Raw genomic sequence first — 142,128 nt, 5'->3', positions numbered from 1 at the left:
CTCTGCCTCCTGAGTGCTGGGATTAGTTGCTTTTGCTGCCACTTCTGCCTAGTTCATCAGTCTTTCTTAAGGCAGATAGCTCCCAGTGGGTCCAACCCAGCCCAACACAGAATCATAAACTGAATTAGCTGTTTGTGCAACTTTTGGAAATTCAGTTGCATGGTTCTCCAGCTTTGGAATTTGTAGATGACAACATTGTATCGCTCTGTGTGTGTGTGTGTGTGTGTAAGACTGAGGAAGACTGGACTTGGTAGCACAGGCCTTATACTGGCACTTGGGAGTCAGAGTCAGGCAGATCACTGTAAGTTTGAGGCCAGCCAGGGCTAGTGACACCTTTTAAAGCATGACCTAGTTTCCACCAGGGGCCTCTTTTGAATGGGTGCCAGTGGACACTAGAAGGGAGGAGGTGTCGAAGCCTCAATCCCCACACCCCCACACCCCACCCTACAGTTCCTCGGAAGGAACAGTCCACATTATTGACAGGGAATCTGGATCGAATCATGGGACCTCCTCCCCTGGTTGAGCCAGAAGGAAAAAGTATTTTTTTCTTAAAAAAAAAAAAAAGCCAGGTGTGGGTAGTTCAAGCCTGTGATCACAGAGCTCGGGAAGTTGAGGCAGGAAGATTGTATAGAGTTCCACACCAAGCTACGCAAGAGAGTGTGAACCCATCTCAAAACAAAGAAATACTTCTTTTAGTGCTGGGTTTGAGATTGGGAATCTCCTAAGGCTAAGCACACATTCTGCCGCTTAGTTATGATTCTTCTAAAAACTGTTCAAAACTGTGCTTGCTAGTAGGGTGTGCTGGTGCATACTTCTGATCCCAGATCTTGGAAGACAGAGGCAGGAAGACCTTTGTGAGATCGTGGCCCAGCTGTTCTACATAGAGAGTTTCAGGCCATCCAGGGCTGTGTAATGAAACTTTGTCTCAACAAACAAAAACCATTCTGGGGCAGACACATGGTAGCTCACATGTGTCCTTAACTCCAGCACCCTAGCACTAAGGACCCATGCAGTACAAACATACACACAGGAATAAAGGAAGAAAAAAATTTAAATATATGTAAAATTTTTTACTGACCATCCTCATGATTAGAAAATGCTGGCCATGGTGGCACATTCCTTTAATTGTAGGACTTGAGAGGCAGAGGCAGGCAGATCTCTGAGTTTGAGGCCAGCGTGATTTATAGAGCGAGTTCCAGGACAGCTAGGACTATACAGATAAAACCTGTCTGGAGGGCTGGAGAGATGGCTCAGAGGTTAAGGGCACTGACTGCTCTTCCAGAGGTCCTGAGTTCAATTCCCAGCAACCACATGGTGGCTCACAGCCATCTATAATGAGATCTGGTGCCCTCTTCTGGCATGCAAGCATACATGGAAGGAATGTTGTATACATAATAAATAAATAAATCTTAAAAAAAAAAAAAACCTGTCTGGAAAAACCAAAAAGAGAAAAAGGAAAGCTGGGCGGTGGTGGCACATGTCTTTAATCCCAGAACTCGGGAACCAGAGGCAGGCGGCTCTTTGTGAGTTCAAGGCCAGCCTGTTCTACAGAGAAACCCTGCCTCAAAAAACAGAGAGAGAGAGAGAGAGAGAGAGAGAGAAGGAAAAAAGGAAAGCCAAGAAACAACCTAATTAAACTTTTGAGGTAACTGTTCTGAACAAGTTTTGAACATAATCTTCCATGTGTTTTTCTTTGTGAGCGGATAAAAAGCTGTATCTCCAACCACACACAGGGTTATGTAAGGTGTTCTGTTCAGTTTTGCTTTTCTCACATCTTGGATATGATTCATTGCTGGCAACTATGATTTTTTCTCATTCTTTTTGATGACTACGCGCAATGTCGTTATGTGAATCTATCATCATTTTATTAACGAATTTATTGTTGAGTTCAGTGTGTGAATGAACCATGAGCCTCTTTGCGTATTTTTTGTACACTTGTGGAAAACTTCTTGTGTGGAAGGTTAGTTCCGAGGGCGGGTAAGATGGCTCAGCAGGTCAAGTCCCCTGCTGCCAAGTCTAACAACCTGGGTTTGACCCCACATGATGGAAGGAGAGAACTGACCCCTGAAACTTGTCCTCAGACTTTGACACCTGAAACTTGTTTTCTGACTTCCACACTTGCACACTCCCACCTACAGACACACACGTGCACACAAAATAAGTTTTGCTGTTGTTTTGTTAGTAGAGTCAAGCATGGTGGCATATGCCCTTAATCTTAATGTGTGCATCTCTATGAGTTCGAGCCCAGCCTGGTCTATGTAGTGAGTTCCAGGCCAGCTAAGGCTGCACAGTGAGATCCTGTCTCAAAAAGCAAAACAAACAAAAAAGCTAAAACAGATTTTTAAAAAGGGGTATATGTGGCCAGGCATAGTGGTACATGCCTTTTAATTCCAGCAGATGGGAAGCAGAGGCAGGAGTACAAGGCTAGCCTGGTCTACATAGTTTTTTTTAAAAAAGATGCATTGAAGATAATACGTATTTTAGGCTTTGCCAAAGTTTAAGGAAGAGAGAAGTTTAAAGTTTATCGAATCTCACCCTCCAACGCTGATCTCCAGGCCTCTCCATACTGAGTTGTACAAAGTGTCTTTGCTTTAGAGAGGGAAGAAATAAAATCAGTAACTGGGTAGAGGATTCGCTTGGTTGGAGAGTGAGCTCAGGCTCAGCACCACTGTCGGCTGCCTGGCTGGTGGCGGAGGCTGGCAGATGGTGAGGACTCCCTGGCACCCAGCTTGTCGCAAACGTCAGGCAAAGTAGGCGAAGCAAGCCCCGAAATAAATCCTGGGGTGCAGGGGACTGAGCTCAGGGGAGGGAGGCTGAGACCAGAAATGCTTGCTCAGGGTTGAGCAAGGAGGAATGATCTCTGGTCCTAAAGAGGACAGAGAAGGTTCTGGAACTTGCCTCCCTGCCCGCTTGCGACCCCTGCTTGACCATTATAGTGGGGATTCCCACCAAAGATCATAGGTCAAGGACTCTGATGAGTCTGATTCCCAGCTCACTCTGGGCTGTTTATGGCCTGGTCACTCTGGTTCACTCAGATCTCTCTGTTAATACTGGCATTACCCCCCACAACCCCCAACCGAGTGGTGTGGGGTGGGGTGAAGTGGGAAGGCTGGAGGTTAATCTCCTTAGTATCCTGCGTGCCCTTCCTGGTTAATCTGGGGGAAAGGTCCTTAGCCGACAGGAGAGGTTGCAACTGTTTTTAAAGTGTGTGGAAAATGGGAGTCTTGTCTGCCTCATACTGCTTGTGTGGGATTAAACACAGGCTCAGCATTCTACTGTTGAGCCAGAATTCTAGAACAAACAATAAAAGATATATTTTATTATTTTTAATTATGTGTGTGCCTCTCTGTGTAAGTATTTATATACACATGAGTGAAGGTGTCCACCAAGGCCAGAAGAGGGTGTCAGAGTCTCTGGGGTTCCCTTAGAGGTTGTCATGAGCCTCCTGGTGTGGGTGCTGGGACCTGAACTCCTGTCCTCTGGAAGAGCAATACTGGCTCTTAACCCCAAAGCCGTCTCTCTGACCCCATTTTCAGTGTTTCTTAATGTTTAGGGTTTTATTTGTTTGTTTTGTCTTGTATTTTAAGATGGAATCTCCCATGGCTGGTGAAAACTCAAGGTCCTTTGAGTGCTGGGGTGACCGGCGTGTTGCGCACCACCGCAACTGCCTCTGGTTCTGCACTGTGGCTTTTTTTTTTTTTTATAAAGTCACCCACTGCGTTCCACTCTAGGGCAGAACCACTTTGTGCCTTCCTGAGTTCCCTGGGCCTGGTGGGGGGAGAACAGAGCCCCTAATCTGACCAGCCTATATCCCAGAGAGCAACCCACAGGGTGGCTGAAGGGTAACATGACCTTGGACCAATTGATCACGACCATGTTATTTCCTGCTCCTAGGTTTACCCATCCTACATCTAAATCTACTAAATGAGGGCCACAGGTGCAATGCTGGTGCTGGTCAGCGGTCTGTCAGCTTTGCACAAGATGCGTTCACCTGAGAAGAGGGGAACTTGGTTGAGAAAATGGGCTGTCCACAAGCCTCTGGAGCAGTTTCTTAATTAGTGATTGATGTGGGAAGGCCCAGCCTATTGTGGGTGGTGCCACCCTAGGCTGGTGGGCCTAGGTTCTATAAAAAAGCAAGCTGGAAACCTGGCCATAGTGGCATGAGTCTTTAATCCCAGCATTTAGGAGGCAGAGGCAGGTGGATCTCAGTGAGCTTGTGGCCAGCCTGGTCTACGAAGTGAGTTCCAGGAGACGTGTCTCAAAAAATAAAAAAAGAGAGATGTTCTGGCGGAAATGTCACCCCAGCCCCTGGCATCCGTATACCCCAAGAGTCTGAAATGTTTGGGTGGAAGCCCATCCCAATCCCTCTCCCCCATTCCCCCATCTCTCTCCAAACCCTGCTGCATAATCCTGGCTCCAAAAACCAAAAAAAAAAAAAAAAAAAAAAAAAAAAAAAAAAAAAAAGGAAAAGTAAAAAGCAGACTGAGCAAGCCAACAAAACAAAAACAACTACACTCAGCTGGGTGGTGCACGCTTTTAACCCCAGCACTACGGAGGCAGAGACAGCAGTTCTATGATCTCTGTGAGTTCGAGGCCAGCCTGATCCACAGCAGCTCCTGCCTCCAGGCTCCTGTCCTGCTTGTGTTACTGTCCTGACTTCCTCCAAGGATGAACAACGATGACGTGAAGGTGTAAGCCAAATGAACCCTTTTGTCCCCAACCCCAAAGCTGATTTTGGTTACGGTGTTCCAACAGGGCCTTGCATTCCTGATCCTTCTCCAGTCTCTCAGTCTCTCAAGTCCTGGCTCTACAGGTGTGCACCACCAAGCTCAGCCTACACCCCTATAGGCAGGTGTAGTTACTCTTTGGGACAGTGTCTCCCAGTATAACTCTGACTCACCTGAAACTTGCTATTAAGCAGGGGCTTTTGTTGCTATTGTTCTTGTGCTACAAGGCCTCATGGATGCTTGCTAAACACTCTCAACACCAACCCACACTGTCCAGCTCCTGGTTCATTTTAGAATTATCAATAAGAAGTGGAAGTAGCTCTCTCTCTCTCTCTCCCTCCCCCCTCATCGATCGCCCTGTGAAATGACCTTATTTGGGGTTAAGTTTGTTTACCCTCTGACACCTAGTCCCTTCATTGCTTTGTCCCCAAGCATTACTATCTCTGGGACACTGGGTGTCCCCAAAGGCTGGAGGGTGGGGTAGGAAGTGGTTTTAGTTTATAAATGTTGATAAGTCCCCAGGAAAACAGCCAGCAAGTAAGATTGGAGAGCTTATCCTGGGAGGCTTTCAGGAGGAGGAGGAGAGGCAAGGACAAGAACTCTGAGCTGGAAGGAAGTATCCCGATTAAGGAGAGACTCGGATCACAAGGCTTCCTGATTAAAGAGAGAGACTCTGAGCACAAAGCATCCCAATTAAGGAGAGACTCTGAGCACAAAGCATCTCCATTAGGGAGGGGTTCTGAGCACAAAGCATCTCCATTAGGGAGGGGCTCTGAGCACTGGCCTAGAACAGTCCTGGACCTGCCAGTCGCTCAGGAAGAAAGACCTGGGTCTGGAGAGTAGTAAACACAGTTTCGTTCTTCCCTCCCCTGTAATTAATACTAGCCCAGGACACGCCTCAGAGACTGTCCACCACTCCCCTCCCCCAGCTCTCCCCTCTGTCACCGGAGGACAGTCAAGTTCTATGAGATTCTTGACATTCCCCATTGTTGCCCGATAAGAGGTCTGCACACAGGGGTGGTGGCTGACAGAGGTTCAACCCCTGAAAGTGGGAGGAGAAAACTGACTCCCTCAGCTTGTTTTCTGACCGCCACAGGCGTCCCAACACACACACACACACACACACACACACACACACACACACACACACACACTAAATGAAGTATAATTTAAAGATTAAAAATGTTACTTAAGTCAGTTTCATCTGTTGGTGGTGCACACTTGTAATTCCAACCCACCCGGAGGTGGGGGAATCAAGGTGGAGAGGTGGCTCAGTGGTTAGGAACACTGGTTGCTCTTCCAGAGGACCTGGGTTTGGTTTCCAGCACCCACCTAGCAGCTCACAACCATCTATAACTTCAGTTCCAGGAAGATCCGACATGCTCTTCCGGCCTCCTTGGTCTTTCTGTTTTGTTTTGTTTTTTTGAGACAGAGTTTCTCTGTAGCTTTGGAGCCTGTTCTGGAACTCGCTCTTGTAGACCAGGCTGGTCTCGAACTCACAGAGATCTGTCTGCCTCTGCCTACCAAGTGCTGGGATTAAAGGTGTATGCCACCACTGCTTGGCCTCCTTGGTCTTTTGAGGAACCAGGTCTGTGATACGCAGATGTGCAGGCAAAACATCTATACACTTAAAAAAAAAAAAAAAAAAAGAGTCCAAGGGCATCCTAGACTGAATTTTGATAGATTGAGTTCCTTTGCCGCCAGCCTGAACTACATGAAACTTTATCTTTAAAATAAGCAAGCAAATTTAATTAATTATCCTTTTGTTTGGTTTTTTTTTTTTTTTTTTTTTGAGACAGGGTTTTTCTGTGTAGCCCTGGCTGTCCTGGAACTCATTCTTCTTTAAAAAAAAAAAAGTTTAATCTGTTTTATCATTTTTCTTTAAAAAAATTTTTTTTATTATGTTTGTTTTTAGATAATTAGCTGTGTAGCTGGCCTAGAACTCTACCAGTGGTTCTCAGCCTTCCTGACGCTGCGACCCATTAATGCAGTTCTTCATGTTATGGTGATCCCCAACCATAAAATTATTTTTTGTTGCTACTTAACTGTAACTTTACTACTGTTATGAACCGCAATGTAAATATGTTTTCCGACTATATGTTTTCCGATGTTCTTAGCTGACCCTTGTGAAAGGGTTGTTGGACCCCAAAGGGATCGTGACCCACAGGTTGAGAACTGCTGCTCTCGTAGACCAGGCTGGCCTGTAAAACTCGTGGAGATCCTTCTGCCTCTGCCTCCAGAGTGCTGGGATTAAAGTCCTGAGATACCAGTCCTGGCCTTATCTGTCTTTGTTGGTTTGTGTTTGTTTCTATGCTTGTTTATTTTGGCTTCTTTTTGAGCAAAGTCTCCTGTAGCCCAGACTGGCTTCTAGTTCACCGTGCAGCTGAAGCGGACTAATCCTCCCGCCTCGTCTCTCAGGTGCTGTGCTCACAGGCAGGTCTACACACTCTAACCCTCTCATCCATCCTTCTCTTTCATTCGCGGTGCTGGAATTCAGCCGTGGCCTTGCCTTGTGCCACTGAAGGACAATCCCCAGCCCACAGCGCTTTCCTTTTAACCTTTAAAGAATGTGGCCGCCAGAGCTGGGGGCGTGGCTGGCTGTCCAGCAAGTTTAAAGCCTCAGGTTCAATCCTCAGTACCTTAAACAAAAAAGAATGTGGCTTCCAGAAATGTGGAGGTCGCACCTGTGGGTCGCGCTGTGTGTCTGTTGAGGACATGAGTCTAGATGTTTGGGGAGGGAGACCGGAGTGAAAGATAGTGTTCTTCCTTCCAGCTCTCGCCTGGGGAAAAGGCCTAGACCTTAGGCAACCAGAAGAGACAGCACGGACGGACGGAGGCCTTGGCAGGGAGAACAGAAAAACCCGAAAGATCGGCCTGCTCCCCTTCCTGGAAAGCTCTCAGGACGGCTGCAAGTTTTGCATATCTTGAATGATTTTAAGATATCTTCAAACTATGATCTTCCACCACCCATGACTCAAACCTAGTTAGCTAGTGATCTCCCAAGCTTGCTTTCTTTTCTTTTTTTCCTTTCTTCCTTCCTTCCTTCCTTCCTTCCTTCCTTCCTTCCTTCCTTCCTCCCTTCCTTCCTTCCTTCCTTCCTTCCTTCCTCCCTTCCTCCCTCCCTCCCTCCCTTCCTCCCTCTCTTCCTTCCTTCCTTCCTCCCTTCATTCCTTCCTTCCTTCCTCCCTCCCTCCCTCCCTCTCTTCCTTCCTTCCTTCCTTCTTATTTTTAGATAGGGCCTTAGCCCTGGAAATCCCAGAACTTGTTAAGTAGACCAGACTGGCCTTGAACTCTCAAGAGGTCCTCTTCCCCTGTTCCCTGACGCCACACCTGGCTTCTTCTTAACCTCTTTCAGGGTGTTTTTATTCTCCAAGCACTTCTTAACTCCACCCAGTGACAAGCCAAGATACGTGACAGCCACAGAAGATTCCTAACGTGATTTCACCCAATAGTGTCCGATCTTTCATCAGACGGCTGGAGCAGCAGCCGCAGCATTGGCCACCTGAGGTTGCATCATCCTTCCCCTTCACCCCCACCCTGAAAGGTGCCGGAGCAGTGGGAGGGTGGGGGATGATGCCAGCTGGGTGTCTGGAAATCCAGAGACTGGCTTATCTGCCTCTGATTGTACAAACATAAGCAGGTAGTTTATATGCAAGCTGTATGTTAATGTGTGTGTGTGTGTGTGTGTGTGTGTGTGTGTGTTGAGAGGGCAGTCCTAGAATAAACCCCCACAGCCCATTTGTCTGTCATCCAGAGCATGAATCCAATCCCACTGTTCATCAGTCCCATGCAGTCTGAGTGGTATTTAGGGCTGGGGATCTGGCACATTCTAGTCAACCGGAGATATGGAATAATTTTTATACAAAAATATGTCTGCACTTGTTGCTCTTGCCGAGGACCTGGGTTGTTCCCAGCTTCCACATGGTAGCTCGTAGTCATACATAATTCCAGTTCCAAGGGATCCAGTGGGCACCAATAGGCATCCTCATATGCATATAAAATAAATCCAATAAAATAAAAAGAAATGGATTGGGGAGATGGGAGTTTAGCTCAGTGGTCGAGTGCATGCTCACTACGCACAGGCGGTAGGTTCCGTCCCATCAGCATAAAGGAGAAAACTGTCTTAGATCTGGTTTGCTCCACGGAGAGGCAAACAAGGGTTCCTGGTTTGCAGTGGAGTGGACTCTCAAGAGAAAGGGAGGGAAGCAAAATGGGTCCCAGGAGTCAAGCAAAGCTGCCCTTCCCAGCTCAGAGTGGCTCTGACTCAACCCTACAGGAAGCTTTGGAGATGCATTCCAAAAAGAATTCTGCCTGGTAGCGATCCAAGTGTTCAGGAGGCAGAGACCAGAGGATAGCTGTGTGTTCAGGACCAGGTTAGGCAAATAGTGAGAGTGTACTCAGACAAAACCAAGATGAACCTTTCTTCTTCTCCTCCTCCCTACCCCCTTCCCTCTTCTCCCTCCCCCCTCCCTTCTTCTTCCTGGAACTCACTCTATAGACCAAGGTGACCTCAAACTCACAGAGATTCCCTGTCCTCTGCCTCCCGAGTGCTGGGCTTAAAGGCGTGCACCACCACCCAGCTCAAGTGAATTTTATTAGTAGTTGCATCATAACTCAGGGTCCCAGGATAGGGACCATCATATACCTAGGTTCCCCTTTACTGTCTGCAGAGGATAGAGAACAGGGTGGAACCAGGTCAGATCTTTCCAGGAAACATCCCTTCTGCTCTGCAGTCTTCCCAGGATGAGACCCACAACACTAGGCTGAGGGACTTGAATACACAATGGTACTCCTCACACACAGAGACCACCCCCCCACCCCCATACACATACCTTCTGGTCATTGCCTTCTCGAAGTGATGGAAGTCCTGGTGAAAGAACATTACTTCTAAAAGAAAGAAGGGAAAAACCAAAAACAACCTGCACAAGGTGACCCATGCCTTCAACCCCAGCACTGGGAACTTGGGGCTAGGAGCACCAGGAGCTTAGCCAGCCTTGGCTTTATAGTGTGTTTGAGGTCAACCTGGGCTACAGGAGAGCTTGACTTGAAGAAAAAAAATATTTTATATATATACACACACACATATATATATGGCTAGGTAGTGGTGGCCCATGCCTTTTATCCCAGCCACGGGTGAGGCAGAGGCAGATGGATCTCTACGAGTTTGAGACCAGTCTGGTCTACAAAGCAGGTTCTAGAACAGCCAGAGCTAAACAGTGAAACCTTGAACCTTGTCTGGAAAATTAAAAAAAAAAGAAAAGAAAAATTAAATAAGCTGGGCATGGTGGCAGAGACACGCAGATCTCTGTGAGTTTGAGGTCAGCCTGGCCTACATGTGAGTTCCAGGACAGTCAGCTAGGTCGAGAGACTCTGTCTCAAAAAATCAAACCCAACCAAACTAAATCCCATTGAAATAAAATAAAACTGAACACAGGGGAGCAGGCCGAAGAGCATAGTGCTTGGGGGCGGTGGCAGAAAGGTCAGGAGTTCAAGGTCCTTAGTGTATACTGAGTGTATGGCTATCTTGGGCTCCACAAGACCTGATCTCAGCCACATCTATAAGCTTGTGTGCGCGCATATGCGCGCGCGCACACACACACACACACACACACACACACGCACGCGCAAACACACACTCCCCAGAGAGAGGAAGGCTGTCTTTTATGCCTGCATCATCAGATGACTACCAACTGGTAGCTCTGAGCACCCTCTAGGCCAAGGGCAAGTGTCCAACCAAGGGACGCTTTGGGAAGCCAACACCCCCAGCCTATATAGGGGATCTAGGTGGAGCCTCAAAGACATCAGCTCGGGGTGTAGCTGGAACATGCAGGTTGACCCGAGCGAGCCACTGTCTTGATCGCTACTCAGATGTTGCAATCCAGCCCTCTCAGGGCTCTCCCTCACTGTCCTCATCACACCTCATCCACCCTCCACTCCCAGCCCCGGGCTCCTGCCTTTGGTCCTGCCTTGTTGCCCTTAATATCTAGAAGTCAGGTTGAAACCCGAGAGAGCCTTCTTTGAGCGCCACCATGAGGCTGACACTCTGGGGTTTCCCTGGCTGGTTCTCTCGCTCCTCTGGGGGTCCCAGGGAATGCCAGACATGAACTCCTTCTCTCGGATTTTCTTTTTATGGTTATATCCAGCCTCACTTCCTGTCACAGAGAAAGGACTGCTCAGGAGCGATTCACAGACTCCTCATCCTCTCTCTCTCTCTCTCTCTCTCTCTCTCTCTCTCTCTCTCTCTCTCTCTCACACACACACACACACACACACACACACCCATGCATCCCACACTACCTGGCACTACACTGAAGCTCAGCTCCTACTTAGATACCACAAGACACATTCCCTTGACCAGGAAGGGCGGGCCTGGCCTGGTTTCCTTTGAAAGACGCCTCCTTTACTGGTCCTTTCCCTGTCACCGCCCAAAAGTTGGTGGGAGAGTGGAGGAGATGGTGCTTAGTGGGAGGGGGACATGGGGGTGAGTTGGGGTGGACTGACTTCTGAACCTTTCTTTTCTTTTGGCACAGCCCTATCTAGAGGAGCCGGAATCCCGAGGCAAAGGCAGAGGAGAAGAAAAGAACATTTTTCCTGGGCATTTGGCTGCTGTTTTATATTCAAGATCAAACTGAGGAGCCCTGGTGTCATGTCCTCACAACCTCCCTGTCCCTTGGTCCCTAGCATGTGGTTGTCCTGTGGTGGATGTACCTCACATACATACACATACATGCACACACACACACACACACACACACACACACACACACACACACACCCTGTTGAAACAAGAGCTACTGCCTCCTGTGAGGGGAATGAGGAGAACGCTCCCGTCACATGTGGGTGGTCACATACCTGTCCTCCTGGGAGGTGACACTTCCACTACACCTCCACAGGTTTCATGTGAGCCTCACCCTAGCTTTGGCCTAGTGCTGCCTGCCAGGGAGGGTAGCAGGGATGGAAGGAGTGAGTTGACCTAGTGCCAGCACGGAGCGCGGTCTTAGCTGCCCCTGGACTGGATGTGCCAGCAAACCTACTCTCCCAAGGACTAAATCTGAATGAAGGTCACCTAGGCCAGTAGCAGTGTTTGTTCTAGATGGCTGGGAGAGCCTGGGGGTGGGGGCTGGGGGTGTGTGTGATTGAGAAAAATACTCCAGAGATCTCTTGAGGATGGGAGGGGCCCCATCCTCCCTGATGAGTTGTGTGAAGGCTGGGCATGGGCACAGGATAAAACTTGGGGCCTTGGCTGAACACAAGGAGACTGGTAGCCCAAAATATTTGCCATCAGGGACTGGCTGACTGGAAGTGTCTTCACCCCATTAGGCAGGGGCTGGGACTGTAATTGCTGTAATTTGTTGATGAATGCAATTTACCCCCGGTTCTCTCTGTATGACAGGCCTCAATTAGGGCTGCGGAGGGATCTGGGGACTGGATGTTGGTTCTGTTTCCGTTCCTGGTCTCCCCAACTCAAAACAAAAGGGTTCTTTTTAGTTAGGTGAACATCCATGTACAACTTACACCTGGAGATCGAATTTTAGAAGAAATGGTAGCAGAGAGAAAGAAAAAAAAGCATAAAATAGTGCATGAATTTATTTATTTGATTTGGTCCAGGGTCTCTTATTGTAGCCCTGGCTGGCCTGGAACTCTTGATATAGAAGCAGGTGTTGATTCTCCTACCCTTCCTCCCAAGGGCTGGGGTCACTATACCCAGCTCGTTGTTGTTGACTGTGTATTTGTTTTTCGAGACAGGGTTTTTCTGTGGTTCCTATCCTGGAACTTGGAACTAGCTCTTACAGACCAGGCTGGCCTCAAACTCACAGAGATCCACCTGCCTCTGCCTCCCGAGTGCTGGGATTAAAGGCGTGCACCACCACTGCCTGGCTGTGTATTTGTTCTTTTGACAGGTTTAGCTAAGGGTGAGCTTGGGTTTCTGATCCCGCTGTCCCTACTTCCTTACTACTGGGATTACAAGCCATGCTCCCACTCTTGGCTTTATGTGGTGTTCGGGACTGAACCCAGGGGATCTAGGCAAGCACCGTATCAACGGAGCCATATAACCGGCCCCTTGATTTGTTTTGTTTGCTTGATTTTTTTTTTAAGTCTGGCCCATCCTTCTTTTGCACTCTCATTTTCTTCTTCCTTCCTTTTTTCCCATAGGATTTATCTGTTGTTTACTTTATTTATATATTTATTTATATGTTTATTTATTTATTTCCACACCAGTCTACCTCCTTGTATGCCCGCAGGCCAGAAGAGGGCAGCAGATCTCATTACAGATGGTTGTGAGCCACCATGTGGTTGCTGGGAATTGAACTCATGACCTCTGGAAGAGCAGCCAGTGCTCTTATCCTCTGAGCCATCTCTCCAGCCCTTTTTCTTCTTCCTTTTTTTTATAGACATGTTTTGAAAGTGTATAGATGGGGTATGAGACACTTGTGTTCAAAGCCTTTTATTATTTATTTATTTAAATATTTATTATGTGTACAGTATTCTCAGTATTGTCAGCATGTCTGCCTGCGGGCCAGAAGAGGCCACCAGATCTCACTACAGATGGTTGTGAGCCACCATGTAGTTGCTGGGAATTGAACTCAGGACCTTTAGAAGAGCAGGTAGTGCTCTTAACTGCTGAGCCATCTCTCCAGCCCCCGTTTGCTTGATTTTTTTAAAGACAAAGTGTCACTCCGATCTACACTTGGCCTTCTCAGTCCTTTTAAAATTTTGTCATTCACCCTGGAAAAAGATTGGTGCCGACTCCCGCTTATATTCATATCCTTTGGAGGTGTCTGGAAAACACAAAACAAGGTTTCGAATTATTTGTTTTCGAGGCAGGGTTTCTCTGTGTATCCCTGACTGTCCTGAAACACCCTGGAGACTAGACTGGCCTTCAACTCAGAGATCTACCTGCCTCTGCCTCCCAAGTGCTAGGATTAAAGGCCTGAGCCACCACTGCCCAGCTTGATTGATGTTTTTAGATGGATGGATGGAGTTGGTGGATGGGCAGATGGATGGATGGACTAGAAAGTGTATTTGTGGATGGATGGGCAGAGAGGAAAATGACTAGAGAGGGCTGAGTCAAGCAGGGATGTCTTTGGATATGTTCCTTCTGCCTCCCCATCCCCCACTACTGCTTTCCGTTTGACTTTGGGAGTAACTGACACACCTACATTTAGATTCAAAAATGGAATCAACTTTCAGAGCCAATAAGAAGTTAGTTAAAAGTGCCATCCCGGAATAATTTATGCCTTTGCTTCCCTCTGCAGAAAGTTATGGTTTAGCTACACAAACACAATGTTTGATGAAAATACTTCAAACAGACAGCTGATGGCAGTGACGAAGACTGTCTGCAAATAAAACTGTTTAAAAATATCAGACAAAGAGAGAGTAGGAGGCACGGAGAGAGAGTGAGCGTTCCGTGTCTTGTAACTGGTAAGATTATCAAAGCTCCAGGACCGGAAGGGCAGGAGTTAAGATGGGAGGCATCTTAGGACTTCCCAGGGACCAGGGAGAAAGGACCATGGGGTAGAAAGTTTCCAAAGAAGGTAGGAGGTTGGTGAGTTCTAGCAGGAAAAGATGCTTGTGGCCAATCCTGATGATCTGAGTTGGATCGTTGGAAACCACATGTCAGAAGCAGAGAATTGATGCCTATAAATTGTCCGCTGATCTTCACCTCTGTGTGTGTGCGTGCGCGCGCTGATCTGTACACCTCTAATATTCGTGACTCTTTATGATTGTTATCTTTTCCCTTTCTTTTCTTTCTTTCTTCCTTCCTTCCTTCCTTCCTTCCTTCCTTTCTTTCTTTCTTTCTTTTTTTGAGATAGGGTCTTACTGTGTGGTCCTGGCTGACCTGGAACTTGCTATGTAGTCCAAGATGGGCTCAGAGTCACAGAGCTCCACTTGCCTCTGCCTCCTGAATGCTGGGATTAAACATGGCCCCTATTCATGACGTGTGTGTGTGTGTGTGTGTGTGTGTGCGTGTACGTGTAGGAGGGCACATACATGCCACAGTGTGTATGTAGAGGGCAGAGGGCAGCTCCTTCTATCAAAGCTTCCAGGGTCAGCATTCAGGCTGTCCAGATTCTTCCCGGCCTGCACCTACTTTTCTTTTTTTCTTTTCTTGCACCTACTTTTCCTTTAGCAACAGTGTTTTGAGCCTCTACTCTGCCGAGGGCCAGGCTAAGCACTTTTACTAATGATAGTTACCTCTGCCCATCACGCCTGAGGGCAGGAAGCCCAGGCAGGAAGTGTTTTTCTTTCTCTCTCCTCCTCCTGGGTGATCTCACTATGCCTGCCTGTGGTTTTAACTACAGCCTGCCTCCCGAGCCTCCTCTCCTCTCAGACAAACTCCACCCTACCTCCTTGCTGATCTCCAGCTCCTGCTGCCTCTGGGTACCTTGAACTCAGGAAGCCACTAGTGGGGTCTTGCCTGGGTCTTCTTTAAGCTCGCTACAGCTTCCTTATCTCCATTTACGGCCCCCTTGTCCTCCCAACATCCCTGTTGAAACCTGGACACCTTCTTTTCTCGGCCCCCATTCCCCATTCTTGTGACCATGACCAGTAAACCATCTTGTTAATGACCTGAAGGCCTACTTCGGCTCCCTGTTGGTAAAACTGAATTCAGGTTCTCCCTGCTTCTCTCTGGGGTACCATCCCAAGTTCTGTTACCTGTTATTCTTCCGTCTTGTTACTGGCTTGCTTTCCAGGCAGAATTTGCAAAATAAAAGTATGGCCAGACATATATATCTTGAAACCTTTCACTGAAGCCCCAGCTGCACGTTTTGTTTTGTTTTTGTGGGGGTGGAGTGGAAAGTACCTCACTCTGCAGCTTGGGCTGGCATCAAATTCTCTGTGACTCAGGCTGGCCTTGAACTCACAACCTTCCTGCCTCAGAAGGAGCTGGGCTTATAGGCATGCAACCACCACTTTTGGTTGTGGTTCTTTTGTTGTTGTTTTTGGTTTTTCCCTGACTGTTGCACTCCAGGGAGGCATCGCATTCACTGTGTAGCCAACCTAGCTGGCCTTCAGCTCATGAAACGTCTGTCTCCAGGGTCTTAGGTTATCTGTTTATGTATGTCTGTGCCTGTGTGTAAACAGAGGTGGAACTTTCATTTCCCTACATCATGGTCCCAAATAATCACACAGAAACTTATATTAATTACAAACTGACCTATAGTTCAGGCTTACTACTGACTAGCTCTTATGTCTAAATTAACCCATTTCTACTATGTATTGTCACATGGCCATGGCTTTAACCGCTGGCATCTTGTTTCTTAGGCGGCTGCTCTCTCGACTCCACCCCTCCTCAGTTTTATTCTTCCACCTAACCCTATCCTGCCTGGCTATTGGTCAAACAACTTTTATTATTAACCATCGGGAACAATACAGATTTACAGTGTGCGAAAGCAATCCCATAGCACCTGTGAGTGCAAGAGCCCTCAAACGACAGAAGAAGGCATGGGATGCCCTAGAATGGAGTTACAGATGGTGGTAAGCCACCTAAGAATCGAGGAGACTAGGAGTTAGGTCCCTGATAGGCAGACAGATAGGGAAAGGGGCCACCAATAGATGATAAAGGTGGCAAACTTCCCACTTCGTCCTCATCCTCCAGAGACAAATGCCAGACAGCTTGAGACAGAGGCACTCGGAAGACCCTCAAAAGCAAACAAACAAAAACCTCACAAGAACAGAAAAACAACCCAAACTGGGCCATGGTGGTGGTGCACACTTTTAATCTCAGCACTGGGGAGGCAGAGGCAGGCTGGCTGATTTCTGGTCTACAGAGCCAGGGCTGTTTCACAGAGAAACCCTGTCTCTAAAAACAAAAACAAAACAAAAACTCTGACAAACAAAACCAAATGAAAAACCAACCCATCCTGTAGGAGAGACCAGGCTTCTGCTTGATTTCCACGGTCCTTCCCCACCCCCGTTAAGCCTTGCTGTGTGTGTCTGTTTGTCCATCTTGTTGTATGTGTGCTTCTTCAACTTTAATAACAGCTGGCTCCCTTAAATGACGAGTCAGTATCTCTAGTTCAGGAGTTTTCTGCTTTTATTATTGTTTTATTAAGACATACATACATACATACACATATCTGGTTTTCTTTTTTGGTGTTTCTGTGAACATGATTCTAGGGATGACCACATAACAGTCAAAGAAAGGCCATTAGCTTGAGTGGGAGTGAGGGAGGACATGAGAGGGGTTAGAGGGAGAAGAGGGAAGGGGCAAAGTGATGTAATTACATTTTAATTAATTGATTAATTTTCTGGTTTTTCAAGACAGGATTTCTCTGTGTAGCTTTGGAACCTGTCATAAAACTCACTCCTGTAGACCAGATTCCTACCTGCCTCTGGGATTAAAGTTGTTTGCCACAACTGCCCAGCGTATGTACATTTTAATTAAAAATTAAAAAAAAAAATCAATGGGCCAGTGTGGTGATACACACTTGTATCTCAGCACTTGAGAAAATGAGGCAGGGGAATTACCCCAAGCTCCAGGCCAGTCTGGGCTACGTAGCAAGACTTTGCCTAACAAAGCAAAGCAAAACCCCTGCTGTGGTGACACCTGCCTGTGACCCCAGCACTGTGGAGGCAAAGGCAGGCAAGTCTGGGTGAGTGTGAGGCCAGCCTTGTCAGCATACGGAGTTCCAAGTGAGGGCTGCATAGTGAAACTCTGGAAACAAACAAAACAAAAACCCCAACTAATAAAATACATTGAAAATTCTAAAAAAAAATTGAACATAAAAACATCCCGAGTTCTTCCAAACCCATCCTGGTACTCGTGGTCTGTCGTCTCAGCCCCAGGCCTCTGCACAGATGCTGCCACGGTCTAGGAATGACTTCCCCATCCTCACCAGCTTAGCTCCTCCCAAGCAGGACTGTCTGACCGGCTCTCTGCCCCGACTCCCTCCGTATGCTCCCGCTGTATCCAGCGCTCCTCTGTGTGTTCCATTACACTTCTGCTTGCGCCTCTCCCACCCAAATATGAGAGTTCCAGGGCGCGCATGCCGGTTTCCTCTTGCCTGCAATCTTTACTTTGTGCGGTGCCTGGCACATAGGGTGTTCCTTAAATGACCATCTAGTCCAAGTTCTCTATTGTCCTTTGGCCTATTCTCCCTTTAGGGAAAGCCTATTCAATAGTGTTTATGATAGGACTTGGGATGTGCCATGCAAACCGGAACACTTTTTTCTCTCCTTTTCCTCTGTCTCCCAGAATTCACATGAGCCACACCCTTGGCATAGACGCAGGCAGTTTATCCTGCGGAGTGTCAGCTGGCACGCAGCCCTTCCCTTCCTCCCCGGCTCTGTCTTCCCTCAGCACAAATCCTTTTTCCTTTTTGGGTGTTCAGAGCTCCGAGAGCAGCGGGCTGAGTGGGAGGGAGGCAGCAGTGGGCTGTCTACAGGGAGGCAGGAAGGGGGTGTGGGGGAGCCGAGATGTGGGTGGCAGCGCTGCTATGGGGAACCTTTTGAGGGAGAAAGAAAACTGAGCTATTTTAGAGTCATGTCGGGAGGGGTAGCTGGGATACACTCTGGGGGCTGAATCCTCTGGAGCCTTGGTGAGCAGAGCCGGGGAAGGCGGGTTAGTGTTAATTAGTTAGGCTATCCCCCTGCGTCAGCGTTCTGAGTACTGGTATTACCTGGCTTCAAGCAGGGACTGACATGTCCTTTCTGTGGTAGGAGCCTGGCTGGGCCCATGACTGTACATGTGGGTGAGCAGCCATCTGGTCCTATGCAGGGAAGTCCTGGCTTCTTCAGCCCCCGGTCCTCATCGGCAGGTGCAAGAAGGAAGGGACACATTCGCTTGGTTTCTCCAGGGACCCTGGTGCGCAGAGGAGGCCAGCAGTATTCGTGACACACCAGCCTTAGTCACCACCTGCCTACAGGGATTCTCTGCTCATCAGGATGAACCTCAAAGGAGACCACGACAAGCTGTGTCTCTGGGAGACCCTAGCCACCACGGATGGGGCTGAGTCACTGTGGTACCCACTTCCAGGTACCCCCAGAGAGTATGCCACGGACCAGTTCTCTCCCTCCCACGTGCTAGCTGAGCAACTGGCCCTGGGCTCACGCGGCAGGCAGGAGACTCAGGACGACTTTCTTACCAGTTCATCTCAGCAGGCCCTGGCCAGCCACATCACTTCTTAGACCGTCTTTCAGGGACCGGGGTGGGTGGGCAGTGCACGCCTTTTCTGGCAGCACTCAGGGAGTAGAGGCCGGCAGACCTCTCTGTGAGTTTGAGGCCAACCTGGGCTACATAGTGAGTTGCGGGTCAGCCAAGCGGCAGAGGGAGACCCTATCTGGAAAAAACAAACACACCGAAAGGGGCCAGGAGCGATCTAATCTTCTGTCTGAAGCGACTCAGTGTCTGCCCAGGGTGAGCATATGATGTTCCTGGAGAAATACCATGAGGGGCTGGAGAGATGGCTCAATGGCCAAAGGACCTAGGTTTGATTCCCGACATCCACAGGCAGCTCATAACCAGCTGTAACTCCAGTTCCAGGCTATCTGGTACCCTCTTCTGGCCTCCACAGGCATCAGACACCAGGTTCCAAGCATGTGGCACACAGATACTCATGTGGGCAAAATGCCTACATACATACATACGAGATTTTTATTTATTTATTTATTCTGAGACAGAGTTTCTCTGTATAGCCCTGGCTGTCCTGGAACTCACTCTGTAGACCAGGTTGGCCTCAGACTCACAGAGGTCCGCCTGCCTCTGCCTCCCGAGTGCTGGGATTAAAGGTGTGCGCCACTACCGCCTGGCCGGAATGTGTTTTTGGCGCTCTGCTGTCTCTCCTTCCTTTTTCCTTCTCTCCCGTGGCTCACATCCCCCAGGTCCTTGCTTGTGACTTTCTTTGAGTACTGGACCTGAAAGGATGTTGGCAAGCCACATCGGGTCCTTGTCCTCAAGCCATGCAGAATCCATAGAACAGAGTTCCAGAAGGTTCCAGACCTGTGCAGTGAGTGCCAGGAAGGAGGGACACAGAGGGCCCTGACATTCAGAGTCCTGGTGTTGTTCCTCCCCACGTCCAGCCTCCCTCAGTGCAACCTGAGCTCTCCCTTTGCTCTCATGGGTCCGGGGTAGACAGCAGATAGACATCTTGCTGTAGCCTTACTGTATGTAGCCACCCTTCTGTCTCCCTACCAGTCATGTGTAGAGCCCGTCTGGCCGCTATGGCGGAGGTGGGGAGACTTGGAGTGCAGCCTGGCGGTGGGCTATTTATTCCATCACTCAGCTCACAATACATTTCCAAACTTGCCTTGATTTGGCTAATTCAAGAGATTAAGGCCCAGATGTGATGGGGGCAGGGCTGCCACCAAAGTGTCACAAACCCCTTATTTTGTACCAGCTGATGGGAGACCATAATTGTCCAGATGGTGAGAGAGGGTGATTAGTCTCTTTTTTTATATCAAACTCCCAAGGGAGTTGAGAATTAATCACGGAGCCTGGTGGGAGGGGCTCTTCGGTCTCATGGCTCCCTCTCTGGCTGGCAAGAAACTTCCCAATGAATATTCAGAAGAGGACACTTCCAACTTAGCTTCATTCTAGCTATAGCTTGATTCTGGAAGGCTCTGTGCTCAGCTTCTCTCTTTATGTCCTCTTCACACACACACAAACACACACATATAAACACATACACGTACACACACACACATAAACACACACACATACACACATGCACACACAGACACACACACATGCACACACACACACCCCTACACCTCCCACTCACCCTGCTCACCCGGCTTAAATGTTTTTACATTCTTGCTAACACTTGCCAAGCTGCTATTCTCCAGGATTGACCTCAGCTGTCTGAAGTCCTTGTGAGATTTGTTTCTGTATATTTTTATTTTGCCACCAGATGAGCAACTAAAATCTAAAATCCCTTCCCAGAGGAAGGCAGAATGGAAATGACTTTTACTAGCTGACCCCTCTCTGGTTGCATCATTTCTCTCTCTCTCTCTCTCTCTCTCTCTCTCTCTCTCTCTCTCTCTCTCTCTCTCTCTCTCTCTCTGTCTGTCTATAGGTATTCCTGTAAGATTTGAAGCTGTGCTGTCTATTTCTCCAGTCCGGAAGTTCTTTGCTTGGCCCCTTTCTGGAGCGCGTCTGCGATTCTGTCCTTTCTTTCCGTGTCCTTATCTCTCCCTGTGCCGCTCCTTTCCTTTCCCACGTCCTCCCTCAGGAAGCAGCACACGCAGGTGGCTGCCAATTCAACACTCCTTCTCCTCCTTTTTCTTCCGATTTTTGATTTTGTGAGACTCACAGTGTGTCTCACTATGTGTAGCTCTGGTCGCTTGGAACTTGCTCTGTACACTTCACTCAGGGATCTGCCTGTTTCTGCCCCCTGAGTGCTGGGTTTAAGTACTTGGGCCACCATGCCAGGCTCATTTTCTCTTCCTGCTCAGGGAAGGCAGTCTCTCCTTGGTGCCAGCAAATGAGTAGTGATTGATGCAAGCAGTCATGGTAACCATTTATCTCTGTCCAGGTTTTATTTGAAGGTGGACAGCTAGCCTAGTGCTTGACAATGGTGAACATGTAAGCTGGGGGGGATTTCAGGCAAAAATATGTAAGGAAAAACTGCCCTTCATGCTTTGAAAAAAGATTTGAGGCTGTACTGCCGGAGCTACAGGGTCCCTCTGAGAGCCAGAGAGTTATCCAACAGAAGCTGCCTCGTGGATGCTGCCCCAGAACTTTGATACAGTTAAGACCATGAGCAGCAGATCTTGGAATGAACTGTTGGGTCTCAGTTTCAGGATGCTATAAAGTTAGCATTTCTACTACCAACATCTGGCAGCATTCCCGACAGGCTTGGGGAAATTTTGATGTCGCCAGTGACTTCAGCTCCGAGCTCTGCCCTGTTGTCTCTCGGGAGTAAGTGTTTAATCTGATTCCTTGTCCTGTAGCTTCACAGACACCTTCACCTGAATGTCTAGAGCCTAAAACAAAATCCCATGTATTTCTGAGAGGGGTGGTAATGCCTGAAATCCCAACACTTGGGAGACAGAGGCAAATGGATCTCTGAGTTCAAGGCCAGCCTGATGTTCATAGTGAGTTCCAGGATAGCCAGAGATATAAAATAGAGAGACCCTGTCTCAAAACAAAACAAAACAACAGCAAAAAAACCTCATTACTATGACCAAAAACTACCTACCTTGGACCAAGGTCACTTTTTTTTTTTAAACCACGTGTGGCGGTACATGCCTGTAATCACCACACTCAGAGGGTGTGAGAACCAAGAGTCTAAGGTTGATTTTGGCTACAGATTGAGTTGAGGGCCAACCTTGGCTACATGAAACTCATTCCTCCCCGCCTCCCAACCACTTTTATTTTGGAGACAGGGTCTCACTCTGTTGCTCTGGCTGTCCTCAAAGTTCCAAACCTGAGTCTGCTCCTGAGTACTAGGACTAAAGACTAAAGACGGCCGCACTGGGCATGAAACACTTTCTAAAAACAGTAGAGGCTGGGCTTCAGAGAAAGAACTTAACCCTTAAAAGAAAAAGTGACTAACCTGTGAAGATGCTTGTTTAATAGTCTCCCTGGCTATGGAGTCTGGAAGGGGGCCTGTTCGGCAGTCCAGTGAGATGTAGGAACCGAGATGCTGTGGGCTTAGAATTGCTGAGATTCTTCAGGATTGTAAGAATGCAGCCTCAGCCCCCATCACCTGAAGTCCAGACAGCAGTCTTCCAGAGAAGGGAGCGGAGGGCTTTCAATTGCTTGTGCTTAACGGAAACCTCTCTTTGGTGGGAGACAATTCCTTTTAGGTACACCTCTTGAATTCTAAACCAGAACTGTGTTATGTATCTCTTTGGTTCAGTCATGTTGTGGTTTGGATATAAGGTACTCTCCCCCAAGGTTCATATGTTGAATGAAGGCTTGGTCCCCAGCTGGTGTTATTGAGAGGGGACTGGACCACGAGGACCCCAACTTTTATCAGTGGCTTAGTCAACCAATGGGTTCATATTGGATGGCTAGAGTAGGAGGAAGTGGTCTCTGGATTTTGAAGGATTTACCTTGTCCTCGATTCTTTCTCCTTACTCCAACCTTCAACCTCTCTCTCTCTCTCTCCCCCCCCCCCCCGTTCTGGTTCCATGAGGTATTTCCCTCTGCCGTATCCTTTCACCATGGTGCTGTGATGTTTCTGTTTCGTCATAGGCCTAAAGACAGCAGAACAGCTGATCACTGATCGAAACTTCTGAGCCGGAAGAAATCTTTCCCCTTTTAAATTGATTTTCTCGGTGACAGAAAGTGACTAACACAGATCAGTTCCTGTTCCAGTAGTTACCAAGACAGGAAAAGACCAGTTCTGATTCATCCATGGCTCTGGGGGCCCTCCGATAAAAGCAGTGCTCTTTGGATTGTTTGGATCTGCCCAACCCACTTTAAAAAAAAGATTTATTTTGGGCATGGCATAATGGTGCATATGTTTAATCCCAGCACTTGGGAAGCAGAGGCAGGCAGGTCTCTGCGGGCTGGAGGTTTTGGATCTCCCCGGAGCTGTAGATCCAGGTGGCTGTGAACTGCCTAGTAAGGGTTCCGGGAACTGAACTCTGTTCTCTGAACGAGAAGGATGACTTTTTAAGTACTGAGCTGTCTCTTGGTGAATTCTGGGGGGGTAGGGTAGGTTTGTATTTTGAGACTGTGTTCCTGTACCTCAGGCTGGCATCAAACTCATCATACGACCAGGGATGACCCTTCTGTCTCCATCTTTCAAGTGATAAGATGTCAGGCATGCACTGTCACACCTGAGAGTTTTTGTTCTTCCAGACAGGTGTGACCCTTCACACTGTACAAAGGCAGGGTCTTGAATGACAGCAAACGGGGTGGCCACTACCAGGGTGGTTGATGGCAGATTTCCACTGATGGACTCTGTCCTGGGTCTACGTTCTTTCAGGACTGTTTTCTTGAGCACTTCTGAGCGACTTCACGCAACTCCGTAGTGAAGTGCTCCATGCTGGTACGGTCCCTAAAAGACTCCACATTTAATGACTTGCTTCGAGTATGATAAAACACCATGACCAAGGCAGCTTATTGAAGGGCGGGCTTGTTTTGGACTTCCGGTTCCAGAACTGTAAAAGCTTATCAGCACCGCACCCAGGAAGTACGACGTGGGCAGGCAGGGCAGCAGGAATAACGGAGAGCTCACATCTCAGAGAGAGAGAGAGAGAGAGAGAGAGAGAGAGAGAGAGAGAGAGAACACCGAGGACGTCAGCAGGCTTTTGAAACCTCAAAGCCCACCCTCCAGTGACACACTTTCTCCAGCAAAGCCACACCTCCTAACAGCCTTACCAACTGGGGACCAAGGATTTAAGTGCCTGAACTATGGGAGTCGGCTCATTCAGATCACCATGATGACCCGCAGCTGAGGCTGATAGTCTGCAACTCAGTGACTCTGCAAGCCTGGCCTCTTCACACCCTAGGGAGGGGTGTTCTCTGCACATGGGCTCAGTGTAGGCAGAACAGGATGGAGCTGAACTCAGGTTTAACTCAGCTCACCAAACTGGGTCCTGTGGCATAAGCTTGTATCTGTTTGAACATAGACACATCTTTGGTGTTTTCAAAACTACCCTAAAGACAGGGCTGCCCTGCCTTTTGGTAAAGCACGACCCACAACCCACTTACACTCCCAGAAGTACTGCGTGGGAATCGCCCTGCATTCCTCCCCATGACCAAGTATTACCACTTTAGAAAACCTTTTAATCTTATTTTTAAGAGGTTTTTTTTTTTTTTACTTAAAAACATTTATTTTATGTGTATGAATGCTTGCTTGCATCTTGCATGTACATAAGTGTACCATGTGTGTGTCTGATGTCTGTGAAGGCCAGCACAGGCTGTCAGATCCCAGGAACTAGAGTTACAGGCAGTTGTGAGCCGCCAGGTGGGTGTTGGGAACCAAACCTGGGTCCTCTGGAAGAACAGCAATGCTTTTGACTAATGAGCCATCTCTCCAACACCTCTTACTTGTGTTTATCATTACTGTGTGTACGTATGATGTATGTGTGGGTGTGCGGTCAGAGGAGAATTGTATGGGGTTGGCTCTCTCTCCATGTTTGGGTGCTCTGGAGGTTGAACTCAGGTCTTTAGCTTTTTGAAGCAAGCAGTTCACTCTCTGAGCATCTCATGGACCCCTAAATATGTATTATATATATATATATATATATATATAATATATATATTATATTTGTTGGAGTGGAGAGATGGCTCAGTACTTAAGAGCAAAGGCCAACACAGCAGTTCCCAATTGTCTGTAACTTCAGTTCCAGGGGATCTGATGCTCTCTTCTGATCTCTAAGGGCACCAGATATACACATGATACATAGACATACAGGAAAAACACATACACTTAAAATAATATTAAAGTGTTTTGATTTATTTACTGTGCATGTATCTATGTATGTGTGTATATGTAAACTTGTGCCAGCACACAAAGGTGTTTTTTTGTTTCGTGTAGTGAGCCTTTCACGTTGGACTTTCTTTGGACTACCAGCCCGCAAATAATGACATGGAGACTTATTAGTAATTATGAAAGCTTGCCCTTTAGTTTATTCTTACTACCAACTAGCTCTTATAACTTAAATTAACGTTGTTTCTATTAATCTGCATTCTGCCAGATGGTTCCTTACCTCTCCTCCATGCTATACATCTGACTCCCCCTGTGTCTGGCTGGCTTAATCCTGTCTTTCTCGTTCCCAGAGTTCTATCTCTGCCCAGAAGTCCCACTTATCCTCTCCTGCCTAGCTATTGGCCATTCAGCTCTTTATTAAACCAACCAGGTGCCTTAGGCAAGTGAGGTAAAACTTTACACAGTTTGCTTAAACATCCCATAATGGTTTTGTTTTTGTTTTTTGAGACAGGGTTTCTCTGTATAGTTCTGACTGTCCTGGAATTTGTTCTGTAGCCTAGACTGGGCTTCAAACTCAGAGACCCACTTGCTCCTGCCTCCTGAGTGCTGGGATTAAAGGCGTGCACACAGCTCCAAACATAGGTAGAAGTTAGGACAACTGGTGGGAATTGGTTCTCTCCTTCCGTCCTGTGGGCATAGGGATCCAACTCAGGCTTGGAAGCAAGAATGACCTTGAATTGACCTTCCTGCCTTCGCTTCCCAAATGCTGAGATTACAGGCATGTACCACACCATGCCTGTTTAGAAAATCTTTAGTAACCTGTGTGACCTGGCCTTTGCACCAACATTTCTATAAGCATTTGTCTTCTCTTATCTCCCTGCAAATCTCAGATTCCCCCGTGACTCGAGTCTACGAGAACCCCTTATTTGGTGTTGGGGGCCACTTCCAGCACGTTTCTCATTTGATGAGTCTTTGGCCAGGCCGAGTGTGTGCATAGCTGCTGTTTTCCTCGCTCGAATTCCTTTCTTGCTTTCTGCTTATTCTCCAAGCCGTGGCTCAGATCCCAGCTCCTGTTGGAACACTCCACAGCCTTTCTGGTCTACCCTCTTATCTATCATCCCTGAATTCCTTCAGTTCAGTGGGTCTTAACCTTGACTGCTTGTTGAGATAAACCAAAGAGTTTCAGAAAATACCATCGCCGGTGAAGCATGGCTGTACGCACACCTGCAGCCCCAGCACCTGAAATACTGAAGATCAAGGCTTTGAGGCCAGTTTGGGCTGTGTGGTAAAAGCCTCAACAACGACAAGGTGGTTATAATTACTTAGTTTTCTTTGTAGGTATGTATTTTGAGACAGAGTCTCATGAAGTGCAGGCTGGCCTCAAATTCACTGTGTAGCCAAGGATAACTTGGAAATCCTGATTGTTTGGGTTGAAGTGTCACCCCAGCCCCTGGCATCCATATACCCAAAGAGTCTGGAATGTTTGGGTGGAAGTTCCATCCCAAGTCCCCTCCCCTGGAAGTTGCCTCAGTCCAGACTCCACCTCTGAGAAGGCCCTGTCAAACAATGACCCCTCCCCAAAGATGTTCAAGATCACTCCCACAGGGTATTTAAATTGTGCCCCAAAGAACAAACACATGGTTTTCTGGTCCTCTTTTCCCATCTCCTTTCTTGGGGGCCGGAGAACCACCTGGGAGTGTTGGTATCCATTAAACCTGGGCTTTTTCTAATTTGGTTTGACTTGGTCTGATTTGGATTTTTGTGTCAGCGGAGGGGCTTATCAGGCTGATCCTTCTTCATCTGCCTCCCAAGTGCTAGGATTATAGGTGCGTGCCACCACAGTTAATTCAAATATATGTCTGGTTAATTTTTTTTAAAAAACACTGCTGGGGATTGAACCTAGGGTCTCACATATGCTAAGCAAGCACTCAACCAACTGAGCTGCATTCTCAGCCCTAGATTTATTATGATTTAGAGGCCCAAGCTTGTCTACAATTTCAGAAGCAATGTTTGGGACCGGGGGGGGGGGGAAGGCTGGGAAAGTTTGCCGAATGGGCACGTGGAGCAGGTAACTGTGGCAATATTGAAATATTATGTTGTCCAGAGGCCAGTGAGATGGCTCAGCAGCTAAAGGCACTTGCAGCCAAGCCTAATGACCTGAGTTCCATCCCTAGGATGGAAGGAAGGACAGACGGACTCCTGCAAGCTGTCCTCTGACTTCCACATTTATAGCATGACACCCTCCCCCAAATAAAGAAATAAAATATAATAAAATACTGAGCAGTGTTAATATTGTCAGTCTTGGCTAAGTGGCTTGCTCATATCCAGGACTCAGAGTGTGGCAACACCGTGGAATTCTTGGTTTAAAGAATGGGCTAATAATGCCTTGAATATCTCAGGATCAATGTTTGGTTTTTAGTTTAGAGACAAAACCAAAATAAAGGAGGGAATTTTTTCCCTTCCCCAAGGAGGTGTCCCAGGGGCCAGTGCTGACTCAGCCCCTGCAGAAAAGGGGGTTTTTCAGAGCAAGAGTGGGACTGGGGTAAGGAGAAAGCTCAGGCATTTGCTTTGAAGAGGAACATATATGCATCTAAATCATGGAGGCAACTAAGGAAGACATGTGCATCTACACATACACATAAAAGTAGGAAAGCCTGCACTCACACGGGGATAAATAAATAAATAAATAGCTTTGTCAGGAATGGTATACATCTTTAATCCCAGAGGCAGGCAGGCAGGTATCTGAATTCAACCTGGTCTACATAGCCAGTTCCAGGACAATTAGGGCTACATAGTGAAAAACTTGTCTTAACGAAGACAGCAGAGGCAGGTGAATCCCTGTGAGTTCAAGGCCGGCCTGGTCTACAAGAGCTAGTTTCAGGACAGCTAGGACTGTTGTTACACAGGGAAACCCTGTCTCGAAAAACCAAAAAAAAAAAAAAAAAAAAAGATTTATAGCCAGGAGGTGGTGGTGCATGCCTTTAATCCCAGCACTCAGGAGGCAGAGGTAGGAGGATCTCTGTGAGTTTGAGGCCAGCCTGGTCTACAAGAACTAGTTCCAGGACAGGCTCCAAAGCTACAGAGAAACCCTGTCTCGGTCTCGAGAAACCGAAAAAAAAAAAAAAAAAACCAAAACCAAAAAAACACCACCACAACAAAAATTACCTATCAAATTAAACCAGGAATAGAGTCGTACTACAATCTATAATTGCCGCACTCAGGAAGCTGAAGCTAGATTGCCATGAATTGAAAGTCATCCTGAGTTCCAGACCAGCATGGAGAATAATGCAAAACCCTATCTACGAAAACAGAAGGTGGCTTGGCGGTTAAAAACACTGATTGCAGGACCTGGAGAGGTGACTCAGAGGTTAAGAGCACTGGTTGCTCTTCCAGAGGTCCTGAGTTCAATTCCCAGCAACCACATGATGGCTCACAACCATCTATAATGAGATCTGGTATCTTTTTCTGGTGTGTAGGTATGCACGTAGAGCTCTCATGCATAAACTATAAATAAAATGTCTCTTAAAAAACAAAAACAAATTGAACCAGGGTTCAGTTCCCAATACCCACCTAATGGCTCGTACCCATCTGTAATTCCAATCTATAATATGCATATATTATACATGCACGCATATTATATATATTAATTTTATTTATATGAGTACTTTACATGCATGTTTGTATGTTCATCTGGGCATCAGATTCCCTAGAACTGGAGTCACAGACAATTGTGAGCCACTATATAGTGTGCTAGGAATTGAACCCTGGTCCTCTGAGAGAACAGTCAGTGTTCTTAACCCCTGAGCCATCTCTCCGGCCCTCCACTTTATGTACGGAGGCAGTATCTATCACTGACCTAGAGCTTGCTGAATGTGTATTCTAGCTAGCTAAATTGGCCTGCAGTTCCCTCATTCCTCCCTCTGGAGTTCTGGGATGATAGGCAGGCTGTCACACTTGCTCAGTATGGGCATCCCGGGATACTGAGGATCTACACTCCAGTCTGCAGGCTTAACTTAACTCATGGAACCAATGCCCTGGCCTCATCCATTTGCTAGATTTAAAAAATGATCTTGACCTGAAGCAGTGGCTCGGTAGGTAAAGGTAGGGGAAGGCCAACTATAGGACTCATGTAAAGGTGGAGAGAGAACCAATCCCACAGAGTTCTCTTCTGAGCCCTGTGGTACATGTGCCCCTCCTCTCCCTCCACCATGGTATATACCCATGTATGCACACATGACCGTACACGTTGATTATAATGAACATTTTAATAATCTTATATTAATCTCATAGTGTTTTAATTTAATAGCTTTTGCCACCTCAGAATTGATGCTTGCAGGTCATGCATGACTGGGCATGACCCAGAAATACAGGATGGCTTAACTGGCCCTTTGTCTCCATGGTGTTGGCTTTTGCCACAGTGGGAAACTTCGCTAAAAGATGAACAAAGGCCCCTTCCAAGCGGACCCTGCCTCCTGGGTTACTGGCTCTGGGCTGAGCTCCTGGGTTCCTGCTCACAGTGAATTAGCAGCAGACAAAGGTTGGACGATTGCTTTAGTCTAGAGTTGAAAACTTTCTCTTTCATCTCCAATAAAGGGAGAAAGCTACGGAGGTTATGTAAAAATATCTGACTTTGCTCTAGCAAACACACTTGCCTCCTTCAAACCTAAGGGCTGGCGACGTCCTTCCTGAGCCCGGGATGGGGGAGCTGTCTTTGTGTGGCTTCCTGGCCTTGTGGGCTCTTTTGGAGTCTGATTTGCGGGGGAGGGAGGCCTCCTAAGTGGCTGCCGTCAGTTCTTGGGCTGAATGGCTAAGTGAGGACACTGATGAGCAATTTGCATCTAAGAGGCGGTTTTGGGGTTTGGTGAATAGCCCGTGATTGTAGATAAACACCACCTGCCACGCTGTCCACCGCAGCCCCCCTTTCTTCTCGCGAGGGAGAGCCGGCCTCCTTTCCTTCCACTCTCCAGTGCTTTTATGCTAATGCTTTGGAAAAACTGGATTTCCAGGCAGTATAACTGGTTCCTCTGGGGAGCAGAAAAGAGCCCCTTCCTAATGGTCTTCCTGTTCACTTGGATTAAGTCGGAAAGGGGCAACCAACCGCAGATTCCCTTTCTTAGCCCCATCCCCACCCCCACCCCTGCAAGGTCCGGTTGTGCGATCTGGGGTTTGTAGACTGATCGGAACAACACTTCGAGATCCCTTAGATCCTTGGGAGGCTAAAACTCTGCATTTGTTGTTATTTTGTTTGGTGACAGGTTGTGTAGCAATCTGGCTGACCTTCAGTTTGAGTCCCATTTGCCTCGGACTCTGGAATGCTGGGAGTATGCACCCCCAGAGCCCTGGGATTAAAAATTTTTAAATTACGTGTGTGTGTCTTTTATCATGTAGATATAGGGACCAGACTCAGGTCTGTAAGCATCTCTACCTAATGAGGCATTTTGCCAGGCCTGAAATACTTTTCTTTTTTTTTTTTAATTTTCTGATCATTGGTGTTTTGCTTGCATGTATGTCTGTGTGAGGTGTCAGAAACCCTGGAACTGGAGTTACAGACAGGTGTGAGCTGCCATGAGGGTTCTGGGAATTGAAACCAGGTCCTCAGAAAGTGCAGCCAGTGCTCTTAACCACGGAGCCATCCCTCCGGCCTGGGCCTGAAACACTTGGGTCTGCCTCCAGTGAGTGCTTGTGAGCTTGCTCTAGTCTCGGTGGTAGTCTAATCACAGGGATGTACCACCACACCCAGCTGAAAAGTGAAAACGTCGGTGACATAGGTGCTATCCTGAGCTGCTGGGAAACCTCGCAAATTATTCAATACTTCTTGGAAAGTGTCATGAACTTCACGCCAAGAGCCAGATTAGAGGCTCACACCCACTGACTCAATAGTCCTGTTTCGCAGAATTATCTGAACAATTGAAACAAAAGCAGAAGGGTACAGTGTGGTATTACTTCTAAAACCAGACACCCAAACCCAGCAAGCTTGGAAGTTAGCTAAGCATCTAAGATGATTCAAACACATCCATTGCACAGACTATTAAATGATCCTTTGTGGGCTGGGGATGTGGCTTGGCTGGTAAGTGCTTGTCCAGCATACATGAGGCCTTGGGTTTAAACCTCACTATATATGACCTAGGCGTGGTGGTGTGTGGCTACAATCTTGTTTCTAGGGAGAGGAAGACAGAAAGATAGTAGTTCAGGGTCATTCCTGGCTACGTAATCAAGTTCAAGGCTAGTCTGGGTTATAAATCTCATGTATGTTTTTATTTACTTTTTTTTTTTTTTTTGAGACAAGGTTTCTCTGTAGCTTTGGAGCCTGTCCTGTAACTAGTTCTTGTAGACCAGGCTGGCCTCGAAATCACGGAGATCCACCTGCCTCTGCCTCCCGCGTGCTGGGATTAAAGGCACCACTACCCTTCCACGGCCTGGCTCATGTATCTTTTTAAAATTTTATTTATTTATTTATTTATGTATAGACAGGGTTTCTCTGTGTAACAGTCCTGGCTTTTGTTTTTTGCTTTTTAAGATACATGAGACTGCCAGGTGGTGGTGGCATATGCCTTTAATCCTAACACTCAGGAGGCAGAGGCAAGCAAATCTCTGAGAGTTTGAGGCCTGTGAGTTCAAGGCCAGCCTGGTCTACAAAGCTAGTTCCAGGACAGCTAGGGCTGTTACACAGAGAAACTCTGTCTTAAAAAACAAAAATAAATACATAAATAAAGAAATAAAAAGTAAGGATCTGGAGAGATGGCTGATCAGTTAAGAGTACTTGATACTCTTCCAGAGATCCTGGGTTGGTTTCCCAGCACCCACATGGCAGCTCACAACTGCCTATAACTCCAGATTCAAGGGAATCTGACATCTGGTGTACATGTATGTGGGTCATTGCTCACACACATAAAAAATTTTAAATAAAAATTTAAAAAACTATTTTTTTTTTTAAAGAAGAGTACTGACTGTGCTGGTTCAGGCCTTTAGTCCCAGCACTCGGGAGGCAGAGGCAGGCGGATCTCTGTGAGTTTGAGGTCAACCTGGTCTACAGAGTGAGTTCCAGGACAGCCAGAGTTGTTAGACAGAGGAACCCTGTCTGAGATGGCAGGGGAAGGTGGGGGGGGGGGAGAAGAATAGTTTACTTACTTACTTATGCTTGTGCCGACGTGTGTACGTGAGTGTGCAGAAGCCAGTTTGCAGGCGTGGGCCCTCTCCTAGCCTGTGGGGTCTGGGGATGGAAGACGTCGAGCCATCAGGCTTGGTGACAAGCATTCCTGCCCACTGAGTTATTTCGTGTCCCCTTGCAACATTGTTAGTGTCACAGTCTCCTTCCTCCCTAGTAGAAAACACTACTAATCCCCGCTCTTCCTTCCTCACACTTTGACTTTTTAGGGAGACTAAATGAGAAACAGAAAACTGTCGTGTGCTCGTGAGGGTCGCCGGAGGTAACCCTACCATATTCTGCTTCTTCTTACCCATATTATGCCAGTTCATTAAGACTGGAGAGGCCAGGGGTGCAGCTCAGGGGTGGAACACTTGCTGAGCATGCACAAGGCTCTTGGTTTGATCCAGGCACTACAAACAGAGCACACACATGCATGAGCACATTCTTTATCACGTATAAACCTAGAACAGAAAACAAAAGGCTGGGTGGGCAACCCTTTTGGTCAATGCCCAGCTGAGCACCGGGTAAGGAAGTGTCAGTGTGAGAATTCTGGGTGCTCTCAGGCACGCTCAGCACCAATGGAATAAAGCTGCGCAGGAGTCTATGGGGCAAGCCCTGTGGACAAAGGAAGAGGCACAAGCTAGTACTGTCCTGAAAAGGCTCACAGACTAGAAGAGTAGAAATAGTCATGCTTCTCCCAACCAACGCACAACAGAAAAAAGACTGAAAGGAGAAGACGATTTATCCCAGTGATTTTCAGATGAGGTTTGCTTTGGAATCCTGCCCCTTGGTTACTACTGCGGGGATTTAGCAATTGGAGGGAGGCATTGACCCGAACAACAAATTATCTCACTCCAAATGTCGCTGATGCCCCGCGTAGAAGCAGCCACCTCGTTCCTTGTCTAGAGTTGTCCATAGCACAACTCTCCTGGGTTTCATTCACATGGTGGTTAATGGAATGGGTAGTGAGCTGGGTAGTGGTGGCACAAACCTTTAATCCCAGCACTTGGGAGGCAGAGGCAGGCAGATTTCTGTGAGTTTGAGGTCAGCCTGGTCTAAAGAGCAAGTTCAAGAACAGGCTCCAAAGTTACAGAGAAACCCTGTCTCAAAAACAAAAAAAGACCCAAAAAACAAAAAGCAAAACAAAACAAAAGAATTGACTTTTGAAACCAGAATTCCTGAGTTCAAATCCTAGCTGGAAGACCTCTGATACATTGTGTATCTACAGGGCACTTCTGTCTCTCTTTGGTAGTGTGAATAGTATCCTCTCACATAAAATTAGAGGACTCTCAAGGATTTCCTTAGGGCAACATTAGTAACTTGTTTTTTCAGTTTGGTTTTTGAGACAAGCTCTCCCTATATAGCCCCAGCTTACCTAAAATTTATGACCCTCCCACCTCAGCCTCCCAAATCATGGAATTATAGAAGGCTGGTTAATGCAGAGCTTAGAACAGTTCTTAGCACAGAGTAAATGCTCAGTAAATTTTAGATAGTGATGATTCTCTGACCAATGTTTGCTGTTCTGCAGAGAAGCTGAATTAGGTTCTCAGCCTTTGTGTCAGGCAGCTCACAGTTGCCTGTAGCTCTAGCTCCAGGGGCATCAGATCCCCTCTTCTGGACCCTACACGGTATCTGCACTTTTATGTGCACGTGTCCACACGCAGACATATACATATGTAAATAACCAAAACAAGAAATAAATCTTACAAAAAGGAAAAAAACCACTGAGATTGTCTAAAAAGAAGAAAGGAAGAGAGAGAGAGAAAAAAAAAGAGAGAGAGAGAGAGAAACAAGACCCAGAGCAACACAAAAGGCTTCCTTCAGCCAGGTGTGGTGGAGCACTATACCTGACTCTTCTATTTTGGTTTTGATTTTTAAAATTAAAGAAATTAACCAGACATGGGCACTCATGCCTTTAATCCCAGCACTTGGGAGGCAAAGGCAGGTGGATCTCGGAGTTCTAGGTCAGCCTGCCCCACAGAGTGAGTTCCAGGACAGCCAGGACCACACAGTGAGACCTTGTCTCTCTCACACATATACTCAAAATTACATTTACTTACTCCTTCTGTGGGTAGGTATTGGTACATGGAGTCTGAGAACAACTTGTAGAAGCTGACTTTCCCCTACCATGTGGGTCCTCAGGATTGAACTCGGGTCCTCAGGCCTGGCAGCAAGTTCCTTTGCCTATTGAATCATTTTACAGGCCCAGTTTTTTGAGATAAAGACATGCTATGTATCTTTGGCTGGCCTAGAACTCACTACGTAGCTGAGGCTAGCCTATAATTTGAAACAGTCCCCTCCCTTGACCTTCTGGACATTGGGATTATAGGAGTGAGCCACCGCACAGGGCTCTGTCCCTGAAAGGCCATAGTTGGTGACCCCTATTTCAGTGTAGTCGTTGGGTCTTTGAAAGCACAAATGTCCTGGGAAAGGGGAACCCAGAAGCCTCATCGTCTTCGCAGGCATGTGTTACTAAGTGGCATCCTTCCTCCTCATTAGTCCCCTAGCAACAAATGGAGGCAGCAAGAGAGTGTGGGGCAAAAGGAGGAGGCCACACATTGCAGAACATCCTCCATCAGAACTACGGACGGCTCATCAGCCGCGTGTTTACTGAGAGAGCGGTGGCCCTGAAGGAGCGGGAGGGAATGTTCTCATTTGTTTGTCTGGCTTGCTGAACAGTGGGCTGGCTATAGCTGTTTGCTTTGCCAAGGTCTGATCTGGCCTGATTGCTCTGAGGTCAGAGCGAAGCTGGCTGGGTCTGGCTTTTGGCTTCCAGAAACAGTTGCTCATCCACCATTTGCTCAGCCGCGCTGGCTCTCGCATTTTGCCGCACACTGAAATGATCTGGGACCGCGCAGCGCCCGCACTGCGCCTGAGACTGTTTACAATAGCATGTGTGAGGACGGTCGCCAGGCTTCAAAGGCTTTTAAAGACCCCGGGGGGGGGGGGGGGGTTCCACTAAGCATTTGGTGTCTGAGGCACCTTCAGTGACACATGACAGGCAAGAACTTGTTCCCACCCTCTAGACACAATATTTGATTTTTGTTTTGTTTTATTTTGGAGAGTCAGCTTACTACGTAGTCCAGGCTGGCCTTCAGCTCCTCATCCTCTTGCTTCTGAGTCCCGGCTCTGAGATTACAGCCACATGCCACCCATATATTGTCTTGGGGAATTAAACCTAGGGCCTTATGCATACTAGGCAATTACTCTACCAGTTGAACTACATCCCCACCCATCTCATTGTCTTGTTTTGTGTATTATCAGACAGCAATTTCTGTTTATGCAGTTTTATGAATTATTTTGTGTGTGTGTGTGTGTGTGCGCGCACGCGTGGATGAGTGTGTGTAAAGGCATGCGCATGTGTGTCATAGCATGCATACAGAGATCAAAGGATGATTTGCAACAGCCAGTTCTCCTTCTCCCATGTGGGCCATGGATATCATTCTGATGTTGTCAAACTTGACAGCAAGTGCCTTTGCCCACTGAGCCATCTTTCTGGCCCCCAAAATTTACTGCCTTAGAGTGTACAGTTTCCGGAGATGCCTATCTGTAATTCCAGACATCTGGAGGCTGAGCCAGGAGGGTCCTGAGCTTGAAAGCGTCTGGGGGCGGAAAGAGCCCTTGTGCTCATTCAGCAGTTGTGTCCTTTCTCTCTGCCTCTATGAATTGGTTGCTTGGGACTTGGTCTCATGTAGTCAGGCTGGTCTCAAACTGCTACATAATGGAGAACGGCCTTGAATTACTGATCCTCCTGCTTCCGTCTTCCGAAAGGCTGGGGACCTTTTATCTATCTATTTCTTTATTTTCCCCCGAGACAGCCCTCTCTACAGCCCGAGCTGATCCTGGGTTCACAGAGGTCCACCTGCTTCTACCTCCTTCGCGCTGGGAAGATGCTGATATTTGCCTGTTTTGGGGCATTTCCTGAGACTAGAACCCAACAGCGCATAGCCCTTCGTGTCAGGCTTGTTTCACTTAGCGTAATGTTTTCCAGATGCCTCGTGAGCCGGGTCTGGTTGCTCATGTCTTTAACCTCAGCACTCAGGAGGCAGAGGCAGGAGGATCTCTGTGAGTTCCAGGCCAGCCTGGTCTACATAGTCAACTCCAGGACAGCCAGGACAAAATAGGAACCCTGTCTCAGAAAAAAAAAAAAGCATCGTGTTACAGCATGTATTGTTTCTCTGTTCTTTTTGTCATTGCTGAATGATAGCTTTGTATACCAGTGTTGTTGATTCACTGAGCTGATGAACAGTTGGGCCACGTCCACCTTTTGACCATTGTGAACAGTGAAAGCTGCTGTGAACATTTGGGTGCACATTTTTGTTTGAGCACATATTTCTTATTCTACTGAATATTTAGAAGTAGAGATATTCATTCGTTGATTAAAAGACTTGAGGCTGGGGAGACATTCAACAAGTATAGTCAACAGTAGATTTAGGATCCTCAAAACCCATCTGAGAGCCCAGTGATCTGCAGCCCTGATATAATTCCATCATGAGGGAGGCAGAAGATATTTTAAAAATTATAAAATTAAGCTGGGCTTGCTGGTGCACATCCTTAATCCCTGCACTTGGGGAGCAGAGGTGGATTCCAGGCCAGCCAGGGCGACATGGGAGATCCTGTCACAAGTAAACAGTATATAAATGAGTCAATCAATAATTAGAATAAAAATAAGGGTCTGGAGAGAAAAGAGTGTTTGCTATTCTTGCAGAGAACCTGAGCTGGATTCCCAGCACAACTCTGTAAATCCAAAAAACATTTTTAATGAAAAAAATAAAAGCAATCTCTAAATAAAACCACAACAAAAGAGTGGGACTGGGGAGGTGGGGGAGTGGCTAATGAAATGGGCTTGCCATGTGAGCTTGAGGGCCAGAGCCTCTCAGGGAATCCAGAGCTCACAGATTTGGCCAGTCTAGCTAAGCAACTTGCCCCAGGGATTCCACTTCTCTGGTCTCTGCCTTTCTTTTATCCACTTAAGGAAATCCATGGACACTCTGTTCTGTTTTTTTTTTTTTTTTTTTTCTTTTGGTTTTCTGAGACAGGGTTTCTCTGTACCTTTGGAGCTTGTCCTGGAACTAGCTCTTGTAGACCAGGCTGGCCTCGAACTCAGAGATCTGCCTACCTCTGCCTCCTGAGTGCTGGGATTAAAGGCCTGCGCCACCACCTACCGGCTAAATTTTTTGATGTTTTGAGACAGGGTCTCTCTGTGGACCTCTGGCTAGTCTTGGACTCTGTGTAGACAGGGCTATTCCTGGAATTCACAGAGATCTGTCTGCTTCTGCCTCCCGAGCACTGGAATTGGCTCCTGGTGGTTTTGAGCTGAGCACCCAGAACTGGAAGGTCCTCCAGGAACCGAGATGAGCATATTGAAATGGCAGCAGCTGCTCTTTAGAAACCTGCATTTGCCCAGTCCTACATCCTGCCCCCAAAGGGTAGTGTTTCTCCTGTCCCTTGTTTCACCTTCCTCCTTCTTCTCCTGGGCATCTCCTGCAGTTTCTTCTCTATTTCCCTCCTTTTTCTTTCATCTCGTCTCCAGTGACCTCTGGCGTCCTTGGTTTTTAGGTCACTGAGTTTTGGGTCAGTGTTATTCCAAGCCACAGGGCCACCTTTGTCTGTCTGCTCATCAGGACACTGCTTTGGGGCACTCCCTCTGCAACCTGGTGCCGGGCTCAGTGGGACTTTGGACGGGGGTGGGGTCAGGGTGGGGTGAGGGTGAGGGGTCATTTCCACTCCAGATTACTGAGTGAGTTTCTGTGCAGATATCAGGCCTGCGCTGGAATTGCGGCTGTACCAGCCCGATCTTGTTCAGTTAATAATTTACTGCCGGGGGAATGGGAGGCAAATGAGCCCGGAGGCATATCGCATGTGAACTTTGGGGTACCTCTGACAGCAATTTGTGTAATTTGTCCAGACAGATCCTAAAGCTGTCTGAATTCTAATGTTCTGCCTGCCACCCTGACCCTGTGGGTCCATTTTATTAACATGGTTGGCTTTGATTTATGTTTAGTTTATTGCTCTGGTTTCTCTGTTCAGCTCATGACCAGTGTGGTGCCGAGGGTGGAAATGACTCCGTGAGGCATTAGGTTCCCAGGTGTCCTTGTGTGAGGAGGCCTGCCGGCAACTGCAGGTCTCCACTTCACTTTGCATTGCTGAGATGTCTTGCAGCAAACCCCTGTGTGCAGGGCTGGCTTTAAAATTCTGCACCGAGTGTCTGCTATGCTTCCCACCTCCAACGTGGTAGGTAGAGTTTAGGGACCTCTGAGGTCATCGTGCCCTTTTCCCCTGTTCTAAGTCCATCCGGAAGTCAAGATTGTTGAAGACCTTCTAGAAGGTCTTGGCAGCTGTGTTCAAGAATCTTACAGCCTCATCAATCAAAGGTATCTTAAAATTTACACAGAAATAAAAGATTTGCTTAGTTGGAGATGGAATTACATAACTGTAATTCCAGCAGGTGGGAAGCTGAGCCTGGGGGGTTGTTACAGAGTGAGACCTTGCCTCAAAAGAAAAACAAAAACAAAGGAGAGAGGGAGGAAGAAAGAGAGAGGTGGCTATAAGTCCTATACAGATTGTATAGGACTGTAAGCCTATAGTCCCAGATGCTCAGGAGGCTGAGGCAGGAGGATGGTAAGTTTAAGGCCTGCCTGGGTTATAGAGTAAGTTTGGGCCAGCCTGGGCAACTTAATGGGACCTTACCCTGACCTAAGAAGGTAGCCCAGTGTGGTGGTGCACACGTTTAATGCCCGTGCTCCAGAGGCAGAGATGGGATAATTCCTGTGAGTTCACCCAGCCTGATCTATAGAGTTCCAGGACAGCCAGAGCTACATAGAGAGACCCTGTCTCAAAATAATAATGATAATAAATAATAATAGTAATAGTAACAATAATAATAATAAGTGTAATCTTAAGGGGAAAAAAGCTACTTTTAAACATTCTAGTGCATTCTTGTAAACCTCTTTCCACAGGCCAACATGGTCATTGTCTCATTGTATTCTTCCAGTCACTTAAAGTCCTTTAAGCTTTGGGGAACCACCAGCGCGACCAGGCTGTCTTAAGTGAGGATCAAAAGCGATGGAAGTGATAAGGCCATTATGCCAGCCCTGCTTGCCTCTGCCATCAATCCATGCCAGGAAATGAGGAATTTCAGATGCAAATGTCTGAAGACCACATCTGGTTCATCAGCCCCCAAATGCCCTCTCTCCAGAGGCACTGGAGGGGTCCAGCGGGTCCTGCCAGCTCTTGCTGATGGATGGCTCACATCAGCTGGGCTGTACCAGAGGCATTCTTCAATGCATCCATTGTCCTCCTGCCTCCTGGACTTCTAATCTGTCACTAGCCCAGGACAATTTAATCACCGTGAAGAGGCTGTCCCTGGGCATGTAGTCCAGTGACTCCAGTGGGAAAGTCAGTTTCTCCCTTCGCCCCAGCAAACCTAAGCACAGGTCAGGGCAGAGAAGGACCCAAGGGGTGACCTTGAACTCAGAATCAGAACCCCTGGATCCAGGTCATATCTTATCAGTTCTGTACCGAAAGGATGGCCTTAGACAGGTCACTTAGCCTTTCTGATGATTGCTTTCCCTGCAATGAAATGAAACTGACAACTCCCAATTATCACAGCATATGAACTTTAGTGGGGTTTTGCTGTTGTTGTTTGTGTTTTTCGTTTGTTTGTTTGTTGTGGTTTTTTTGAGACAGGGTTTCTTTGTGTAACAGCTCTGGCTGTCCTGGAGCTCACTTTGTAGACAAGGCTGGCCTCGAACTCACAGAGACCCGCCTGCCTCTGCCTCCCGAGTGCTGGGATTAAAGCGCCCCCACTGCTTGGCCTCTGTCTTGCTTTTTTTAAATCCAGGATCTCACTCTATGGTCCAAGCTGGGCTGAAGCTCACTATATACATAGTCCGTGGTTGCCTCTAACTCACACAGATCCTTCTGTTTCAGCCTGCTGAGTGCCGAATTACAGATGTGAGCCACTACCCACTTTTTGTGTGTCGTATGTCCTTTATGGTGTGTGTGTTTACATGTATATGAGTATGACTGTGTGTACACACATGTATGTGGAGGCCAAAGGTTACAGTGGGTGTCTTCTCCTGCCTTATTTTGTGAGACAGGGTATCTCACTAAACCTGGAGCTCACTAGACTAGACTGGCTGGCCTCTGCGCTCCAGGGGTCTGCCTGCTTCCGTTTTCCCAGCACCTGGGATCGCAGGTGTGTGTGTCACTGCGTACGACTTGCAGGTGCTGGGAAAGGAACTCGGTGCTCATTCTTGTGTCACAGCATTCAGTCATCTTCCCAACCTCATCTGCTTTGTTTTGGCTTTTGAGAGGCTTTCTCTTCGTAGCCCATGCTGGCCTCAAATTCCCTATGTGGAAGGAACTAGGTTTGAACTGACGTTAGTCCTACTGCCTGGCCTCAGAGTGCTGGGATTCCAGTCATGTGCCACCATGCCCAGTGCGGTGCATGAATGGTGAAATGCTCTCTAAGTGGAAAGCATTTTGGAGCTGGGGGTATGGACAGCAGGTCTTAAGTGATTTATTTTTATTTTTATTTTTTTTAATTTTTAAGATTTATTTATTTATTATATATACAATGTCCTGCCTGCATGTGTCCCTGCAAGCCAGAAGTTGGTACCAGATCTTATTACAGGTGGTTGTGAGCCACCATGTGGTTGTGGGAATTGAACTCAGGACCTTTGGAAGAGCAATCAGCGCTCTTAACCGCTGAGCCATCTCTCCAGCCTGATTTCTTTATTTTTAAAAAGGATTTATTTGTTATGTATATGGCTGCATGTGTATATGTGATGGCATGCGTATGTGTGATGGCATGTAAGGACGTGCATTCTGTGTACGGGTGCCCACAGAGGCCAGACAGCTCAACCCCATTATCATCTAGAAACTTGCCAAGAAGGCAGCATTCCAACCTAATTAAAGCCAGAGTTTCTCCCAAGCTCTTACCTGAGCACCTGGCCGTCCCTGGAGAATGGGTGTTCTTCCAGCTGAAAAAACCAGGCCACTTTCTCAGCACTCCTGGGAGGGCGGATCTTCCCAAAAGTGCCAGGAAAGGGAGAAAGTGCTGGGCCCCGGGGCCAGGGAGGGAGGCTTTCTCACCAGTGAGATTATTGCAGAAAAGGCAGCAATCGGCCCTGCCCACTTACGACTGTCTGACAGGGAACCCTTTTATCCTCCAAAGTGAGCAGAAAGGTACTCAGAACAATTTGGTGGGGATGGAGTTTGGGGGGCAGTGGTCTAGTCTAGATGGCCCCTTACCTACTGTGAGGAGCACTTAGCTCTGTCCTGTAGTGAGCTCCAAATGAAGACTAAATTCAAGGGCCTGTGAGAGAGAGGTTCACTGGGTAAAAATTTTTGCCGCCAAGTTTGATAATCAGATTCCTATCCCAGAAACTCCCATGGTAGAGACAGAGAACAGACTCCAGAAAGTTGTTCTTTGACAAGTTGGAGAGGTGGCTCAGTGGTTAAGAGCACCGGCTCTTCCTAGAGGACCTAGGTTCAATTCCCAGAATCCACATAGCAGCTCACAACTGTCTGTAACTCCAATTCCAGGGGACCTGACACCCATGGGAAAACACCAATAAAATAAAAAAATTAAGGAAATTTTTTTTTTAAAAAAAAGTCCTTTGTCTGCTATATGTGATACTCTTCTGCCCTCCTCCCAACAAATACATTACAAACAAACAAACAAACAACCCCAAACCTCCAGGAGCTGGTAGAGTGCCTGCCACACAAGCATGGAAACCTGAGTTCAAATCCCGAACTCCCCCAGAGAAGCCAGACACAGCAGCTAGCAGGGGTCTGTAATATCCCAGTGTGCATGGGGGTTGGTGTGGGGAGCAGGGGCAGCTGATCCTCGGAGCTCAGTGGTCAGCTTGCCTAGCTGAACTGGAGGAACGCCAAGGTTGAGTAAGAGATCTTATCTCAAAACGAGGTGGATTGCTCTGGAGGAGGGCCCTGGACATTGACACCTGGCCTCTGAGCACACACGTGCACACAAACACGGGAACATGTATATGACACCCCCCGGGGGTGGGGTGGGGTGGGAACATAATTCCAGCAGTCCAGCAGGGCAGGTGTAGAAGCCACTTTGTCTATCTCAGCACTTGGAGGTGGAGGCGGAGAGATCTCAAGTTCCAAGCCAGTCTGAATGACCTCACTAGCAAGACTTTGTCTCAACAACCCCCAAACCGCACAAACAAAAGACAAAAACAAAAAAAGAAAAGGGAGGGAAGAATTCGCTTCCATTTCCAGGGTAAACACGCCGATAGTGTTTTTTCAGCACCCGAGACTGCCAGCTCCTCCGTCTTTGCCAGTGTTAGGCCCACACCTTCATGTCCCCAGGCAGGGAAGACACAGGCAAGAAAGCAGGTTTGCTCTGGGCTGGGAGGAAGTCCAAAGGTGCGGAAAATAAACGGGCCCAGCCAGGGCAGATCAAGCCTCAGTGGAGCACAAGTTGTTCCACACCTGGGGACAGAAATCAGTTCTGAGCCCCGACAAAGCCTGGAGGTGAGAAGTGGCTGGTGCTTGGTGTGGGAAATGAAATATTGCGCGCTGAGAGTGAGGTGGCAAAGCACTTGGCAAGCGTTCGCGGGACCCCGGGTTTCATCCCCAGCGTAGCAGCAAACTATAAATAGGACTGTGAAACGTTAGCTTCCATAGCACTAGCGTGGGCGCCCCCTACCCGCTCCGGAAGCAGAGGTAACTCACTGGGCTGAAGAACCAAGGATGAAGACAGTGTCTGACTTCTAGTCTGATAGTGGAGCGTTAGGGGTCCCTCGTCTGGGCTCTCCTTTCTCTGGTGTCTTTGGGTCAGACACTGCTTGTGGGTTCCGTATGGTGGCGCAGAAATGCAATCCCCCACCTGGGAGAATGAAGGAGGAGCAACAGGGAGCTTGAGGGCAGTCTGGGCTACACACAGAGAAGTTTGCATGTAAACATACGTGCTTGGGGCCTGGAGAGCTGACCCAGCTGTTTAAGCTCTTGCAGAAGAACGGAGCCAATTATAGGTGTGCCTGTGTGTGTGTAAACGGGTGTGCATGTGGATCCAGCACAGCATGAAGAAAAGAGAACAAAGAAGGATGAATATAAGGGAATAAAGAAGCACCGAGTGCAGAGAGTGGATGTGAGTTATGAAAGAGACTGTGAACATAATTATTTTGTTTCTGTCACGGATATTTCAAGTTTTAGTGAATGTACTGGTTGACACACACTAGAGTCATCAGAGGGGAAGGAGCCTCAATTGAGGAAATGCCTCCATGAGATCCAGCTGTAAGGCATTTTCTCAACTAGTGATCAAAGGGGGAGGGCCCAGCCCATGGTAGGTGGCGCCATCCCTGGGCTGGTGGTCCTGGGCTCTATAAGAAAGCAGGTTAAGCAAGCAATGGGGAAGCAAACCAGTAAGCAGTACCTCTCCGTGGTCTCTGCCTCAGCTCCTGCCTCCACAATCCTGCCCTGTGTGAGTTCCTGTCCTGACTTCCTTCAGCAATGTGGAGGTGGAAGCCAAATAAACCTCTTCCTCCACAGCTTGCTTTTTGATCATGGTGTTTTGTCACAGCAACAGGAACCCTAAGACAGTGATCAATAAGTCATAAAATATATTAGATACTGCCGGGCGGGGGTGGCGCATACCTTTAACCCTAGCGCTTGGGAGGCAGAGGCAGGAGGATTTCTGTGAGTTCAAGGCCAGCCTGGTCTACAGAGCGAGTTCCAGGACATCCAGGACTGGTACACAGAGAAACCCTGTCTTGAAAAAAACAAACAAAATAAACAACAACAACAAAATATATTAGATACTGAAAATGTGCAATTCGACGTGACGGTCCACAGCTATCCCACATGCCTGTTTGAAATTACAGAAGTTCACGAGGCTGTATAGCCTTTGAGTCTGGTTACATTTGGCACGTGATTTTTTTAAAAAAAATTATGTGCAAGTATTTTTGTAATAAAATTGATAAAAGTATGCATTTGGGGATTGGAGAGCTGGCTCAGTGGTTAAGAATATTGTCTGCTCTTGCAGCGGATCCAGGTTTGGTTCCCAGTACTCCCATGGTAGCTCGCAACCATTTGGAACTCTAGCTCAGGGTGTCCGTCACCTCCTTCTGGCCTCCGCGTGTGCTTGCACTCATGTGGTCCTCGTGCAAGTACACATACACACACAGCAAAGTAGTAAATACATAATTTTAGTAAATATGCATTTGTATGTGTTTGCTTGTTTGTTTTTACTTTATTTTATTATTTTATGTGTAAGGGGGTTCTGCCAGCCTGTGCAGCTGTATCCATGCATGCTTTTTGTCTGTGGAGGTCAGAAGAGGGCATTGAATCTCCTGAAGCTGAAGTTGCAGATAGTTGTGAGCTGCCATGTGGATGCTGGGAACTGAAACCGTGTCCCCTGCAAGGGCAGCGAGTGATCTCAGACACTGAGCCATCTCTCCCACCCCTGTCCTTGAGTTGTGTGTCGTTGACTTTGTATTTGACCACACACTAACTCCATTGCCCTGGTCCACGATCCAGGCACACTATGGTAAAAGAGGGTGAGAGGCAGCACAGCCTCTCTTTCTTCCTGACAGAATTTCATGTACTCCGGGTTGGCCTCAAACTCTGGATGTCGCAAAGGACGACTTTGAACTTCAGTGTTTCTTGATTCCGAATCAAGTTGCCAGCTGGAGCAGTTACTCTCGTCCACACTGACAAGCCTGACGCATGCAAAGTGGATAAGGGCTGTGCAGTAAAACTGCAGCACCGCAGCAAAGAATAAAAACAAGCAAGAGCGAAGCCACACCCACAAGTGCTCCTGAGCCTTGTAGTTTGAGGAAACAAGATACCATCTTGTTCACTTTTATACCATCTTATTCACTTTTCTTCTCTTTTGAGACGTGTAGCCCAAGCTTGCTCCAAATTTACTATGTAGTCCTGGTTATCCTTGAACTAACAGCAAAACCAACACCAAAGACAACAACAACAAAAATGTATTCGCATTAGTATGCATGTGGGTGGATGTGTGTGTCTTGGCACACATGCGGAGGTCTGAGGACAACGTTCACCTTGCTGAGGGTTCTGGGAATGAAACTGGTTGCCAGGTTTGCTTGGCAAGCACCTTCTCCTACTGAGCCATTCTGCCAGCCCTGTGTCCATTTAACAGATGAGAAAACGGAGGCTTGGAGGAGTTAAGTGACTTCTCTAAGGTTAGATAGCTAGGAAATAGTAGATGCAGAATTTGAACCCAGGTTCCAGTGCCTCCATTATGTTCTTAGACATCTGGGTGGCCAACTTGTCCAGAGTTTGCCCACGACTCCCACCATGGGACACTAAAAATACCAACCCGAGAACATTACCAACGGGCAATGTATTTGAGGTTGGTTTCAAATACAGCTTTTCAAGGTCAGCTATTTGGTAAATAAGGCCGTAATTACCTCTAGAGGGTGAAGCTGATCTCTAATAAGATAGAGGGTTGTGAAAATGACCTTGTTAGGTTGTTGCTATTAAAGAAGAAATCTGTGGACGGGACAAAAATGGGAGCCAAGGAAAACAACTCCAAATGAACGATAATGACGGGGAGAGGAGGGGCCTGGCTAAGGGCTGGCCAGAGGAGGACCGCTGGCGGTAACAGTGGGTAATGAAGGGGATGACGACGATGGCGTCCCGGTCCGGGCCAGGGTTTGTCTTCTCTTCTTTTTTCCTTTCCTTTCCTTTCCTTTCCTTTCCTTTCCTTTCCTTTCCTTTCCTTTCCTTTCCTTTCCTTTCCCTTCCTTTCTTTTCTTTTCTCCTTTTTTTTAATTTGGTTTTCTGAGACAGGGTTTCACTGCAGTTTTGGAGTCTGTCCTGGAACTAGCTCTCGTAGACCAGGCTGGCCTCGAACTCACAGAGATCCACCTGCCTCTGCCTCCCGAGTGCTGGGATTTAAAGGTGTGCACCACCACCACCCAGCTGTCTTGTCAGCTTTCTAAGGCAGCCCTGGGATGACACTTTACAGTGATCCCACTATACCAAGACTTGGGCTCAGAGGAGTTAAGTTCGAAGAATCCCTTTTGCAACAGTGGAAGCAGCCCACCCTGCTGGGAGATTGATTGACAAGGCCCCAGGAAGAAGGATATAGGCTTAAGCTTGGTCTTGACTCAAATGATTGCTTCCGAATGTTTCCTAGGTGAGGTTTTTCCAGGATCCCCTCAGGACAGGTTTTTCCAGTCCTGCGGTCTTGCCCACATTCGGAGTGGAAATCAGGACAAGGATAAAAAGCCAACCCAGTCCTTTCGCTCACCAGAGGCATCACATTCCTGTCCACAGTAACCTTTTCTTCAGAGCTTGCTGCGTGACCCAGGGTTTGTGACTTGGCAAGAGCCAGCCATCTCCTGGGTGACTGGCTTGGCTGGGTACTTGAATATTAATGAGTGACCGAGGAGAACGCACGGAAACCGGTGTCCCACGACTTGTCCCGTTGCTTCAGGCCAAGCTCCATCCCTCTGGAACAGCTCGTTGCAGTTCATGTACCTTGGTGTGTCGGTCATCTATCACCGTGGACGGTTCACAATTAGTCTTCATTTGCCCCAGTCTCTTTTTACAAGGGGTTACAAATGGCTCCCTTCCTCCTATTCCATAAGAATCTTTCCTTTAGGGCTGGAGCAATGGCTCAGCAGTTGAGAGCACAGACTGCTCTTGCAGGGGACTTGAGTCCGATTCCCGACACCCAGGTCAGGCGGATTACAACCGCCTGTAATTCTAGCTCCAGGAGGCCCAGTGCCCTTTTCTGGGTTATGAGCATACCTGCACTCACATGTATGCAGTCACATTATGTGAATACATATAATTTTTAAAAAATCTTTCCTTCAAAATCAGTACCAGCTGGGCGGTGGTGGCGCACACCTTTAATCCCAGCACTCGGGAGGCAGAGGCAGATGAATCTCTGTGATTTCAAGGCCATCCTGGTCTACAGAGTGAGTTCCAGGACAGTCACCAAAGCTACAGAGAAACTCTGTCTTGAATAAACAATAAATTAATTAAAAAATAAGATCAGTACCAGTCAGAAGTAGAAAATATCTCTTTAGAACTGGCAAACACAAAAAAGATTTTTGCCCTAGCTGGCAGTGTTTTCCATAATTTGAACGGCTACAGTTGGACTTGCCATAATTCTGTTTTGAAAAGATGACCCAGTGGTTAAGAGCACTGGCTGCTTTTCCAGAGGACCCGGGTTCAATTCTCAGCACCCACATGGCAGCTCACAACTGTCTGTAACTCCAGTTCCAGGGAATCCAGCACCCTTGCACAGACATACATGCAAGTAAAACACCAAATGCACATAAAAATAAAAATAAATCATTAAGAAAAGAAAACAATAGCAACACACACACAAACATTGGTGGGCATGGTGGCACACACCTTTGATTCCAGCAGAGGCCCACTGATCTCTGTGAATTCAGGCTAGCCTGGTCTACATAGTGAATTCCAAGACAGCCTGGGATATGTAGAGAGGCCCTGTCTCACAGAACAGTGCGGGAGGAGACATAGGAGGATAACTTAGTCTTTTGCTTTGTAGTTTGGGTGTGGTGGCACACACCTTTTATCTTGGTACTCCCTAAGCAGAAGCAGGAGGATCTCTGTGAGTTCAAGACCAGTCTGGCCTATGTAGTGAGTTCCAGGACAGCGAAGACTACACAGAGAAATCCTGTATTGAAAAAACAAAAAAAGAAACCTGGATTTAGTGGGGTTTGATTAATCCCAGCATTTGAGAGGCAAAGAAATAGGTTCTCTGAGTTCAAGGCTAGCCTGGGCTATACTGTAAGTTATTGTGGTGTTTTGAATAAAAATGACCCCCACAGACTCATAGGGAGTGTCATTATTGGAGGTGTGGCTTTGTTTGAGTAGGTGTTTTCTTATTGGAGGAAGTGTGTCACAGGGGCTGGGCTTTGAGGTTTCAGAAGCTCAAGTCACGCCCAAAGTCACTCTCTCTCCCTGCTGCCTGCTAATCCTCAAGTAGATCTCTCAATTACTTCTCCAGCACAGTGTTTGCCTGCATGCTGCCAGGCTTCCCACCATGACAGCAATGGACTAAACCTCTGAACTGTAACTCAACCCCAAGTTCTTTATAAGAGTTGCCATGGTCGCGGTGTCGCTTCTCAGCAATCAACCCTAACTAAGACAGCCATCTGGGTTTATATGATGAAAACCTGTATCAAAAACGAGAAGGAGAAGAGGAGGGGGACCTAGGGAAGAAAGAAATCTGGGTTTGGTGATGAACGCTTGTAACCCCAGCTCTTGGGAGGCATGAGACAGGTGGATTCCTGGGGCTCGGTAGCCAGTTTTGCCTGCTTAATGACTTCCAGGCTGTGAGACACCCTTTCAATAAGTAAATAAATAAAAAAAATTAAATATTTAAGAATGAAAGGCCTTGCCGGGCGGTGGTGGCGCACGCCTTTAATCCCAACACTCGGGAGGCAGAGTCAGGTGGATCCCTGTGAGTTCGAGGCCAGCCTGGTCTACAAGAGCTAGTTCCAGGACAGGCACCAAAAACTACGGAGAAACCCTGTCTCGAAAATAAAAAAAAAAAAAAAAAAAAAAAGAATGAAAGGCCTGGCAAGGTGAGTCAAGTGAACACAGCGCTTGCCTTGCCTCAAAAACCTGCTGCCCTGAGTTTAATCCCTAAAATCAGCTAAGGGTAGAGGGGGAGAACTCATTCCACAAAGCTGTTCTCTGACCACCACACATATGCCATGACACAAATGTAGAGTACTTGAGTGCGTGCACATGCACACACACAGACCCCATACCACATACAAGCACATATACCCACCACACACATGCATACACATCATATACATATCATGCACATCATCCACATACATACCATACCTACACCATACACACACCACACACACACCACACACAGATCATACATACACCATATATACACAGACAATACACACTATACATGTATACACACACACCATATACACACCACATAGGATGACAATAGATACAATTTTAAAGAGACAGATAGCACCTAAGGAATGACACCTGATGTTGTCCTTTGGCCTCACACTCGTGGGTACATTCTTGCCCACTCACCCCTTCATGTGACCTGCGCAACTTGCACACATGCACGCTCGCGCACACACACCCTAACGCACAAACACTAAGAGCGGAACTGCTCTTGCTATTGGAGGGCTTTTGCTTTATTGTTAAGTTTTGCTCCATTCGTTGGTTCCCGTAAGGATCCTGCTGAGGACCCGATGTGTGCATGCTCTAGCCTGAGCTGTACCCCAGGCCCCCTTTAAGAGTGCACCCTGACTTAATGGGTGTGTGGGACATGGTTTAGTAGTTGTGAGGAGAAGAGTAGCTCTCTCCATGTCTTGTGATAATGTATATGTTAATGTGAGTTTTACCTTCTTAACCGCTTCCCAGAATAAAGGTTAGTGACACCGAGGATGGTCATGTCCTCCGCCACCTGCCATCCACGGAACTCTTCCCTTACAAAACCGAAACTCTGAAATCATTAAACCAAAACCCTTCATTCTTCTCCTCCAACTCAAAAAAAAAAAAAAAAAAAAAAAAAAAGGAAAGCAAATAAATATATTTTAGGTTGTCCCTAAAGAGCATTAAAAATATGCAATTGTCCCCCTTAACTAGCTCGGGTCTCTGTTCATCACTGTTTTTAGGCGGAAATTGTTCAGCTGGTATGTTATTACATAGCATCTACCTGTATGGAAGTTAAATATTCAAAAGTTTCCCCTGTACAGACGTGGGCAGGAAAGGAAAGTCACAATTCTCTTGAGGCTTATCGAGATTTTTGTTTGCTTTGTTTTACAAGACAGGGCTTCTGTCTGGAACAGCCCTAACAGTACTGGAACTTGCCCTGTAGACCAGGCTGGCCTTGAACTCATAGAGGTCCACCTGCCTCTGCCTCCCAAGTACTGGATTAAAGGTGTGCACTACCACTACCCAGCTTCTTCTTCTTGGGATAGCTTCTTGCTCTGTAGCACAGTCTGGTCTCTAAATTGGGATCCTCCTGCTCCAGCCTTGCAAGTGCTAGGGTTACAAGTGTGAACGGCCATGGCTAACCCTTGCACAGAGAGCTTCTAAGTTGCTCTTAAGTTGCCCACCGTAGTTGATGTGTACTCAACTCTCAGTTTTCTGTCTCTCACTTTTTTTTTAGGAGGCAGAGTCTTGTGTAGCCTATATATTATGTAATTATGTAACCAAAGGGCTGTAGAAATGGTTCAGTGGTTACAAAGGGTCTGAGATAGAGATTCACACCCAGTTCATTTATCTATTGCTGCAGCAAGATATGTTACAGGCTGCTGCCAAGGCATCATTAGCAGAATATGGATGGGGCTGGAGAGATGGCTCAGTGATTTGGAGCTCGTCTTACTCTTGCTTAGGACTGGGCTTCAGTTTCCAGCACCCATATGGTAGCTCGCAACTGTTAATGACTCCAGCTCCAGGAAATCTGATGCCATCTGCCCCCCAGGGCACCAGATACACACAGAGACCCAGATTCCATCCTAGCACTGTGCATACTGTGAACCCACTACCAGTCTAGAATCGGAGGGAGGAGAGTCAGGAGTTCAAGGCCAGTCTTGGCTGTGTGAGAGAACCATCTCAAAAATAAAAGCATAGTAGAATAGGGCTGGTGAGGTCATTTAGCAGGTAGGGGTGTGCTTGCTGCCAAGCCTGAATCCCCAGGACTCACGTGGTAGAAGAAGGAAATAGATTTCCTTCCAAGTGCCATCCGACCTCCACTTGTGCGCCTTGCCATGTGTGTGCCTCTCCTCCTAAGAAAGAAATAAAATGCAATCAAAATGACTCCCAAAGTCGAAGAATGGGCTCAAATGGCCAAGAATATGGCCAGAGAGGACCCAGGAGCATCTCTCTTGAAGAGTCAGCTGGTTTGCTTACTTCTCCCATCACTTCCTTTAAAATTTAAAGTTTAAATGGACCACAGGCATTTTCCCCAGCGCTTAGTAACCTAGATCCTATTCTGTGTCCACTGCTTCTCCTCTGCCCGGCTCTTCAGTCTTACGTTTAAAGACCTGGGATGGAGACCTACCCTTAACTCTGTGTCCTTCGGTGCCTGGGGTGTGTAAGTCTAAATCTTTGCACTCCTTTTCCTTTGTGGTTGTGTGCTGCCTGGGTGCCTTCCATCTGGAGAGCTAGCAGATACCCACAATGGCTATTCCCCCGGGGTGCCAGGGGCAGGGGGCACTCCAGTAAGAGTCACATAGGCCTAAGTGGGATGTAGGTCAGCTAAGGGACACAGAGGAGTCTGCTAGGAGAAACCAGTTTCCCCAGTAAGGGACCCCAGTTTCCTGGGATCAGATAACTGGGCATTAAACCACTTTCCCCGTCAAAGGCGACTGTAAAAAGCGCACTGCAAATACCAAAACCCAACTCCTCTCACTTCCCTGCTCTGACGTGGTGGCTAGCTGATCCGCTGTCAGAACCCCAATTTAACTGGGGTTCTCTGAACACCAGAGAACAGAAGCATCTATCAGGTGCCAGGAGCGTGAGTGACAGATGCCTCCAAGGGAGATGCAAGAAAGCAGCTTCAGCTGGGGAGGGGGCGGAGGGGAATTCCCCAAGCGACAACTACGCCTCTGCCCGCATTTACATCTTGATCTAATTTCTGCATATGATTTCAGAACTGACATTCTTCTGGTGGCAAGGGACTCAAGGATTGACAGGCCTGTATCGTGTTCATGCACAGAACAGGGGCCTCACATGATCTATTCCTGGGAGTGTCTGCTAATAAAAGAGCAGAGGTTTTTATTTCCATGGGTTTTGGGAGATGGAATTCCCTGCTGTCTCCTTCGATTAATGTCATGTGCCATAGAGAGCAGCAAAAGGTGACCTGGACTCTGTGCCCAATCACTTTTCCCCCGTTGAGAGTTTCTGTGCTTGCAGCACAGGGTCCTGATAGAGTCTGCTTGAGGAGCGAGACCTTGTGGTATTAGATCTAGTTTCCCTAGTACTGCAAACAAACGACACAATACAACACAGAACAAAACCCCGGGCACACTGGGCGGCTAGCCCTGACCTAACAAGGCCAGTGAGAGACCCTGTCTCAGAAAACCAAAGCAATAAAATTTTGGGGAATAAAATGTGAGCCTCTGGCCCGTCCACAGACACAGACATAGACACACACACACACACACACACACACAGACACACACACATACACACAGACACGGGGGAAGAGACGGGGATAGGGGGAGGTGGGAAGAGGTGGGAAGTATTCACAGCTTGGGGCTCAGTTACAGTGCCTCTTTGCTAGCTCCTATATTGTTTTTGAATCTCATGTATTCTCAAGTAGACTCGACTAGTGGGCTGGGATTGAGCTCTCCATGCAGTCAGGGCTAGCCTTGAACTTCTGATCCTTCTGTCTTTATCTTGCAACATCTGAGATTATAGGAATGTAACTTGGCTTTTTACTTAGTTTTTTTTTTTTTTTTTCTGTTTGTTTTTGCGCTGGGGCTTGAACCCAGTCTTGGGCATGCTGGGTAACTACTTTCTCTTTCGCGCAGCTGCTGTAGTGGATAAATCTCTTCATGTTAAGCCATGTTTTCTCATTTTATCCAGTGGTCACTGAGTTTTGGGAGCCCATGGAATGAATGAACAGATTTACTGAGTGACAGCAATGTCTCTGGCACTGTGCTAAGGGCCTTTTAACTCTTCTGTGAAATGTAGTCAGGACTGTCCCTGCTTTCTGTCCCTCTGGACTTGCCATTGAGTCCAGACTGGCGCGCAGGCACAGGGCTGGAGAAATGGCTCAGAGATTGGGAGCACTGGCTACTTTTCCAGGGGTTCTGAGTTCAATTCCCAGCAACCACATGGTGGCTCACAACCGTCTGTAATGAGATCTAATGTCCTCTTCTGGTGGTGCAGGCATACATGCAGGCAGAACACTGTATATTTAATTTTTAAAAATATCTTTTAATAAAGTTCCCAGGTAGGAAAGTGCTTTGCAGCAGCGAAGGATATGATCATGTGGGGACCTGTTACCTTTGCCCTTCGCTCTGATTTTCTCCATCCTGTTTTGCCCTCTCATCCCTCTGAGTCCGCAGGAGATTGCCTGGGTGTGGCTCTGTGAAGCTGAGTCCAGTGCTGACAGTCACACTCTGGGAACAAAGTACTTCCTTCTGAACTCCTGCCCCAAGGCGCAGAAGTCATCTTGAAATGTTCTACACCATTAGGACACCGGTTTCCCAGGCAGTGCAGATAAAGGCCGATCTGCTGTGACTCATGTGAAGTCGAAGGGGCTGGCTGGGCTTGGTGACTTTGCCCTGCTCATTTCCATGTTGTCAGAGGCCAGGTTTGTACCTGTGATCTTGGTCTCCTAAAGGAAATAGAGGAAGGGTTCCGAAGACCCACCCTCCCAGCCAGGCCTCCGTCCCCTGCCACTTACTAGTTGTGAAAAGACGGTTTTTATCTGGTGCAGACAGGAAGTAGAAGCATTTTAGGGCTCCTAGAATCAGGGAGAGCTGGCTAATGGCCTTCTAGGGCATCCTGGGTTTTGTTTCATTTTTGCTGGGGAGGGCTTGAACCTAGGGCTTTGTGTATGCTGGGCAAGCGCTCTGCCACTGAGCTACACTTCACCTTCCTCCACCTCCTCTATTATTCTGTCTTTCTCTCCAGAGAGAGCATGGCTTCCAGTGGCTCTGGTGTCTCACGGTTCACGGTTGTTCTATCAGAGGTGACCTTGTCTCTGCCTTCAATTCCAATTTCTAAAAAAATCGTGGAGTAGAACTCTGATTGGCCTAACCTGGGTCGTTGCGTTTTCCTACCAATCAGCTGTGGCAGGCAGGCAGGGGTAGGGGGATAGGGAAGTGGGGGATGAAGGAGGAAGGAGGCAGGGGGAATGGCTATTAGATTAATCAGACTCAGGAAGAGGTAAGACCTTGGGAGCAGTCCCAGGGGCTGGGAGGTTCCCTTGAGCTTGCAGCCCCACTAAGACAGTCATATCTGTTATAATTAAAAAACAAAACAAAACAAAACAAAAAACAGCCGGAAGAAGACATGCCATGCAACAGGGCTCACGTGGGAGGTTTATTGGAAAAAGAGAGAGAAGCGGAAGAAAAGGGAACAGAGAAGGGGCAGAGACCAGTCCCTGGGGACAAGAGTGGCAGAAGATAGGCCTGGTGGTGGTACCACACGCCTTTAATCCCAGCACTTGGGAGGCAGAAGCAGGCAGATCTCTGTGAGTTCTAGGCCATCCTGGTCTAGATAGCAAATTCCAGGACAATCAGAACTGTTACATAGAGATACTTGTCTCAAAAAAAAGGGGGGGGGGGTAGTGGAAGAGAAAAAGAGAGAGAGAAGAGATGGCTAAGTTTAGAGGTTTGTGTTGTTTGTAATTTTATACTTGATATCTGTTCCTATTGTATATATAGTTTTGTATTGGGTTTGAATCGCTCTGGTTTAGACAAAAGGGGGAGGTGACGGGGAAGCTTTGTTAACCAATTATTTTTAAGAGGCGGGACCTAGTTAGGGTGTGGCTTTCTGGGACCTGGAGAAAAATGGTGCCTGGCCCAGGTGCTCTCTCTCTGTGGCTCCCTCGCAGCACAGCTGAGCTTGGACTTTTCGTTTCTGTTTCATGCGTTTTCCCCTTATAATAAATAAAAATATAATCGTTTATCTTTTAGCTAGCCTGGTTATTTCTCAAACTGAGCTAACTTCTACATTTATATATAGTTCTCTTATAGAACTCACTCTGTAAACCAGGCTGGCCTTGAACTCATGGAGCTCACCCTCCTGTTGCCTCTGGAATGCTGGGATTAAAGCTGTGCTCCGCCATGACTGGTTAAGAGATTTTTTTTTGTTTCTGTTTTTGTGTTTTTGCTTTTTTTCGAAGCAGGGTGTCTTTGTGTAACAGCCCTAGCTGTCCTGAAACTCACTCTGTAGACCAGGCTGGCCTCGAATTCAAAGAGATCCTCCTGCCTCTGCCTCCCGAGTGCTGGAATTAAAGGTGTGCTCCATCACTGCCCAGTTGAGATTCTTTCTATATTAAGAAATTGAAGCCAGGTGATGGTGGCGCACGCCTTTAATTGCAGCACTCAGGAGGCAGAGGCAGGTGGGTCTCTATGAGTTTGAGGCCAGCCTGGTCTACAAGAGCTAGCTCCAGGACAGGCTCCAAAGCTACAGAGAAATCCTGTCTCAAAAAACCAAAAAAAATTAGGCATAGGCATGGTGGTGTGGCACTCCTCTAATCCCAGCACACGAGAGACAGAGGCAGACAGATCTCTGTGTGATCAAGGCCAGCCTGGTCTACAAAGTAAGTTCCAGGATAACTATGACTAAACAGAGAAACCCTGTCTCAAAACAAACAATGAAAGAGAGGGCAGGCGGTGGTGGGCGCACACCTTTAATCTAGCACTCGGGAGGCAGAGTCAGGCAGATCACTGAGTGTGAGGTCAGCCTGCTCTACAGAGCAAGTTCCAGGACAGCCAGAGCTACACAGAGAAACCCTCTCTCAAACAAAACAGAACAATTTAATCCAGGTCTAGTGGTGCTTGCCTATAATCTCAACTTTTGGGAGGCAGAGGCCAGAGGACCACCAGCAAATTCAAGGCTATCATGGTTTTCATAGCAAGTTCCAAACCTGATGGGGCTACATAGTGAGATCCTGTCTAAAGAAAATAAAAGGGCAAAGGAGACTGCTCAGTGGGTAAATTACTCACTACACAAGGGTGCGGTCCTGAGTTTGAATCCCCAGAATTTGCATACAGCCGGATGAGGTAGTGATGCCTGTAATCACAGTGCTCCCACAGAGAGATGGGAGGCAGCAGCGGGAGAAGCTCCGGGGCCATCACTGAGCCTGGTGCACGCAGCAGCAAACAAGAAGTGCTGTCTCAAAGAGGACGGTGAGGACCAGCACTCAGTTCTCCTTCACGTCCACATACACACACCTGTACCCACACATACAAACAGAGACACATGCATGCACGCGTATCATACACAGACATCACACACACATAAAATAGATGAAAAATACCCTTTAAGTTATAGTTCATACATCAAAAATAGTATTTGGGGGGTTTGGAGAGAGGGCTCTGTGGTTAAGAGCACTGACTGCTCTTCTCAAGGACCCAGGTTCAGTTCTCAGCACCCACATGGTGGCTCACAGCTGTCTGTAACTCCAGTTGCAGGGGATCTTACAAATGCACATAAAATAAAGTTAATAAGTGTTTTGAAAATGAGCATTTGGGTCTGGAGAGGTGGCTCGGCAGTTAAGAGCACTGGCTGCTCTTCCAGAGCATCCGTATTCAATCCCCAGCACCCACATGGCAGGCTCATAGCTGCCTGTAACTTCAGTTCCAGAGGATCCGACACTCTCACACAGATATGCATGCAGGCAAGACACAAATGCACATGAAATAATAAAAATTAACAAATAATTAAAACCCTCTCTATGTGGGGTGGGGTTATAGACAAGGAGGCACAGTGTTGTGGGTGTAGTCGTCGTTTCTTGAGGGGGGTTCCTGAGGCATTTAAACCCATTTAAACCCAGGTTCAAATGAGTTCTAGGCCAGCTTAGGCAACACAGGCCCCCTACAGAACTAATATTAAAATTCTCAGGAGCACACACACAATGCTGACTGCATTCTACTATAAATGTTGTTTGTGTCGCTTCCATATTGGCTGTGGTGCCCTCTGATTTCTTTTAACTGGAGGATCAGGATCTCACTGTGTTCTCAACTGGCCCTGAACGAGCTCAGTTTGAGATCTGTCTCGATCTTTTAAATGTTTTCCTGGCCTGTGAAGACTCAGGCAAGCTTCTAGGCCATGTCAATATATATTTAAAAAAAAAGCTTGTATTATTTATATGGTATGATACAGGCACACAGATGTAATTATAGCGTATGGTATGCCAAAGACTCAAAATAGCGGAATGGCTTTCTAAATTGCAGTTTAAATGTTCTCAAATCACTACTTTTTCCTAACAAGCCCGTGTCCTTATGACACTGTCAGCACAATAGAGAAGGAGGAGCAATAGCTCTCCTAACAGTCTAGCCTGTGAACGTATGCCTTCTACCACGTGACAGAATATGTGTGACTAGCCACGTGGCTGTGGGCGAGCCAGGGTATTTTCAGTTTGGAAAACATTTGTATGTTTATGGTGATCAAGGTTTTGGAATGGACTTCTGGGATATGAGTCAGGCGAGCCTTTAAAGAGAGGGGCACGTTGGCAAGGGACTTTCAGCAGTCCAGAGTCTGCAGTTGTTCTAGAAGTAGAGGACCTGTTTAGGAGTGGGAGCAGTAAGGTGTGTGCAGGCCATGGTGAGAGTGCAGGAGGCTAAGGAGGCGGGAAACTGTTAACTGAAGGGGTCAACTGAAGGGACACTGGCCTTTTGAGTGTCCGTTGACTTTATATGCAGAGGACAGGGAGACCGTGGCTCAGCTGATAAAGTCATACCAAGCACGAAGATCTGAATTCAATCCCCAGCCCTCGCTTTAAAAATTAAGAAATAAGGGGACTGGAGAGATGGCTCAGAGGTTAAGAGCATTGCCTGCTCTTCCAAAGGTCCTGAGTTCAATTCCCAGCAACCACATGGTGGCTCACAACCATCTGTAATGGAGTCTGGTGCCCTCTTCTGGCCTGCAGGCATACACACAGACAGAATATTGTATACATAATAAATAAATACTTAAAAAAATTAAGAAATAAAATTCAAGGCCGGGTGGTGGTGGCACGTGCTTTTAATCCCAGCACTTGGGAGGCAGAGACAGGTCGATCTCTGTGAGTATAAGACCAGCCTGGTCTACAGAGAGCGTTCCAAGACAGGTTCCAAAACTACACAGAGAAACCCTGTCTCGAAAAAACAAAGAAACAATAACAAAACCCACCAGCAACAAAAGAAAAAAGAAAGAAATAAAATTCAAAAGCCAGGCAGAGGCAAAAGGGGAGCTTGTAGCTGGGATCTCATTCCTGAGGAAACAGAGACAAGAGGAGCCTGGAGTTCATTGGCCAGCCAGTAGAAAACTGACATTGACCTCTGGCCTCTGCGTGCACACATGCATACATACACAACACACATTTTTTTTTTTTTAACTGCAGGTGACTGGGAAACACTCTGCCTTCTTCAATGAGGAAGGAGCCGGTGGTGCTGGTGGTTGTTCTGGCTAGATTTCAATTAGGACTTATTTACATATTTGTATGTTTATTATTTTGCAGTTCTGGGAATCAAACCCAAACCTCACACGTTCCTCCACTGAGTCACACTCTCATATAAATTCAGCTGACGCTCAAAAAGCCAATCCATGACAAAAAGAAATCTCTGTTGCTCCAGCCGTACCCACATAATAGAGGGTTACCACCTCCCTTCTTTCTCCGTTTCCTCCTTCAGCCAATTTGCAATTAAACAGATGGAAACAAAGCAGGGCAAGATGCTTCTACCCTGGAACAAATGACTTTGAAAGGCTAAACCACAAGTTGGTGTTTACGACTTGCCCAGACTCACACTAATGTGTGGCAAGGGGATGCTTGTTAGGGACCTGGGATCCCTGTTGGCCTGGCAGGGTTGGGGTGGGGGTGGGGTGGGGAGCTCAGTCCCCTGAACACTGGCTTCTCTCTAATTCCCCCATATGCTGGTTTTATTTGGTGGCGCATCGGGATGGGGGGAACTCTGGGAGGGGAGGAATTCATTCTTGGTTACTTCACCAGACTGCTAATTTTCACAGTGGTGGCATAAATCGCTGTAATTACTGCAGTCCCCAAATGGAAAGACAGTTCTCCTGGTGCTAGGGCAGCAGCTGTTGCCACCACTAAGGCTGTCCTGCCTCGGGTCCGCGAGCAAGTGGCTAGCTTTGCGGAGATGCTCTGGGATCGGGGATGGAGCTCGTGGGGGACAGTTTCTTTCCGCCCCCAGGGAAAGCACAGCAAAGGAAGAGCCTCTTCTGGGTTAATGGCAGGAGACCACGGCTTATCACAGACCTTTGGCTAAGTGGAGGTCAGCGGCAGACGTCATACTTGGAATGTCCTAGGTCCTGAGCTCAATCCCTAAGCACCTACATAAATAAGCAAATGATCCTTGGCTCCAGCCTGCCCCCCCCCCCCTCCTGGAAGCTGGCTTATGTGCTTGGCTCACAAACAAAAGGTCAGCACAACTCCAGCCTCTTTTCCCTCTTACCATAAATTCACTTATTGATGCGACTTGGGTTGTGGCTCTCTCCTGAGGGAAACGACCACAAGCAAAACCCAGAGGCTGCAAAAACAGCCAGTCTCTAGTTGGGAAGGCTAAATTTTATTAGAGGGCCAAGCAAAAAGTGTAATGTAAGTAGATACTTCATCTTCTACTTAAAATGTTGATTTAAATACACACACACACGTGCTTTAAACTTTTAGAGAAAAAAAAAAAGATGAAAACCTGGGATTGAGAATATCGTTCAGTTACAATGTTTGCTTAGCAGCTGAAGGCCCTGGGGATCAATCTATCTTAGCACTACACTACAATAAACAAACAAATAAATGAACAAACCTAAAATGAGATTGGAATATAAAATTTCCTAAACAAATACACAGTAACGATTTCAGATTCCTGCAGAAGGTAGACAGGACAAGAAACACATTTTTTGTTGCCGTTTTGTTTCCCTGAGACCGGGTTTCGCCAAGTCCCGCATGCCCTTGTGTTGATCTGGGACTGTAACTCAGTCGGTAGCCCGTAGCATGTTGGCTGGCTTGTAGGAAGCCAGGGGTTTAATCCCAGTTATGGCTGGCTCTCAGTTGTGTTCTCAGCACTCATGAAGTAGAGGCAGGAGGATCAGAAATTTAAGATCATTCTCAACTACATAGGTCAGAGCCCCACTCTGGATTATGAGAGCCCTGTCTCCAAAACAAAACAATATCAGAAACCTTGCTCTGGAGCTGAGGATGATCTTGAACTCCCAATCCTTCTGCCTCCACCTCCTAAGTGCTGGGCTTACAGGCACTCGACACCACACTAGCTAAATACAGTTTCTCTCTGCTTCTATTTCCCCTCGTGCTCTCCCTCTTATTACTTTTTTTTTTAAACATTTATTTGTGAGTGTGTGTGCACCTTTACCTGCTGAGCCATCTCACTGGCCTTCTCTTATATTTTTGGTTAGCCTACTAAGAAAAGGGTTTTCACGGGCTGGAGAGATGGCTCAGCAGTTAAGAGCACTGACTCTTCTTCCAGAGGTCCTGAGTTCAATTCCTAGCAACCACATGGTGGCTCACAACCATCAGTAATGAGATCTGGTGCCCTCTTCTGGCCTGCAGGCATCCATGCAGAAAGAACCCTGTATACATAATTAATAAGTAAGTCTAAAAAAATAAAAGGGTTTTCACTGTAGCATTTTTGTATATGGATCTGGATCTGCATATGAATCATTATACTTTGTTCTTGCTCATGCCTCCTTGCTTTAATAACAGATGTATCCCATTACCCCATCTAGATCATCTTCTCTTTCGTTCACTGCCCTCTTTTTACTTTAATGTCCTACAGATACATATAAAATGCGTAGTTTGTTTTTATTTTAAGACTGGGTCTCAACTGGGCGTGGTGACTCATGCCTTTAATCCCAGCATTAGGGAGGCCAAGACAGGGGGATTTCTGTGAGTTTGAGGCCAGCCTGGTCTACAAAGCAAATTTCAGGACAGCCAGGGCCACAGAGAGCCCCTGTCTCTAAAAAACCAGAAGAAAAAAAAAAAAAAAAGACAGATCTCATTATGCATTCTTGGCTAGTCTGGTGTTCACTTTGTAGAGACCAGACTGGCTTCAAACTCACAAAGATCTGCCTGCCTTAGCTTCCTGAGTGTTGGGATTAGAGGTGTGTCCGTATGAGAGAAAACACACAAAGTCACAAGTTTCTTGACTAGTCCAAGTCATAGTGTCTGGTCTTTCAATCTATTCTTGCTCCTCAACCCCCGGCATTTTAAATACAACCAGGGGGTGGGGGTGAGGAGGGCTGCTTAACAAAAGAAAAGGCCTGCAGAGGAGGAACGCTTTTTTTGCCTAATTCTCTAAAACTGGATGGATTTAGAGCCCAGAGTATCTGTTATTATTAACAGCAGGTTGATGGCCTAAGGTCAGGAATGTTTTGCGGAAAGTTGAGGCTGCGCCTGGCCATTGGAAGATAAGACAGACAGACAAGGAGACGCGATGGGGTAAATGGCTCTGGTTAGGGTTTGCTCCGCCTGCTCTTGCTCCCACTGCCCCTGGATGACAGGGAGCAGACCTGATGTGTTTTCCTGACTTCCAACCGCCTGCCTTCGTGTCTAGGCAGCTGACAGACTTCTGTTATAAACACAGCTCAGCAGAAAAGCTCCCTGAGCCAAGTACGGCATCTCTAGTATTCTAATTGTCCTTTGATGTTTGCCAGTCCTTTAGGTCCCTCATGAGTCTCTCCGGAACACACCACAGTGCCTAGATACAACAAACTGGATGTTCAATACAAATTTGATGACTAGGTTCCAATTTGGAGAAGAATTTGAGGGGGACACTGTAGAGTGACAAATGGCTCACTTCTCTGGGGTCTGCCTCTCCCCGTGCCTGGATGAAAGGGCTTAGGTCATTCTTTGTCTCAGGATAGTTCAAAGGCTCTCCGGTGGGGCCAGGTCATGTTTTATGAAGCATCCCTGCCTTAAAGACAGTGACTGTTGGGTGGTAGTCACACACTTGAAAGCAAATGATTTTGATTTTGTCTTCTAGAACACAGGTGTTTGCCTCACCAGCTCAGTTTCACACCGTGGAAAAGTGGAAAAGGCCAAAGATCAGGGCTGTGTGGGTCACAGCAACACTCTTTGTTTTGTTTTGTTTTTTTAATATATTTATTTATTATGTATACAATATTCTGTCTGTGTATATGCCTGAAGGCCAGAAGAGGGCACCAGACCTCATTACAGATGGTTGTGAGCCACCATGTTCAGGACCTTTGGAAGATCAGTCTTTGCTCTTAACTGCTGAGCCATCTCTCCAGTCCTTATTATTAGTTTTGAGTGCTTAGCCTAGCTTAGGTCCATTTCTGGCTAGCTCTTTTAACTTAAATTAACCTGTTTCTCTTTATCTACCTTTTGCCTCAGGGCTTTTTACCTTTCTTCCTTCTGAATATCTTACTTCCACTGCTTCTTGTGTCTGGTTGGTTAGGGGTTGCCTGGCTTCTTGCCCTGGGCATGGTTCTCTCCTTCTTCTTCTTCTCTGGTTCCTCCATCTCTGGAACCTAAATTTCTCTTATTCTCTCTGCCTGGCAGCCCCTCCTATCCCTTTCCTGCCTAATCATCGACGGTTCAGGTTTTTTATTTTTATTTATTTATTTATTTATTTATTTATTTATTTTTGGTTTTTCGAGACAGGGTTCTCTGTAGCTTTGGAGCCTGTCCTGGAACTAGCTCTTGTAGACCAGGCTGGCCTTGAACTCACAGAGATTCGCCCGCCTCTGCTTCCCGAGTGCTGGGGTTAAAGGTGTATGCCACCACAGCCTGGCTTTATTATTTTTTTAAATTTATTTATTTTGATTTTTCAAGACTGGGTTTCTCTGTAGCTTTAGAGCCTGTCCTGGAACTCGCTCTGTAGACCAGGCTGGCCTCGAACTCACAGAGATCTCCCTGTCTGTGCTCAGACCTTCCAGCTTGACAGTGCAGTTTTTCATTAGACCAATAAGGTGCCTTAGGCAGACAAGGTGAAACAAATTCAACATAGCTTTACATAATTAAACAAATGCAGCATAAACAAAATCACCATACCTTTACAGTTAAAATAATATTCTGCAACATAAACAAATGTAACACATCTTTGCCTGTTAAAATAACATTCTACAACACAGTAATTCTGTGTTAAAACAACATTCTCCAATTCCCCTGAAATTGGAGTTACAGACATTTGTGAGCCACCTGCTGTAGGTACAGGGGATTGAACCCATCCCCTTCAGGTGCAGTGAGTGCTCTTAACCACTGAGCCATCTCTCCAGCCCCAGGAATAATTGTTTACTATACTTATTATTCTGTGTGTATGGGTGTGGGCTTGTAAATGCCAGGCGTGTGAAGGTCAGAGGGACAGCTTGCAACAGTCAGTTCTCCTTACCATTGTGTGGGTCCCGGGGATCAAACTCCAGTTGTCAGGCTCGGCCACAAGTACTTTCACCTTCTCCTCTGTCTTGCCGGCTGGTGATAGTTTCCTATTCCACTCCAGTGATGAACAAGTAGTGACTACATATAGGCTGTTTGCTTTAGTTTTTAGTGCTAGGGATCTCAAATCGAGGGCCTGAAGCTCACTAGACTTTATCATCAAGGGAGGGAGAGAGGGAAGAAAGGAGAGAGGAAGGAAGAGAGGGCAGGCAAAGTAAAACCTTCCACATGCCAGGATTTCAGCTGTGCGCCACTATGTTCAGTTATATCCCCCCTCCCCTTTTTTTTTTTTCAAGACAGGGTTTCTCTGTAGCCTGGGAGCCTGTCCCAGAACTCACTCTGTAGACCAGACTGGCCTCGAACTCACAGAGATCCACCTGTCTCTCTGCCTCTCGAGTGCTGGGATTAAAAGTGTGCGCCACCACCGCTTGGCTATATTCACTTTTTAAAAAATGTTGATAGGAGCTGAAGAGATGGCTCTGAGCTAAAAACGCTGGCTGCTCTTCCAGAGGTCCTGAGTTCAATTCCCAGCAACCACATAGTGACTCACAACTGTATACTTTTTGAAAAGACTTATTTATGTTATGTGCATTGGTATTTTGCCTGCAAGCATGTCTGTGTGAAGGTGCCAGATTCCCTGGAACTAGAGTTACAGATAGTTGTGAGCTGCCTCACACAAGAGATTTATTGGGAAAAACACAGGAGGGCGGCTGCCTCTGCCTGGGAGAGAGGTAGCACAGAACTGAGTGGGAGGCAGGCTTTACACAGGGTTTCTTGTGGTGGATGGGGAGAGCTTTCAAGGTAGCCTGGGATTGGTGGGATTTTATGGCCTAATTTCGGGCAAGCTCGGGGATTGGTGGAACTTCAAGATCAGGGATTGGAGGGATCTCGTGACCTGATCTGGGACTCTTTTTCCCTGTAGGTTGGAGCTTGGCTGCCTGCATCTGGGGTGGGGGGGGGGGCGGGGGGGGCGGGGGGGGGAGGGCTGGAAATGGCCATTAGAGTAGTCGGCGGGTGGGGCCAGGCTACTTGCTCCTCAAAGGTCTTACATTTACAGTTGTTAGCTGCCACGTAGGTGCTGAGAATTGAATCCAAGTCCTCTGGAAGAATAGTCAGCACTCCCAACCACTGAGCCATCTCTCCAGCTCCACCTTGCCTGCTTTTAGACATTGTTGGGGATTGAACCCAGGGTTCAATGCTAAGCAAGCACTCTACCAATTGAGTTATAGCCCCAGTCCTCAAAATAAAACAAAATACATCTTTCTGTTCATATTTACTTTTGAGACACACATGCAAAAGTTCCTGAACAATTCTAAAAGTTCATACAGTATTTACTACGACTACATGTTATGATTCTATAGCTTTTTTGTTTGTTAATAGGGTCTTTCTTGCTATGTGGCACAGGATACTTCAAACTCACCATGTAGCTAAGTCTGCCCTGTCTCCTATAAAGTGCTGGGATTTGTCAGGCATGTACCACACCTGGTAGACAGTGTCTTCTCTCTTAGCTCTGGCTGTCCTGGACTCACTATGTAGACCAGGCTGGCCTCAAAGTTAGAGAGATACGCCTGTCTCTTCCTCTCGAGTGCTGGGATTAAAGGCACGTGCCAACATGTCCAGTTTAGAGTCTTTTTTGACAGAGCTTTTAAAACAGCTTCCTGAGCCAGGTGGTGGTGGCATCTTTAATCCCAGCACTAGGGAGGCAGAGGCAGGTGGAGCTTTGTGAGTTTAAGGCCAGCCTGGTCTACAAGAGCTAGTTCCAGGACAGGCTCCAAAGCTACAGAGAAACCCTGTCTTAAAAAACCAAAACAAACCAACCAACCAAACAACAACAAAACCCAGCTTCCTGCCCAACTGCGGTGGTGTACATCTTTATTCTCAGTACTCAGGAGGCAGAGGCTAGTCTGGTCTACAGAGTGAGTTCCAAGACAGCCAAGGTTACATAGAGAAACCCAATCTTGAAAAACCAACCAACTAACCCTTGCTCTCTATCTCTCCTTCTTCCTGTTAAATGTTAAAAGTGCAGCTAGATAGAAACATGAAGTCTTAGTAGCAAATTGGTGCAGGGAAAGGAGGGTCAAGTGGAATAAGCTTCTGAAATCTCAACTCCATGCTGCCAGGTTAGCAAGCCATCAAAGGCAGGAAGAAAAGGGAAGGGCAACAGGAACTCAGATGGCATAGGACTAAGTCCTTGGGAATCTGGAAGCATGGAGCTGTTGGAGGCAGTAAGAACCCCTACTCTGGTATTCCCCTGCCTGTCTCACTGTGTAGCTCTTGCTGGCCTCCAACTCAGAGACTGGCCTGCTTTTGCTTCTCAAGAGCTGGGATTAAAGGAAGAGCCCCGCTATGCCCAGCTTGCCTGTAATTCTTTACTCTATCGTTGAGGCGCTGGAGAGAGTTCAAAGACAGTGCAATGGAGGCAGAGCTAAAAGTAGCAGAGGGGACTCGTCTTTCTTTTGACTGATGGGAGGGCTGTTCACTTTGGGAGAGGAGTTTTCTTACTTCTCACACTGAGTGTCGGGATATGGGTAATCCTTCACACCTACTGTTAGGGAAAAGTAAGAGTTGGGATACCTGAATTTATGACCTCAGGCTCACAGCACAGCTGACATGTAGGGGAACGGTTTCGAGAAAAAACTGGGGGTAATGGCAACAGAAGTACTGAGACCAGCCTTACCGGGACACTGTCTCAGCTTTGGGGTATTCTAGCAACTACCATTCATAGAGGGCCGGCCTCTTTGTATAGCCATTTCATTTAGTCTTTTCCTAAGCCATTTAGACCGTATTATCCCAGTTTACAGAAGAGAAACCAAAATTCATCGTCTGCTGGTGTAAGAGTCACTTGAGATGGCTTGACAATGACAAGAAGTCACAAATTGGGGCGACCATCGGGACTATACACGTCAATTTTGCCTTTGCTCTCCCGAAGAGTTTCGGTCTGTTCCGTGGCCCCAACCAGATTCTAATGCGCAGGCGCACTCCGTCCTGGCGCGCGTCTTCGAGGGGCCCCTTGCACAGGCCGCGGTCGCCCTCTGCTGACGCAGTGCGGAAGCGCGCGGAGCGTGAACGTTAAGGAGAGAGTCCTCTCGCCCGGTAGACGGCGCCATGCAACGTCCGGCGTAACTCAGCGTGTGTGGCCCTTCTATGAGGACTTCCGGTCTGATCTCTCTGATTTGTACTGAGGCGCTCAACGTTCGTCAAACCACCATAAACAAAAAGAGACGTGCGCCGACCCGGAAGTGGAAACTCTTGCTTCACGTTCTGGCCGACCGGAAGGAGACAGAAGGGAAGTTGTAGCCATGGCTGTGGCCGTGGCTACTGCCGGGGTCCTGATGGGCTCGGAGCCCGGCCCCGCGGAAGAGCTCGCTAAACTCGAGTACCTGTCTTTGGTGTCGAAAGTTTGCACGGAGCTGGACAATCACTTGGGCATCAACGACAAGGATCTGGGTGAGCCGAAGGAGTACCCTCTGACCTTTGAGTTTGGGGTCGAGGGAGGCAAGAGAAAAGTGGTTGACCGGCCTAGTGTGTGTTTGTCATCGGGACCTTGGGCTCCGGGAACCTGCGGCGGTGGCCTCTGCCGGAGAGCCTTCCAGACCGAACTGTTAGAAACCATTTCTCAGGGCTGCCAGTGAAGTCTGAGGCTACCATCTGTGGTTGACTTTTGTTTTTCAGCTCTGGATGGTTATACGGCTTTAATAGTAGCTGCAGCAGCCCCCGCAAAGATGATGGTGGTGATTATGGCTGATATTTTCTAGAAGCTCACGAGATATTTTGGGTAGCTCTCCATCTGCATTATCTTGTTTGGTCTTCGCTACCTTGAGGCAGTAGTCAGCGTTTGTGTTTTGAGCTGTGTTCTTGACTATTCACATATTCTTGTCTGTGAAACACCTGTCATTGTTTAGGGGCAAACTATGACTAGGGAACCCAAACAGAAATTAAGAGAGGGTGTGTTTGTGGGTCAGGAGCATGTGGGGAGCCATTCCATTTGATAGGTACAGGGTTGCTTCAATGTGTCACAGGAGAAAATGGTTGTAGATGCACGAAGATTTAGACATGGGTGGTGGAAAAATGAGTAAAGGAGTGCCATCTGTTTTTTTTTTTTATTCTTAAATATTTTTCCTTCATGTGTTTGGGTGTTTGTCTGCATATGCATCTGTGCATCACATGGGTGCCTGGGCCAGAAGAGTGTTTGTTTCAGATCCTCTGGGACTGGAACTACGGACAGCTGTGGGCCAACTTGTGGGTACTGGGAATAGAACCTGAGTCCTCTTGAAGAACAGTCAGTGCTATTAACCTGTGAGCCTGTTCTCCAGGCCCAAGCATTTTATTTTATTTTATTCTGTTTTATGTGCATGAGTGTTTTGTCTGAATGTATGTCTGTGTGTCAACTGCGTGTATGGAGCCCACAGAGGCTTTGGATGCCTTGAAACTGGAGTTACACATTGTTGTGAGCTGTTATGTGGGTTCTGGAAATCAAACCAAGGTCCTTTGGAAGAGCACATCCTCTCATTTTCATAAAGGCACCATCTAACTGCTGGGCCATCCCTGCAGCCCTGATTTTCTTGTAATTTCCTGTCTTTATTTCGATGTCTATCCCTGATGCAATCCTTTGTCTTGGGACAGAAGAACCTTGAATGGGAACTCTCTGAACTCACATTCTGGCCTGGTACCAAGCATGTTTTTGCTGTTTCTTCCCCTTGGCTTATTTTCAGCTACTAGCTGAGATTCCCCAGCTCTGGTTTCTCTCACTGTTTCTCTGACCCCCCCATGTTTGAACTAAAATGCATGGATTTCATCTCCCTCTCCTAGCAGCTGCCAGGAACTTCAGCTTGCTTGTCCTGTTGTTTGCTTTCAAACACTAATACATTTTTTTCTTGAGCTTCAAAAACTAAATAAAAGTAGTTTCTTGGGACTGGAGAAATGGCTTAGTGGCTAATGTCAGGGGCTACTCTTCCAAAGGACCCGAGTTAGATTCCGGCACCCACACCCATGTGGTGGCTCATGGGTTTGTAACTCCAGTCACAGAGGATCAGCACCCTCTCTGGCTTCTGCAGGCACCAGGTACGATTGTGGTATACATGCAGGCAAAACACCTGTCTTAGTTAGGGTTTCTATTGCTGTGAAGAGACACCATGACCACAGCAACTCTTTAAAAAACATTGAATTGAGTGACCTGTAGTTCAGAGATTCGGTCCATTAACATCATGATGGGACATGGTGGTGTGAAGGCAGACATGGTGCTGGAGAGGGAGCTGAAAGTTCTATGTCTTGTCCAGGCAAGAGGAAGTGAATTGAGATACTGTTATCTTGAGTTTATATGAGACCTCAAAGCCCACCTCCACAATGATACTTCCTCCAAAAAAACCACACGTACTCCAGCAAGACTGCACCTCCTAATAGTGCCTCCTATTTGGGGGCCATTTTCTTTCAAACCACAATACCCATACACATAAAATAAATTATTTTTAAAATTTTTTTTCTTTTGCACTAAGTAGATTATAGTTTTTAAGACAATTGGGTAACTGGATTAATTTTTGTTTTTGATTTTGTTTTTGTTTTTTGAGACAAGGTTTCTCTGAAGCTTTGAAGCCTGTCCTGGAACTAGCTCTTGTAGACCAGGCTGGCCTCGAACTCACAGAGATCCACCTGCCTCTGCCTCCCAAGTGCTGGTATTAAAGGTGTGCGCCACCACCGCCCAACTAACCTGATTAGTTTTTAACATACTTGAAACGATCTCTGGATGGAGTCCTCATTTTTAATTCCTTTAAAATTTTTGTCATTTACAGCTGAGTTTGTGATCAGTCTTGCTGAGAAAAATACCACCTTTGATACTTTTAAGTCTTCTCTGGTCAAAAATGGAGCAGAATTCACAGTATGTATATCTGAAGAGTCTTCGTGGTTTTTTTTTTTTTTTCCTTTTTGTTTTGGTGTTGCTACTGAATTTAAATTTTGATAGGATTAAAGAATTTTCAGGTAGGAAGGGGACAGTTTGTACATACAGTTAAACAAGCCATCAATGCGCAATGTGCCGTGCTTGCGAGGGAGCCAGGCTTCCAGTGTGGCTTTCCTAGGATGCAGTAGGATTTCCATCATGAAGTCTCTGTGGATGTTTACGTTCTTGTTCTGTGCTCAGGAAGTCAGGAATGAGAGGTGTCGGAGGCACTTTTAAAAGATGGGAAATCAAATGGTCTCTGGGTGTGATCTAAGCCTTCCTGCTGCTGTGACCCTTTAATACAGCTCCTCCTGTTGTGGGGACCCCAGCCATAAAATGATTTCTATTGCTGCTTCAAAACTGTAATTGTGCTACTGTAATGAATTGCAATGTAGATTCCTGTGTTTTCTGGTGGTCTTAGGTGACCCCTGTGGAAGCACCATTTGCCCCCAAAGGGGTTCTGACCCCTAGGTTGAGAACCACTGGTCTAAGTTATTACTCTGGCTTCATGCTGTCCCAGGTGGCCTTCTGTGCTGTCTTGCTGTAGTCAGCTCAGTTCAAGTGCACAAGCACGCTTGCCTGCAGCACATCCTTTGCCTTCCCCTATACACTTCATCACTGATCCAGAGTGTGACGTCTTTGTCTTGTGCTTCTTTTCTTCAAAGGATTCTCTTATTAGCAACCTGTTGCGTCTCATCCAAACCATGCGGCCTCCAGCAAAGCCTTCTACTAGCAAAGGTAAGCAGGACTCCCAGCCGAGCTGAGTCTCTAAGGGTCTGGATGGTGGCTACCCGGTAGATTGCACTTTGCCCTCATCTGTTGCTAAGCAAGGGAATGGTCTAGTTAGATTCTGAGACATTCAAATGAGGACTGACATGCTCCTCCCCTGCTTGATGGGCACAGAGCTTGTAGAGGCTTTCAGTCCTTGGATTCAGAGAATTAAATTGTTTCTAGTAATTTTGTTATTACTATGTAGCAAAATGCTATTTGTTTTTTTATTTGATACAATTTTAATGTTGAAGTTATTTTATTAACCAGTAATACTATTAAATATGTCTCTCTTTTTAATCTCTTTTTTAACATTTTCATGCTCCTTAATGAACTAAGATCCAGTTGTTAAACCCAAAACTGAGAAGGAAAAGCTGAAGGAACTCTTCCCTGTCCTTTGCCAGCCAGACAACCCTTCAGTGCGGGTATGGATGCTATTTGGGGAATGTGTTCTGTTCTTTTTCATCTCCTTAGCGACTATATGAATTTTAACTTTGTCTGCTGTATGTTTTTCCAGGTAAGACCGTGAAAGGGTCCAGAGAATGATAGTTAGGGGCCTTGAGCTTGGGAACTTGGGGAAGCAGTGGTGCGGGATATGAAAAGACTTAAGATTCTGACAAAAGTGCCCAGTGTAAAAATTAGAAAATTTTTTCTCTGTTGCATATTAAAAGATGTAATTTTTTAAATGTTTTCATTTGTAACATTTTTCTTTTAGGCTAGGTGTGCTGGTGAATCCCTTTAATTTTAGCATTTGGGAGGTAGGCAAGGATCTCTATGACTCCAAGGCCAGCCTGGTTTACATATCAGGTTCCAGGACAGCTAGGGCTACAGAGAGAGACTGTTTCCAAAAAAATAAAAATGAATAAATAAATTTTAGAATTTTCTGAGTACCTATTAATCTCAGAGATTTGAGGAGAAAAACCACCGACCCAAATCATCACCAAATTAATTAAAGCAAGCTTTTTTATTGGTGTACATGGGCTGCCTCTCCCTAAGTCAAGATCCAAGAGGTCAGCACTAGACGTGGAGAAGATAGGTTTTTGTAGTTTTGGGGTAGGGGTTTCCAAATGGGGGGATTTGACAGGCAGATAGGTGTGGTTACAGAAGCAGACCATAACAAAGTGGTCATAACCTTTTGAAACAAAGATAGGGTTGCAAGGTAGTTACAGCTACCTCCTGAAACAAAGGCACAGTTGCAAGGTGATCAGAATGTCTTTTTGAAACAAGGACATGATTGCCATTTCTGGAACAGGCAGTGCAGAGCCATATGTAGTTATAAGTGGGACATAGCCCAGTCCTTAAGAAACAGATTTAATCATAAACAGGAATAGACCTAATTTGTCTTTACTGTGAGAAGGCTTTCAAGCCCAAGATGGGGGCAGGCTGGTTCATCATACCTGCTGTGTGCCACGTACTACTCTAAGTACCAGGTAAGCAACAGTAAAGAGAACAGATAAGATTTTCTGCCTTTTTGCAGCTTATATGCTGTTTTGAGAGGGAGAGTAGGAAATTAGCATGTAAGTAACCTGCCTAGTGGGAAAGAGATGGGCAGTAAACAGTGGGTATCATTGTGCTCTAAAGGGGGCTGGCTCCATAACCCCAGGTACCAAGATCTGATGCTCAAGTTCCTTAGACAAAATGGCATATAGCATCCATGCATCCTTTTACATGCTTTATGTCATTTCTAGACTACCCAGTATAATGTAAGCACTATGAAAGTATTGCCTAGGGAGTCAAGGAAACCTGTAAATACACAATTGGCTGAGTCCAGGATATTGTCAGTACAGAGGGCTAATAGTCTGTGTCACAGTGGATAGTAGTAAGAACTATGGAAAATAATTAAACGGGGAATGCAGAAAGAATGTTGCTTTTGAAAAGTTTTGATGTCTGGAGCTGGAGAGATGGCTCAGCAGGTAAAGGTGCTCGCCACTACGCTTAACAACCCGAGTTTGATCTCTGGGCCCACGTCGTGTTGGAAGGAGAGAACTGACTTCCACGCTGCAGGCTAGTGATGTGACAGTAGGCAGATGGTTTCTTCTTCTTCTTCTCATTACTTTGCTGATCTCTGACCTGCCAGACCATGCTGGACGAGGAAGATGTGAAAGTCGCTGTGGATGTCTTGAAAGAGCTGGAAGCTTTAATGCCTAGTGCAGCAGGCCAAGAGAAACCAAGAGACACTGAGCACAGGTTTGTCCCTTGTATCCTCATCCTGTTCATTTGCATACTTAGTAGGCTGTGACAGTTGATTTCATGGACCTGTTAAGCAAACCCTGGGGCAAGTTTGTGGATTCTCAACTGGCTATGCACTAAATTGGGTTTTCATTGCTCCATGCTAAAAAGAAGTTAGAAACTGGAGCTGAAGGAGGCCAATGCTGTCTGTGATCTGAGTCCTGACTGACCCATGGGGATGTGGTGGTCGTTGAGATGCCTGTCCAGGTCAACAGTTAGAGGGTGCCGAGCTTACACACAGTGGCACTGTCCTGGGTGCAGAGGTGAAATTGGGTGGATTTATTTTTCATACAAGTTCTTGTTGATTTATTAGGGACAGGACAAAGAAGAAGAAGAGGAGTCGGAGCCGAGACCGCGACAGAGACCGGGACAGGGACCGAGACAAGGACCGAGAGCGAGATAGAGACCGAGACAGAGAGCGAGATAGAGATAGAGACCATAAGCGGAGACACCGGTCCCGCTCTCGGTCACATTCCAGGACCCGGGAGAGGACTAAGGGGAAGTCTAGATACCGGTCCAGGAGCAGAAGTCAGAGCCCCTTCAGAGATCGGAAGGATCGGGAAAAGTATGGGGAGAGGAATATGGACAGATGGCGGGATAAGCATGTGGACCGTCCTCCCCCTGAAGAGCCTGCCATTGGGGACATTTACAACGGCAAAGTGACCAGCATCATGCAGTTTGGTTGCTTTGTGCAGCTGGAGGGCCTAAGGTAATGGTTGGTACTCTTTCATATCAGTGATGGCAAAAATGTCTTTTACTGCTGAGGTAGGGTGTGTGTGTTCGTATTCTAAGAAGCACATAGAAGCATAAGAAGCTATGTGCTTCTTAGAATACTTTAGTTATTCAGTATACCAGTGTTCTTAGAAAGTTTTACTTTTTAAAAAAATTTTATTTTATTTTTGAGATGGAGTCTGGCTATCCTGGCTGTCCTAGAATTCTCTGTATAGACCAGGGTGGCCTCAGGCTCACAGAGATCCACTTATCTCTGCCTCCCAGTTGCTGGGATTAAAGGTCTGCGCCACAATGTCTAACCTTTTTGTTGACTTTGGGTTTGCTTTTGTTTGTTTTGTGGTACTGTGCTTCAAGTTTAAGGCCTTTAGTATATTAGACAAGTTCCCTGCCACATTCTTAGCCTTAGATTCTTTTTTGATTTTGAAATGTCCCAGAGCCATTTATCCCTTCCTCTGTCATCAGGAGATCTGCCCTTTGCTGGTTGTGGCAGTTGAGAATTATCTCTCCCTCCCCCTCAGGCAGCGTCTTTTCTTTGGGAGGGTTGTAATAGATTTTTTATGTGGATGCTGGGGATCCAGACTCAGGGCCTCATGCTTGTACTACAAGCCCTTCTCCAACTGGGCCATCTCCTTTATCTTTTTGAGACAGAGTCTCATCATTGTAGACAGTGGATACAGCCTCAGGCTTACTGTCTATCCCAGGCTGAGCTGTAACTCATGGTCTCCTGCCTTGCCCCCTAGTGCAAAGGTTTCAGGCCTGTGAAGACTTTTGTGTAGTTCCAGTAGGAGTAGGTGAAGTACTTATCTAATTAATCTTTATCAATTAAAAATCGGGAGTCAGATATGGGGTAAGAACCTGAAAGCTCAGAGAAGCAGCCACCAGCTGCCTCCTGCCTCTTGTTCCTCGTTCAAAAAGGCCCAGATCCTCTCTCAGCCCCACTTTTCTACATCCTGTCTCCTCTCTCTATAGTCCTCCAAACCTCTATGGTTAGCTAGTGGCTGACTCTAAGCAAGCTTTATTTGTCAGAACATAATCAAAATAACACACAACAAGTTGAAGTTAGGGGACAGGTTTGTTTAGACATATTCCAGAACTGTCTGACTTTCTCTCAGGAAGCGGTGGGAAGGCCTCGTGCACATCTCTGAGCTCCGACGGGAAGGCCGAGTGGCCAATGTGGCTGATGTTGTTAGCAAAGGCCAGAGGGTGAAGGTCAAAGTACTCTCCTTCACTGGGACCAAAACCAGCCTGAGCATGAAGGTAGGTGATGTGTTCAGGCTGTTTCCACAGCTGCTGGTCTGGGGTGTGTCGGAAGACAGCGCGTGAACAGCACCTTTGTTTTTGGCTCTAGGATGTGGATCAAGAAACAGGAGAGGATCTAAACCCAAATCGACGTCGAAATCTTGTCGGGGAGACCAATGAAGAGACGTCGATGCGGAACCCTGACAGACCCACCCACCTCTCCCTCGTCAGTGCGCCTGAAGTAGAAGATGACTCTCTGGAGCGCAAGCGGCTCACCCGGATCTCCGACCCAGAGAAGTGGGAGATCAAACAGGTTGGGGCTCAGAGACACTCAGCATGTAGCATGGTGGTTAGGAGTGTGGGCCTAGATGTGGCAGCCCGTGGTGGCTTCTGTCCACTTACTAGTTGTGTGAGCCGAGTTAGTGCACCTAGTGTGCCTTAGTGCCCTTGATCTGTGCACCAGGGCCGGTGGTACTAGTGTAAAGTGAGCAGAGTTCAAACTTAGTGCTTTTCTGTGGTAATTGTAGTTTTGACTTCATTGTTATTTTCCTCATTCTTCAGTGAGCATTAGAATGAGGGTATGTCAAGCCCTGTGTAGCACTAGTGCTACAAAGACAGTATTTCATAGTTCCTGCCCTTAGGGAACCCACTGTCCAGTACAGCAGAGAGAGTGTTAAATGAGTAACTGTGGGGCTACGTGCCAGACGATCACTGTATGCTGCGTGCTGTGGCAATAAGGGGAGGCCTGGCAACCCTTCTTGGGGACAGTACCCCTGGGCCCATGCCTTCAGCACCGTGTCTTGCTGTTCCCTGGGGATGGATGTGTGCCTCATTCTTGACTCTGACATGCTGGGTTCCAGGAGAAGCAGTTGTTTCCTTGTGTGAAGCCTCTGAGCTAACACTGAGAAAGAGTCTTGCTCCTAGGCACAGATCTTAGTTACAAGCGCTGCCTTCTGTCCTTCACTAGATGATCGCTGCCAACGTGCTTTCCAAAGAAGAGTTTCCAGACTTCGATGAGGAGACCGGCATTCTCCCTAAGGTGGATGATGAGGAAGGTAGTCTGCTGCTTGAATTAGCTGGGCGAGGGCTGGGGAGGCTGGCTGGCAAGGTGTGTCACTCTGTAGAGTGGACTCTTTATAGTTTACCCGAGATGATGTTTGTCTGTTCCCTGTGGCTCACCACTCACCTGAATGGAGGAAGGCACGTGTTTAGATAATCAGTAGACCTGTTGGGTACATTTTTTGGGATCTAGTTCCTTCCTTCCTTCCTTCCTTCCTTCCTTCCTTCCTTCCTTCCTTCCTTCCTTCCTTCCTTCCTTCCTTCCTTCACAGATTTTCTCTGTGTAACAGCCCCAGATGTCTTGGAACTCGCTCAGTAGATCAGGCTGGCCTTGAACTCATTGAAATCCACCTGCCTCTGCCTCCCAGATGCTGGGATTAAAGCTGTGCACCACTACTGCCCAGCCCAGTACCAAATTAAAAAAATATTTTTAAAAGGTTTTAAATTTTCTATTATATGTTTATATATATGTATTTTTTTTAAGATTTATTTATTTTACATGCTGTGTTTTTTTAAATATTTATTTATTTATGATGTATACAATATTCTGTCTGTGTGTATGCCTGCAGGCTAGAAGAGGGCACCAGACCCCATTACAGATGGTTGTGAGCCACCATGTGGTTGCTGGGAATTGAACTCAGGACCTTTGGAAGAGCAGGCAGTGCTCTTAACCTCTGAGCCACCTCTCCAGCCCGTTTATATATTTTTTGAGTCAGAGTCTCTCTATTATGTAGCTCTGACTATCCTAGAACTTACTTGGTAGACCAGGCTGGCCTTGAACTCACAAAGATCCACCTGCCACTTGCTGAGAATAAAAATTCAGTGCTTGAGGAGGGCAACAGAGGACGAGAACTCAGATCCCCTGAAACTGGAGTTTCAGTGTTGTGAGTGCCATGTGGGTGCTGGGAATTGAACTCAGGACCTCTAGAAGTGCAGCCAGTCCTCTTAATCTCTGAGCCATCTCTCCAGCCCATGTTTTTTGTTTCTTTGTTTCACTGTATTTCCCTGGCTGTCCTGGAACTTGTGTGTGTGTGTGTGTGTGTTATTATTATTTTTATGTGCATTGGTGTTGGCCAGCATGCATGTCTGTGTGAGGGTTTTAGACCCTGGACTTATAGACAGTTGTGAGCTGCCATATGGGTGCTGGGAATTGAATCCAGGTCCTCTGGAAGAGCAGTCAGTTGGGTTTTTTTTTTTGTTGTTGTTACTATTGCTGCTGCTGTTTTTTAATGTTCATTGGTGTTTTGCCAGCATGTGTGTCTGTGTGAGGGTATCAGTTTTGAACTGCCATGTATTTCCTGGGAATTGAACTTGGGTCCTCTCGAAGAGCAGCCAGTGCTCTTAACTACTGAGCCAACAGTAATTTTAATGAAAATGGTTGGTCATTTCTGTCTTGTTTGTGGCTAATTCCTTTTGTTGGACTTTTAGATGAAGATCTTGAAATTGAGCTGGTTGAGGAGGAGCCTCCGTTCCTGAGAGGGCACACAAAACAGAGCATGGATATGAGCCCCATCAAAATTGTCAAGGTGAGAAGTGTTAAGTTAAAATAATAAGAAAGAGGCAGCTCCGCTGGCACAAGAAATCCAGTTAGGTCAAATCAAAATGCCCATCGTTTTATTAAGAATGACTCTCTCGGGTGGCTGAGTGCATGGTGTCCTCAAGCACAGGACAGCAGGGAGCCCGTGCAGACCCGAAAACCATGTGTTTCTCCTCTAGGAGCCCGCTTAATACCCTGTGGGAGTGGTGCCTGAATGAGGCACACATCCATCCCCAGGGAACAGCAAGACATGATGCTGAAGGCACGGGCTCAGGGGTATTGTCCCCAGGAAGGGCGATTGGAGTCCAGACCAATACAACTCCCAGGCCTGGGGGCTGGGGGCTATGCTCCCAACTTAACAAGAAGAATGGGACTTTAACCTGGAAATATCCACTACCTTGTTTTCTTGAAGCAATAGTATCAGCATAATCAGGCCGTCTGCCTGGTAATCAGGGTCTATGTCTTGGAAACAGAGAGGGGCTCAGCTCTGCTGTTTTGCCTTTGTTTGCATACATTATTGTGTTTTGAGAGAAAGCAGAGATAAAGAGAAGTGCTTGCTCTGCCATTATTGCTTCCTTTAGGACTTAGGGCTTGCATCTTTGGGATCCTGGAGGGCAGAACTGCAAGAATGCAAATCAGAATCCTCAAAAATTTTGGTGTGGGGGGCTGGAGAGATGGCTCAGAGGTTAAGAGCACTGCCTGCTCTTCCAAAGGTCCTGAGTTCAATTCCCAGCAACCACAAGGTGGCTCACAACCATCTGTAATGAGGTCTGGTGCCCTCTTCTGGCCTTCAGGCATACATGTGGACAGAATATTGTATACATAATAAATAAATAAATTAAAAAAAAATTTTGGTGTGGAAAAGATTATCTTTTGTAGGTCTGCCAGCCCAGCAAGCCCACATAATGCTCCTAATGGTGTTTTGTTTGTTCTTTGAGAAAAGCTCTTACTCTGTAGCCCTGGTTGGCCTGGAACTCGCAGATACCTCCTCTGCCCTCTAGGATTACAGGTGTGAGCCACCACATCCGGCTGTAATCACGTCGCAGTCTTTCCTGTGCTGTTCTCGCATGCGCACATAGCTGCTGCACTGTTAGTGGTGGGGAGTTCCCTGACCTCTGCGGGAGTGTGTGAAGAATTCGATCGTAAATTCTAACTGGAACATGCACACTGGTGTGAATTTAGTTTTCAGGGTTATACAAAACTTCCTTCCATTCCTTTCCCCCGACTCCCACTCTTGTGTTTACGTGTGTGCACATTGTGAGAGTACAGGCATGTGACTCTATCACAGTTCATGTGTGGAAGTTAGATGACAACTTGAGGTGACAGTCCTCACCTTCCACCTTGTTTGAGAAGGGGTCTCTTGTTCACCATTGGGCATACCAGGCTAGCTGGCCCTCTACTTTCCATTTCATTGTAGAAATGCTAGGATTACAAAGATGTACACTGCTATGCCTGGCTTTGTGTGGGCTTGGGGTCTGAACTCGGGTCCTCACACTTGTGGGGCATGCGCTTTACTCCCTGAGACGTCTCTCTAGTGTTCCTTTATTTGTTTTGTTTTGTTCTGGAGTCAAGGTCTCACTACATAACCCTGGCTAGCGTGGTATTCCTTATGTCACCAAGAATGGCTTCAAACTCCCAGGAATTTTCCTTCTCAGCCTCTGGAGTTCTAGGATCACAGCTGTCTCTACAACACCTTGCTCCCGCCTTTTCTTCTGTCCTTTATGCATTTAAAAGTAGCATTGTCCCTCACTCTCTAAGGGTTCTCATTTTCAAGCTAAAATTTCTTCCACTGATTTTTAATTTTATTTGTATGTGTTACAGATGTATTCATTACTTTCATGTCGCCTGAAACATTGATGTGAACGTTATTCCTTCTCATGTTTTAGTGACAGTAGTGCAGCCATCTGCCCTTTTCAGTATTTTGAGGCAGAGTCTGAATTATGTTGCCTTGGCTGGTCTGAAACTCCCTGTGTAAACCAGTCTGACCTCGAACTCAGAGATCTCCCCACCTCTATCTCCCAAGTGCTGGGATTAAAGGTGAACAGCAGTGTGTTGAGCTAAGCATCCACCTTTTCCTAGATACTCAGTGCATGTTCCCTTTTCCTCTTTGTTTCAGAACCCAGATGGCTCACTCTCCCAAGCAGCCATGATGCAGAGTGCCCTGGCCAAGGAAAGGCGGGAACTGAAGCAGGCCCAGAGGGAAGCTGAGATGGATTCTATACCCATGGGACTCAACAAACACTGGGTTGATCCCCTGCCTGATGGTAAGGCTCTGAAGTGTGGACCTTTTTAAAAAGTAAATCTGGCACTTTGTGTATGTATAAATCAGTTGATACTACGGATGCAAAGTGAAAGTTTAGCCCCAGTTTCCCTTTTCCATTGGAGCTATTCACAGATTATTATTTTTAGCCAGGTGACAGCACACGCTTTTAATCCTAGCACTTAGCACTTGAGAGGCAGAGGCAGGCTGATCTCTGAGTTTGAGGCCAGCCTGGTCTACAGAGGAAGTTTCAGGACAGCCAGGGCTAAACAGAGAAACACTGTATGGGGGGGTGGGGGGGTGGAGTTCAAGGCCAACTTCAACTACATTGGGATAGTCCGGGTTATATTAGATTCAGTCTCATAAACAACAACGAAGAATAGAAAGATAATACAGTCTTTTGTGTATGTATGTGTGTTTGAATGTCTGTATGAATGCCATGTGCATATGGATGTCCTTGGAGGCCAGAAGGGGCAACGAATCTCCTTACACACAGTTGTAAGCCACCTAATATGGGTGCCAAGAACAGAACCTGGGGTGAGTTCCATCTTTCCAGCCCCTGTTTTGTTTTTGGCTTTAAAATGTGTATGGGTGTTGTGCCTGATTGTTATCTCTGTGCACCTTGTGTGTGCCTGGTGCCCATGAAGGTCAGAAGAGGGCTTTAGATCCCCTGAGACTAGAGTTACAGATGATTGTGAACCACCGTATGGGTGCTAGGAATCCTACTTGGACCTCCTGTAATAGCAGTCAGGACCCGTAACCACTGCTATCTCTCTAGCTCTGGTTGTTTTTGTTTTTTTTTTTTTTTTTAAAGACAGTTTCATTATGTAGTTCTGGCTGGTTTTAAACTTATGTGTAGCTCAGGCTAGTCCTAAATTTGCAACAGTCCTCCTGCTTTAGCCTCCTTTGTACTGGAATTGCAGGTATGAGCTGCCATGACTGGCTAGAACCTAGTGTTTTATAGGGTCTTATAGAATACGTGGAGGCAGGGGAGTAGTAGCCCGTGTTAATACTTCGCAGTAGACGAGACTTGAAGAAGTCTATGTGGATGGAATATTGTGTTGTTCTGGGTGGTGAGGGATGAAGTGGGGTTGGCAGACCAGGGCTTTGTAGATGGTATTAGGTGTCTGGGCTAATCCTAAGTGCATCGTGGAATGTAAAAGTGTTCTAAATATGAGGATGGCATGAGGAGTCGGGTTTCTAAAATGTCATCAGAGGACTCTGCAGGAGGAGTTGGGTAGGGCAAGAGTAGACACTTCAGGTAGAGTAGCAGGCTTTTGTGATAGCGAGAGGAGAAATGAAGACCTGAACATGATGCTGTCAGAGAAGAGGAGTAGATTTGAGAAGAGTAGCTGTGGAATATGGGGGATGGGGAAGTAGGAGTGGCCACACAATTTCCAGTTCCGATGTAAGCGCTGTAGTGAGTGATGGCCCCTTTGGGATAAGAGACTGATGAGAATCAGGTTTGTGGGGAAGGGTGTGATGGACTGTGTCTCAGGAAGCCAAAGGACACCTTAGTTGAGTATCAGGATGCTCAGAAGAGGGATCTGTGTTGTAGAGAGAATTTGGGGGTGTTGGCTTAGCTTAGACAACAGTTTAGATGGGTAGAATAGATGAGTCAGCCTTGAAGGGTTAGAAATCTTCTGTTGGTTTTTGTTTGTTGTTTTTTTTTAAAATAATAAAAAAAAATCTTCCAGAGCTGGGGAGATGTAAACTGCTTGCCTTGTCAGTACTTAGACCTAGTTTGAACCCTGGAGCCCATGTTAATGATGCTGGGCATGGTGGTGTGTGCTTGTAATCTCCTCACTGGGGAGACAGGTGACTCAGACTTGCTGGCCAAACAGCAGAGCCCACTTAGCTAGTTCCAAACCAGTAAAAGACCCCATCTCAAAAAAAAAGAAAAAAAAAGGTCATGGCACCTGAAGGACCCCTGATCTTGTTCTCTAGGTTCCACAGACATGGGCACATATATGTACACATACTTACATATTGGTACACATGTGTACCCTACAGCGACATGATGTCTTGCACATGCACACACACACAGAACCCTTCATTCTCTTGGAACAAACTTCCTTCCCTTTTACCCTTTACTGTGAGACTCCTTTGACTCTTTCAGAACTCACTGATTTGCTTTGTAGATTGAAGTAAGGGAGGAGTGTGTGTGTGTGTGTGTGTGTATCTGTGTGTGTGCATGCACATGAATGAATATGTATGCTTTGAGAGGGGGTCTTACTATGTGGCCCTACCTCAAATTTACACACACACACACACGCACACACACATATACATATATATAAACATTTAAAGATTTATTTATTTATTTATTTTAAAACTTTATTTAACTTTATTTCATGCACAATGGTATAATGTCAGATTCTCTTGAACTGGAGTTACAGACAGCTGCGAGCTGCCATGTGGGTGCTGGGAATTGAATTAAACCTGGGTCTTCTGGAAGAGCAGTCAGTGCTTTTAACCACTGAGCCATCTCGCCAGCCCCCAAAGATTTATTTTTTATTTTAAGTTATATGTCTGTGTGTGGGTCTAGAGCTAGAGGTGCTGGACCCCCTGGTGCTGGTTACAGGTTGTTGTGAGCCACCCAGCTTGGGCGCTCGAGTCCTCTAGAGAGCATACAGAGCCGTCTCTTCTGTCCCTGAGACTGAAGTATAATGTTATGGGTATTTTTGCCATCAAGATCATAACAGTTTTGCATTTTTGAGAGAGCCCTCCAAATTCTTTTTATCTTGCTCATTCTTTTGCTCCCAATTCAAGCTACAAATTTTGGGGTTAATCTTAAAAACATTAAAGAAACCCCAGGACAGCACACACTGTATGAAGCTCCTAGAGCGCAGCCCAAGAGAGCAGAGGTGTCAAGGGAAGGCAAAAAGGGAAAGAGGTCTTTGGGAGGGCTGGGAATGTTGTAGTTAGGTGGTGATGGCCGCATACCCTTGGGGTATGGTATATTAGAAGGCCAACACTTGAGCTAACACTTGGGAAAGTGGCTTGTAGCAGTAGCTTGAGGCCAATACTCAGTTTGTTTTCCTTTCCAGCGGAGGGCAGGCAGATCGCTGCCAACATGCGGGGGATTGGGATGATGCCCAACGACATTCCCGAGTGGAAGAAGCATGCCTTTGGGGGCAACAAAGCCTCCTACGGGAAGAAGACCCAGATGTCAATCCTTGAACAAAGGGAGAGCCTGCCCATCTACAAACTGAAGGAACAGCTGGTGCAGGTGGGATGGGGTGTAGTGTTTACTAAGTGGTCTGTGTGTTGGGGTGCTAGAACTCAAATCCCATCAAGCACTACTCTGCTAAGCTACAACCCAGACTCCTCATTATTTATGTGTCTATGATGTAGGGGCCAGAGCACATACCTCAAGGCATGTGTCGGGGGGGTAAGAGGACATTTTGTGAGTTGGGTTTCTCCTACCTTTACATGGGTCCTAACTCAAGCTGTGTCAAAGAACCTTAAGCCATCAGATCATCTCACAGGCTCCTTATTTTATTTTTTTCAGATGTGACTTCATTCTAGCTAGCACAGACTGACCAGAAACTCACTCTGTATCCCAGGCTAACCTCGAACTAATGATGATCCCTCCTCTTACCTCAGCCTTCCCAGCACTGTGATTACAGGTGTGAACCACCACACCTGCCTTAAAAAAGGTTTTTTTGTTGTTGTTGGTTTTGTTTTAAGATGGGGTCTCATGTATTTTCCATTTGGCCTCAAACTTTCTGAGGATGACCTTGAACTACTAATGTTCCTGCCTTAGTTCTGGAATTATGGGCATGGACCACCACATAGTACTAGGGATCAAGCTGGTTAACAGTCTGCTAACTGAGCTACACACCCTCCCCTCAGCCTTTCCTTTTGGTTTTTTGGACATCATCTCATACCATATCCCAGGCTGACTTAAAACCTCCTGTGTATCCTAGGTTGGCCTCCAACTCAAACAAATTTGAGAGAAAAATTCCTTCTTTCTGCTTGGTGTTTTGCTTGCCTGTATGTCTGTGCACTGTGTGCCTGCCTGTTGTCTGCAGAAGTCAGAGGGCACTGGAACTACTGAGGGGCCATGTGGCTGCTGAGAATCAAACTCAGGTTCTTTACAAGAACAGCCAGTGCTCTTAATGACTGAGCCATCTCTCCAGCCCCTGTGGCCAATTTTAACAAGTATGTTTATATTGTGCTGCTTTCAGGCTGTGCATGACAATCAGATCCTCATTGTAATTGGAGAGACAGGATCTGGGAAGACGACACAGATCACCCAGTATCTGGCGGAGGCAGGCTACACTTCAAGGGGCAAGATCGGGTGTACCCAGCCCAGAAGAGTGGCAGCCATGTCTGTGGCCAAAAGAGTATCGGAGGAGTTTGGTTGTTGTCTTGGTCAAGAGGTAAGTGGTTAGAGAAGCCACTGTGTGAATTCCAAAAGAAAAATAGAAAGGCCCAGATACCTTATCTATAAAATGAGAATGTTTTTACCTTTTTAGATTTCTCCCAAAGGAGAGAGGTTTTCATTGTCATCAAGATATTCAGGGTCAAGTCCAGGGCAGGGCAGACTTTACTAAAGGAAACCACTGAGGTCTTCGCTAGTTCCCCTCTTCTAGGAGTATGAGACCTGTCTGATGATTTCACAGAGGGACCCCATGGCTTAGGTTTCCTCCTCCTGTCCTGCTGTAGGTGGGCTACACTATTCGATTTGAGGATTGCACCAGCCCAGAAACAGTCATCAAGTACATGACAGACGGCATGCTGCTGAGAGAGTGCCTGATTGACCCCGACCTCACTCAGTATGCCATCATCATGCTGGACGAGGCCCACGAGAGGACCATTCACACAGATGTCCTCTTTGGATTGCTGAAAAAGGTAGGCAGGTAAATCCCAGTTTCTGGGACTAGGATTTGAGTGCCTTGTGATGGTTCGCATAGTTTTTTTTAGTAAAACCACCTTACATTTTCCTTTAGACAGTTCAGAAACGACAAGACATGAAGCTGATTGTCACCTCAGCCACCTTGGATGCGGTGAAGTTTTCTCAATACTTCTATGAAGCACCCATCTTCACCATCCCTGGTCGGACCTATCCCGTGGAAATACTGTACACAAAGGAGCCCGAGACAGACTATCTGGATGCCAGTCTGATCACTGTCATGCAGATCCATTTAACAGAGCCTCCAGGTGAGGGGAGTGGAAAGGCTTTTGTCTTAGCCAAAATCCTGCTGTGAGTGTATTTTTGACTAGTTTAAATATTGTTCTCTTTGTAAGTCTCAGGCAAGTGTATTTGGAATGGTGGTGGAAATGTTGGAATGGAAGAAGTGATATTAGGTTTAAATGAGACAGGGTTTCTCTTTATAGCACTCTTGGTTTATTTGCCGTTCATAGTGTGAATGTGTATTTTCTGTGTGTATGTGGCAATGCTGTTAGTATTGCTGTAGCCTTTCACTCAAGCAGAATGTGGTGGTTTGTACCTGTGGTTCCAGCTACCAAGAGGCTAAAGTTAAAACAGGAGGATTGCTTGAGCTAGAAGTCGAGGGCCAGCCTGGACAGCTTGATTCAACTCTGTTTCTTACAGGCTTGTAATCCCAGCTAACTAGCTAGGGTATCTCAAGTTCAAGGCATGCCTGGACAACTGAGTGAGACCTTGTCTCAAACTTTGAAAAAGTGAAAAGAGGGTTGGGGATGTGGCTCCGTGACAGGCATGCTCAAGAGAAAACAAAAGAAACAACAAAACACTCCCCTACCCCCCAGAGACAGAGTAAGTGATGCTTCATTCTCTCCATAGGTGATATCTTGGTTTTCTTGACTGGTCAGGAAGAAATCGATACTGCTTGTGAGATCCTGTATGAAAGAATGAAATCCCTGGGACCCGACGTTCCAGAGTTAATCATCCTCCCAGTGTACTCTGCCCTGCCCAGTGAGATGCAGACCCGCATCTTTGACCCAGCTCCTCCTGGCAGCAGAAAGGTAACGTGGGGTGAAAATGAAGTTGTTCCACATACTCTGAAATCATGTGGGGTGTGCAGTCTCCCTGGAGATGGAATTACACGCACATGCCACCATGCCTAGTCTTTTTCTTTTTTAATCTTTTTTTATATTGTTTTATTGACCTGTATGTTTTCTCCACTCCCCTCTCTTCCTCCCCCCCTTCCTGTGCCCTCTCCCATGATTCCCACATTCCCACTTTACTCAGGAGATCTTGCCTTTTCCTACTTCCCATGTAAATTAGAACCTAGCCTTTTTATTTGGGTTCTGGGTATTAAACTCAGGTCTTCAGACTTTTGCGACAAGTACTTTACCCACTAAGCTATCCCCCACCTTAATCTATGGTTTTTAAATTAAAATAATTGATTTCACAGCTGGACATGGTGGCATGTGTACATCATGAAACGTGTTCAGGTCAGAGGACAATTTGCAGCAGTCAGTTCTATCCTCCTACCATCATTCAGGTCATCAGACTTGGTGGCAAGCGTCTACCCACTGAGCCATCCTGTTAGAGCCTGCATCAGTTTATTTTGTATATTGTTCATTAGTTGATAGACTTTAGATTATTTCTACTTTGTAGTATACCATGAGTGCTTCTGTGTGAACATTTGTTTATCAGTTTATTGGGATGTGTGTTTCTCTGAGTGTAGTCCTAGCAGTGGCAATAGATGGGCGGACACACATGGTGTCAGGAGGTGGAGGGAAGAGCGAAGGAAAAATCACTCCTGTGCTTCTAACTGGGTAGCTGGGTAGAATGTGGTTCTAACATGGGAGCAGGTTTCAGAGGGGCAGATGGTGATTTCTTCCTCTGTTGTTTCTGTTGGTTGAATTGTTTCTTTCTTTTCTTTTTTAAAAAACCATTTATTTACTTATTTTTTTTTTTACGTTCATTGGTGTTTTGACTTCATGTATACTGTGTGGGGGTGTCAGAAGACCTGGAACTTGAGTATAGACAGGTGTGAGCCATCATGTGAGTGTTGGGAATTGAACCCAGATCCTCTGGGAGGGCAGCCAGTGCTCTTACCCACTGAGCCATCTCTTTGGCCCCGAGGCTGGATGGTTTCTAAGCAGGGCCTTTGTGGCTGTGTGGCAGGTAAATACCTTCCAGGGCCAGTAACATTGTGGTGCCTCCTAGCAATGAATGATTTTTCTAAGCAATTGTGTTTTATGAGCTGAACCTCTGGGTGGAAAACCAGTGGCAGAGCCAAGCTGAGAGTCATAATCTTCTAGATCACAGATACTGCTGTACACACACCCCATGATATTCCTCTGTCACCTCTTGTTCATTTTATGATGAGAAGAAAAGATGCAATCCTCCTCTGTTCCACATATATGAACAGCCCACTCATAGTCCAGATGTCTCTGTGGGAGAAGAAGAAGCTCATTTTGCTGTGGCGCATGTGATGCCAGGAAGTCTGTGCTTTCCCAGGGAGCTGGAATATTAAAGTTATAGTAATCATCGCTCTAGACAATGAGATACACAGCTATTTATACCAAATGAGGTTGGCTCTGAGCAGCCTTAGCTCTTTGCTGCGTTACAAACCTCTGAGGCACCACCCACTTCCAAAAGAACTGTTCAGATGAAGGCCCCTTCCCCTCTGACTCTGGAGGCCTGAGCCAGGGTTACTTGTCAGGTGATAGCAGACGGAGGTAGCATCAGGTCCCTGGGAACCTGTGAGGCCTGTTTCAGCCTCAGCTCACTCTGGCTCTGTCTTTCTCATTTGTAGGTTGTGATTGCCACCAACATCGCAGAGACGTCACTGACCATCGACGGCATCTACTATGTAGTTGACCCTGGGTTTGTGAAGCAGAAAGTTTACAATTCTAAAACAGGGATCGACCAGCTTGTGGTGACACCTATTTCTCAGGTTGGCTGCATCTATGATAGCTTTCCCCAAAATCCTGGTGTGGGTATTTCTGGGATTTGTTATGGTTCTGAGTAGTCTTAACCACTGAGCTATCTCTCCAGCCCCCAAACACACACACACACACAAAATCATAATTTTTTTGAGCAAAGTCTCAAAAATTATAAATAAATATAATATAATAAATATATATTATATACCAAACATATGCTAAATATTTAATATATGTCTATATTATAGATAAAATATATAATATATAAATAAAGTACGTATTTGTAGCCTTGGCTGGCCTGGAACTTGCTATGTAGATCAGGCTGGCCTTGAACTCATAGAGATCTGCCTGCCTCTGTCTTCCCACCCTTACCCCAGTGCTGGGATTAAAGGTTTGTGCCACCACACCTTGCAAGCACATATTTTTTTTCTTTTTTTAAAGATTTATTTACTTATTATATATAAGTATTATGTATACAGTGTTCTGTCAGCATGTATGCCCACAAGCCAGAAGAAGGTATCAGATCTTATTGTAGGTAATTGTAAGCCACCATGTGGTTACTGGGAACTAAACTCAGGACTTGTGTTCTTAACCTCTGAGCCATCTCTCCAGCCCTGAAAACACATATTTTTAAATGCTTACCAGCAGATAGCTGAGATAGTAGTAACTGATGAGATAATTATTCATTTCTTCAATAATTATGAGATAATCTCTTGCCTAAAGTATAAAAATGAATTACCTGGTCACCTTTTTAAGGGAAATTTGGTGACAGCTTATATAAAATTTTAAAGTTCATCTGTTTAACCTGTTCTGTTTCTAGGAACATACTGGAAAGTTAGACATGATTGATTACATATTCAAAGAGCAAAAATGATTGTTCATGGAAGAATGGCTTCTAGATCAGCCAGAAGGGGAAGAATTTAATCTAATATAGTATAACCATGCCGTAGAGTATTATGTGAGATTAACTGCTGGTGTGTATTTATATTTAATGTTGTAAATGTGTAACTGTGACATATTGAAGGAAGTGAGCTACAAAATATGATGAATGAAACAATCCAATTTTTGTCTAAAAAATACATGATGTGCATTTCTGGGCTGATGAGCGTACGGCTGTGCCCACACTGGAAGCTGGTAGGCAGGATGTTAGCTAGGGCTTTTTATTGGTTGCTGCTATGCTACTGATTGTTCTCTTGGTGGGTGATGGGAACTTTTTTGCTTTAGACACTTAAATATTGTTTTCATCTTTTATAGCAGCCTTGCATTAGCATTTATAGTTTGTAAAAACCACAAAGCTATTTTCATTCTGATAGTTCGGTAATAATAATAATTAACATTTACAGGGTGCTTACCAAGTACCAGGCACTGTCCTGGGTATTTCACATGCACGAACTCGGGGTATTCAGTGCTAGTAGACAGTAAGGAAGTTAGGGTACAGCGGGAGTAAAGGACTTACCTGTTCCCACATAGCTGGTAGAGGCAGGGTTAGATCTAGAAAGCTTGGGTACAGTACATGTGCTCTGTCCAGCTTCTTAGTGTGTCTCTGTCCGGATAACCAAATAATTGACTACATGTGCCTTTTCTGATTTGGAGAGGCATCATGGGATGCTATGCACTCCCGGCAGTGTGAGTGTTGCCTGGATTTGTATGACTCATTGTTCTTTCATGTTTTTTTTTTTTTTTTAAGATTTATTTATTTATTATGTATACAACATTCTGCCTCCATGTACACATGCCTGCCAGAAGGGGGTGCCAGATGTCATTACGGATGGTTGTGAGCCACCATGTGGTTGCTGGGAATTGAACTCAGGACCTCTGGAAGAGCAGCCAGTGCTCTTAACCACTGAGCCATCTCTCCAGCCCTCTTTCATGTTTTTTGGGTGTTTTTTTTTTTCTTTCAAGATAGCATTTCTCTGTACTGGGATTAAAGGCATTCACCGCCACGCCCAACCATTTTTTTTAAGGGCTTGATTTTTTTTTTACTGTTAACTGTTACACATTCTACATTGGATATTTACTAAAGTCTTAAAATAAAAGTCATATAGTACTGGAGAGATGGCTTAGCAGTTAAGAGTGCTTACTCTTCTTGTGGAGGACTTGGGTTCTGTTCCCAGCTCCTGTGAGGTGGTTTACAATCTCCTGTAACTCCAGTTCTTGGAGACGACAGTACCTTCTTACAGCCTCTGAGGGCTCCTGTGCGTATGTAGTACACATAAACTCATACATGTATCTCCATATCCATGTAAAATGATAAGTAAATCTAAAGAAATATGCTGGGTGGTGGTGGTACATGCCTTTAATTCCAACACTCGGGTGACAGAGACAGGTAGAGCTCTGTGAGTTCAAGGCCAGCCTGGCTTACAGAGAGAGTTCCAGGACAGCCAGGGCTACACACAAAAAAACGCTGTCTCAAAAACAAAAATACCAGGAAGGAAGGTAGGAAGGGGGGAGGGAGGGAAGGAGAGAAGGAGGGAGGAAAGGAAGGAAGGAAGGAAGGAGGGAGGGAAGAAGGAAGGAAGGAAGGAAGGAAGGAAGGACGGACGGACGGACGGACCATGCATAAGCTACCAGTAGACTAAGCCACTGACAAGTTGTTGTTTTTCTCCAGCCATTTCATCCTAATAATTTATACATATATATCAAACCCTTCATAAGCTGGACATGGTGGTTCATGCCTATAATCCCAATACTTGGAAGGCCAAGGCAGGAGACTCTCTTTAAGTTTCAGGACAGCCAGGGCTAGATAGACCCCTAAACATGATGTCACGCACACACATTTAACACCGTTAATCCCAGTACTCTTTATTTCAGGCAGCTGTGTAATGAGACTCTGTCTCAAGAAGCCAAATAGAATATAAAGCCAACAATTAATAAAATTAGTATGATATTGGACTGGAGAGATGATTCAGAGGTTAAGAGCATTGCCTGCTCTTCCAAAGGTCCTGAGTTCAATTCCCAGCAACCATATGGTGGCTCACAACCATCTGTAAATGAGATCTGGTGCCCTCTTCTGGCCTTTAGCATACACACAGACAGAATATTGTGTACATAGTAAATAAATAAATAAATAAATAAATAAATAAATAAATAAAATAGTTAAATCTGTTAAAAAATTAGTATGATATTAATTGTAACTTGCACTTTTCATCTGATGGTTGTCATTTTTGTTATCAAACATTGCAAAGCCGATTTTAAAATGGCTGCAAAGTCTTTGGTGTGATCTACATAATCATAATTTTGGTCCTAAGTGTGGGGCTGGTGTTTTATTGTTTGTTCTGCTCTCTGTATTTCTTCTGTTCACCTGCCTTGTATGTGCTTTCCTGGAACAAACTTCTAGAAGTACTGAGAATTGGTGAGAGTATCTCTAGTGTTGGACATGGTCCTAAACTGGTAACTCTGAGAAACCCACCCCGTGCAGTGGTAGATCTTTTTTTCTGAGCTTCTTTCTTTCCCTAACCCTCATGCTTAAAATTTAGATGAAAATATCTTTGTTAAACTCTGATTCTGCTTCATAAAAAGCAAACAGAAAACATTTGCCAGTCCCCTCCCCAACAGATTTCCTGGCTATAGCCTGCTCAGCAATGATTTACAGCTGGTACTCTATATGCTCACCCTGTAGGCTCAAGCAAAGCAGAGAGCTGGCAGAGCTGGGAGAACCGGCCCAGGGAAGTGTTACAGGCTGTACACAGAACGTGCCTACCGAGATGAAATGCTGACCACCAATGTGCCAGAAATCCAGAGAACCAACCTGGCCAGCACAGTGCTGTCCCTCAAGGTAAGAACTGCCTACCACACAGTCCCCTTACTCAGGTCACCTCACAGAACCATTCCTTTGAATGAAATGCAGTGTTGTATGGTGTCTGTGATAGCAGCTCCCTGTGCAGGTCTGGGCTGACACTGCAGTCTCTTGTGAGCACATGGTTTGTTTCTTTCTGTAATAACTAGAAGGATATTTGGCTCTACTAGGTTTTAGTTATGTAATCAGTGCCAAACTACAGACAAACATGTTTAATTAACCCCAGCCACTTCAGCTTTCGGATTCAAATTTATTTGTTCCGCATTTTGCTTGTGTGTGTGTGTGTGTGTGTGTGTGTGTGTGTGTGTGTGTGTATGTGTGTGTACATGCGCTCCCACGTGTGTTTGAGACAAAGTTTGACTATATATTGGCCTGGAACTTGCTATAATAAACTAGGTTTGAACTTGAACTCAAAAAGATCCACTTACCATTACCTCCAAGTGCTTTAATCCCCCAAGGGATTAAAGACATGTTCCACTACATTGGGTGAATTCTGCTTTTAAATTTTGTTTTTTAATGTTCGTTGTCATTATTTTTAATTATGTGCATGTGTGTGCACATGTGTGCATGTGGATATGTGAATTCAAATGCAGATACTCTCAGGAGGGAGGCCAGAGGCGTCAGAATCCCTCTGGAGGTGGAATCACTGATGGCTGTGAACTTAACATGGGTGTCAGGAATCAAACTCGGGTCCTCTGAAAGAACAGCAGAACTGCTGAGTTATCTCTCCAGCCTTGAATTCTACTTAAAAAGGGGAAAAGGTGTACTGGTTCTGAAACTGTAAGGGGAGGCTGTCCAGGTCCCAGCTGTCCTGCAGGACTTGCTTTCAGTCACAATTCTGCTCTTCCTCTTGCTCTCCCCAGCGAGCTCTTCCGTCTCTCTTGGCAGGAGGAGTCACATGAGTCATTTCCCAGCTCATGGCATGTCCCGTGACGCCAGTGCTGCCCTGGGCCTTGGCACACTTCACCAGTGCCCAGTGCTCTCTTGTCATTTGTTATTCATTTAGTGTAAGAAAGGCCAAAACAGAGCTTCAGAGGAAAGCCTACTGTGTCCCTCCATGGCCCAGACTTCTGATTTGGCCGTGTGACTTTGGGCACGTTTATCTACCTAGCCCTCTGTTCTGTGAGCTTGTCCTAAAAAGGCATCTGTTAATAGTGTTGGTTGGAGAGCGAGGTAGAAGGATGCAGGCGAAGGCACTTGGCACACTGATTGCGGACATAACTCTTCATAGCTATTGTTCACACAGTAAGCAGTTATTGGATGCCTGCTGTGCTTAGGATTGCAGACCTTTTATGAGGAAGAAGGGGAAAGCACATCACCCTTCACAGACGAATAGAGCATCGTTCAGTCACTTTACCAAATCAGCGCCTATTCTGTGCCATACATATGTTCTCATACACAGAACTCTTGAGCAGTAGCCGTGTTGGCACTGTCTTTATGCCCCAGCCACTACTATGGTATGAAGCACTCCACAGATGTGCAGAAGACAGGAGAGTGATGCTGTGCTCTTTTATTATTGTAAAATATGTGTAATATAAAATGTACAAATTGCTTTAAGCTTTTTTTTTGTTTTGTCTTTCTGTCTGTCTTCCTCTTTCTCCTCCTCTTCCTACTCCTCTTCCTTCTTGTTCTTTGTTGTTTTCTGAGAATGGGCTTCACTGTGTGGTCCTGCATGTTCTGGGACTCACTTGTAGACCAGGCTAGCCTTGGACTCTCATAAAGATCTGCCAACTTCAGCCTTGAGCATTGGCATTAAAGATATGTACTACCACACCTGGCTTGTTCTGGGTTTTTTGTTTGTTTGTTTTTGTTTTTCAAGACAGGGTTTCTCTGTGGCTTTGGAGCCTATCCTGGAACTAGACCAGGCTGGCCTTGAACTTACTGAGATCCGCCTGTCTCTGCTGGGATTAAAGGACACCACCATCCAGTTTGTTCTGGATTTTAAACCTACAGCCGCAGCACAGTAAGCTCTCACTCCCGGCTGAGTCGCATCACTAGCCTTTGTAACTTCTGCTGTTTTTGTTTTTGAGTCAGAGTCTTTCTTTGTAGCTCAGGTTGGCCCCAAACTTGTGATCCTCCTGCTACTATTTCCAGAGTGTCAGGATTATAGATGTGTGCCATTGTGCTTGGCCATTGTAAGCTTTTTGTGTTAACTCCACATTAGGTCCAGCCTTTGTACAGCCATCACGCTGATCTGTTCTCAGAGTGTTCACATTATCCTTTTAGCCAGCTTCCCTTTCCCGTTCCCTAGTCTTTGGTAGTAGTATGCTACATTCTGAGAGAGAGAGAGAGGGAGAGAGAGAGCGAGCACACGCATTTACCTAGTCTTCTGACTTCACTTAGCATAATTCTTTTGAGGTATGGACAGGCTGTTGCGTGTGCTGGGATTTCATGCCTGTCTTAGGATAATGTTCCATGGGTCCTCTGGAAGAGGCCAGTGCTCTTAACTGCTAGGTTGTCTCTCTAACCCCTCAATGTGTGTGTGTGTGTGTGTTTAAGATTTATTTATTTATTATGTATACAATGTTGTGGATATATATATATATATATATATATATATATATATATATATATATATACACCTGCATGCCAAAAGAGGGCACTAGATCTTATTATGATGGTTTTGAACTACCATGTGGGTGCTGGGAATTGAACTCAGGACCTATGGAAGAGCATCCAGTGCTCTTAACCACTGAGCCATCTCTCCAGCCCCTCAATATGTGTTTAAGTTTTATTTTTTTGTTGTGTGTCTGTATGTGTACAGAAGCCAGACTAGTGGATCCCCTGGAGCTGGAGTTATAGGTGGTTGTGAGCCTCCTGATATGAGTGCTGGAAACTGAACTCAGGTTCTGTGGAAGAGTAATGTGTGCTCTTAACCACTTGACCATCTCTCCAGCCTCCTTTTGATATTTTAAAGTATGAACCTAGGGATATACAAGTTGGGTCATATGGTAGGTAACTATGTTTAACTTTTTATTGTTAAAACATTATTGATAGGGCTGGAGAGATGGCTCAGCGGTTAAGAGCACTGCCTGCTCTTCCAAAGGTCCTGAGTTCAATTCCCAGCAACCACATGGTGGCTCACAACCATCTGTAATGAGGTCTGGTGCCCTCTTCTGGCATTCAGGCATACACACAGAATATTGCATACATAATAAATAAATAAATATTAAAAAAAGCATTATTGATAACTTGTTAGCTTTGGTTGGCCTGAAACTTACAAAGAATGGCCTTCCTCTGCCTCCTGAGGGCTATAATTAGAAAAAGCACATGCCAGGCTGTGTTTTACTTTTTAAACTACCACCAAACTACTTTCCATAGTGGATTTTCATATTCCTATAAGAAATATACGAGATGTCCTGTTTTGTTTTGTTTTTTTCCTATTCTGCTACACCCTAGTGTTTTATTGTAGTTTTTACTTGCATTGTCCTGAGAGAGCTTGTGTGTCTTCTTGGTGAAATATCTGTTTAAATGAATCTTTAACTTTGCTCACCACCTCACATCTCCTTTGTACTCTTTCCTTTTATCAGTGACCGTGAGTGGAGATGAGAGGGTGGTAAGTGCATGTGGAGGTCAGAGAGCAACTTTTGGGAGTTGTTTCTCCCCTTCCACGAGAAGGGTAGATCTAGGGATCAAACTCAGATTGTCAGGTTTGCCCAGGAAGCAGTTTTATCTGATAGATCATATAACTGCACTTTGTCTGTCCTTCCTTCCTTCCTTCCTTCCTTCCTTCCTTCCTTCCTTCCTTTCTTTCTTTCTTTCTTTCTTTCTTTCTTTCTTTCTTTCTTTCTTTCCCTCCTCTTCCTCCTCCTTTTGTGTGTGTGTGTGTGTTTTGAGACAGGGTCTCATGTATTCCAGGTTGACCAGAACTTGATGTATAGTTGAAAATGACCTTGAACTAAGTCTACCAACCCTTTTTGTCGGGGGGGTGGGGGGTTGAGACTAGGTCTTACTGTATAGTCTTGGATGACCTGGAACACTCTTTGTCGGACTGTCCTTGAACTCACAGAGACCTGCCTGCCTCTGCCTCTGCCCCCCCCCTTGTGCTGGGATTAAAGGTGTGTGCCACCACACACAGTTTCAGCCTGTTTTTAACACTGAGTTAAAGTTTGTCCTTTTGTTGTTACTATGTGTGTGTGTTTGTTTATTTGGAAAGAATGGTTTTTTTTTGTTGCTAAAAATTTAGAGTAATGTATAGCATGTGTATTTGCATGTGTGTTTGCACGTGAGCAGGTGCTTTAGAAGGCCAGGGCACCCTATTGCCTGGGGTTAGAGTTACAGATGGTTGTGAGCTGCCAGATGTTGGCTCTGGAACCTGAACTGCAGAAGAACAGCAAAGTGCCCTTACCTCTGAGCAGTCTCTCCAGGACAGAGGAATGTTTTCTCAAGTTTCCTGAGGGGTCTAGGCATTTGACCCAGTTGGTAGAGTGTTGGTGCACATTCATGAAGCCTTCGGTTCCTTCCCAGCACTGCATAAACCAGGTGTAGCTATGCACGCCTGTGATTCCAGCACTCAGGAAGTGGAGGCAGGAAGAGAGTTTGCTGAGAACATACATGGTTGTTAATAGTCTGAACTCTGTGGGAAGAGTCTGGAGGTTACTGCCACTCTGCCTGGGCTTCCTAATTGTATTGAAGAAACAGCAGAGCATTTAGCAGGAGACCATCTCCATTTTAACTGGTGAGGCTCATCTTCCTGTTACTTTATTTTCTAGGCCATGGGCATTAATGACCTGCTGTCTTTTGACTTCATGGATGCCCCACCAATGGAAACTCTGATCACAGCCATGGAGCAGCTGTATACACTGGGGGCCCTGGATGATGAGGGCCTGCTCACTCGCCTGGGCCGCAGGGTAAGGGGCAGGAGAACTTGTGGTGCTTTGGGGAGGGCACCATGACTGGTCTTCCCCATTTGGTTTAGCAAAAGCAAGTGTTGAGGACTTGAAAAGTTTTGAGTAGGATTGAAAAGTTTTGAGTAGGATTAAATGCTCCTTAGAAGGTGGTGGATGGGGAATGGATCGTGGGAGCCCAGGCTGTCCTTGAACTCTGATCTTCTCACCTTTGCCTCCACACAATAGACACCTTCACAGCTGACCCTAAATGCCCTTTTATTTTCTTTCAGGAAATGAGTGGAGTTTATTTCTACTCAAGGTTTATTATTATCATTATTATTATTATTATTATTATGTGGCTCTTGGAGGTGGTCATGGATGCCAAGTTTGTGGAGTTGGTTTTCTCTTTCCACCTTTGTGTGGGTTCTAGGGATTGAACTCAGGTCACAGGCTTATGTGGCAACTACCTTTACCTACTAAGCCATCTTACCACTTTGGGGCTTTGCTTTTTTATTTTATTTTAGTGTAGACAGACTTTTCTTTTGGGCTATCAGCTCACAAAAAAAAAACTGACTTGGAGACTTACTATTAATTATAAAAGTTTAGCCTTAACTTAGGCTAGTTTCTAACTATAACTTAAATTAATCCATTTTTATTAATGTACTTTCTCCCTTGTGGCTTTATTGCCTCATCTCTGTACTGTCCATCCTGATTCCTCAGTGTCTAGTTGACAACTCTACCTTTCTTCTTCCCAGCACCCTCTGTGCCTGGAAATCCTGCCTAGCTATTGACCATTCAGCATTTTAGTAAACCAGTTAGAGTTATACATCTTCACAGTGTGCAAAAAGATTATTCCACAACATTTTAGTTTAGTTGTTTTTTAGGGGGTGGGGGCAGGGCGCAGGGCTCTCTGTGTAACATTCCTGATTGTCCTAGAACTCAGAGATCCACCTACCTCTGCCTCCCAAGTGCTGGGATTAAAGGTGTACGTCACCACTGGCTGGCAGGTTTTGCTTTTTACTTGAATTTTATATTATTACTTTAAAATGTTTCTTCTTAATAGAAAAGATTGCTTGCAGTTAGTCGTACTCGGGATATATTATTGAATCTAATCTTGATTATATTTATGATTACTACTATTGTTGTTATTTTAAATCAGGTTGTTCTGTATGTATCCCAGGCTAGGCAGGAACTAACTTCCTATGTAGTCTCAAAAACAAATAAAGAGTCTCTGCACCGTTCCCATTTACAACAACAGTAGTTATGCTCTTAGGATCTGAGAGCTTATTTGGCAAAGTAAATTTGTGGTGGGGAGAGGCACCTCACATCACCATGGGGCATCTGTAATCTCTTTTCCACTGACTAGGGCCTTCCGGGGCTAGTCAGTCCATGTGCATTGTCTACAGGGAAGCAGTTGTAGTTTCTTCTTCTTCCTGTAGATGGCGGAGTTTCCTCTGGAGCCAATGCTCTGCAAAATGCTCATCATGTCTGTGCATCTGGGCTGTAGCGAAGAGATGCTGACTATTGTGTCCATGCTGTCCGTGCAGAATGTCTTCTACCGACCCAAGGTAAGGTGTTCTGACACCAGCCTGTGCTGTGTTGTGGGAGATGCTGTGACAAGCTAGCACATACATTTCTGTGCCAGCTGCCCACTTAGTACTTTGTAGGTAAGGAATGACTTTCTGTCCCACTGCTTGGCAGGATAAACAGGCGCTTGCAGATCAGAAGAAGGCCAAATTCCACCAGACAGAAGGGGACCATCTCACCCTGCTGGCCGTGTACAACTCCTGGAAGAACAACAAATTCTCCAACCCGTGGTGCTATGAGAACTTTATCCAGGCTCGTTCCCTACGCCGGGCCCAGGACATTCGCAAGCAGATGTTAGGCATAATGGACAGGTCAGTCAGGAATGGGGACATTAGTTTTGGGTTGTCATGTCTCCCTGGGTCTTATGACTGCTCACCTCCAAATGTATTTGCACAGTTGCAGGTACCTGTGTGCTTGTTTCTAACAGAACATTTTCCTGCAGTGTTCATCTTGTAGGCTGTCTCCTCAGGCAGGCATGTGGCTAAGAATTGCTTCAGAAACTTCCTGAGAGGAAGATAATTTAATTAGTTAAGAATGCTTTGTTTAAAGTCAGGGCAGTGGTGGTGCACACCTTTAATCCCAGCACTCGGGAAGCAGAGGCAAGTGGATCTCTGTTAGAGGCTAGCCTGGTCTACGGAGATAGTTCCAGGACAGCAGAGCTACAGAGAAACCCTGTCTTGAAGGGATAAAGAAGAATGCTTTGCTTCAAGCCTCTGGATTATTAGTCTGGGGTTGAATTCTTGCCTGAGCCAAGCTTCTGGCTTTTAGTCCCTTCGTATTGCCCACCATGTGCAGTGCTCTGTCTGTATTGTGCTGCGAGGAAGCCCTAGTCCTGGTGACTACCGTGAGGACCCTCAGCTGGAGCATTGAGCAGCTCGCACACTGAGCAGGCTCGTGTCTTCTCTGCTCTTACTGTCCTGACAGGCACAAGCTGGATGTGGTCTCCTGTGGGAAGTCCACAGTCCGAGTGCAGAAGGCCATCTGCAGCGGCTTCTTCCGGAACGCTGCCAAGAAGGACCCACAGGAGGGCTACCGGACGCTGATTGACCAGCAGGTGGTCTACATCCATCCTTCCAGTGCGCTCTTCAATAGACAGCCAGAATGGTAGGTGGCACGTCCTGGGCAGAGGACTCCTAAGTCTCTACCTTCCCCACTTTGCATTTGCTTGTATTTCTAGAGTAGCAGAAACCCAAAGTAGGGACATTACCAAGTTCTGTTTTCTTTAATGTGTGTATTTATGTGTGTACTGGTGTATGTGTGTGGAGGCAGAGGAGAGCCTCAGGAGTCATCCTGGGGAACATAGTCTTTCTCCTTTGAAGATAATCTTTTGCCTGAGCTCACCAATGAGACAAGATTGGCTGGAGAACCCTAGGGACCCTTTGTCTCCGCCTCCTTAGCACTGAGATTGCAAGTGTACCGTGCCCAGCATTATGTAGGTACTGAGGATTGAACTTAGATCCTTGTTCTTGCAAGGCAAGCATTTTACTTACTAAGTTGCGTTTCCAGCCCATAAACAGCCCCTTTAAGAGAAGTAAAATTATAGGGATGAAAGCAGGAAGCAATCTTAGAAATCATCTACTGATGAGATGGTTTTAAAAAGGGTTTTGGGGTTGTTTGCTTTTTTCAAGGCAAGGTCTCACTACATAGCTCTGGTTGGTCTGGAATTCACTATGTAGGCCAGGCTGGCCTCAAACTCACAGTGATCTACCTGCTTCTGCTTCCAAAATCTTGGAATTGAAGACTTGTGCCACTATACCCACCATGGTCTTTAAAAGTTTAAGCCGGGCATGGTGGCTCATGCTTGTAATCCTGGCTCTCAGGAAGCTGAGGCAGGAGGATTGCCTTGAGTTTGAGACTAGCCTTGGCTACATATGGAGACCCAGTCTCAAAAACAGGGCTGGTGAGATGACTCAGCAGGTATGAGTGCTTGCTATGCAAGCCAGATGGCCCCTCAGAACCCACATAAATTTAGATGGAGGAAGAAAACTGACCTCACAGAATAGCCCTCTAATCTCCACATGCAGACTCACGCTCACACAAATACACACATACACTTAAAAGTGTGTGCCACCACACCTGGTGCTACCCACTGCTCTTTGTCCACTTGGCACTCCCTATCCCTTGGTGGTGATCTGTGTAGCCCCTCTCCAGAACCTTAGAGTTCTATGGAAATTACCTGAGAAACTAGTTTTCTTTTACAAATCAAGATAGTGAAACCTAGAGAAGGGGCAGAGCTGTTTCATTGTCACTTGATTAGTTCATGCTGAGACTAGGCTTGAACTGTCTTCCTGTGAGCAGTCTTGTGTTTGAGGAGTGTAGGCGTGAAGTAATGGGGTGTGGCTTTCATAAACAGACCAGAGTCTCCTGAAGGGTTAGGCAGGAGAAATGATAGAACAAAATATTAACCCAGCTGTGGTCCCCAGGGGACCAGACTGGCTGTGGGGTGAAGCCTAATCCAAGGCCTGAGTCCTGTCTCTCTACCACAGGGTGGTATACCATGAACTGGTGCTGACCACCAAGGAATACATGCGTGAGGTCACTACTATCGACCCCCGGTGGCTTGTGGAGTTTGCTCCAGCTTTCTTCAAGGTCTCCGACCCGACAAAACTAAGCAAGCAGAAGAAACAGCAACGCCTGGAGCCTTTGTATAATCGCTACGAGGAGCCGAATGCCTGGAGAATCTCCCGAGCTTTCCGGCGGCGCTGAAAGGCAGCTGTCCACTCACTCGCCTCTCCTGCAGCATGTGGCTTCCTCTGGCTGATGACAAGCTGGTCCTGTGATGGCCTATTTTAAACTGAGCATTTCCCAAACCTAACTGTCTTCATAGTGTAAGACAGAAACAGATTTAAGCAGGGCTTTGGCCAGAGCCTTTCATCCCAGAACTTGGAAGGCAGAGGCAGGCAGATCTCTGTGACTTTGAGGCCACCCTAGTCTGCAGAGTGGGTTCTAGGACAACCAGGACTACATATTAGAGAAACCCTGTCTTGAAAAATCACACACAAATAGGACAAGATGTGCGTCCTGGGATGGGCAGGGAGAGTTGAGTGTTGGTGATGCATGACACATAGCAAGGCCCTAATACCTCAGCTGTGTTTGTTGAAGGAATGAACCGTGACACTCGTGGACCATGTTGACCCCACTCCCCACCCCTCCCCAGCCTCTGTACTTGCATTTTTACCTCCTGGAAATATTTATTTTCTTAAGGAAACAATGGGTTTTTATGACTTTTTCTTGTGGGAGGGGCAGCTGAAATGTCCGGCCCTCAGCCTGAGTTCAGTGTGGTGCACATGGAGTCTCCTAGCCCTAGAGCCGGGGCCTCGCTGAGCCCAGACATGATGCACTGGAGGCCGAGCACCACTGAAGCTAGCTCAGCCTTGGAAGCACATGGCCCCAGATTAACCAAGTCTGTGCCAGAGTGCTTCAGCCTGCTACCTGGTGGTTAGGGATGCGGCATCTGAACACAAAGCTCTCCTCGATCTCTGTCCCTTTCCTGTCACACTGTCATTGAGCAGTGTGTTCTGTTTCCTTTAAAACCTAGCAAGTTATGACCCTGTAACAGTGTTTGTGGTTTCTTTTTGTTTTTTTTTTTCTTCCTGAAGTCTTCAGTGAGCTGAACAAAGCCCCCTTTCCATCACGGCCAGCAGAAAGCAAGCATAGCACTCTCGGCTGGTGTATGCTCACAAGAAGCGACACCTTCATTCCTCTCAGTGGTTTTTCCCAGTGCTCCTTCAGACTAACTAAGGGCGTTCTGTGCTGAAAGGAGACCGTCATGTCCTGCTGAGCCAGGCTGGAGCTTGCTGAGGAGCTCTGGGGGGACAGTGGGCTCGTCCTGGGCCGTGGCATTCCTCCTGCAGCCCCACCCATGTTAGTAACTTCCAAATGTAAGTAAATTAAATGCCGAGTGGTCAGCCAGACACCAAAAGACCACAGCCTTCTTGAGTATGACAGTGATAACTGGTGGCAGAGCAGCCGCCCTGATGCCATGTTTGAGAATCCAAGGAACATAGAATTGAGGGGCAGAGTGTGTCCTCAGATGTCTCCCTGTGAGGACCTACGTGAAACAGCATCCAGCTCCTGATCTTTTTAATAGAAGACTTGACAGTTGACAAGTGTGCATGTCATCTTGCACGGGGCCATGCCAACATCCATATTGTTGCCCTTTTAGTATATTTGCTTTCTGCCTTCTCTGCTTTCCCTTCTCCCCTCTTCATTGGAGGTGGAATGCATGTCCTTCATGCTGAGCCCAGAAAAGGGTGTTTCATAGGTCAGGACCACAGGGCTGATACGGATATATCTCTAGATACTCCTTCGCTTTGTCCTCTTGAGAGCTGGGGTCACTTCTCACTGTGACAGTACCCATCAGAATAACCTCTTCAACTACAGGCCAAGACTACTTTGAGGGGAAGAAGTCTCCTGATGAGATCTGGAGGGTGAGCTGGCCTGTTAACAGTGGGCAGTGGGGCCCTTGGCCCTGACTTCTCTCCATACCCTTCTTCCCCCAATGTGTGTGTTTGAAACTGGGTCTTACTTTATAACCCAAGCTACCTTTGGATTCATGATGGTCCTCCTGCCTCAGCCCAAGTGCTGGGTTTACAGGTAGACGTCACCAGGTCAGTTTTGTCTCTTTAGGAAAAAAAAAATTGCTTAAAGTATTTTATGTGTATGGGTATTTTGCCTGCATCAGACATGTATGTGTATCACTTGTATGCTGTCCCTGGACCGTACAGAAGCCAGAAAAGGGCTATCAGATGCCCTGGAATTGGAGTTACGAGTGGTTGTGAGCAGTCATGTGGGTACTGAGAATGAAACCCAGGTCCTTTCAACAGCCAAGCCATCTCTCCAGGCTCTTGCCTCCCGTTCATTCTCAAGCCAGTATTTCCTAAACTTGAGAGCCCAGGAGATGATGTGGGTCCTGTGCACAGAACTGTGCATGCGTGTGAAGGTGGAAGGACAGCCACGGGAGTTCATTCTCTCGCTCCACCCTGTGGGTGCTGGAGATGGATCTCAGGTAGTTAGGCTTGGCAGGAAGCACCCTACCCACTGAGTCACCCCCACCTCCTGAACTGCTTTTTTGTCTCTTGCTCTGAATTGAGTCAGTACACTGACTTTCAGTGTTTCTAGGAAAAGGTGGTGCCTTGTATTTGTGGGTAGCAGTTGGCTTCCCATTGAATGAGGTTTTGAATGAGGTTTTTTTGTTTTTTTTTTTTTACCGAGCCAAGTTCTGGAAAGCTGACTCTGGATACAGATTCTGTCCCTCCCTGCCTGTCACAGCTCCTCAGTCATACACTCTGTTAGGTTTCTGCCACCTTAGGAAAATGTTTGCCATTGCCACCCCCTAAAGAGCCTCCCCAGAAGCTGCTGTCACCTCCTCGGGTACCTTTCTCCTTTTCCACTCCCTAAATGCTTGTCCCTGATCTCGGTAAAAACAGCAACCAGCTCACAGGAGGAAGGATAAGCAGTTGGGGTAAACATGGTCTCCTGGTCATGGGAGCAACTATGATCATAAAGCCACAGACCAGTGCCTCCCTGAGGACGTTCCTAGGGACAGGCCAGCAATGCCATCTGGGTTAAAGAGTACCCTCTCCGTTATTTCTGGATCCTCACGTGATCCTGGGCTGGGGAAGCACAGTTTCACACAATCCATTTTCTAGAGGAAAATCAATGGCCAGAGGGGAATTGCTTTTCTCCAGATCTGCCAGGCAGGGCCTGAGCTAAAACCCAGGAACAGGGTGTTATCACATGTCATGTAAGGTCTTGGGACAGACTTGAAACTCTGGTCATTTGCTTCATAGCCATAGCTCTTCCAACCTCAGGTCTTTGCCTCACAGATGCAAAGAACAGACCAAAAAAACTAATGGGAGAAGCAGAGACGTTTATTAAGGTCTGGCAGATGAGGTGAAAGTGGAACGAACTAGGCATGGGTAGGCCTAGGGCAGGGAGTCAGAGGGCCCCTTGGAGGAGAACCTCTTTCACCCCTGCCTCCACCCAACACCACCCCAGCTGCCTCCCACTTGCTCCTGCCTCCCAGGGCACAGCACCAAGAACACAGGATCCCAGCTCAGGGCAGAGCCCAGAGCCCAGGTTTCCATCTCCCACGGCGGGAGAAGTGGGGCATTCAGGGAACCCCCTTGGCCCTGCTGCCATAATAAAGTCAGGAAGCCCCTTGTCTGTCCCCAGAACAGAACAAACGGGAGTTCTCTGTGGTCAGGGTGGGGAACCGCCTCCGAGTAAGACCTGGACAGAGGCGAACCACAGCAAACTTCAGAGCTGCTGCCTTTAGACTTGTCTTGCCTCCACTGTCCTTCCTGCAGACTCTGCTTAGCAGCCTAGTCTGGCTGGAGTAAGGTGGGATAGTGGAGATATGACCATATGACCGCAGAGACTTCTGTGGGTATCAGCATGAGGGCTTCCCCAACACCAAATCTGTTGATATGTACACTGGGCGGCCCCACTCCTGGCAAGGGGATGCCACTGATGCCTAGTAAGAATATCCACCTTTGTGGCTATAGTGCTGAGCAGGGCCAGCCAGTTCTGGGAGGTAGGCAGGGCTCTCATCCAAGTGGGACAAAGGGACTGTGTCCTCCTCACTGACTGGCCGGTCAAACTCAGCCTTCAGAGCTGGACGCTGATTATCTGGGAAAGCCAGAGAGAACAGGGCCTCGGGCTCACACACAAACTTGTACACATAGCGCTCGCCAGCCACCTGTGGAGAAAGGGCTGTCAGGCCAGACATACATACTCTGCCTCGGTAGGGAATTTGGAGGATCCTGCCCTTCTCATGGGTCCTCCAAACATCAGGACCCCGTGACTTCCCTCACTGGTCCTTGAAGCCCACTCCCTTCCAGTATTGTTCACACATCTCTATCTCAGCATGCTTAGGGACCACTCAGTATTGTTTAGGAACTTTACAGGGGAACCTTGGGATTTACATATTCTTATTCTGTTCCTGCAAACCTGCTGAGAAACATGTTCTCTCCCCCTCCCTCTCTCTCCCTCTCTCTCCCTCCCCATGACCCTCAGCCCCTCCCCATGACCCTCAGCCCCTCCTCATGACCATGCTAAGACCTCAGCCCGACCTTCTGCATTATGCCTTTCTCATAATAGTATCGCAGTGAGCGGCTCAGTTTGTCGTAATTCATGGCTGGCCGGTTCTTCTGGATGCCCCAGAGCCTGGCAACCTGGGGACAAGAGACAAAGTATTTGGGTGGGGATGCCATCTCTGAGGGAAAATGGGGGGAGGGGTGGGAGCGGAAAGAGCATGTGAGGTTCCTGGTGCAGAGATAATCTGAACTTGTTACCATACAACTGACTCAGGCTTGGCAAGAACCAGGTCAGGCAAATGAAGCATGGTGGTGATAGCAAGTGCCACCATTTCTCCTCTCTAGGCTCCTAAGATGCTGCAGAGGAGGGGTGGGAACACCCAAGACCCACCTCTTCAGGTTCAATTAGTTTAAACTCCATTCCCCGGCCTGTCCAAGCGATGAAATGAGCATTCGTTGGGTCATCCAGCAGGGCCACCAGAAACTGCCACAGTTGCAAGGCACCCCGGCGCTGGTAGGGTGGCCCCTCCCGGAAAGCTCCAACCCCTTCCTGCTTGATGTCTCCTAGGAAAGTAGACGTAGGTGTGAGGTACATGTCTCCTAACCAACCTCCTTCACTTCCCCACGGGGCGTCCCCAAACTCTTTCCTGAGTGTCCCGACCGCTCCCAACAATATATGTGATTCTTAGGAGACCCCGGCCCTGCTATGCAGTCACTTCTCTGACCTTCAAATTTTTCAGGGACAATGCAGACATCGTCTGGGAATGGTCGTAGAGATTTCTCATAGCCATAACCTTGTGGAGGAAGTTGGGGATTGGCTCAGATCTGAGGGTTCACTGATTGGAGACCTCATAGAATTCAAAGGGACTCCCAGCTGGGTCCTGACAGCAAGGATCCCTCCCCCCATTAGGAGACCTTAGCCAGGAAAGGAAGAGCTGCCTTACCCATCACTCCATCACCTGGAGAGGGCCCAGAGAAGCCCTCCGGGTGGAGGTACATTGATGTGCACCCAGGGACATCTGGGGGAGGGAAGATAGGGCGATGCGGTTAAGTGGCTGAGGAAGCCGAGGAGCAGGTAGGAAGAAGCCCTGCACACATTCAGGAAGTTCAGCCGCTAGCCTGCGGTCCAGCGACTGTCCTTTTCCCACCACCAAATCCCAGGGGAAGTTCGCCAGAGGGAGCTGGAAGCCTGAGGCCCTCAGTTTGAGGGCTGGGGTAGAGGGCATGGGGGCAGCAGCTGGGGCTAGGCAGTCTGTTCCACAGGGCCCAAGATTCCAGGGAGCAGCTGTTTCCTGTGAGTTCAGGGGAAGGAGGGGGTGAGAGATGCACCTCCGGGGGTTGGGAAGGGTTCGCCTAAGACTTCCTCGGAATGGGCACACGTCCGGCCAGCAGGTCAGGTTCCAAGGCCAGTGTCTGTGTGTGTGTGTGCCCGCGCACGTGAACAAATGAGAGGATGACAGGGGCAGGGGTGGAGGCGGGAGATGCATACATCTCGGGAAGAGGCAATGACACTGGGCTGTTTTTGTTTTGTTTTTTTCGGGTCTGAGCGCATTCTACTGTGTGCCGCGGCACAGAACTGAAACCTCCCAGGTCCACTTAGGGAAGGCGACTGTGTAAAGCCACGCTTCCAAGTTCCAACCCTTTCCCGCCCCCTCCACTCCCACCTATGAATGAGCCGCTGACACCCGACACCTCCGGGGGAGGAGGCAGGAGGGAGGGTTCATTCATGCCTCCATTTTGTGAATGGAATTCCTGACTCCATTCAGGAAAGCGGAGGGAGGAGGGGCAGGAGTTCAAGGGCAAGTAACACGATCCCCCCCCCCCCCCCCCTCCAGTCTCCAGCCTTTGAAGGTCAGCAACTCAGACCTCTTCCAGCCGCCACTTCACCAGGCTCGGGGTTACAGCCAGGGTTTGAGGAAGGGAAGCACCTATCGCGTTCTTCCTGGAGCGGCTAGGGGTTTGTGGTTCAGCCCCTGACCCAGAAATACTCTGGGCACCAGGAAAAGAAAAATTCTACGATTCTCAGCCAGCTCTGTAGCAACTGTCCTCTCTCTCTCCTTCTCTCTCTCCCTCCTCCCTCTCTCTGTCACTCCCCTTCTCTCCCCTCCCTTCCCTTCCTTCCCCTTCTATTTATTTTGAGACAAGGTCTCACTCTGTTGCCCAGGCTGACCTGAAATTCATTATGTAGCTCAGGCTAGTCTGAAACTCGTAGCCATCCACCTGCCCTGAATGCTGGCATTAATAGAAATGACAACCACAGCTCTTTTTTTTTTTTTTTAACTAGATACTAGTCCAGGCTAGCCTGGATGTTGGTGATCTTTCTGCCTTCCTTCCTGCCTTCACTTCCCAAGGGCTTGGTTTGCATGGGTGCACATGTCCACCTCCCTTCATATTTTTAAACCACTGTGGAGACAAGCACCAATGGCAAATCTGAGTTTTGTATCCTCCAACTGCATGCTCGTGTTTCAGGCACAGCCCACTGGTCTTAGTGGGTTAGTTAAACCCCCAAACCTCAAACAGAAGTAAATGCCCAACCCTTCTTATTGTCAAAAACTATACGGGCAAGGGTCTATATATCCTATCATTTTGTCTGAATGTTGGCTGGCTAGAAAGGGATCATTCTTTAGAATATGTAAAAAAAAAAGTGCATGGGTTGGATTATGAACTACTGATGTATGGATCATGAGAAGGCACAAACCTTCTAGGGGCCTTTGCTTTAACATTACTGCTCACGGGGAGTACCTGCCCACCCCACCTGGGGATCTCAGAGAAGCTTCGAGTCCCCCCAAGAGTCTCTTACCTGAGTCATAGGCGAAGTCTGTGCGCTCCTGTTTGATCACTACCCCCGCCCCTGGGTACCTGTGCCCAGTGACCCCACCCTGGTTTGCAGCCGGCTGGCCAGCCTGTTCATACAGGGGGTCGTGGTATTCCTGCTTGAAGCTCTGCTGGGGGTAGGGCGGGCAGGGCTCCGACAGCTGGTGCTGGTAGGGGGCTGGGAGAGGTTCCCGGCCCCCTCCCTGAGGAGATGTGAAGGAGTGGCACATGTCCAGGGGCTGCTGGAAGACGGAGCTGGATGTGACGGACACAGAGAAGGAAGAAAAGAGAATCTTCCATTAGGTTCCCTTGAGCCTGTCACTTGGGGACATGGCTCTAGAGGGATAATGAGGCAGTGTTTCCCCGGTCCTCCTCTTTTCCCAGTCAGTCAGGTCTCCACAGAGAACTAGGGAATTGAGCCCAGACTGCCTGGCGAGCCCTGGGTCCCTCGGTACTGTGGATTTCCTCCTTACCTGTGCTCACCAAGGTACCCGTGGCCAGGGTGGGACTGCGAAGTGCTGGAGGATCTCAGGAGGCTCTGCGGCTGTTCTGCCCTGGGAAAGGGCTGCAGGGGCGACTGTCTAGGGGCACCGGGGGCGGGGGATTTGATGGCGATTTGTCTGGGGGAGTCATAGGCACTGGAGTTGAGGAGGAGATGGGGATGAGGGGACAGAGAAGCTAGGCAACCATCTTTTACCCTTCATCCCCCAGGAAGTGACTACTACAGCTGCAGTAGTAGAGGGGCTGGGCGAAACTGTATTTATAGATTTATTTAGTTTTAATTTTGTTTTGCTTTTCAAGACAGGGTTCCTCTAATCTTGGCTGTCCAGGAACTCTGTAGACAAGGCTGGCCTGACACTCAGAGGTCTACCGGCCTCTACCTCCTCGAGTGCTGGGATTAAAGGCTTGCAACACCACTGTCCAGCGATTTTCTTTGCTAATTAATTAATTAATTTTGAGACAGGATTTCTCTGTGTATCACTGGCCGTCCTAGAATTCACTCTGTAGACCAGGCCAACCTCTGCCTTCCTAGTGCTAGGAAAGGTTTTTGGTTTTTGTTTGTTTAAGATAGGGTCTCATGTAGCCCACCCAGTGTGGCATCAAACTCTCCACCTGTAGCCAACAATGACCTCCAACTTGACTCTCCCCGACAACTGCTGAGATTGCGTGCACGTCGTTGTCACCTGCCAGGTTTATGTGGTGCTGACATTCAAATCAGGACTTGGTGCACACTGGGCGGGCACGCTATCAAATGGGCAACACTCCCCGTCCCCACGCAAATTCTTTTCCTTTCTCCCCACAAAGGGTCTTGCTTTGTAGCTCAGCTTGACCTGGCCTTCGCTATGGAGCTAAGGCTGAGCTCAAACTCACAATCCCCCTGTCTCAAGTACATAACATCATTCTTTTTTTTAATCCTGAGCCTCTTAGCTTGACGACAATCTCTAAAGCTGAGAGCGACCAGCCTCCAGGTAGAGATTCACTGTGCTCAGACCTCAGCATGCTTGGGCCCATCTGTCCATGTGGGGTTCCTCCTGCTAATACTCATAGGAATCCTTGCTAGGGCTACCTCCAGAGTAGGAAACCCTCTGTTGTCCAACCATCTCTCTCTACTGCTGCCTCAACTCAGGGCTGCCATCTTTTCCCCCACCACCCCAGTCCTCAACTGAAGCCTCGACCTCCTGACACCTTGCCCCAGACTTCACCACCCCCTCCTGGGCCAGGGCTCACCTGGAGTAAAGGCACTGCTCTCCATGGTGGTAGGGGAGTGACGGCTTCCTGCTGCAGGACAGGGCCGGTTCTGTGCGGGGACTCTGGGGCTCCTTCTTGATCCTGGTGGTGGGGCTGTGGAAGGCTACTGTGGGGCAGGACAGTAGGACAGAGCAAAGTCAGAGTGTCACATCGAGGCTGACAGGGCTTCTGACACGCTGGCTTTCTGAGGACTGGCTAGGTCCGGTGTCCTTTCCTGCTCTCATTGCCTGAACACTGAAGTTGGACGCTTTCGGAACATCCTGGCTGATGTCTGGTATTAACCAGGAGAACCACCTAAGAGTTCAACACTCACACCCCCAGTCAAGGAAACACCTTCATAAAAGTGAGCACATTAAACTGGGTGGTGGTAGTGCAGGCCTTTAATCCCAGCACTTGGGGGCAGAGGCAGGCGGATCTCTGTGAGTTTGAGGCCAGCCTGGTCTACAGAGTGAGTTCCAGGATAGGCTCCAAAGCTACAGAGAAACCCTGTCTCGGAAAACAAAACAAAACAAAAACAAACAAACAACAACAAAATAAAGAGTGAGCCTATCAGACCCAGGGCCTTAGGCTTTCCTGCGTGCCCTAGAAAATTCCAAGTGAGGGACATGTTTTCTTGTTTGGGGCTAGAAAGATTCTTTGGTTTTCTGAGGGAGTTTGGCTGTTAGCCCACTTGCCTGTCAGCTGAGTAATATACACATGCTCCCAATTATCTGTGAGGAGCAGGAACATTGGCCTGTTCTGGGCCCCTGCTGGGTCCTCAAAGTCCAGCCACCACTGTGGCTGAGCCCTGGTGGCAGTCGTATCAGATGCCCTGGAAGCCACAGTTCTGAAGGCTGCAGTTTACCATCCTTGTGCCTGCATTATTTCATGGACGATGACATCCGAGAGCAGTGCCTGATATCCCAACATCCTTTCTCATACTTTTCTCATTTTTGTTTTTTTTTTCAAGACAGGGTTTCTCTATGTCCCCCTGACTGTCCTCCAACTCGCTCTGTAGACCAGGCTGGCCTTGAACTCACAGAGATCCACCAGCCTCTGCCTCCCAGGTGCTGGGATGAAAAGCACCACATCAGGTTTTCTTTTTCATTTGAGGTAAGGCCTCACTACATATCCAGACTGGTCTCGAACTCACCATCCTCCAGATTACAGGTGTGGACCACTGTACCTGGCCAAGCATCCTTTCTCAGCAGTGACACGGTGATACTAGGTCAGATTTGGGGGAATGTCAAGAGCACTGTGGATTATTTTTGCGGTGCCATTGACCACCCCATTTTTAACCCAACCCCAAACTCTCCAGAGACATTGACAAATCTTTCCCGGGGCAACATCACCAGGGCTAAAGAGAAGAACAGAAAAGGAGAGCTGGGTTCTGCTGAGCTGTCTCAAGTCCTTTGCTTTGGCTGGAAAGAGAAAGCATCTGCTCCAAGTCACATGGTTACAACTCCAGGGGGAACCAAAGACTTCACCGCCCAGGCACTGCGTTGGACTTGGAGTCCATGTGCCAGGATGAGGAGCCCTGGCCTTCACCCTGTCTCTAGGTGAGAGCAAATTGCTCTCCTCTGGGTGACTCTCGGTTGGTCCCCATGACTCACTTCCTGTCCTTCCCTGGTCCCCATCCCCCACCCTTGTACCCAGCGCTCACTACTCACAGGTTTCTGAATGGAAATCAGGAACAAACTGCTCATCGTCATCGGGCACCTGAGCTGCAGAGAGAAGCCGGAGGTGAGTCTGGGGTGTGACCCTACAAAGTGGAGCCCAAGGAAGACACCATTGCTGCCACCCTGAAGATGTGCTCCAGTCCTGAAGCAGTCAGGAGCTTTCCTTAAACTAGGGTGACTCCACCCCAAAACCTGTATCCCCACCCCACCTGCTAGCTCCAGCTGCATGAACACTGGGGGAGAGTTACAGGGGGCGGGGAGGAATCCAAAGGGTCTAGGGGGATGCCCAGATGTTTTGTCTCTGGTTCCTCCATTTTTCTGAAGTGCAAATGGACCTGCCCTTCAAAGTTTACAAGGCTTTGTCAGGGCTCCCAGCAGACTGCCCTCCTTGCTGGGCAGGAGTTACAAACTGTGGGGTCCTGTGGACCTGGAATCAGAGGAGGAAATTCTGAATTTGGAAGGGGCCCCGGAGTCTGTGCTTCAAATAATTTCCCAGGAGCTCTGGAGACACACAAGAGTTCTAGAGCCTAGGAAAGGGAATGGAGGAGAGAGAGCAGCTGCAGAGATGGGAAAGAGTAAAAATAGGACAGGAGGAAGTTGGAGACACCGTCTCTTCATTGATGTGTAGCCAAGGGAGAGGAGGTCTGGGGTTCTCCAGCGGCGAGCATCTCTGTCCCAAAGGGTACCTTGATGAACTCCAAGGTTTTTGTTTATTTTTGCCTCTCTTTCAAAGGGGGGAAAGAGCTACAGCAGAAAGAACGGACACAAAGAAGTACTTCCTGATTCTCTAGGATAATAGTGGGTCTGAAGCAGGACAATAGAACTCGTGACCAAGGAGACTGGACTGTCCCTCCCTGGGGACTGCTCTCAGACTGGACAATGTCGAAATTGGCAAGATAAAAGACCGAGACTTCAGAGTGGCTGGTGAGGCGTGTAAGTCTAGGGGTAGGGAACACTCTACACCCAATCCCGTGTGAGCACACAGGTGCAGATCGTGGCCGCAGGACCCTGGGTTTCCAAGCTCACCAACTCCAGACTCTGCAGCCTGCACAGCCGGCAGGGTGATCTTTGTACAATAGAAACCAAATCCCTTTGCTCTCCTGCTTAAAATGTGAAATTTGAACTCCTGCCCTTGGCCTCCTCTATCTCTCCGGCCTGCCTCTCCTTGCTGTTGGTATGCCCTAGCACCTGGGTCTCCTTTGACCCCCAGTCCTGCTGAGCTGGGTCCTCTCCCCACAGATCCTCTGCTCTGTTCTGGATCTCACTATGCATCCTAGGCCGACCTAAAGCTCAGCATCTTCCTGACCCTGCCTAGAATGCTGGGGTTATAGTTGAGCCCCAGCCAGGCTTATTAGAGACCTTCTCTGACCATCCAAAGCAAAACTGTCCCTTTTGGCTTTCTGTCTCAGCTGGCAATGTCCTCCCCCCAATCATTTTATTAATGCATATTCACATGTTAATGTTCATCTCTTCGCCAGGAAGTTAAGGGCTTTGCCTTCTTCAGATGCCTATGATGGACCCAAAACAGGGTCCTACTCAGATCAGATACTGAATGACGGTTATTTATAAATAAGCAGCCGATGAGACTTGTCCTCAGGCTGGGAGGAGCCAGCAGTACAGACTCGAAAAGTAGGCAGCTCTTAAGCCAGGCAGATCTCCCCTTACCCTGCAGCTACTCCTGCCCACATACCAGCTACCACCAGCACTGGCACACCACCGGAACAGCTCATCTTACAAGGATGCTCAAGCTGCGGTCAAATGCTTGCTTCAAATGTCAGACGAACTAAGTGGTTAGAACTATAGGTTGATTTTTATTTATTTACTTATTGCAATGGTGGGGGTTGAATCAAGGCCCTTTTGAACCTCTGCCCCCACCCCCTTTTTGAGACAGGTCTTACTAGGTACTTCAGGCTGGCCTTAAGTTTAAATTCACCATCCTCCTGCCTCAGCTTCTAGGGGTTGTGACTACAGGCCTATGCAGCACCATGTCCGGTTTAGATGATTATTTTGTTAGAGACTGGGGTGAAGGAACTTAAGAACCAGAAGTCTTTAGTAATTAAGAACTGACTTAGATCAGCGTACTGTAATTCTAAAGTGGCCAAATACATCAATGGGATGTTAAATCCCTCGGCAAATCCCAGCTTTTTGGAAGCCCAACTACAATTCCACAGAAACTGCCCACCAGTCAGCCTGACTGAAGAATTACCCGGCTTTGTTATCCGCATTGGCTCCCGGTTCCCAGTCCTCAAGCCCGGGAAGTCATTCTGTAAGACAGAGGTGGGCCAGGAATCCACATTTGCAATACATATCCCTGGTGACCAGCTCCTTTGGAAAGCAGTAGGCAAAGGAAAGAACACCTTCATTCCTGCTCTGTTTTCTGGCCCATTCAAGGATGACAGACACCCTGAAGCAAGCAGGCTAACCGATATGTCCCCACCTGCTAGTTAGGCAAGGAGGGTCCCGAGGGCAAGGAAAGGGTGCAGAACTTGGCAGGGGGTAGTTGACGTACCCCGGAGTCCCTCTTGGGGCCTCATTAACTACCGGTTTCCAGTGAGGTAATGGGCTGGGGGCATCTCCTGCTGACGCCACTGGGCTAGAGAGCCCTGTGGGTCATTTATCTGACCTTTCTTCCTGCCTCAAGTTTGACAGTCTATCCAGAACCCCAGAAGAGACCTCTCTTCAGCACATAGACTATACTCAAAGAGGTGATGCTATTCTCTTCCCAGAATGGGGAGTGAGCCCTACTTCCTGCTCAGCTCTCCCAATATTGGCCGTCTCCCAAAGGGGTACAACAGGGCCCTCAGTCACCCAGAGACTATCAAGGAGGATAGGAATAGGAACAGAAACAGAGCCTTGCGTTCCTGGAGAGCAGAAGACATTTTAATTACCATGTTTGGTCCTGAACATGCACCATTCTATTTGTTGACTCGGCTGTGTTTTGGCTGCGGAGCTAGTGTGGCAGAGTCTGCCCCTTGCTCCCACGGCACTAGGAAGGGGACCACTAGGTGGGGAGAGAGAATATATTCAGGCCTCCAACAGGGAGCCAGGGGGACCCAAGGATGGGCTCCAGAAGAAATGGGCACCTCCACCAGCTATGCAGGGAAGCCTATCACAAGCTAGCTAGCTACTGCGTATCCCACAAAGGGATGCCATCCTCTGGGTGTGGGGGCAGTCCCTCATAAGAGTGAATGGTAGCTTCTCCAGAGCTTCTGCTGTATTGTGTCACTCTTGGCTGTGCGTGTGTGTGTGTGTGTGTGTGTCACCCGCACCCTGCACCCACCCTGGGAGCCTCTATCTTGGAAGGGACCAGTTCTCTATCTGTGGAGGGGACATGCCACTCTAGGGGCCTGGAAGGGGAAGAAATAGAAAGATGGAGGAGGCACTGAACTAGGAAAGGCTAGGGAGGACTAACCCTCCCCCCAGCAGACTTCCCACCCCAGACACCAGGGTGCATGCATATACTTTCACCCAAATTCCTTGCACTTCACTCTGAGAAAATATATGGGTGAAAGCACTCTCCATGCTTTGCCTCCACACATGGGGTCTCTTTTTGGTCTCTATAGATAAGGAGGCCAAAGGACCAGGGGAGGATCACCCTTGGAGGGGGTCTGGTTGCAGTAATTCTTATGGAAGCATGAGCCCGGATCCATCCCTTAAAATTCTGATAAAAGCTATAAACCATACTCATCCTAGAAAAACCCTTATTATCACCATATATGATGCAACCCCAACAATTTTACATGCAAAATAGCAATGTCAAGGTTCCCAAATCTATCCATAAGTCTTTTGGGAATTCACAGACTGCCTCCCCCCCCCCAACTTCATACAAAGCGCATACATAGCTCAGTGTTTCTAACTACCAAAGAGACCACAGAGTCATTGTCCCTAATAGTTCTTGAAGGCTCCTGACAGTCCCACAAAGGGACCCTCCATCAGATCCACAAATCTTTTACATAACCAACCACATCTTAGCGCAGTCTGCCTAAGCCTGGGTTTCTCCGTGGCAGCCTGATCCTTTTCCCAGCATTGCAACAAATCACAGGCACCCAGAAACCAGATGACCCTCCTCGGCTCCCTTAATACTTCTACCCAGAAAAATCCTGACCCCAAAGGTGTGTATGCTGCCTCAGGAGAGTCTCATCACACTCACCCCAAAAGCCCAGCCAGCAGCCGAGATTCCGGAAGCCATATTCACTTTTCTCTCTCTCCCTGCTTGGGTCCAGCCTGGTCATCACCACCCCCAAATCTTCACCGCCCCACCCACACTATAAGAATTCTCCAAATTGAGGCTTTAGGAAGAAACCAAGCTGAGAGAGGGGAGGATGGGTTCTGGGCCCCATTCCTCTGATGTCCCCCACCATTGGCAAATTTCCAAAGACACCTCCCTGTCACCCCTGTGGACTGTCGGGGCACTGACCTGGTGGGAAAAGGCAGGAGAGGAGATGGGGGTGATGTTGGGACGGTGCAGGGGGACAGGACCCCGGCAGCTGCATCTGTCTCCGCAGAGAGAGTGAGAAGCAAGTGGCCTCAGCATCCCCCCCTCAGGCCTGGCCATCCATTGCCAGCTGGGAACCTGAACTGCTCCCTCAGGAGGAAGGAGAGGGAACCAAGGAGATCCCAGCCCCCCCACCCCCCACCTTGCATTCCCCACCCCCACCTCCACACCCACTGGATTTAAATGTACAGGGACTCCCAAGGCAGCAGTATGCAACACACACATGCACGCGTGCGCACATGCAAGTGCACACCCACTTGCTGTCACACTAGCACACATAGACAGGTACATAGACTGTCACTAGACCCACCACCAAGGGGAGGAGCTTCCATGGTTGGGTGAAGAGAGCATTTTCCATCCCTTGTCATCCAAGCAGACCAAGTACTGCCAAAATGCCACCCTGAGCTAATTCACAGTCTGAGCACTGACCACTGTGGGAACCCTCAGCTGATGGGCAGAGAAGGGAACCCAGAGAGCCAGACCAAAATCAGAAACCAGGGGTAAGAAAGGAGGTCTTTAAAGAGCTCATGGAAACCCTGAGTTCTTCACCTCCAGAACATGGGGTGGGGATAATCCCACCCAACAAAGCTCTTCATGTAATTAGGAGCTGGGTATTCAGGTGAGGGAGATACACTTGATACCTCAGAACCACCCACCTTCCCATTCCACAGTTTTGGAGGATGAATTCCATGCTAAACAGTCATTCTGCAATAATAATTAATAATAATAATAATAATAACAACAACAACAATAATACATGTTTGAGGTGGTGGCCAAGACAGATCTCTCATCTCACAGGTCTACTTAGTGGGTTTTTTCTTCTCACCAAGGCACTCTTATAGAGAATCCTAGGAGAGGTGGATCTGAGTTTGTAAATTCCGAAAGAAAGGTGCCCAGAGTGGAGAACGGGGAAGCCCACAGGAAGAGAAAAGACCTCAAGAAATAGCTCACTTCTGGTTTCTTGGTTTTTAGAGTATTGATATAAAGGGGGTATTAGCTAAGATGGGTGGGTATATTAACCCTTCCTGAATCTTGGGATTGTAAGTCACCATGCCTCCTTCTACTGGCAGCCCTGCCAGCGACACCCTCAGGCTAAATAACCTCACCAAAACACACCAACTAGGACCCAGCTAGGACATACTGCCCCACCCAACCCAGGCTGGGCCACTGACCAAGCCTGGCCACCGCACAACCAACCCACCAACATACAGGAAGGGGGGCATTTGCCTGGGGGTGGAGGTATTCACAGGAGGGATAGAGGGAGGGCCAGTTGCCACTGGAATTATAATCAAGGCTATTTGGGGAGGCAGCCCTGAGTCTTCTTTGCCAAAGTGCCAAGAAAAGAATTATTGAAACTTTTGTTGTTATTTTGGCTTGGGCAGTAAATTGGTCCTTGGAGTTAGGAAGAAGCGAAAGGAAGGCAGTAAAAACCAATGTTCCAGCAACTTCAGAAGATAGGTAACAAATTACCCCTTAATTCGCCTGTTCCTCGCTGTTCTCTTTCAACATCTCAACACCCCACCACTACACCTAGGCCAGGAGTCTCCTGCCAAACAAACTTTGCAAATGAAATTTTCAACCAGGATAAAACGGGCCTGGGGCCAAGTTCCATTCAAATAAGCAAATACCCCACACAATAGTCTGATTCATCCCCAGGCCTAGTTATACAAGCCTGGCTCAGGGTGAGAAAATAAATATCGATATAAGTGTCCATACTGGGCGCTGGGGAGAGCGAAGTGGTTAGGGACTGGGGGAGGGGAGCTGAAGGACTCATTGAGACAGAGAAGACCCCCACGCCCCACTTCTGATTTTAGGAAGACAACAAAACTACTCACCTTCAGCGAGCCACGTCTCTTGGAAGTGACTGAGATCCTGGAAGAGATCTGACGGGTGAATATTGGAATTGGTGATGAGGTGGATAGGATATGGGGAGAGATCTGGCAAGCCCGGGTTACAGCCGCCCCACTGGGGATAAGGGACGGAGAAGAATAATCAAAGTCCTCTAGGTGGTTTGACTTTTAGAGTAATGTGGGTTGGGGGAGGTCCAGGAGAGGGCTTTGGGATGTGTGTGGGTTGAGGAGAGGGGTCGCAGTTAGTCTGGTTCTTTACCTTCGGAGTCGGAAGGCGGTAGGGAGCCCGGGTCCATGAGCTTCCCCTGCGGGACCATCAGCGCTTCGCCCAAGCTCCCATTTCCGGGAGATTTCTGCTGGAAGGAGGGGGGAGAATGCCCCCGAATCACCCTAAGGAGTCTAACTTGGGGGTGGGGTCCCGGGGCGGCTCGGGACTAGGCCGCCCTGGACCCCACTGAGACCCCCCGGGAGGGGACTGTGGGGCAGTAGGGGCGGGGTGCGGGGCGGGGGCGGGCGTGGAGGCCGGCGCGGCGCTCACGCTGCAGAAGGTGTAGGGCACTCGCTGGTCCAAGTATCCGCCTTTCATCCTCCGCTCCATCCGGCCGCTCCCTCCGGCCACACGGCCGGGCCCCCGCGCGGAGGCAGAGACCTGGGAGGGGGGGAGGCAGTTCGCACACGGTCCCCGGAGCGCTGCGGGGGGAGGGGGCGATCGCGAGGCTTCGGGTCGGACAGTGAAACTTCTCCGACTCGCTGGGACCTGTGCGGCCGAGCGCCTCCACCGCCACTCCCCTCCCGCCAAAGAAGGTCCCACCTGCTCCCGCGAGCTGGGGTCGGCGTGTCTGCTTTCTGCAGCCCTGCTCAGCCCGGGCTGGGTTACATAAGACGTGTGTGTGCGCGCGTGTGAGTGTGTATGTGTGTGTGTGTGTGTGCGCGCGCGCGCAAGGCGCACACCATTCGCACGCCCATAACTCAGGCACCCCCTCCAGCCCCGAATCCCGACGCCTCCCACTCCCGCCCCGGAATGTGCGGAAGCGGGCGCCGAACAGAGAGTGTGGTGTGTGGGAGATGAAGCGGGGAATCACAGACACTCTCCCTTCCTTCCCCTTCCGCAGCTTCACCTGAGGCTCGCGCGTCTGTGCAGGGGCCGCGGGGGATGCTCAGCATGCCCGGGGGATGACACAACTAAGGTGGAGGGGCTAGGCCGGAGCGAGGCGGCCTGAGCCCGGGGTCCCCAGAGCCCCGGCTTGTTTTCCGGGCGCAGCAGACAGTTGTGAGCCCAGGGGAGCAGCTGATTGGTGCATTTCCTTTGCCTCGGCCTCAGTTCTCGCTCCCCCACCCTCTCCAACCCCCCGTTTCCCTTTGTTTCATTGACTTTTGTGAATGAAACCCCAGGGCCGGGCCCGCCCGCCAATCCGCAGACTCGCTTTGCCTGGCTCGAGGGCGGAGTTTCCCATCCACGGAGGCCAATCAGAATGTAGGGGCTGTCTCTCGGCTTCATTCACTTCTTGGACTTCCATTCATAAAAAAATAAACTCCTTTCGGCCTCAGTTCATTCATAAAGAACTGAGAAAAAAGAGGGAAGCTGAGGATCGGGCAGCTTCTCTACCGGTTCCGGCGTGGGCTTTGGTTTGAGGAGCCCTGAGCTCCTCCCGCTGGCGTTAGCACACGCCTCTGTGCATTTGTGCCTACGTGGGAGTGTGAACACGTCTGTGTGCCCTGGGGGGAGGGGAGGCAAACGAACTTGTGTGCCCAGAGGAACCGTAATAACCAGCATTTATGAAGCGCTCTGCCTCCACGTGCTCATTTCCTTCTCATAACCTGGCGCTGCGGAGCTATTGTTTCCGTTTTATTTTACAAGTGAAAATGGAAGAAAGCTGAGAAAGGGATGTTGTCCCTCATCTGAGGTAACTCAGCTAGCCAATTGCTGGGCATTAGCGTCTCAAGTCTATCGCGGTCTTCCCTGCAGCCCTGTGAGACCATGCGCTTCAGGGAATTAAGCTCTGTGAAAACAGTGGATGCCCACTTGGTACTCAGTGAATGGAAAACGGCGTGAAAACAGTTTTCTCCTCCAGGGCCTGTGATCTGTAGAGTTGCTTTATCTGTGACCTGCTTTACCATTCATTCATTCACTGCCGTGTAAACAAGGTCCGTCCCTCTCTCTGCCATCTTACTTTTTGTCTGAAGGCAAGCATGACTTGACCAAAGGCAAGGATGGGTTTCAGTTTTGCTCAATAAGTTGATCACGGTGTTTGTAATTTCACTCCTTCATTCAGTTAGTATCTGCTGTGTCCAAACCAGTGCTTTGTGTCGAGCAAGCAACTGAGAGAAAAACCACCTCCCCTGGGGTCTGCCTGCCACCACAAGGACTCACAGGCCCATGGGGCAGCTTTCAAAATCCATCTCATCCAGCACCCTACTTTACAGGTGAGGCAGTGAGGGTTCTGGGTAGGACATGATCCACACAATCACTTCCAGCCTGTCTGAAGGAATCCGAGCTGGGACAAGAACACCGGCTACCTGGCACCTGAATAGGGCTCATTCTGTAGCTTAAACACCCTGCCTCTTATCTGCCAAACTGTTCTTTAAAGCCCAAACCTGCTGCCCTCTCCTCCAGGGAGCGTTTCTTTCATGAGAGCTCAGGTCAGTCCGTATCCTTGGTGAGGTACCTTTCCTTCTGTTTCCGGTACCGGAAATCCCCATGTATGCACAAGGACCAGAGGAGGACCTATCTGTAAGACCTCCTTGAGGCTCCTTCATTCTCAGGAGCACAAAATGCCTGTCAGGTAAATAGCTACAATAAAAAGCAAAGTAATGGGGTTTTGTAGGCACCCTGCCCAAGGAAGGAGAGACAAGCCCAAGCAGATCCCAGCTTGGGGCGGGGTGTTGAGTTCCTAGGCCAGGAGAAGTGGGGGAGGAAGGAAGGCAGTTCTAGGAAGAGAGCTCTGATGTGGTCTCTACGAAGGTTCAGTTGGGTCCCTGAGTGAGCACTGGGTGCTCCAGTCAGGGCCTGTCCAGGGCTGCCTGTCTGGTTCTGAGTCCCTTCATTTTTCTGGATGGCTCTGGCTACTCAATATTCCCCTCTCCTATCCTCACCCTCCCCAGGCTTGGCAAAGACCAAAGGAGCCTACCTCCCTGTCTCTGGCTCAGCCTGCAGACCCAGTGAGAGAACAAACTGCAACTGTAGCTGCCACACTTGCCTCGGCCTCTGAGCACTCAGGTTAAGCGCAGTGACATTTCCAAAGGGAATGCTGGAGCCTCTTCTCTGGTGGGGCCCCAGGTAGTTGCAGAAGAAGAGAGAGACCGGGGGTGTGAAGTGGGGCTCTCGCTGTTAAGTTACATTGACGGAGCCAGCCTTGTGTGCGTGCTCTGCACTAGCTCCTGCCACCTGCTGTCCTCGCCTCACTGTACAAGAGGTGACAATGGAGGCCCTCCAAGTAGGCACACTAGCCCCAAGGTCCCCCCACACACAGAAGGAGGATGCCCCAAAGACTGACTTTAAGGAAGCACATGAGGCCGCTTGGAGGACACTGCCAAGTCTGACCTACACCCCCACACACACACTCAGATGCAGGATGCCCGCAGCTCCTCTGTGATACAACATGCTTCCTGATTCCTCCAATATACCTCCATGAGAGGCTGGGCAGGTAAATACTCTTCCTCCAGCAGATCGGGGGACTGGACTCTAATCTACTTCCTAGGAGTTTCCATTACAAATTGTCAACGTGGACTTTAGAGGTGTACATTTTCATACAAAGGCAGCCCATAGTTTGCTGCGGGAGTAGCGGAGGCCAGAGACCTAGAGCACAGGCATGGGAAGAAAGAAAGATGTTTAAGGTGCCTGAGTGCAGCCACATGCTGGCTCTGGAGCCATTAGAGAGGCGGACCTTCCCCACGTAGCTTTTATAACGCTTTTCTTAAGTATGTATGTATGTATTTATTTATGTTTTTTCAAGACAGGGTTTCTCTGTGTAACAGCCCTAGCTGTTCTGGAACTTGCTCTGTGGACCAGGCTGGCCTCGAACTCACAGAGATCCCCCTGCCTCTGCCTCCCGAGTGCTGGGGTTAAAGGCATACACACCACTACCACCCAGTTTATTTACTTATTTTTAATTTTACTTTTATTTGTGTGTGTGTGTGTGTGTGTGTGTTTGTGTGTAGGTATGTGTGGGTGCCTACAAAGGCCAGAGGCACTGGATCTCCTGAAGCTACAGGCAGTTTTGAGCCATCTGGTATGGGTGCTGGGGACAGAACTCAGGTCCTCTGGGAGAGCAGCAAGTGCTCTAAGCTGGTGAGCCATCTCTCCAGTCCATGTTTTGTTGTGGCTAGCTGGTTGACTGGTTTCCTTTCATCCCTCCCCCTCTCTCCCCCCTTCTTTTCCTCCTTTCCCCTTTTTGAGACAGAGTCTCATATGACTCATCCCAATGTAGAACTCTCTGTGTAGCTAGGATGGCCTTAAACTGTTGATCCTCCTGCCTCTGTCTACTTATGACTTTCGAAACAGGGTCAGATTCTAGGTCTCCCAGACTGGTCTTAAATTTGTGATCCTCTGTCTTGTCTTCTTGGGGTGCTGGAATTACAGGTGAGCAAGAGTACATTTGACCCACATAGGCTTTGGGGAAATGAATGGCGGGGACTAGTTTGGGTCCTTGATGTTGTGTTAGCTGGGGACATTCTGTGGGTAACCCATCCAGACTGACTGTAGGGGCAGAGATGTCTTTAGGCTTGGCTTCTGCAGGACCTCAGAAAGCAGAGTTCCAGGCATGCGAAGGGAGAACTCAGAGGATAATGCAAGGGGACTTCAGTTGTCTTAAGGCCCATGGATGAGACTGAGATCCCTTTGGCGTCTGCCAGGCTGAGGCTTTCTCTGGGGAGAATGAACCAGAGAGCAGAACCTGGGGTGGGGGCTGTGTTAGAACCTTCCCATGAGCTGGCGATGGATCGGAGTCACGGAAACAAAGCAACCAAACCAAACCAACAAACCGTGTCACTCTTGGACTTCCTTTTGTCCTTTTCTCACTGGCCCAGTTTCTCTTTGCTTCCTTCCAACTGCAGGAGCGCCAGACCCTCCTCCATGCCACAAACGGAAAGTGCGCCTCAGGAAACTAATTGCCTGCATCAGTGTGTCTGCTCATCTCCCTGAAGAGAGAGTCTATGGCTTTTATCAGGGTCACCACAGAGTGGATCTGTAATCGCCCCATCCCCGCTCTTCAGGTTGGAAGCATGGCCCTCGTGTCTTTTATCCCTGTGTCTTCACATTGCTAAACGCTGAGCGAGGATGCCCTGCTATGGCAGAGCCTGCTTAGAGGAGGGTGGAAAAGCTGCTTCCTCTGTTCCAATTCACCTTCTACTAGCCTGAGTGTCCCCCATCTCCCACCCTGTCTCGCATCACTCAGGCAGACCTCAAGCTCAGTGTGGAGCGTCCTGAGCCTTTTACTCCATCTGAGTGCGGAGATCACAGGTGTGTACTCCACTTGGCAGAACCCTCTTGAGACTCCACTGAACAAGGGCTCTCCAAACAGCAGAAGAGATCATGGGCCCAGAGGGAGGGGATCAGAACAATCTTGCCCAATTCGTTGGGCTCCCTGGTGGAGGCCAGCAGTCCCTGAACAGAAGTACTGCAGATGAGGACTCTGTCCCGCGGGTGATGCGGGGCTAGGTGTCCACAAGAGCCTCCATGAAACCAGGAGAAGCCCAATGACGTCCGAGGAGTTTCCTCTGCAGTCAGTGGTCGGATGTGGTTCCCTGAGATGCCCCCGTCTGTGTGGAACAACTGCAGCATTCCCAGGTGTAGAGTGAAGAGCACAGGACGCCCGTGGGACTGAGCCAGTCCCAAGGAGGGTCTGACCTAAGGGCTCTGCAGGAATGCAGGCTCAGAGTTTGGGGACTGAGAACTCCTACTTGTAAATCTAGCGAGTACCTGGGTGAGATGGCTTGGTAGGTAGATGTGTCTGCTGCCAAGCCTGGTGACTTGAGCTTGCTTCTTAAGACCCACACGGCTGAAAGAGAACCAGCTCCTCCAAGTAGTCCTTTGATCTCCACATGTGGGCATCCACGAGCACACACCACACACACACACACACACACACACACACACATACACACACACACACACACACACAGAGAGAGAGAGAGAGAGAGAGAGAGAGAAGAAGAAGAGAAAAGGAACCATATTTTTAATTTTTCTCCCTTTCTCCTTTCTGTATATATCGTGTGTTTGCGTGTGTGCGTGCATGTGTGTGTGTGTGTGTGTTGCATGTTCAAATACGTGTAGGCACACATGTATGGGTGCCTGTGCATACTTGTGTCTGCAGATGTGAAGGTCTAAAGTTGAGACAAGTGTCTTCCTTGCTCACTCTCCATCTCAAGTGCTGAAGCAGAGTCTCTGGCTGAACTCGGAGCTTGCCAGCTTGGCTAGTGGAGCCAGCTTGTCCAGGGGATTCCCTGCCTGCCGTCACCTCCTTCACACGGGGATTATAGGCTGCCATGCCCACCTGGCATGTCCATGAGTAGCATGGCTCCGAGTCCTGTTCCCCGTGCTTGCGCAGCACACTCTTCACTCCCTGAGTCATTCACAAAACCCCACATTTTAACGTTTTAGCATTGTTCATCGCGCTTGTATTTATCTGGAGGCATATTCATGCTGTGACACGTATGTGGAGGGCAGGGGACAATCCGCAGGCCCTCCTTCCTTCCACCACGTGGGTGAGGATCAAACGCAGGTGGGCAGGCTGGGCCAGCCAGTGCCTCCACCAGCTGCGCAATCCCACTGGTCCCATTTGAATATTTTTGAACAAAGCGGAATATGCGGACTGCCCTCCTTTTCTTTGAAACACTGTGTCAAGAGGAAAGCCAGAGCTGAAGCTGGAGGCCGGAGGCCAGTGGTAGCCAGAGGAAAGCGGTTTCTATTTTTAGAAGGTGCTGGTGACTCCAGCTTTCCACATTCGCTGCCTGCAGCAGCTCAGCTCAGGACTCCCTTGAACACGAAAAGCTCTATTTATTTTTGGCTCTGTCCTGTCTCCCCCCGTCCATTTAGATCTCCACCACTCTGTTTCTAGAAGAGCCGCTCACGCAGCAGCCCTCCCAGAAGACTGCAGGACAGACGGCTTTTGTTTGTCTTCAGTTATTTTCTCTTCTTGTGGGAGAGAGACAAACGGGCAGATGCTAGCCGTCTGAAGGATCAGGATGGAATTGGAGCCAGTTGGCCGGAGAGCAGGATGATCCCCTTTTTAATTAAGTGTGGACTTGAATTATTAGGGGCCATGGCTCCTGCTGGGCGGGGCTCCGCTGAGGGAAGGCAGTTTCTCTCTTTGTAGATTAAGCATCATTTATTCCACTTAGTCTCTCCTCAGTTCCTTGAGAGTGTCTATATTTGTTCTTGTCAGAAATAATGGACAACTCTACGCTCAGCAGCTAAGGCAGGGCTCGGGAATGCCCGGCTGACGAAACCTGGGGGCCGTTCCTGGAAATTATTTTTGGAGGAAATAGTGGGGTGTGCGTCCTTTTTTTGGGTTAATGAAAACATATTTGAGGGGCTGGAGAGAGGACTCAGTGGTTAAGAGCACTGACTGCTCTCCCAGAGGGCCAGGGTTCAATTTTCCGCACCCACATGGCAGCTCACAACCGTCTGTAACTCCAGTTCCAGGGGATCTGACACCTTCATACCAAATGCACATAAAATAAAGTTAAGTAAGTATAAAAAACGTCTCTGAGACAGTCTCATGTAGCCCAAGCGAACCTTAACTTAAACCCACAATGCAGTCGAGGATGACCTTGCATTTCTGTTTCTCCCGCCTCTTTGTCGCCAGAGCGCCAGCCTTGCCAAGCTGCACCACCGCTGCACCACCGCTGCACCACCGCTGCACCACCACTGCACCACCGCTGCACCACCGCTGCACCACCGCTGCACCACCACACCGTTTTGTTCTCAGTCTCAGATACACAGCCCAGGCTACTCCAGCACCTTGTCCACCGGGCTATGTCTCCAGCCCCGGGTTTTACTTCCTAAGGTTTCCCCACCCCCGCTACAGAAACTCTTTCTTTGTCACCTGTGGCCCTCAACAGTCCCAAAGTCACTAGTCAAGGAGCTGACCGCAGCTGCCCATGGATTTCTCCCGTGAATTTCCATTTGTTCCACCGGCCACTGGAGTCTAGACTTGTCAGGTAGTTTGTAGCAATGGCTGTTGGCTTACAGTTTGGGGCAGCACTAATCTCCCAGCCACTCTCTGGGGACCTGGGTGGGGAAGACCATCAGGAGGATGAACACTGAGAGGACACGGTGCCTAGCCAGGTGGATATTCGGCAGGCATGACTCAGATGTGACATTCCAAGACAAAGTGTTTGTATGTGAACTTTAAACTTCACTGTTTCCTGAGGTTTTCCAAATGTGCCATCTTGTTTCTTTTCCTCTGTGCCCTGCAGAGTGAGTATCTGGAGTTGCACATTGTAGTTGAGCACTCTGAAGTTCAGAGAGCAATCAGCCTTGTGCCACCTTCAGTGGGAGAGGGGACCAAACTCTCCTTTTCATATCCCCAGGGTCTATGTCTCCTCCTCCACTAGCTCAAAGGTTAGCAATTCTAAGCTGGTAGTGAGGGGGCAGACTGTTTCTTATTGTTATTTGTTTTGTTTTTGAGACAGGGTCTCATGTAGCCCAAGCTGGCCTATTGAAGGATGACCCTGGACTTTAAATTTAAATGTAATGCATACCCTTGTCTGTACGTCTTTGCTTCATGTACATGCAGTGCTCCTGGAGGCTAGAAGAGGACACTGGATCCTCTGGAACTGGAATTAGAGATGTTGTGAACCACTGCATGGGGTGCTGGGAATTGAACTCCTGGACCTCTGGAAGAGGAGTGAGTGCCCTTAACTGCTAAGCCATAGCTCCATCGCTCAAGATTCTGCTCCTCCTGACCCTGCCTCCTGAGTGCTGCTATTAAATGCCTGTGACACCACACCTGGTCTATACGGACTGGGGATGGAACCCTGGGCCTCATGCATGCTAGGGGAAGCCTACGGATGGAGTTACAACCCCAGTCTGGCAATAGAAAAAAATTTTTGAATGATTTATTCATTTTTTATTTTATATACATTGGTATCTTGTCTACATGTATGTCTGAGTGAGGGTATTGGGTCCCCCAGAACTGAAATTACAGACTGCTGTAAGCTGCCATGTGGGTGCTGGGGATTGAACCCAAGTCCTTTGGAAGAGCAGCCAGTGCTGTTAACCACTAAGCCATCTCTCCAGCTCCAGCAATAGCAAACTTTAAACCAAAACAAACAGCAACCCCCCACTACAGTTTTGTTGTTTAATTTTCTAAATTATTTTTAGAGACAGGGTCTCATTATGTTGCCCAGTTTGACCTGATTCCCAGACTTCAGATACCTTGACCCTGCCTAACCTTTACCTGCTTGATATTTCCAATTTCTTTTTCCCTCCTGCAGGTCAGTCTCACTTTTCTGTAAGGAATAACATGTTAAGGTCATGCTAGTTGTGTGCCTTCTTAGGGCTGTGCTCCGATATGTTTTTAAATTGTTCAGCAGACATGAATGTCTCCCACAAAGGGAAAGCTGATGGAGAGCGGGGAACATTTTGCTTTCTAAAAAAAAAATTGAGAGTGTAAAGTATATTTAATTAAAATGATAAATCTGATTTTCAGTTCGGTTTTCACTACTGCTAAAAATGGATCTGTTTTACACACATTTGCAGAAGCTGCAGCCATCAAAAACCAAAAGAGCTAGAGCTGCTTTTCAGGTCTGTCTGTCTGTCTGTCTGAACCTTTCATTTTCTTCAAAGGAACTGAGAGGCTCAAGCTGGGGACCCTGAAGTCTTCACAATGAATGAGTGGCCCCCGCGGTTTGTTCTCTCCCCTGCTTCTGGTCCTGGTGCAACCCAGCGTGGGAGCCATCACGGTCTTCTTTTGAAAGTCTGTTTCTTTCTTGGGGGTGTGTGAGTCCTTAGTCAGAATGCACAGAGTCCCACTGTGCTCCATCCTCAGCAGCACTCACCCTGGCCATGGTGGTACAGTGGTACATTCCTATGATCCCAGGATTCAGAGGGTGAAGGTAGGGAGGATCAGAAGTTCAAGGTTAGCCTCAGACTTCTAGGCCAGCCTGGGCTGAATGAAGTCAGCCCCCCCCCTCTCGTTCCCTCCTATCATGCAGACAGACTCCAGCCTCTCCCCAACCTCCCAGTGGATGCTATTCACTCTCTACCAGGTCTCAGGTCTCTCTGGCTTCTCTGGCCCCTCATGGCTTCTCAGCCTGGAGCCTTAGTCCATGACCAGTTACATTTGTTGCTTCTCTACTTTTCCTTCTGTCCTTTTGGTAACCAGATCTTTGTGCCTTCTTGTCCTAGCAGAGCTGGAAACAGACGCTATCACGTTCCTATTTCAGATTGTACTTGAAGTTGCACATGCAAACCACTTACCGAGGAGGTGAAGCATCCAGTGGGAGCCAAACTCAAGAGTCATACAATGGGGTGCTCTTCCCTTGGGCCTTCCCCTACTCTTGGGAGTTCTTTTCCACCTTTCCTTAATAAATCTATTCTGCCCCCCCCCCTTAAGGTCATACAACCCTTTTCGGTGAAATTTTATTTATTTTTGTAGTCTGGGAATGAAACCCAAGAGCCTCAAATGTGCAAGGCAAGAGTTTCACTGTGGAGTCACCACCTTCAGATCCAGTGAAATTGTGTTTTGTTTATTTAATTGTTTTTATTATTAGTGTTTGCTTGGAGGCAGACTTGTGAAGGTCAGAAAACAATTTCCTAGGCAGTCTTTGCTTCCTCCTTTAACATGGATTCTGGGGGACTGAATCGAGGTTATTACCAGCTCTCTAAGTAAACACCTCTACCTGCTGAGCTCCCATTGGTCCTCCACTGAAACTTTATGATCGTTCTCATTCCCGTTCCTGAGGCTTTGTTGTGCCTTCCTGGAGGCAGCCCTGCTGTTCAGTTTCTTGTGGCTCCATCCTAAGGTGGTCTGCATTCGTACACGGGCTACTATGGACCTTCTTCTTTATTGACACGCATGTTTGTGGACTGTGAGCACTTTGGTATGAATGGATATTAAGAGCCCAGGAGCTGGATGCCGTGGCAGATGGGACCAGAGGACAATCTCTGGTGTTGTTCTTCAGGCACCACCTACATTTTTTTTCTTCCCTTGTTTTTGAGCCATGATGTCTCACTGGCCTGGAACTTGCCAAATAGACCAAGTAGGCCAGAGCAGTGAGCTTCTGAGATTCCCCTGTCATGCATCCCCACACATGGTTTTTTACATGGCTCTGGGGATCAAACTCTTCACCGACTGAGCTATCTCCTCAACCTTCTGGCTTCCTCCCTTTCCTCCCTCCTTCCTTCCCTGACCTTTTTTCCTTCTTTCTTTCTTTCTTTCTTTTAAAGATTTATTTTATGATGTAGTGTTCTGCCTGCATGTATGCCTGCAGGCCATAAGAGGGCATCAGAATTTATTATAGATGGTTGTGAGCCACCATGTGGTTGCAGGAACTGAACTGAGGACCTCTGGAAGGGCAGCCAGTGCTCATAACCTCTGAGCCATCTCTCCAGCCCTCTCCTTCTTTCTTTTATGTTTTTAGAGACAGGGTCTCATCGAGCCTAGGCTGGCTGTCTTAGTCACGTAGTCTTCTCTTACTGTGAAGAAACCCCACAACAAAGGCAACTCTTATAAAGGAAAGCATTTAATTGGGGACGTGCTTACAGTCTCAGAGGTTTTGTCCATTATCATCCTGGTGAAAGTGTGACAGTATGTAGGAAGAAGGTGCTGGAGACGTAGCTGAGAGCTACATCCTGATCCATGTAGGAAGAGGGGGGGGGAGAGGGAGGGTGAGAGAGAGAGAGAGATTGAAGCTGGCCTGGCATGGGCTTGTGAAACCTCAAAGCCCACCCTCCAGTGATATACCTCCTCCAACAAGGCCACACCTCCTAATCCTTCTAATCCTATCCAAGAGTATGCCACTCCTGATGACTATATGAGCCTATAGGGGCCATTCTTATTCGAACTGGCCTTCAATTCTCATTCCTCCTGTCTCGGCCCTCTAGAGTGCTGGAAATACAGGTATGCATCATTATGCCAGCAATATTTTCCAGTGATTATAAGAGTCCAACTAAAACAAACAGGAATTGGGGAGACAGCTTACCTAAAGCCTTCCAGCTGGAAAAGAGCTCAATCCACCTATCAACCCATGGGATATGACTTCAGAAACGAAAGCTTAGGGAAGGCCCGAACTTGGGTATGCTAAGTGGGAGATAGAGAAAGTTCCTCTTGACTGGAAAGATCACAGAAGAACTTCTGGAGGAGGTGGTAATGGGGCTAGCATTGAGCTAGAACAGATTGGAGTGAGGCCTGGGAGCAGGTTATCCCTGCCTGAGGAAACAACAGTAGCAGGGCCAAAGACAGAAGGCTGGGATGTAGAAGGTTCCATTTGGAAAAGGAAAGACTCCAGGGTGGTGTGGAAGGAGTGAAGGAAGCAGGGGAGACAGGACTCTGAAAACCTTTGGGATTCCTGCCTGAGAAATTTCTCTGAGGTATCTCTCTTTGTGACCTCTTGCTACGCTATCTTGTGTTTGTGGCCTCTCAAGTTGATATACTGGCTGTCCTTAGAGCAGAAAGAGATTTTAGGGCTGGAGTGATGGCTCAGAGGTTAAGAGCACTGCCTGCTCTTCCAAAGGTCCTGAGTTCAATTCCCAGCAACCACATGGTGGCTCACAACCATCTGTAATGAGGTCTGGTGCCCTCTTCTGGCCTTCAGGCATACATGCAGACAGAATATTGTATACATAATAAATAAATAAATATTAAAAAAAAGAAAGAGATTCTAGGCCGGTTACCCAACTCTGCACACACCAGTGGCTTTGGACTTTGTTCCAGAACTCAGGCAGCAGGATTTCCTTGAGTGCAGCCTGAGCTAGATCCTCCCTGGAGATTCCAGGTCTGACTTGAGATTGTCCCATGGATCCTCAAACACTGGTGCTTGTAGAAGGACTTTTTCTTCCCATCTGTCAGTTTCCAAATAACCAACGTGGAGACTTAATATTAATTATAAATGGTCTGCCGATAGCTCAGGCTTATTACTAACTAACTCCTACAACTTACACCAACCCATTTCTATTAGTCTATGTATTGTCAATGTGGCTTGTGGTTTTACTTGTCCTTCAGCATGTCTTACTCCCTGTGTCTCCTGGCAACTTCTCTGACTCTGCCCTTCTTCTTCCCAGAATGCTCCTAGTCTGGCTCTCCCGCCCAATCTCTTCTGCCCAGCTAAAGGCCAGTCAGCTCTTTATTAATCAATGAGGGTAATACATATTTGCAGTGTGCACAGATTGTTCCACAGCAGGAGCTAAGGGAGAGAAGGAGGAGGAGCCAGTGCTCTTCACAGATGGCTATCTGGGAGTTCTCCTCACTAGCCTTGGCTGAACCTCTGTGGTTCTCTAGGATTCAGTGAAGCAAGCTTCTGCCAGGCGCTCCATTTGGAGGTTTAGCAGCTCATGCCCCAAAAGGACGAGCCTCAGAGTTAGGGAGATGGGCCAAGTGGGTAAAATACTTACTGAATAAGCACAAAGACCCGAGTTCTGATTCCCCAGCACCCAGGTAAAAACCCAGACATGGTAGGAAGCACTCAGAAGCCCATCGTTGGGAGAAGGCTCACTGATGCTCGTCAGCTCAACAGGCTCGCCAGTTGGTGAATTTCAAGCTTAGTGAGAAACTCTGTCTCAAAAAATAAGGTGCAAAGCAATAGAGGCAGACCGTAGACCTCTGGACTCCACATACACACACATGCATATATGGACACACACATACACATACACACCCTGAGCACACTAAAAAAAAAAAAAAAAAAGGATGAGCCTCAGGTCTCTAGCCAGGGTCCTTGGCACACACATCAGTGCATGCATAATAAATACTTGTGGGTGGAGGACTGAGTGAGTGGGAGCCAGGGAGAAGATCGTCCACAGGGATGTCAAGCAGGCCTCTACCTGCCAAGTGCTTCCTGTTTAGTCAGGGAGGTGGGTGGGCCTGGCACAATTATGTTTACTAATAACATTTTTTTCCTAACTCAAGTTTGAGGTACCAGAGGCCACCTGGGGGGGATGGGCGTGCCAATTCGAGTGTGGTGGAAGCCACGCCCCCTCACGAAGAGGTGTGGCTACTTCAGGCCCAAGGGACTCTTGAGCTCCCTGAGCTCCTATGGATTTCCTGGAGGTCTCACAACTCCTCGTGGCCGCATCTTGCTTGGTCCCTGCCGCTCTCTGCCAAGGACAGACACTTTGGATCGTGACCTAGTGCAGATGTGTCACTGATAGGAGTGTGTTCTGCTGGCACCGGTAGTCTCCTTGGGAATGGGGGTGAGGGTGGGGAACTTGGCAACTTACCGTCCTGTGGGGCTCCCTCTAGGAGTTGCGCAATTTTATTTTCTCAGCTTAGACAGAAGAGTGTCAGAGTGACTGGCTGCAAAAATAGGCTGCACTTTCTCTCTTTTCTTCTTCTTCTTCTTCTTCTTCTTCTTCTTCTTCTTCTTCTTCTTCTTCTTCTTCTTCTTCTTTTTTTTGGAGACAGAATCTCATATAGCTCATCACACCTAGCTTCTGTGGTGTTGGGGATCAAACCCAGGGCTTCATGTACACTAGGCAACCACTGGCCAGTTGAGTTCATCTCCTATCAACTTTATTTATTTGTTAAAAATAATAATAATGTTGTTACTATTATTTGTTTGTTTGTTTTTGAGATAGAATTTATTGGTGTAGCCCTGGCTGTCCTGGAACTCACTCTGTAGACCATGCTGGTCTCAAACTCACAGAGATTCACCCGCCTCTCCCTTCCCAGTGCTGTGATTAAAAGCATGCGCCTGGTAAAATTTTATTATTTTTATGTGTATGAGTGTTTTGACTGCTGTATGTATGTATATGTTCCACGTACATGTCTGGTGCAGGCAGGGGCCAGAGGAAAACATTAGGTTCCCTGGATCTGGAATTCCAGATGGTTGTGAGCCGCTATGTGGGTGTTGGGACTCGAACCTGGGTCTTCTGGAAGAGCATCCAATGCTCCTGACCTCTGAGCTCCCTCAACAGCCCCTTTACTTACTTCATAACTGAGCAACTGCTAGATGGCAGGGACTTTTAGGAAGCAGGAACGACAGCCAGTCACAACAGTGAAACTTTCTTTCAGCCCTCATGGTGTCCCAGACTAAACACTTTGCACGTGTTACTCATTTAGTCACACATCACGTGCTCAGAGAGGCTATGACATGTTCCCGAGTTGGTGAGTCCCACGAGGGGACAACTGAGAAAGTTCATCCAGCAGCCCCGCTAACCAGATCTGGGAGGGAGAGGTGTGACAGGCGACTTTACTCTGGGACTCAGGGGCAGGTTTTTTTAATCAGGCTGTGTAGGTGGAGAGAAATGACGATTCCAGACTGGAAAAGCAGCAGCCGCAGTCGCGAAGGTGCGGGAGGCAGAAAGGAAGTCCAAGGTGGTGACTCTCAGGGGTGCTGAGGGCAGGGGTGAGGAGTGTGAGCACCTTGCAGAGTAAGGCCTGCAGACTCTGGGAGTCCCTGGGTGGGTGGGGCAGTTCTGGTGGGTCAGACCCCTCCCTGGGTGGGCGGGAGCAGTAGGAGGGCCCTGGAAACTTCAAGAATAGCTTGTCCAAGATCCTGTCCTCAGGTCTGTATCTTTTCCTTCTTGCCACAGAGATTTGATGTAATCATTCAACCCAGACAGATGGCCAAGGCATGATTGTGTTGCTGATGAAAACATGAGCTCTGGAGGCTAGATTTTGGCTGTGACACCAAGAAGTTGAGACAGCCTAAGTTAGCCTCCTGCCCTCCTTCCTTCCCTCCCTCCTTCCTTCCCTCCTTCCTTCCCTCCCTCCTTCCTTCCCACGCTCCTTCCTTCCCACGCTCCTTCCTTCCCTCCCTCCTTCCTTCCCACCCTCCTTCCTTCCCTCCCTCCTTCCTCCTTTTTAGCTTTGTGTGCACGTTTGCATGCACGAGTGTGCATGGATTCATGTGTGTGTGCAGGTTCAGGTTCACACGTGTGTATACAGGAACGGAGAGTAGAGGACATCCTCAGATCTTATTCTTCAGGCATTGCCTGTCTTCAGTTTTGAGGCATAGTTTCTCACTGGCCCGGATGTGACCAAGTAGGCTAGGCCAGTCTGAGAGCCCCAGCCTCTGTTGCCGGCCTCCACCTCCCCAGCACCGGGATTACAAATGTGTGCCGCCATGCGGGGCTCTTTTAGGTGTGTTCTAACTACAGGACTCAGAGTTCCATCCTTACGTAGCAAACACTTTATTGACTAAGTCCAGGCTCCCTTTTGGCTATCTATCTATCTATCTATCTATCTATCTATCTATCTATCTATCTATCTATCTATCTATCTATATCTTTTCCCTGTATGTCAAGACAGGATTTCTCTGTCTTTTCTGGAGACTCATTTTATAGACCAGGCTGGCCTCGAACTCACAGCTCTTGGGAGATGGCTCTCCCACTGCGGGATCAGGGATTGTGTTCAATTCCTCTACCCACTGAGTTATCTCACTGGCTTGACCTAACTCTTTCTTTGTCTCAGTTTGCTCATCTGTCAAATAGCGTTGGCAGTGTGGGTGAGAAGATGAAACAGGATGGTTTAGAGTGGTAGGCACTGTCAGCAAGGGGGCCAGAGGTTCTTTATGATGATTCTTTGTTTTTAATTTTTTGAGAGATGCTTTCTCTATGTAGCTCTGTCCTGGAACTCACTCTATAGACCAGGCTGGCCTTGAACTCAGAGATCCCCCTGCCTCTGCCTCCCTAGTGCTGGGAGTAAATCTTGCCTCACCACCAACTGCTGCATAGACTCTACCTGCTGTTATCAGATGTCGCTATGGGGTTGGTCTCCCCACAATCTGATCTAACTCCCTGCTGCTGTGTTGGACCCCAGTTTCCCTGATAGCCTCTCAAGATGGGAAGCTGGGTGTTGCAAGCACCCGACCTCTGATCTCAGCGCCTTCCTCTCCCCTCCCCTGTGATTATGATAAACCCCCTGGAGCTAGTGGGCAGGCTCAGCTGGGCCTCCTGCCTCTTTGAAGTCCCAAGCCAAATTCCCAGTCCCACATACTGACTTCTGAGAAAGCTGCTTCCTATCAAATCCTGCCGCCAAAAAGACGCCCCTCTTAGGTATTCCTGCCAACTCCGTTTTATAATCTCCGTGCTGGGGAGGGAGGACGGTGCAGGCACTTTGTCTGCAGGAAGGAAGCAATTAAATTATTAGCACTTTGAGAAATTAAACGACATAACTTATGGTGGAATAAGTTTAGCAAAAAGGAAAAAAAACCTTGTAATGTGAGAAAACAATTAAAAAGAATTATATAAGGTTGGGCTCGCTCCTTTATGGCAATAGAGTTAGCAGTTCATTGATTATCGCCTTGTTATAATGCAGCAGGATGGTGCGGGCTGCCGTGGTGGCAGCGATGTTCAGGAAGCTAAGCGCTTAGCTGGGTCCTGCGAGAGGGCATGGAGGAGGAGCTGAAAGGTTTTCCTGGAGGGGTGACAGGGAGGGGGAGTGAGGTCAGCCTAGGAGCACCAGAACAGCCTCTCCAGCGCTCCCTGACTTTTCTGCTTTGATAGATAGACTCACGGAGTTTGTTCCTCTCCTCCTGCCCACTTCCTGTGCCCCAGCACCTCTGCTGCTAGCTATTCATCCCAGTGAAATAGCTACCCGACTCCATAAGGAGGCAAGGAACCTTCCCTAGGATGGTGGACCAGTGAGCCAGGCGGATGCTCTGAGGTACAGCCTGCAGCACAGGAAGCTGGAAGATTGGCTGCGTACAGAGCCTCATCCAGAAGTCCTCAAATTTGATGCCCCCGTAGCTGAAAAGAACGAACTACAGCTGCCTACACCAACGTGGAAGACTCTCCTAGTAACAGTTTATAAAAAGAGGCAAGACGAGAAGTAGGAGCTGGTTAGGATGTGGTGTAGATAAAGTTAGAACAAATTCAGATTGGGCATGGTAGTAAAAAAGCAAAAAACAAACAAAAAAAAACCCCTACAACAAAAGGCCAAATTTAACCAATGGGTGGTAATAGGCTCCCCCCATTTTTTTCTCAAATATTTATTTATTTATTATATATACAATATTCTGTCTGTGCGTATGTCTGCAGGCCAGAAGAGGGCACCGGACATCATTACAGATGGTTGTGAGCCACCATGTGGTTGCTGGGAATTGAACTCAGGACCTTTGGAAGAGCAGGCAATGCTCTTAACCACTGAGCCGTCTCTCCAGCCCTCCCCCCATTTTTTTTTTTTTTTTTTTTTGTGTGCTGGTGGAGCACACAGATATTTATAGCTGTGCCCTGGGATTTGTTTCAGGGTCTCCTGAGGATACCCACAATCCTCTGGGTAGCATGTAGTGAAGTGTTAGAGCGGTGCAGAGCTGGGGGACTCAGGCGCATCTGTCTGAGCCACCTCCAGTTTGCTTACAGTGCCTAATGCAATGTAAGCTGTTGTTTAGGAGAAAGCAAACAAAGTCCCCATATTTGGTGCACACACATTTTTAAAAAGTGTAATATCTCCATCCTGTGGTTGGCTGGATTTGTGGACGTGGAACCCATGGTTACAGAGGGCCAGTGGGACACATGTGAAAGTCACTGAGCTTTAAAGGAAAGGTCAGGGGTTGGGGGATGGCCCAGTAGTTAGTAATACTTGCTGCTCTTTTGGAGGACCTGAGTTTGATGCCCAGAATCCACAGCAGGGGCTCACAACCGCTTGTAATGCCAGCCGCCGGGGATTTGACACCCTCTTCTGGCATTTGTGGGCACCCTAACATGTGCGCACACACACACATATTTAGAAATTAAAAAAATATAGCCCAGTGGTGGCGCACGCCTTTAATCCCAGCACTAGGGAGGCAGAGGCAGGCGGATCTCTGTGAGTTCAAGGCCAGCCTGGTCTACAGAGCAAGTTCCAGGATAGCCAAGGCTACACAGAGAAACCCTGTCTTGAAAAACCAAATAGATAAATAAATAATAAAAAATTAAAAATATTTAAAAATTGTATTTTATAAGCACGAGTGTTTTGCCTGTTTGTTGTCTGTGTACCATGTTTGTTTTGTTCAGTGCCCATGGAGGTCAGAACATGGTGTTGGAGCATCTGGAATTGTAGTTATGGATGGTTGTGAACCACCCTGAGGGTCCTCAGAACTGAACCCAGGTCCTTTGCAAGAGCAACAAGTGCTCTGAACTGCTGAGCCGTCCCTCTCGCTCTAAATTAAAATTAAAAATAAATAAATGGAAAATTACACGCTACCCATCTATCTGTATGCACAGTGTGCCCCAGAGGGAGAGTAAAAAGCAAAAATGTGAAGGGAAAAACAGCGGGACTCGGGAGAAGAATAACATGATTCATTCTGCTGTGGGGTATTTGTGCACTGTGGGAAGATGTGTTGCTGTGATTGGTGAAACAGAAAGCTGAAAGACCAATAGTTAGGCAGGAGACATAAGGCAGAACTTTTGGGCAGAGTGAGAACTCAAAAATAAATAAATAAGTAAATAAATAAATTAAAAATAAAAAAGGAAAAATCTCTAGCCAAACCCCCCAAAAACAAAACAAACAATATAAAAATATGAATTAATTAACGTAAATCATAAAAGCTAGTTAAAAACAAGCCTAAGGGGGCTGGAGAGATAGCTCAGTGGTTAAGAGCACTGGCTGCTCTTCTAAAGGTCCTGAGTTCAATTCCCAGCAACCAGAGTTCAATTCCCAGCAACCACATGGTAGCTCACAACCATCTATAATGAGATCTGGTGCCCTCTTCAGGCCTGCAGGCATATGTGCAGGCAGAATACTGTATATATAGTAAATAAGCAAAGCTTAAAAAAAAAAAAACAAGCCTAAGCTTTCATAATTGATAACAAGCCTCCATGTAGTTATTTCTAAGCTGGAAGTTCCAACAAAAAATATTGCCACATGATACTATTGATGTAAATAAAGAATCTACCTGTGAATGAAATGTCTACTCACCTTGCGAGAGCGCAGCAAACAGACACGATCAGACAGAAACAGAGTTGGAAGATAAAGGGGATCAGTGTGTGTGTGTGAATGAGTGAAACCAAGGTGGGGTTTTTGTACGAATCAGTTGAAGTAATAGAGGGTAATCCAGCTCCCTTTCTCCCAAGGTAGAAAGTTTTAGAAAATGACTTCCTAGGGCTGGGCATGGATCTCTGTGGGCAGAGCACTCTCGTAGGGTATACAAAACCCTGGGTTTGAGCTGCAGCGTGGCATCCACCTGGCACGGTGGCACACACGTGTAATTCCAGTCCTGAGGAGACGGAGACAAGAGGACCAGAAAGTCAGCGCCGTCTGCAGTGATACAAAGAGAAGCCGGTCTGGGTTGCATGAGCCCTTGTAAAAACAAAACAACAGAAAGACAAAAACCACTTATTAATTATACCAGGGGACTGGGTGTGGCGTGGAGAGGAGAGCTGAGTATTCTGGTCTGAGGATGGGTAGAGATTCAGTTGCTGATGCCTGCTGGATGAGGGCACCATTCTCTGATGTGTCCACGTTGACCTGTCCACTGCCTGAGAGTCTCGTGTAGGGAAACAGGTCTCAGGAGTACCCAGTGTAGAGCCAGCCTGCCAATGCTGCGTCCTAGCGAGTTAGGTTACTCTGTGTATCTCAGCTGGGAAGGATGGGGGAGGATGATCAAGGACCGAGGCTGGGTCTTGAGTGAGAGGGATGAGAGCACCATTAAAGACTTGGCAAACTTTCTCTTTAGAAGGCCAGAGGGTAAATATCCCAGGCTTTGGGTCCTGAGGTCTCCATCACAGCTCCTCCGGAAGTGGCCACAGACATAGATGAACGAGCATGGCTGTGTTCCAGCAAAACTGTATTTATGGATCTGGGCATTCAAACTTCATATAAATTTCATGTGTCGAGAAGAATTATTCTCTTTATTGTTTTCTCTTTTCTTTCTCTTTTTCCTTCTTCCTTCCTTTCTTCTCTTTCTCTCTGTCTTTCTCTCTCTCTTTGGTTTCTTGACTGTTTTTCAAACCACTTGAAAATGGAAGACTGGGTCTTAGCTTTCAGGCTGTGTGCATGCTGGTAGGGGTCAGAATTTGTGGAACTCTGGTCTCAGAGGAGTGGTGTTTGATGTGTGGCAAATACTCAAGGGAGCTACGCTGTTTTCTTTCTTTTTTAAAATTATTTTTTATATTTAATTTATGCATATGCATGTGTATCTGCCATGTATGTAAGTCCCCAAAGGACAGAAGCCTTCTGAACCCCTGGGGTTACAGAAGGTTGTGAGTTACCAGGCGAGTGCTGGGCACTGAACCTGGGACCTCTGCAACAGCACCAGGGGCTCTTAACTGCGGAGCCATCATCTCTCCTGTCCCAGAGCTGTGCTATTTTCAATCTCACTGTAGAGATAAAGAGGCCAGGGATGGAGGGTGAGGTAGTTCATTCAGGGGCATCCAGGAGATAGCACACTGCAACCTACATCTCCTCAGTCTGGATTCAGCATGTTGAGCAAATTGCTCTGTGTGTGTGTGTGTGTGTGTGTGTGTGTGTGTGTGTGAGAGAGAGAGAGAGAGAGAGAGAGAGAGAGAGAGAGAGAGAGAGATTAGCTACAGGTATGCATCCAGTGTGCTGTGTTTATGAGGAGTGAAGTGTGTGTGTGTATGTAAAAGTCGACAGTGTATACGGGAAAGCCACTTTGAAAAGGGGCCCACAGACTTCCCTCTCCCTTTGGAATTTGGGTTTGGGACGTCTCAGGGATTTGTGTGGGTTCACAGGTGGAGTGTGACATGCAGAGGGGTGGGATTTGCCTCTGTCGCAAGCACCCCGGTTTCTCGGCTGCTCTGGTGAGCAGTCACCCTACATTTCTACAATGCACACCCACTCATGGCTGCAGGTGAGTGTACGGAAATGGGTTCTGGTCATTCCGGCAGACCCTTTTAGCTGTTGTTCATTTGGGTGGCTCCCAGGCCGTCTATGGACTTCTGGATGGTTTGCTGGAATTCTCTGTGAGATGTGCCAGCTTCCTGCCCAGGAGAAGACACTCGCTTAATTTATTTAATCTGGATGATTTAATTCTCTCATTCAGATGGAGTGAAACACAAATTTTGCATTAGATGGGGCTGATGGAGAGAGAGAGAGGGAGAGGGAGAGGGGGAGAGAGAGAGAGAGAGAGAGAGAGAGAGAGAGAGAGAGAGAGAAAGGAATGGAGGTTGAAAAGCAGTGATGTCACTATCCTGCAGCAAAATGTCTCTCCCACAGACCACGGGCATCCCACACTTGAGCTTGACATTTTGGAAGCCCAAAGAGTACCGGCCTGACTTAGGGCCTTCCCTACAAAAGAATCGGTCTTGTCAGGTAGATTTGACATAGCATTTCTGTGCTTCCACTCCAGGCTTAGACTCTGTTGATTTTACTTCCTAAGTCCCTGTCCTCGGCCGCCCCCTCCACCTTTGCTCCTCCTCCCTTCCCTCCCTTGAACTTGAGAGCTCTGGTTCAGAGAACGTTGGCCATGTCTCTGCATGTTCTCACCGCTGGCCCGCCCTGGGAGTCCTGCGTGCTCAGTTTAGTCTTTGCGTTTCTAGTTGCTTTCTCCTCCCGTCCCTCTCCAGCCTCTTTCCCTCCCCTGTGTCTTGTCTGTGGTGCTCAACACACCAAGCTGAAATCTTGGTACACGTGACTCCCCCTCCCCCCTGCACAGCCACAAGTTTCTTCTGGACAGAAATTGTCTTGTTCATCTGTGAATCACCAGGTCCCAGGGCGATGCTCACCACAGAGGGGGCACACGGGCCAACAGAAGCCTGACAAATGAATACACGAACCTAGAAATGGAATGACCAGGATGAACGCCACAGGCCTCAAGTAGGATGCACAGACGTGCACCGCCTCCCCACCTCACTCCTGCTAAACTGAGGTCATCACACAGGTATCCACTCCCACAAAAGCCAAAGGGCCACCCCTAACTCATGCTGCTGATCTGCATCCTAGTGGTTTATTTATGCTCTGCACACAGTGCTCCCCTGCTTTCGGAAGACTCTGGGTAGCCAAGGCTGTCCTGAGGGGGAAGGGTGGAACTGCAGGGACAGTTCAGGGTAGCCCCCAAGGCAAAACTCTGGTGGAGGGACTCGGTGGGCTGCCCTGCATGTGCTAAGAGGCATAAGTCCCAAAAGTGACCCAGATAAAGATCAAAGCTGTGGGGACAGATGAGTGCTCCTGCGGGTAGCTGGCTCCTCCCCTCCTCACTTAAGCTCTCGGGAATGCTTCCAAGTGCCCAACCTGTTAATATGTGAATGAACACGCATATGAATGCTATTTGACTGGGCACATAATTTCTCCTTTTTCCTCCCTCCCTTCTTCCTTCCTTCCTCCCTCCCTCCCTCATTTTTTCCCTCCCTCTCTCTCTCCATCCTTCCTTCCCTCCCTTCTTCCCTCCCTTCCTTCCTTCCTTCCTTCCTTCCTTCCTTCCTTCCTTCCTTCCTTCCTTCCTTCCTTCCTTTCCAACTTCTTTTCTCCCTCTCTCTCTTCCCTCCTTCCCTTTTCTTTTTGTCAGGGTCTCATATCCCGGGAGAACCTAAAATTATCTGTGTAGTCAAAGATGAATTTGAACTTCTGAACATCCTGCCTCCACTTCCCACCCCATGCTGCAGCTACAGACACCTGCCACCATGTTGTCTTTATGCCAAGCTGAGGGTGGAAACCAGGACTTCGTGAATACTGTCCAAGCTTTCTATAAGTGAATGACACACCCAGTCTGTTCCCACCCTCTCGGACACCCCCCAGCCTGTTCCCACCTTCTCGCAATCTCAATCGCTCCTTTTCTTTCTGTGCTGGGCCTTGAACCCACGGCCTCATGCATGTTAGGCAAGAACCGAATCACTGAGCTAATATCCCAGCCTGTTATTTTGTATTTTTTGAGGCTTACTTTCTTTTCTCCACTTATTTTTTTTAAATTTATTTGTTTTTATTTTACATGTGTGAATGTTTTGCTTGTGTATATGTATATGCACCATGTGTGCCTGGTGTCTGGGGAGGCCAGAAGGTGTCGGATTTGTGGAACTGGAATTACAGGTGGGTATGAGCCACCATGTGGATGCTGGGAACTGAACTCAGGTCTTCGGGGAGAGTAGCAAGTGCTCTTAACCACCGGGCCATCTCTCCAGTTCCTTTTCTCCCACTTTTAAGGTGGAGGGGACTGACCTAGTTATCTCTAAGGTCTCTCTGGTTCTTCTAGGCCCCTTTCCCCTTTGTCTTCTTAGTGACCTGGACCCTGTACATATATATAAAGATATAAAAAAAACCCACCTGCTTACAGTAAGTGTGGCGATGACCTCATACCGTCACTGGCTGCTTGAGCTCTCAGCATAGAACAACCAATATTTTGAATGAGATTGAAAAGTCTTAGGTTTAGTTTTTTAATCTGCCTGTCCCCCACTGTGTGTGTGTGTGTATGTGTGTGTGTGTGTGTGTGTGTGTGTGTGTGTGTGTGTGAGAGAGAGAGAGAGAGAGAGAGAGAGAGAGAGAGAGAGAGAGATTTTGGGCAGTTTTGTTTTGTTTTTTAACCTCCTGTCTCTTATATATAAGGTGGCAACAATTACTGTCTTATTTATCACTCAGAGTTGTAGCATGAAATGAACATGACTTCAAGAGTTTTGCCACCTGTAAATGCCACTAAGGAATTATATATGACAAGCCCCCATGCTAGGTGCTGCGTGAATGCTCCCTCACCAAATGAGTGACTTTCTGGCTTTGTGTCCATCCTTCCTGCAGCTCGGCAGGCTTCTCAGTTTTTCTCTTAATGGACTTTACCCCAGTGCTGCAGAGAGCCCCAGGCAGCCAGCAGTTCCCCATTATTCCAGAAAGGCCACCACCTAAGTGCTTCAACTTTGTCCTCACCCTGCCCCCCCATAAGTCAACAGAGTGGGTGGGTGGGGGCTGGGAGGGGGAAACAAAGGAGCTGTTAGCAGGTTAGAGCAAGCCCGCCCCTATCTGTGCAAGTCACCACCAATAAAACCCAATCAATGCAGCCCTTTTTAAGTTGGTTGGATCAGTGACCCAGAAAATAGCTCCCCTGCAGCAAAGGAAATGATAGTCAATAAACCGAGCCGTCAATGGGAAAAATCTATTAAAGGGAGTGAGATAGCAGGAGACCTCTGGTGTTAACTGAGACCCTTTGGAACGAAGCCATGGAGCCAAGAGCCTTCATTAACCCTCTCCATTCAAGGCCCAGAGTCACCTTTGTCGCAATACAGATGCCAGCGCTTATGCAGCTTCTGGATCCTGCAGATGGCATTGGAGCAGCGTGCTATTGGGGTGTGTGTGTGTGTGTGTGTGTGTGTGTGTGTGTGTGTGTGTGTGTTGTTTACCTGGTCAAACGAACATTTTGGTGGGGCGAGTGTTCCTGTGAGTTGGCCAGAAGGTGTACGTGGTATCTGCCTGGGGTGCTACGGAGAG

At 47.6% G+C, this 142,128-nt stretch overlaps 2 protein-coding genes and 1 long non-coding RNA gene across 14 annotated transcripts; 2 read left to right on the top strand and 1 right to left on the bottom strand.

The window, feature by feature from the left end:
• The first annotated feature begins 38,502 nt into the window (after positions 1-38,502).
• On the top strand, positions 38,503-40,178 carry LOC146893312 (uncharacterized). Its single transcript, XR_015003438.2, has 2 exons — positions 38,503-38,581; positions 39,202-40,178. It is a non-coding gene; the product is annotated as an uncharacterized LOC146893312 (long non-coding RNA).
• A 26,363-nt stretch (positions 40,179-66,541) lies between these two features.
• Positions 66,542-100,630, top strand: Dhx8 (DEAH-box helicase 8). Its single transcript, XM_048445755.3, has 23 exons — positions 66,542-66,723; positions 69,063-69,148; positions 69,874-69,946; positions 70,316-70,401; positions 72,054-72,163; positions 72,519-72,914; positions 74,050-74,194; positions 74,286-74,489; positions 75,144-75,231; positions 76,664-76,761; positions 78,889-79,036; positions 82,083-82,264; positions 83,226-83,420; positions 83,707-83,892; positions 83,991-84,201; positions 84,806-84,987; positions 86,733-86,873; positions 90,482-90,637; positions 95,371-95,508; positions 96,927-97,055; positions 97,189-97,385; positions 97,999-98,178; positions 99,561-100,630. Exons 1-23 carry the CDS (start codon positions 66,576-66,578, stop codon positions 99,778-99,780), a joined length of 3,699 nt encoding a protein of 1,232 aa, XP_048301712.3. The 5' UTR covers positions 66,542-66,575; the 3' UTR covers positions 99,781-100,630.
• A 2,296-nt stretch (positions 100,631-102,926) lies between these two features.
• Positions 102,927-118,024, bottom strand: Etv4 (ETS variant transcription factor 4). Of its 12 annotated transcripts, XM_087909942.1 has the most exons (15): positions 117,799-118,020; positions 117,219-117,329; positions 116,940-117,036; positions 116,666-116,702; positions 112,542-112,599; positions 110,327-110,380; positions 108,657-108,783; positions 107,402-107,566; positions 106,915-107,183; positions 105,059-105,133; positions 104,840-104,908; positions 104,506-104,678; positions 104,151-104,252; positions 103,570-103,777; positions 102,927-103,405 (listed from the first exon to the last, which is right to left on the bottom strand). In XM_087909942.1, the coding sequence occupies exons 1-15, from the start codon at positions 117,842-117,844 to the stop codon at positions 103,401-103,403; spliced, it is 1,596 nt and encodes a 531-aa protein (XP_087766068.1). In that variant the 5' UTR covers positions 117,845-118,020; the 3' UTR covers positions 102,927-103,400. The 12 variants fall into 12 exon arrangements, with proteins under 12 accessions (XP_087766068.1, XP_087766066.1, XP_087766067.1 ...); XM_087909940.1 differs by having other exon boundaries at positions 102,927-103,777; positions 117,799-118,024; XM_087909941.1 differs by having other exon boundaries at positions 102,927-103,777; positions 116,940-117,033; positions 117,799-118,023.
• Positions 118,025-142,128: the final 24,104 nt, after the last annotated feature.

Source organism: Myodes glareolus, chromosome 9 (assembly GCF_982192425.1).
Source record: "Myodes glareolus chromosome 9, mMyoGla1.1, whole genome shotgun sequence".
Lineage (NCBI taxonomy): Eukaryota > Metazoa > Chordata > Mammalia > Rodentia > Cricetidae > Myodes > Myodes glareolus.
This window is presented reverse-complemented; position numbering and strand designations above follow the sequence as displayed.

Coding starts and splice junctions, on each gene's coding strand:
- Dhx8 (XM_048445755.3), top strand. CDS start 66,576: ATGGCTGTGGCCGTGGCTACTGCCGGGGTCCTGATGGGCTCGGAGCCC. Junction 66,724..69,062: donor CATCAACGACAAGGATCTGG/GTGAGCCGAAGG, acceptor TGTCATTTACAG/CTGAGTTTGTGATCAGTCTT. Junction 86,874..90,481: donor TGGTGACACCTATTTCTCAG/GTTGGCTGCATC, acceptor CTCACCCTGTAG/GCTCAAGCAAAGCAGAGAGC.
- Etv4 (XM_087909940.1), bottom strand. CDS start 117,844: ATGCTGAGCATCCCCCGCGGCCCCTGCACAGACGCGCGAGCCTCAG. Junction 107,184..107,401: donor GGGTACCTTGGTGAGCACAG/GTAAGGAGGAAA, acceptor CGTCACATCCAG/CTCCGTCTTCCAGCAGCCCC. Junction 103,778..104,150: donor AGAAAGGCATAATGCAGAAG/GTCGGGCTGAGG, acceptor CTTTCTCCACAG/GTGGCTGGCGAGCGCTATGT.